Here is a 114381-nt window from a genome sequence, read left to right on the forward strand (position 1 = left end):
GATTTCATAACTGAATTGGAATAGCCAATTGTGCAGCTTTCTAGGTCTAAACATTTGCCATCGCACATGACACTCCAATGATTGCTTGCCATGATTAATTTCGATGCAGGCACATAACGGTTTGGTCGTATTTTAGCCCATATTTTGCTTCTTAGAACATACTCCGTGACATGCAGTTTTCTCATCTCAATCAATAAAAAGTCTTGAGGTCTAAATCGCGTAGCGTAGTTGGGAGCCCATTTTGAAGTATCCGACTTAAACTTGATGAGGTTATGCAGATTACAGATAGAACTCAAGACTGCAAGAGTGCAATGATTCTATGTGGGTAATTGCAAACGTATATAAGAATCGAAATCGAGGTCATGGGAGACATTCAGAGCGAGAGAAGACTTAATGATATGTGTATTAGAACGAAAACGCGCAAAACATCAAGGGGCCACCTGGCACCGCCTATTTCAACGGTCGCAACTGCCCCATCGACGTATATCTTTTATCATCAGCACATATCGTTCCTGTTCTACAAATTTATTCGCTCATCCAATCCAATGTGAAAATAAGAAGGGCGCATATAATGAACCGCAAAGTACATAGAAGTAGAACTGCATTGTGACCCTCCACCCTTCTACTAAGTAATAACTCATATTACTCGTAACATTCTGCTGCTAGCATATCATTGAATGGTGCAGACATGCGGGTCTATTTATTAAGGACCTATATGCCGACCTAAGTCGGCGGCTTTGACCCGAGGAAATTACATTGAAATAGATACGAGTTTTCCAGGAATTGATACAAAATATTACCATAAAATAGACTGTTGAACGTATATAGGACATTCCGACTCGATCCGAGCCAGTCCAGTATGAATAGTTTGGTCTGAAGGCCCCAAAAATGTCTGTAGTATCAAAGGGTGCATAATATAGTATAATTGCCTGCGTAATTATGCATGCCACTCAGCATTCTCTGCATGTTCTCTTCTTTTAAAAATGTAACCTATTACCGGCAGTTTGAATATTGATTGCGTAATGCCGATTGATTATTGTTGCGCGCAAACCAAAATCAAATCTTTATCAGAAACATTGGTACGCCCAACTTGAAGTGATGAACGAAAGAAACATAGAAAACTCATCACCCTGCTTTTCGTGTTGGCGAGCCGTCTTCAGGATTCGAGATACAGAGATGCGACAGCGCGAAGAAGAAAATAATCTCGATGCAAATATTCGTGACGAATCTGGCTGTTGTCCGTGGCAACGAAGATTAAATGTTCACGATCGTGAAAGGCGCTACCAAGCAAGGCACGCTGCGGATCGACGCAGGCAAATGAGAAGAGAGAGGGTAGAATCATCTGATAACATGGCTCATGATGATCAGCGAAGGGGATGCTGTGGATGGAAAGCCATTTTTTGGGTTTCTCCGGACAGACGAAATGGAGCAACAACGACGCAACTGTAGCAGATAGACTGGCATACACGAACATTTCCGTGACGTCATTCTCAAACGGTTATTCGAACATAAGCAGCTTGAAGACAATATCAAATGAAGTCACCAAGAATATACAGTTGTGTAGGTTACACAATTCCACGTTACTTGCACGCTACTTTTCTTTGATTGCTCAACGCTCATGTTACTGTTTTCAGTAGATTACTTCCACAGCCTTAGAAACGAAATCAGTGACTCATTAATTTTGAATCTTTGTATAGTTCTAGTATAAGTGTAGTTCTATAGTAGAAGGGTAGTTTATAGATTGGCAGAATTAATCAGAGTGAGACTGTAATTATCAGTACCTATAGTGTTGCATTTAAAATAAATGGATGTTGAAAACACTTTCTTTAAAACAGTGTTTTTCACAAAAGCCTTTTAAAAAAGTTGTGTTTTTAAGTTGTAGAATTATGCCATAACAGTGTAAAACTTTCCAGAAAACATGTTGTATGAGCCTACGGACGATTACGACCCGTTTTCGCCGACGTATACGATATGAAATGGTTGTAACCCTCAAAATAGTCGATTTAACAGCTGTAGTAAGTAGATATTGCGTCAAAGGAGCTATTATTTACCCTATATTTGCAATTATCAATGCCAATCCACTATGACGTCACAATTGCATATATGTGGCGTCGTAAAAAAAAACGTTTTAAACAAGGGCCTTGTTTTAAACACGTTTGTTTTAAATTGATTTTGGTTTTGAATGCAACCCTAAGTACCAATAGTATGGCATTTGTATCATGTCTGCTGACTATATTTTCCAATGTGATAAAACTTACAGCAAAAATCCACCGCAGGCAAATGCAGTTGCGTAGAGTTGATGTAGCAAATTGTCATTCATCGCCACCACCACCATCACCACCAGTCCTATTGACTGCGAATTTTACGGCGTTGCATGTTGGTTAAAAAAATACCAGTGTCCTGGCGCGGCAATGCGCGTCGCCGAAAAGGCTTGTACCGCACTGGGTGTCGAATATTTCAGCACCCGCCATTTCCTAATCACTGGCTAAAACCGATATTGAGATAGGCCCGCGCTCTTTCGCAAGTTGCAATGGTCGATACAGTTCACTCATTTCCGCTACAAAATTCACTAATTTGTGTTAATTATTGAAGTCATTCTGGGGCCCGTTGAGCTTGCCCTCTCTACTGGAGGGTTCGCGGCGCGTTACGGCCGTGAACAAGATATATACCGCCTAATGGTAGTTGTACATAGCTAAATTAAATGATATTCAATAGTTTCACAATGTTCATTATTCGTTTTACAGTTTGATAAGTCAGTTTATTGCTTGTTTCCGTTGTCAATTCTTCCACTGAGCTATAGAATATTTTTAAATAATTCAAAATTACTTTTTATGAAATTATGTAATTGAAGACGTCGAGACATGAAGCGTAGTATTTAAAGACGAAATCTACCCATCGCAATTACTGCCATTATAACTAATAAAAATATTCATTGCACTTCAGCATTATCTACGTTATTTTCTGACTTTCCAGTCGTCGAATCATGACCCATGAAAATAGGTATTTTGACAAGCAACGCACAGCCAGACATGTAACGATGGGGCGAAAACAGGAACCAAATCGATGACCCGCCCTATCGACGAGTATTTCGAAACACCGATCGTCAACATAAAGAATCGCTAATCCCCATTGGAAATTTAGAATGCAAATGGGAACCTGCACTTTTAGCGAAAAATGTGTGTCTTCACACCCGTTTATCACCGATCATATATGAGTGGGAATCCACACCCGTGTTATACGAAATAAGTACCTATACCTCAGGCTTACATCACGTTACAAATCAAACATAACATTTTAATCCAAATGATGCTTGCACGTAGGAACGTAGGGGGGTATATATGCACGTAGGTTTTATAATCGCGATATAATTCTGACTGACCAATGCCCATCTATAAATAATTTTCACCGAGTAAATCATCGCCAAGAAACGACTATATGTATATATATGCGGTCGTCAAAATGATAACGGCAGACATGTTTACAATGATCACATTTTAATAATCACCTCTGGTTTTATTGCGCTTGCACTTCAACAAATACGACACGATGTTACATGTTGATTGTATGTTATTACATGCGAAATCATTGCTTTGTAAATAATATACGCAATACATCTGCTTTGTAACGCCATGTCACATAATTCTATATCAAATACAATACCAGAAAATGCCGTTTTCAATTTTCGGTGTCAATTGTCATTTTCTCCGAAGTGTTTAAAATTTCGTTATAAAAGTATTTCATCGCCGCTTGGATTTCAAGGGAAATATATTAATACGACATATTGCGAGTGTATAAGTGCAGAGCATGCGGTCACGAATCTGCGTAGTTCAGTAGAACATTGTATATCAACAATCGTATCAACAAACGGGGGAGCCGTCTGAAATTATAGTAGAAAATTCGAATGAACATTGTATGTATATCAATAATCGTTTGGTGATACAACGAGTGTCAGCCGAAATATCCGGTTCACTTACATATTGCCTTTCTAAATATAAGCTGTATTCAATCTGCACCGGGGTCACCTACATGTCTTCACGTTTTCAGATCGATATATAACAAAAATTACAACGCAATGAAAATTCGTACAACTGCGTTAGTGAAAGCTATTAAGCGGTATAGTGAAATAAAAGGAGTTGCCATAACGTACATATTCCGGCACGATTATCCTATGTTTTGCCCATATCACTCGTTAAACTAGCCCGCAGACGGGTAACACGATGTAGCCATTCGTCATGATTTCAGTATCTTCTTAACTTGAAGCCGTCTATATATGTTTCTAGGGTTGCATTTAAAACAAAAATCATTTTAAAACAAACATGTTTTAACATGACCCTTGTCTAAAAGAAGTTTTTAATGTTGTTTTCTTTGTTTTATTTTAGTCATGAAGTCATGAATCTTCGACGTCACAGTGAATTGGCATTGACAATTGAAAATATAGGATAAATATGGCTCTTTCGACGGAAAGGGCTCCCGACCACTATCATAAACAGACCCTATACTTATATCACTTTTCACTGGAATGAACTGTACGCTCCAGCATCGGTATACTTTGAAGATGGAAGTCCCAGGAACAAAAAGCTGTCTGCTGTATGGTTTATGCATGCACATTAGGTATATGTTCTGGATCGGCCAGCTTGGAGAAGTTCATTGTTTTCAGTCAATTTCTCATCCCTTATATTTTGAAAAGTTTTACCCTTACTGTTTTGTTGTTTTATGAACTGCATCCATGTGCTGTCCACTCCCGGGAACAACGGTATTGTAATTTCAGATGTTATCGTCTGTAAGAAATCAAGGCTTAAGATAAAAACATCCAAAGACAAATTTTAAAAATGATCAAGCGGGGGATATTCGTATAGTCCCCGGACCAAGTTTTAAAAGTGTTTGTTTTAAATGCAGCCCTACTGCTGCCTGTTAATAATATCTGCTATATGCTACGACCTATTTGTAAAAGCATGTTGTTACATGATGCGACTGCTATTAATGAGTGGGAGGGAATTTACATTGTCGAGGGATTCGAATTCAACCAGCAATACCATTCATCTCTAACGAATCTATATCGAACATTATCGCCAACGTTGGTAATATCAAGCTAATGCTCGAAGTAACAATTTTATCGTTTTGTTCCGAGACTGCCGTGCCCGTTTTTTCATGAATGAGAATTTGTCGCCGAATTTAAAATTTGACCACGTAGGCGACACGTATGTTCCCTATGTCACAATGGAGCGACGGCGTCGCGTAAATGCTTGAATATGTTCGGTTATTCTAAACTGGCTCTACGAAATGCTTAAATAAGCTACGTCAATGGTCGCAATTCTCATAACAATTGTTTCGATAATCAGCCAGAGCAAAGCATCATGTTGATGTGAGGCAGGTATTACTGATTAGACACGCGCTTTCGTATATTTAACGCAAATTTTACCAGTAACTTCGAATTCTTGAATCATCGAGCCATCGCGATTAACTCATGCGTTTAGAACCACGTGAAGAACTTCGAATAACTTCCAAAATTCGAAACTTGGACATTGCTTTTGGTTTTCGAGATGCGATTACTCTATATCGGTGTCGGTGGGCTCAATGAAAGGCATCTACCGGTTGATTGCAAGGGTAGTAAGGGTAGATCAGTCACCGCAGCCTTTCCTGCACCCGTCTTTTGATTACTATACAATGCAGCAAGTCAGCTGTCAGTACTCGCTCTATCCGTCACGAGCTAATTCAATTCAGAACAAGTCATCAGGGTGGTCCAATTGAGTAAGAGACAATGTGAAAATGAATTGTGTGGGTAGGCATATAATTTTGATATGGTAATTTTATAAGTTAATATCGCGTGCTGCAAATGTTGAGAGCTCCAGTTGTAAATCATGCGCAATACGTCATATCAGTAGACACTTAGATTTCTGATGAATTTCCGACTAAAAACTCAAAAGTCGGAACTGAAATGAAAGTATTGTTGTTCTTAGGACGCCGTTCATTTACCACATTCAACACGTTGGAACAGAGACAAAATATATCTTTACAATCCCAATAGTGAATAGAAAGTCCCCCGCTCGCGGACGGAAACCCCCACGCATGATATTATGCAATTGTTCGTTCGCGATTGCTGTAGGTTGTTTACAAAATATGTTCTGCAATACAAAGCCTCTGTCCCTGCTGTTTGAAATTGTGTTTACAGTTACACGAAATAACATCTGCTATGTCTTCTCACTCACACGAGAAAATATATTGAGTGTATACAATATACATACATAACCCACAAATGCATACACACATAGATCCTACAAAAGATATTGCCATAATCTAAATGTCTGCATATGCGACAAGAAATTCGTCGTCTTGCAGTGGATTCAATCAAAAGTCGTACCAACGTGTTTGGATATCAATGTACTGCTACGTATATTTTTATAGATGGCGTGTTGATTGATAATTCCAATAGATTTTCGAAAAACTTCATCATGTATACGTAGCCAGTAACCATCATGAGTCACCGAGTGAATCAGTCAGCCAGACAAAAGACGGGGATCCCAATTCGCCGAAAACAGCTCAGTAACTGGAGACGAATGCTGAAGTAGTTTGAGGTGCATATACTAATCTAATAAGATCATACCCCATGTTATTGCAAATAAGTCCATAAGGTAGTATTGCTAAGATAAATTGCCGTTCGTGAAAGGTCAAGATATCGATGAGATAAAAGTAATATATTTCTAATGGCATTGAAGTCCATGAGCCTCTTCAAATATTTACGGTTAGTCATATTGAAGGCAACAAAGCATAGTCAGAAACAAGAATGAAAGTGTACGCAGCAAGGTCGCACCGTGCAAAAAAGAACTATCGTTTATCTTTTGAGGGCTATACGAACACGTATTTCTCAACTCAAAAAATGTACAATGAAGACCCCACATGATCTCAGTTAAAGTAAACGACGTGCCCACAGAAAGTAACCATACACTCGTTTGACTACCTTTCAAACAATAGGAATCGAGTAAAATTTTATTTGTACAAATAACCTAACGACAGACACCATCGGGGGGACTTTTCTGTGATAAAATTTATCGATGGTGGTGTAAGTTTAGGCGATGAGGCAGTTGCAGTTGAAAGCGGAACAAACAATTTGGACTTATACGTGAAATGCAGTATTCTGCTACTTCTGCCCGTAAAACTACGTCGAGAGCGCATATAACAACCGCATACCATACTAATTTCATAGAAGACTCCCGGATGTGTGAAGGTTCTAAAATCGATGCATGAAGATGTTTAGACAAACCATATTTGCACTGCTTATCATCTCGACACAATCCGATGGCACAAGAGCAGGTAATACCATTTATATTTTAGATATGTGCGTAGACGAACTTGGCGCTGGATAAGGTTGGTGTGAATGTGAACAGATTTGAGATATTCAATTTGAGAGATGTAGTAACTTATGCTTGATATGATATTTATCGATATTTTGAATGCGATTATAAAGCTCGTACATCATGGTGACATTTCGTTATCCCAGACGCTTCATCGGTCACAACGCTCTAAGCATGATGTGCTCTCAAATTAAAGTTGAAACTATGAATAAAATTTTGGCATCAGTCATTTTACTCATAAAGTCACCGAATTCGAAATGCAGCTAAAGTATTTTCGCGAAAGGTACCATTGCAATATATCTATCTCTGTGTTATATCGTTCACTAGTCAAAGCTTCTTGACCCTTCGCGAAATTTTGAGCATTAGGCCTTACTTCACTGTTGCAATTTATCGACGCGTTCAAGGCAGAAAAGAAATTTTATATAGTTGGCAGCCGATATTGTGAAGGAACCGTGTCTAACAACCCATGGCGGTTTAGTTATGACAAGTAGGTGTACTGTCCCGGCGCTCAACGGACAACGTCCAGCGTCCAGGTAAATTTTGTTACCAGTACTACCCCCCTTTGTCGTCGTTATTACGTCGACCGTAGAGCACAGGTACCATAAATGTATTGAAATGGCTATACTTTCGTGAAAATCATTTACCCACAGTTCCAATACGGTGGCTCTCAGAGGCAAATGGCTACTGCGAAAATGCTTTTTATACTTTTAACTTTAAATTCAAATCACATCATGTTTAAAGCGTATGGAGGCCTATGACGATTATGGGATTAGAAGGTGAAGCCATGAAACCACACTTCCGACTTTAATTTGACACCACGTCATATCTTCAGTGCTCATTTGACAAGTGGCAAGTGTGCACCTTGTGGTGGGATATGCGAAACTTGAAGTATGGAGGTATTTGCAATGTTGGCAACCTCCCGACGCCGTAAACATTTTACACTGTTTCCGTCATTGTGAAAAATTCCCTAAAGCGATGATAGACACAAGACAAGCGTACCCAGTGAGTAACCGATTGACTCCGTGTCCAAGAAAACTTGCAATGATTGCAAATTCTTTGTTCGTGTATGGCTTATACCATAGATTGAGACAGTGTTAGGCTTACCATATTTCGGAAATGAAAAAAGAGGACACTTTTTCAAAAATTTCAGTCAAGCATAACTGGAGAAGAATTCTCAAAAACAGGTAAATTTCACCCGCTTCATGATCGGTTGACTAAAAAAAAAAAAAAGGTCTTCACTTCCACTCAGAGCTCAAAAACACGTTTTTCACTCCACATTACCAGGTGGATGACTAAAAAAAAAAAAAAAAAAAAAAAAAAGGTCTTCTTTTCGCTCAGAGCTGAAATCACCACTTTTCCCTCCGAAATACCCGCCGGAGCTTCACTTCTGCGCTAATTTGCGGCATATCACTCGCAATTTCCTCTAAATCTGACCTAAATTTTCAAAAAAGAGGACAACATCTCAAAAAAGAGGACAAAAAGGCGTCCTCCGAGGACACTTTCAAAAAAGTCAAAAAAGAGGACAAATCCTCTTAAAAGAGGACGTATGGTAAGCCTAGACAGTGTCATATAAGTAACTATAACATCATTGTTAAGAACGGCCATGCAGTCAACAATAAAGGTATTCCCTTCCCACCAAGCACCAGCGCTCGACATCTTGCTACTTTCAACTCTTTTATTCATCACTATCAGTTATGCTCGCTATGGTTTCCGAATTCGAATTTATGACCAGTCTTGCAAGTTGCAATTAGGGCTGGTCAAAATCCATTTTAGTTGAGTGAGTCGATCCCGATTCGAGTATTAGCTTTCGGGTCTAGTACAGAATTGGACTATCATTCATTATGGGGTCATAACAGAATGGAAAGTTTAAGTATATAAGTACCTTTTAGCGCCGCATAGAAATATGAACATATCACTGAAGGATAGGCCTAATTTGATATTGTGAGAGTTACAGAATACCTAATTTCATTGCGCTTTGTGAGGATGTTGTATATTAATCCCTATTTACATAAATGTCGTTTCCACTTTACCACAATCGATCTCGATATTGGCACGGGCCGTATAATTTCAGTACTAGGAAAAATCGTCTGTTCATTGCGATTGATAGCCTGTCTCGATTGGGATTCGAGAACTAGAATCATTGCGGCCCAGGCCTTAGTTGTGATATCACTCTAGTTTACGGGCTGTTTTCAGACTAATGCGATGATCCAAATGTTAAATCATTCGATCTTAGTGGCCGAAGAAATTGAATCCACTTTAAATGTTAAATGCGTACGATATTTTCGAATATATTCTGCAATTTTCAAGTGAATTCACCCATTCAATATCGCAACAGCATCATCATGCGGCGCTGACATTACAATTGAAAGCAAATCTTCGATCAAAATAGAATTTGGAAGCATTGAAAATGCCACGGGTTACAGCATTCGCGTAATGCCGACACACAGCACGCCAATGATCGGCTACGTATTCAATACTACAACGAACTTTACACAGGTAGGCAAGCATGATTTAGAGTACGTTACGCCTTGTGAGCAGGATAAGGTCTGGTGGATAGTTTCAAATAACTATCGCGCTGTCTCTCTGCATAAGCCTGTAATTGCTACAACTTCAAATGGATCACCGGTGCTAATATTATGATAGAGTCGATTGAGCATGGGTTTAACGAGTCAATTAATTTAACAACAGGCGCCAAAATAGTGATGTAATTTTAACAGCGAATGTACTTGAGTGACGCGTGGGTCTAAATTTTAAATAAATGAAGCGAATGCTCGGAGATCGAGTGGAATCTTGGGCAGCTATCAGAGATGAGCATGGATTAGGATTAGGATTTTTTAAAACCGGATTCAAGAAATTTTGTCGGATTTGGATTGGATTAGGATTAGAGATTTTTTTCTGAATGGAATAGGATTGGGATTGGATTTACCGATTTTCTGGAAGATTGATATGTCGTGTGGCGAATGGCGACAAACATTACTCACATCAGTTAGTAATGTAATTATGGTACACTGCACTATGGTACATGGTACACTCAGTGCCAATGAACATGAGCGGTGCAGCCCTATGCTAAGTTATCTTAATTTAAGAGAATTGTTGGTTGTGAGAGAAAAATTTCCAGTTCTTTCCTTGCATAAATTAGCATTTTTACTGAATTTCAAGTTAGAATCGGATTAGGATTGGACATGGATTTGAATATACAAAAGTTGTGGATTAGGATTTTCATTAGGATTTGGAGTTTCGGATTTGATTGGATTAGGATATAGAAATTTCAAATCCGCTCAATCTCTGGCAGCTACACGTTGCCTAACCATCAACTGTATAAAGCCGATCGGTTGGTTCTTTTTGTACACAAATGTGTAATTTACCTGCCCGAGTTCTTTACAGTTAAACATTTGTCCAAACTATGTTTTTTCTGTCACAAAATATCAGTATTTTCAATTTTTAGGTCAAAAATCTGTCATTGTTTATGTCAAAAATAATCCCCTTACTGATGAGATATGAGACAACAAGTATGCTGTCGTTGCCTTCTTCGCCAACATATGATAAGCGTATATTGGTATTTATTATACTCTGCAGGTATCGTTCTTGAATCCCGATACTCTGTACGACATCACTGTGGAAACAAATGATCTAAATGTGATAACTGAAAACTGTACAGCCCACACATGTAAGTAATAATCAAAATTAATAGCCTGGTTCGTATACACCAATAGCATATTTTTTACTTTTTCTGGCGTGGAATAGTCCAAACAAACTTAGTACGAAATTAAATTGCAGTGGCTCCCTAATTTCTGTCGCTGTAGCGCGTCTGTAAAAACTTGATTGATTTACGACGCACCCCCAATCGTAGCTTTTACAATTACTTTGTCCCGCACCAGCCTTACTGAATTAATATTTGCGCATTATTGGTAATATTACGTTATCAAAAGTCTGGTTCGAAAGCGGGTGTAGTGGCGGATATACGTTGAATCAGCAAGTTTGAGCCTACGATACGCGGGAAGAATGACGTAGAGTTGACCTTCTGCTTTCTTTCTTTGAACAGGGCTGTTAAAAAAAAACTGTTTTTCCTGAATCTTGCTGGCTAGGTGATTAAATCGTTAGGTTGCCTTAAAAAAACGACGCAAACCAAATTTCAATTCATTCCAACCGGTCAAGGATAATCCCAGAATTATCAAAGAAAAACTCAAATAACTCCACTTCTACGGGTTTGTTTTGCATCGTGTTTGAAGACAGCTCAAAGATTTCATGGCGTTGACGGAAAAATTTGAAGAAAAAAAATTTGGCAGTTTCCAGTAAATTTAAAATTTTCAAACTGTAAGAAATCCGCGATTACCGGTTAGAATGAATTCAAATTTGGCGTACGTCGTTTTTGAAGACAAACTAACACTTCATATAGTGTGCAGCGAGCTATGAAGCCATTGGTCTATGGATATTTCCAGTTATTCTTACATTCGTACCAATGACACAGAGCTAGTTCATGTACTCCCTTATTTATTATCATCCACATTACATGGATATACCGTATGTAGCGCAATATTCAACTTCATGCCTAGCATACTATTCTCGATGGAATTATTAGCATCCCAAAAACATCTCATCCACTGAAGTATCTATATGTTGGCCATTCAGATCCTGAACCAATCCAAGTGGTTGTTGGTGAGCAGCCAACGACAGACATGGCTTTAGTATTCGTTGGATCAAATCCGAGAGTGACTGAGTGGGAAATGGAGCTGCGCAATGGAACCGAGGATAGCAAGGCCGCAGATACGATTAGACAGTGGAGGACGAACGATACATTTTTCGGATTCGTGTACGTGGTACAGTTTTGTAGCTAAGGCAAGGTAGATGTTAACAATCATACAAAATAAAACGGATTAATCCTAGCCCGAGCTAACCCTAATCGTAACTCGTAATTCCGAATGACCCGCTATTCTGAATGCTTCATTATTGTGAAGCCAATGGTATTTTTAATGATCCGCCATAATTGCAATTCTCGCTATTTGGAATATCACTATTTTGAACTTTTTCATCTTCACACGTCTATACATATAGGGTTGCCATATTTTGAGATCCGGAAAGGATAACACCTTTAACAGGCTGCAAAAGTAACTACAGCGGACGAGAAATGGGAGAATTTTATATTTATAGTGCCTACTTTGTTGTGTTGACTAAAAAAAGGTCCCTTTTCAGATTCGAATCCCGAAATACCTGCTTTCACCTCATATGATCAGTGTTGAATAAAAAAGTTTATTTTTCCGATTTTACTCTCGACCTACCCGCTTTCACCTTATATCATCGGTGTTGACTTAAAAAAGGTTATTTTTCCGATTCCACATCCACAACACCCGTCGTATGCCGTTTAGGCCATCACGTCGCCCTTTTTTTACTATTTCAAGCTAAAAAGGAGGACAAATTGCCAAAACGAAGGACATTTGGGCGTAGAGAAGATATTTCTCGAAAATTGAGGACAAATCCTCCTGAAGGAGGACGCTTGGTAACTCTACCTACACAGATAGCATATATTGGCGCAATACGTAAAATCAGAAGTACAGTGTTTCACTTGTCGTGTTGGTAGATTCCAGCCCAGAAAATTTCAAAGGGTTGAGATCTCAATCGCAATCTCAAACGCACCTCCAGAAGACCAGAGATAGGATATATTTTCCAAGAAAATCGGTATCGGACGTTGGTCACGGTGCAACAAGATTATGTATCGATAGGAGTGATTAGAGTTGAAATTGTGTAAAACTGGGAGTAATAATATATACTAGACACACATTGAAATAGTTGGAGAGTATTGGTATTGCAGTTTTTCCTAGGGCTGCAACCCAATATAGGTCAGAGAACTCCATAGGTAAGTAATGTGATATCAAAAAGTAAAATCTGACTATTAGAATAATTAAGCAGCAAATGGATGTAAATCAGAAAGAAATTGTTCGCCATTTATAGGCTATCGAGGCACGTGAACAGGAGGCACTCGAGTTCGGTATGACGGGATCAGAACCTTTTCTATTAAAAATTCGACTATTTAGGGGAGGGTTTACTGCACCGTCGGCATTGTCTGGTGTTTCATTGCTTATGGCCACGAGTAATACATTATAAAGTGTGCCGTGGTATTTTAGTGTTGCTTGCTCTTTTCGCTGTTCGCTCACTCACGTCAGCGAATAGTTCGAAAGATTCTGACGCATCCACTTACTTTACAGCATTTCAAACTTACTTCCAAATACTGCATATCAGATAAGGGCCAGACCTTCAGAAATATTTAATGAGACAGTTTCTGGTACAGAGTTCGGCGAGTGGACCACATTCCAAACAGGTAAGTTTAAATAAAGATAGCACGAGCAGCCCCTCCGCGGCCACCATACATCTATCAACTTTCCATAGTCGTATCAATTGCCTTCGTGTGTACTTGGGCCGGATTTAAACAACACTATACCCTTTAATAACGAGCTGAAGCCCGTATTACGCGACTGAAGTAAGGTCCTAGTCGTGTCTCTTGCCCGAATGTATAACAGGCAAAGGTGGTCAGTGACGTAGTAGGCTAGGCTACTTCTACTTTGTCTGTCTAGCCAGATCGTTTTTCCGTTCCAGGTAGGATTTTGTCATTATATTACTTCCACAGTACGAGAAGCGAATATTACATGACACAAGTATCCATACTTTCGCACCTCCAAATATAATGTGCAATTTACTTTTACAACTTGGCGAAATGAACGTTTTTCCATTAATAAAATTTCGCTGGCATATGCAAATTTGAGGTATAAGATCCCAGCGAAAAGCCTTCATCAGCAGTGGCGCTGAAATATACTACATTGCGTACAATCCATCAGTACTGTTGAAGAAGATGCGAGACAGTACGGCGTTGTACTTGATCATTCATGTGTAGATCACAAAAAGGCCATAAAATATCATACATATTTTGAGATCGTCTTATTATTGTAAATTTTGCTTTTCGTACAAAATACGGTAACTGTAATATTTGTTGTTGTTGTTTTATGGTATTGGTAGTGTTTGTCGGCTACTATTGTCATTTGCACGAGGCCAAGATTACTTATTTTTGAATCCGAAACTGCCGACTTGTAGCAAGGCCCACTTCTGGGTTTTTTGTAAGACACCGAGTACGCGGATGAGATGGCGAGGAGAAGCCTAGATACGCCTCCAGTATACTTAAGTATAGGAATTCTGGAGTCGAGCTCGGTCGGACTCGAACCCATGAATGACATTACCTCAGTCTATAAATAGGACTAGAATTCGTGGATCCGTTTCAGGCAGCGACAACACGTGGAAACATAATCCATTTCCCCATATTGCCTTTCAGCGATGCTGTCTGTTTTCGGAAGAGTCACGCTTGTAAATGTATCGTACCAGAACACAACGACGAACGACCAATTGATTAGCGAGATGATTACAAATGCTTCGATGGAAAAGGGAGGCTTCTCGAGTTTGAAAATACTAAACACCCGACTCCACAATTCCACGGGATTCACGACTGTTCATTATGAGATTGAAGTGTTTGAAAAATCTCTGCCAGTTTCAACAAATTTTACTTTATCGTCGGAAGAATTTTTAGAATCAGCGATCAACAACGGAGGTGAGCAGCAGGACGGAAGCAAACTTTTGACGCACTTGTACAGTGCCTGTGTATGCTTATTACAGGCGGTTTGCTTGAACATATATTATCTATCAAACTGTATAGTGACTGGTGTGAAACTCTATCATTTAGCCGTCGTAAAATATGCCCATTGGATGACAGTTATTACATCGTAGCATTGATAAAAAAAAATGAGTTTGATCCCTACCATTGGAAAATGAACCGAGATCATTATATCACCAAATATCACACTCGTCGTGACAAATATTAGTTACATTTCAAATATGAGCGCCTATCGAGGAGCTCAGGACTTGGTGAATTCTGGATCGCGGACTTTATGACGTCATTTTCAAAAATATTTGATATGCTTCGCTCCATGGATAATGTAGCAAACATGCATCATGAATCATAACAATGATTACCAACGACAATATATACCGTGCTTTGTAAAGGTATATGTCGAAGTCGACAGATCGATATGTTACCGCGAGGTTTCCAGTATAAACCGTTCGTTGCAAGCTATATGTTTTCAAATTTCAGGAAAGGCAAAGGGGGAGTTTTTCTGGAGTTTACTCGACGATAGCACGAGGACTAGCGAAATAAATTACTTCCCGGTTAATCGCAGCACCGAATGCATCGTACAACGGCGAATTGGCGGCGGAATTGTGTACACGTCCGACGACGGTCAACGCAACATGATATCTTTTGATGAACTTAGCACTGACGGAGTCACCGACGATTCTTCATGTGGCACAATAACCTTCAATCTCGGCCAAGAAAGTGGGGTAGTTTATATAGGTCAATACTATGATATTGCTCGCAATCTCTGCTTTCGGTGCAGACGATCCGACCTCTGTCTCGAAGATATCCAACAACATGGATTACAACACAGCGAACGTGATTGGGATCGATGTGTTGAAGATAGTTATACTGGATCAACCCGAAGGTGAATTTCTCAACGTTCGGGTGGACGGAGGCAAAACAACACTTGCGGGATCGGACGTCCGACATCTATTATTTTTCAACAAGAGTAAGTATACAGATTAAGTTGTACACCGATTTTAATATAAATACAATCTGGACGAATAGGCATTGATGAAATATTTTAATATTTAAAAAAGACAACGAATCTATATAGCAGTAGTTTCGACCGATAGTATCGTGTTGACTAAACAAAACATCGCTTTGACACGGCTCCCGAATTTTTACGTAACTCTGACGTTCGCGGCGTCGGAGTCATATTTTTCGTGACATTTAAATCCTTTTCATAGAAAAAGAGGACAAATTCCCAGAAAAGATAACATTTATGCGTCGTCCGAGGACAGATTACATTGATAATTTTCGATACATACATTCCAGAGCAGTCAACTGATAGCGGTAACCGAGTATGCTGCGTCTTCCTAAATATGTACACTTATCCTGTTCATAATGTTTAACAAATGTGTCTATTCCCCACCAGAAATCATTGAATTCCCCATCGGTTGGGATCCACTGATCTACAATAATGATTACTAGGTCAGTTATTTTTTAGCCGAAAATAAATAAATTTTAACCTAAAAAATATTAATTTTGACTTTAGATGATCTAAACAAACTGAATTTTGACCAAATTTTGACCTTACGTATGTAAATTAGGTGTTTTCCCACATAATGTTAAAATTGTGCCACTTATCTTCATTTCTGGTTGGAACTGGCTGTGCTAACGAAGTAGTTTGGCCTGAAAAAAACGTTACTGGCTTAGAAACAGGCAACTTTTGACATGAAAAAAAACTATATTTTAACGAAATCTGGCCCTATGAAGAATTCCATTGGTTCTACGATACGTATTATGGTAGAAATAATTAAATTTTCTTGTAGTACAACGAGAGATACTTTCCTACATTCTTGGGTAGAAAGTGCATGTCCTTACTAAGAAGCTTGCCAAGGACGCTCGACAGTAGCAGTTGTTGGCTGACACCACTCAAGTTGTGTGTACACTGCTGGTCACACACCGTGTTGCTTCATTCTGGCAATGTTGTCTACATCACAATTTTTCATCATGCGCTTCGTAATATAAGAATGATGCAATGCCCAAGAAGTCTTACTTCATATAAGATATTACGGTACGTTGACCATAACAGGTACGCCTATTTGTTTTATTTGACCGTTTGTGATTCACAATGAGCAGACAATTAGCCGTTTACAACGGTAGGCCTATAAAGTAGGCTACTAGCTGTAAAATATCAAATAATAAGTTCACCGACAGTGCAAAATCTACGATACAAAATTTTTTGACTTTATGAATAATTTTGACAAATTTTGACCTAACGCTACAATTTTGACAAATTTTGTCATGTCAAATAAAACCGCCTCAATGATTACTATAAATCGCAAAGCCAAGCTTTCTTCCGTTCATCAATAAATAAAGTGTTTCTCAAGCCCAAGTCCGTGAACACAAATTATTCGATTTTAAATATTAATTTATTAACATGTTATTTCCATGACGTTGTTCGTATTGTTATGTAATCAGACGCTTGTACTTCACCTATAATACCCGGTCGAGATTTGAGGTTCAGCAGATCGTCGAGTCAACCGCGTAACTACTGAGAACCATTGTGTGACGAATTGATCCGGAGCCAGAGTGGATGTTGGGCGGATTTTTTATGTTCTGGTCGCACTCAGATTGGAGCCGCGGTCGTCGATTTTGTAGTGAGTCTTTAGTCAGATCAGAATTGAAATGGGATTTTTAAAGAGTATGAAATGAATGAGACTAGGTAAAAACTTACTAAATCAGTGGTTACAGTGTAATCGGGGATCCGGAAATGAGACTATAGAAGTGTTGCCACACTAGCGCTTCTATAGCCTGTAATAAATTATTACAGCAAGGCAGACAGGGGTGTGCAACTTACAGACCACAAGGACAGAACATTCTGTCTCTGAAGAAGTGCCAATTCCGAAAGGTGGCTTCTCGCGAAATGATTTTTGGCTTAGTATAGTATTCTTGTATGTGTGAGCAATTCCAATTCTTTGAGGCACGGACATCAATCCTGGACCAACTATTTTACATGCAGTGGAACTATATGCTCTAAGGACTAGGCCTACTATAACCATGGGTCCAGGGGATATCAGGTATAGGCCTATCCCACAAGAAACTATTGAGTCACCGCGGAAAAGTAATGGACGTTGATCATTGATATACTCATCATGACGGATATATTTTACATGCCTTGCGTTACAATGCGTTATGACGTTATTTGGATGCCATATTTGAGGATCGCATGCCACATGACATTGACTCGACTGCTCCATAGCTTTTCTAATTGTGACATACATTATACATTATACATTAGGCTATCCATCACATCACCAGTAAATGAGATCAAAAGGTGGATCCTCCGAAGTACTTGCGGTTCACCTAGTTCTCGTTATTTGTATTCGGTCAATTTTGTAAATAACATTCTATAGTAAATTCCACTTGGATGGTTCACAAACGTCGGCTTGCACAATGCACTGCACTGCAATATATATAGAACTAAGGAAAGGCTCTAACTCAGATTCATAGCACATTTATCCACACAAAGAGATGCTTTTTGCTTTTAAACACCACCCTCGTAATGTTATAATGTTATACTTTTGAACACGGAAAATTAGCCAACGGGCTAAAAGGCTGTGAAGGCTTGTTGAGCACCTGGTGGAATGTACGTTAACTATTCATGACAAACATTCAACTATATAGCAGGTAATACGAAATCATGTGCTCCAAATATATAACATTTTGCGTGGTTCATTACCGGATTGGGCATGCACAATCATGCGAAACCTTTAGTTGTAACAATTTCAGCGGATTTTTGTCGCAGTGAATTTAGGTTGATCGCGAAAGTATGATGGCTCGGCAATCAGCATTTATTGGATACGATGCAGATAAATCGTACTAAAACGGCGGTATAGGTTAGAATGTCCATGCCATACAGACTTTCTCCTGGTTCCGTAACGACGTTTCCAACTATATAGCGGACAAGTGTCTTAGTAACAAGTCATGCAGAAACGGTTTATAATAATGGATCATTGATTTTTCAGATATACATAGCAGCAACTTGGGTTTGTCAAATGCTAAGTACACCATAGACGCGACAGGAAACTCGGCAACTATCTTTTTTCCGAACGTCCCAAAATCAGTGAAATACCAAGTGGGCGACGCTTCAGGCACAAGAGCAATATTGACTCTGACACAAATCGATGGTTCCGAGTTCGTACAGGTATATTAATATAAGTATTTCGATGAATTGCCAATGACAACACAATACGGACCCTGTTTCCCACAATGGTCCAGTGCAGTTAAAACTCTCCAATGCCGAGTATATATTACAACGCTGTAACGCTACAGGGAAAAATTCTTGGTTGCTTCATTTGAAATGATAATGTAATGCATAGCCTATGTGACAGTGATATAGACTTCTACATTGGATTATTTCTCGGAAACCAAAGAAATTTTCATAACATGCTAACCTGTCTGTGCATAGATCAAGCTGGATAACTTAACGCTGAATTCTTCAAGCGAGTTTCAGTTGACTGTCACGACCAGGACCTACGACGGGGGTGATGCGTCGGCATCTTCGCCATTCGATATCGATACCAGTGAGTAGATATATACCCGTATCAACTTTTGTCAGTAACACTGTAAAACCTCGCCGCTGGATGGATTGGGGTAATTTCTATGAGGCAAGTCGGCAAGAGGAATACATCATCCCGTGCCTCATTCACATATACCTCTCACTTGAGTACTTTCAACGTGTCTAAGAACACTGGCTGTTTTGACGGTTTAACAGGCTCTATTGAAAAGCTTCGTTGCTTCGATTCACAAAGCATTGCATATAATATGTATTTATACGGAAATATTTTAGATATTTGTCGCAATAACTCCGATTTCCATGCTCTCAGATATCACATGAGATAGAGAGAGAGAGAGAGAGAGAGAGAGAGTGGCAATGATGGTGGTACATAAAATGTGCCTGCACAGTATTCGGTATCAGATAGGAATGATCGATACGACCGTGAAGGTCAACTAGTCTGATCACACCCGCATCAAACAGGTACACTTGTCCTATAGTATATACAGTTTGGCACAAGAGGTTACATAGCTATTAATTTTGAGACAGCGGCGTTTCTAGCAGAGATGAGCGGATTTGAAATTTCTATGTCCTAATCCAATCCAAATTCTAACCTACAAATCCAAATCCTAATCCTAATCCGTAACTTTTTCATATTCAAGTCCATGTCCAATCCTAATCCGATTGCAACTGGAAATTCAGAAAAAATACTAATTTATGCAATGGAGGGATTCGAAAATTTTCTTTCACAACCAACAATTCACTTGATTCAAGATAACTTAGTAACCATAATTACATTATTAACTGATCTGAATAAAGTTTGTCGCCATTCGCCACAGGACATTTCAATCTCCCAGAAAATAGGTAAATCCAATCCAAATCCTAATCCGTGCTGAAAAAAATGTCTAATCCAAATCCAATCCAAATCCGACAAAATTTCACAAAACCTGTTTTTTCAAAACCTAATCCTAATCCATGCTCATCTCTGGTTTCTAGTCGGCCCGAACTCTTATGTTATTTAAAATAAAACCTTTCTGGGTATATATGGATTCCACAACACAACAATGACTTTCGATATCGATAAAAATTATTTTGTGCATAGGTAAACCATGTATCTTTTTTTAGCTCAACTGATTTGCGGACAATGCGGAGTCAACGAGATCTGCTACAGGAATGTGAGTGACGGAAACACGTTCTGCGACTGCGATATCGGCTTTGAAAGCAACGGGACTACGTGCCTAAGTACCGCATGTGCACAGAGTAAGTGCAGCGGAACGGCAAGTTGCATGGTGTTAGAATCGACGGACTATCCCGGGTTTAGTTGTACTTGTGAACCCGGCTTTTCATACAACGGAACTGATTGCTTCAATGATGACGAATGCGACCTAGGAGCTCACTCTTGCAATGACACGTCGCAATGCGTGAACACGGATGGAGGTTACATTTGTAAGTGTGATTCTGGATATTCATATAACGGAACAAATTGCACCGATGATAACGAATGCGACGAAGGAACGCACTCTTGCAATGGCACGTCGGAATGCATGAACACAGCTGGAAGTTACACTTGTGAGTGTGGTTCTGGATATTCATATAACGGAACAAATTGCATCGATGATAACGAATGCGACCAAGGAACGGACTCTTGCAATGGCACGTCGCAATGCGTGAACACGGATGGAAGTTACACATGTGAGTGTGATCCTGGATTCACGTACAACAGAACAGATTGCGAGGATGAAGACGAGTGTTCGGATGAATCGCACGATTGCCATCAAAATTCTACTTGTATCAACACTGTGGGCAGTTACGAATGTATTTGCAATGTGAATTTCACAGGAAACGGAACGATTTGTAGTAAACTTGACGATTGCTCTGCTACATTATGCCATCCGAATGCATTTTGTCAACAAATTGGTTCAAGCGTTACTTGCATCTGTAATACCGGTTACACCGGTAACGGAACAGACTGCACCTTAAGCCCATTCGCTTATAATATTTCATTACTTAATGCTACGGCTATACAAATAACAACGAATCGGGATAGCGGAAGTGCGATAGAAATATCCGTGATCAACTCGTACTCCATTCATTCAGACGAAGCGTGTGGAGATGCAGACGAAGGTGAGAATATAGGCAGCGGACGTAAGCTATATACGTAGTGCCTCCAAGTCACAACGTTCCCAATAAGAATACACACCTGTTCGGGGAACAAATTATTCCTTCCTATCGGCAACGAGAATCAGTGAGACATAACATTCGTATATGATGCTTCAAGATAACTATTAGGAAAGGAAGGAAAGGACGTAGTTTATTTTTGTCCTTGGTGTTTTTGTGACATATACATAGGCTTACCATATTTTGGAAATCTAAAAAGAGGACACTTTTGCAGAAATTTGCAGCGGAGTATAATTCTTAAAAACCGGTGAATTTTTCCCACTTTGCGATCGGTTGACTAGAAAAAAAAAAAAGGTCATCTTTTTGCTCAGAGCAAAAATCACCGTTTTTCACTCCGAAATACCCGCCGAAGCGTCACTTCTGTGCTAATTTGCGGCATATCACTCGCAATCTGCTCTAAATCTGACCTAAATCTTCAAAAAAGAGGACAAAATCTCAAAAAAGAGGACAAAAGGGCGTCCTCCGAGGACACTTTCAAAAAAGTCAAGAAAGAGGACAAATCCTCTTAAAAGTGGACGTATGGTAAGCCTACATATACACCGACTCATGATATACATACACACGATCTGTGCATATGCATACCACGAGTGCATGATGTGCATATGCCGCTGGACAAGGAAGGTGCAGATATAGCCTTTTACGGCTTACCAAGCATGAGCGCCAAACGGGGAAGTCATGGATACCAGTGTTACTAATCAGATCTTTGGTCTGACCCGGCCGGGGATAGAACCCATGGCCTACCGATCAAGAAGGCGGACGCTTAAACCCTAGGCTACTGTAAATTGTGACACTATACTTTTATCGTCAATAAAGTAGAAAGTTATAGATTCTAAAATCCAGCTTGGTGATATTTACAATGGAATGTGCGATCGAATGCTTTTACATCTATTTCTCATGAAATCGTGATTATCTACAAATCCCTAAAATAACATTTATGTTAAACAAGCCTAGCCGTATTTATATGATTGTATATCGAAGGCGTCCTCATTGTTGTGTATTTCCATTAGATATTCGCACAGTGCCGATTACGAATAAGGAAACGATAATACCGAATCTTTTGCCGGGATATGTCTACCGAATGTTAGTTCGGGAAAACGATAGCGGAGAGATACTATTGAACGAGACAAGACTGACAGGTAACCCTCATTATGCATATTCACTGCAGTCTAACTATACGCGCATGTGCCGGTGTGGAAGTCGGTTTGTGTGTTTCGAGTTCGACTCGGGTCCTGATCAAACTTTGGAAAATATTTCGACCTTAAATTGGGACGTATGACCACTCGACTAACCAACGGCTGGGCTGTGAATGTAGCTGTATGGAATTGTTTGTTTGAAAGGTAGTAGGAGGCAGCAAGAAGGAGAATTGGTTGTTAGGTCATATGTTTGTTATGTTCCACTCGCGCTAGTAAACCTCTACATCACACGCCATGAATCTGACACTGCAGCGGGCAATTTCATACTTTTGCTATTCTATATATACAGGAACTGTTTCATCGCCCGATTCTGACATAAATTTTGCGTATGGTGACTCGTCTATCGGGCTGTCGTGGACGAAACTGTACGACGGCATCGCCTATCTGCTATCGCTAAACAGCGCGTCTTACAACTTCACGAAAATGCAGAAGTGAGTATGAGTATTCGGCATGCTTCAGGAAACATAAAATCAATGCTGGTCTGTTATAAAATAACCAAGGGCCATTGACCATATAGACGTCAACACTAAACAACACCTGCGTTCGCTTCCCCCCCCCCCCCCCCCATGTAGGCTAGGCTGACCTCAGACAATAGAATAGATACTTATGTATACCAGACAATCCTTTACTCTGATTTGGCGAATTTAACAGTACTACAGAATCGAATTGGACTGTCAACGGTCTACAGAGTGGGAGCGAATATCTTTTCTGCGTGCAAGTCGCCTATTGCCATGTTCCACCCAGTGATTCGAACTGTCTAACAGTATATACGAGTAAGAACATGACGCTATCATTGGAATGAAATTTTATGGATAACTCGGTGTCATTTGCTATCGAACAGTTCCTTCAGCCAATTTTGATATTAACACAACGGTCACAACAACGTCAGTCATGGCTCAATGGAAGTCCGTCCGAGGCTCAACGAAGTATATCGCGAGTTTGGGCCAGTTCACCATCAGAAGGAAAAGAGCAGCAACTAGTTTTCTTATGACGAAGGTATGGTGATTTTTCACGGTCGTCGCCAATGTCCGGTGGCAGATATAAGGACAAGGATAAAATTCTTTCCCATCTTTGACTGTACGCGGTACGGGTGTAAATAAATTGTGTTGACATTGGATAGTCAAGTCGCAGTGTGAGTCCATGGAAGGATAAATAGAGTATTGCGTAGTCTCAAAACGAACTTTAGAACCTCTTCAAGCATGGTCAGCATGTAATTGGTGCCTTGACTTCATCGCTATCCGATATGTAACATATCTTTGCCAGCCATAGGGATACCTAGATATCCCTGATCTTTGCAAACGGCTTATATACGGGTACTAGTAGTGTCCACTGTCCACACAATCTACGTAGCCATACTATAACAAAACAACTCTCGGAACTCCTGCACATTCCGCCGTCCTTTACTCGTACATGTGAATCACTATTTGTTTAGTGTTTCACATGTATTTTTTTTCTAAACTCAAGTGTTTCCCCATGAACATCGAAATTACGTATACATTTTAGGGCTTATAATACATGAATTCCATATAGAATCAAATGCAACAAGCAACCAATCTTCGCGGTACTACTTTTAAACATCTAAAGTAGATTCAAACAAGAAAAAAAATATTTTTTATCATTTTTTTTTATATTTTTTTTACGTGACTTTCTGTCTATGATTTTATGCGCTGTTTGGTCGTGTTCGATTCACGATTCCGTGAGTGAGTCGTATGTGTGAGTTAGGGATGGGGCCTTCACACCAAACCACGTCCGAATTAGGCGATTGCAATAGAGTTAACCCCAGTTTTCGGTGATCGGATGAGTCCATTTCCAAAGCTGCTCCTCGTATGTACTCGTAGCTTGGTTGTGTATGCTGAGGTGTACGTACCTCCGGCCCATTCGCCTGAGTTCAGTCTTCATGATTTGTATGGCTTTGTTCCGCGTAGTCAGATGATACAATTTGTCGTCATTCAAGTTCTGTTCATAATGAGGGGGTTTCCCGATTGCATGGCCAATGGCCATGTATGGCCGCCAACCCCTCATCCAAGACTACCGCTCTGATACAGCCCCGCATGATCTCGTTTAGGGTTGTAGTCGGAATATCCTGGCCCAACTTGTCCTTTAGGAGTTGCTGCAAGCATAGTTGTGGCACGCATTCGGGAGGCTTGTACGAAGATTAGCAAGTTCAACTACCAGGTTGCATAACCGTTCCAATTCTGTCTTCACTTTCTTATCAGTTCCATCATACAGTTCATACGTTTTTATCGGGCCGCGAACATGTCTATAGAGGCCGTGGCGCGGTTTTGATGTCGGTGGAGAGAGGGCGAGGGTGTCTGTATTCAGTGGGGCTTCCACACTCGATTTTTTTCTGCCTCTGAAGGGGCTGCGTGCCCGCATCCAACTTCACGCCGGCGGTTTCAACGCCCGACGGGGGCCCTTTTTCTGGAGAGGCTTGCATATCGCCTCCAGACTCTTCTTCATCCACAAAATTTGTAGTGTGGATGTCGACAGCTGCTTTCAATGCAATCTTCTCGGTATACGGCACAACTGCTGCGACCATGGGGCCGTCGTGAACGATTCCCACTCTTCTATCGTGGCGAATGCAGTGGCCGTTGTCTTCAGGAATCTCTTTAGCATAATGTTCCTGAGAGGTGCTAGCGGGGCTTCCGCGCTCAGCACGCAAGGATTTCGGGGTCACAGCGCTCACCCGACTTAATTTTGTATCTGTGGTTCCTCCACACTTGGCGCAAAATCCTTCCGAGAGGCAGGGACATCTTTGGTCCCGTGGGGCGTCAGCTGGGCTTCCAGTCTCGACGCTGTGTAACGTTGCAGCTTCCACCGACCCATCACCAGTAACAGCGTTGCTAGTACTGCTTCCAGCTATGGTTTTTGCCGCGTCCGAATACACGGACAATGATAGTTCATAATTTACTGTAGTGGGGTCCTTTAACTCTGTTGCTACTGAGGGTAGCTGTTGAACTTGCTCAATCCATTTCAGTCCTATTATGTTTAACGGGACTCCTTCACCAGTTGCGAACGGTACTGGTAGGTCGTCCAGCTTGATGACTACGACAAAGTTGACACAGGATGATCCTCCTATGCCGCGCAATTTCATTTCGAGAGGCTGTCTTTAAGTCCAGCTTTGTGGGTAGGCAGCTTTAACAGCATCTTGGGTTATCAAGTTAGGAACACTTCCCGTATCCGCAAGAAATTGTGTACCTGTTTTTGTGTCTTGGGTGTTCGAAATCTGGCTCGCCTCTTGACTGCTGGACGGCGTCAACTGCGAATGATATGGTCCACCCCGACACCCGAGTCGTGAGTCTGCGAAAGGCCGCGTCCCCTCTGGTCTGACGCTGGCATTCCCGGAGCCGTTCGCACGTTCTGAGAGTTTCGCGAATGCGGGTTGTTGTTTCTTCTAGCGTCGGGCTGTCTTCCCGACCTTCCTGGGACCCGCGATCCCGTCTGCCCCCCGGGTGCAGCGCTCCTCCGATAGCGGTTTTCACCGGCCATCACGTCATTAGGAAAACGATTTGTTTCAGCTGTTCGGGCAGGATTTCGCCGCGGCGGCGGATTACGATTTGGTGCTGGGTATCGCTGACGTCCGGTTGCTAGCGAAGATTGGGGAGGCCTGCCAGCCGGCAGGCAGGCAGCGCCGGTGATTGCACATTATAGATATGCACTGGTGGTAGGGGTGACATAGTGTCAGCATTTTTTCCTTTACCCTCTTCTTGATCATCCTTTTAGACTGCTTCTACTTTTACTATGCACATTTTAGCTACTCAGAAGTAGACAGAAGATTTGGAATCGGGTTGTTTTAGTTTTATAAATGGAACTGTCATAGCAGGAACTTGCTGAAATAGCTACAGTAAGATAGGGGCCAATTACATTTTTGAAAGTTGCTGTTTTCGCAGTGTCTTGTGACATTTTGGGAAGTTGCGAATATTCATTTTGCAATTTCCAAAGCAACCACTTGTGATTTACTGCTACAAAGGGAACCGCCAATGAAATTTACTTTTCATTTAATGATTTATTCTATACTGGAAATAAATACTTCTACTTGACTACCAATGCTCATGCTGATCACTTTGACCACATCTGGTGTCGGGCCATACGCGATATCAGGGAATGTACATAAATAGAGATGATGTATTTAGAATTTTTATGTGTCCTGAATCGGCCAGGAAATTATACTTCGTACTCTTGACTGCCGGATGGGGTTATTTTCATTGCGCTATAGCTTGAGTCTCTCCTCTCGAACACGTTCGGCTGGTCAGTGGCGTTTCGGGCGAGCGTTTTTTTCTGTTCAATGATATATTCTTGGCTGCGATGTGTTGTTTTGGACTACTGCATTCCGCGTCCAGTCCAGACGCTGCCTCCAACGTAATTCTCCATCAAAGTTGTTCAAGGACAGGATACGTTAGACTTGAGGTGCTCAGTGCTCACGCTCACACTGCACGAAATCGGAATTTAGGCAAATCGTCCACGCAGAAGATGGTTTTATACGAGGTCTCAGATGTGATACTGTTTGCCTCTGTCGTGAGCTTTTCGAATTGGCTTTATGTGTCGATAGGTGAGACGAGGTGACGTTAGGGGTCGAGTCCCGATTGGCAATTGCAGATAGGTGGGTGCTGATCGACAATTATTCGTCTCCAGACTCTCCCCCGTCCTCTGGAACTACCGGGAAATGACATTCAACGCCGGAAGAAACGGTTGGGACCTCCAGTTTTTTATAGTGTAGCCCCAAAACGATTGCTTTGCGGGTAGTCTACACTTAGTTCAATTTGCTTCACAGCGTTGTACGTTATCCCGGCTCGCCACGATTTCTTCACCCCCTTTACGTGCCTTGTTGGTGATTGGTGGCGTGGATTGAAGTATTGGCTGCAGCTTGATCGAAGTAAGCAATGACCTTCCCAGGCCCAGGGACTCATAATAATCAATATAAGATTAAGATAAGCTTATAACAACCAAATACTCCAATCAGACCATGCAGATAACAATAGGGCTTCTCTATGCACATTGCACATACTGATATTAGCCTATTTATCATCATGCACGATCTAAAATCAAAATAATTCTCCAAGGGTTGTTTTCACAATAGATGTGATGGCCTTTCCTGCCAGGTACATAATATGCAAGTGATATGCCAGTAGATGCCCACAAAAGTATCAACACTCAGAGTCCAAGCCAACCAATTGGCAGATTACCAGTTCATTCATAAAAGTATCACAGTCTTTGCAGATTGCAGGTGTATATGTATATACCCATTTTCAGTTGAGGCATTGATTTCTTGTTGAGTCGTTTCTTCAAATTCTTTCGTGTCTTATTCGGGGACAGGGAATTCCATCAGGATACGGGGTTTCGTGCGGGGCTCTGTCGTAGCGAGATTTCAAATTCAATATATCTCGAATACTGTTCTGGTTCGGTCCATCTTTAGTTCATCGACTTCATGGAGCTGTACCGGCGCATTTATTCGCACTGCTTTATTTCTGTGTACCTTACAACTGTGGCAAGCAGGCGATCCTATCAATGTATGCTTGAGAGCCTTTACGGGGACATCCGAACATCACCCTACGAGCCCAAATGACGTCAGACTCTTTCAATGCCGTCGTCAATGTTTTGTGGATGTTCTGCTTCGGTGGTGGTGGTGGTGGTGGTTGAATTTGGCATCCAGGCTGCCTACATGGGTAACAATTGTTCACAGCAGCTGCTATACAATTCGTGTGGGCACCACATGACACATAGATATAAAATGCATACACTAATATAAAATAACGGCAACACTTACTGCAAAAGTTCGCATGCACGAAAAATGGTGGCCCCATTTAATAGCAGCACGATCGTAAAACTGGCATGCATACGACAATCACATATAAGCATCACTCTATTTTCGACACATTTGCATCGCAAACCATAGTTTCAGTTCCGTACTGGTGATTGAATGGCTACGCCGCACTATATAAAGACGCCAATGAAATTATCCAGCCAAGCAAATATACCACAAGTTATGGCGAGCTCATTCCAATCAACCATCCTAAACTGCCCACTCTTTTCCAATCTTTAGATTTTGATGGTATTTAAGTTTTTTATATATCATGACCAGGCAAGCTATTCCCTGCTAGGCATAATACTTATATACTTTTATATTTGATTTTCGATTTCAGGGTCCATCCACTCTTACATAGGGGCGGGAGGATATAGCCCAAACTCTGTAATTACGCATATAGATTCGACTCCAGTGTCAAGAATGCCACCGTCTTAGCTCAATGAACACAGCTATCGTGCCAAATATGGCGCACTACTAGTGATATTATTCTTGACCAAGTATTATTCAGCATTACTTTCTTCGAATTGTCTTTATGCGTAAGGTTACAGATTTATAATTATATTATTTAACACAAGCAAGATAGGGTGGTTACACATCTGTCGCTTTCGCAACGGCATATTCCTTATTATAGCAGCTTCGTATGGGATAGCTAGGTGATTCATAGATCACCCCTAATCGTTTCAGTTACTATAGCCTTCTTCATAATCTAGACATTATGGTGCTATCTTCTTAGCTTTTAGGTGGGGAGGACCTTATCGGAATCCTAAAGAGACCGTGTCGATGTAATTAATATGTACATGACTACATAATTGACTTATATCATCAGTATTTCATTGTTGTTAGTACACTGATATATCACAAAACAAGCGAATTCCAAGCATTCCGTGTACAGTACATATATTACACCATTGCTATGCATTGAGTAGTACAATTGTAGTACTTAGGGCATATGCATTATAATTCTCAATTAATTAAATATCAGCAGTTATATTTAGGGTTAGCTAGTTTCAGGTTCGCAATTAAAACTAGCATCATTTTTACAATTACAATACATGATACAAGTAGGGATGTATATTATTTTTTTCACATTTTTTGGTTAAATTTTTATCTTTTGCAACTCTTTAAAATGTTAATGTTCTACAACCAAGCATCATTTTTTTGTTCATTTCTATATCATTTTCACTCTCTGACGGATACCATAAAATATGTTCAACGAAGTTACCTTCCCCCTTCTTTTAATTAGCGGAGGATGCCATGAAGCCATGCATCCCTAGTGTCGTGGCAGTAGAGAATGTGAGCATGGTTTTTCCTCAAACAGAATAATTTATTTTTTAAATGGCGACTAGGCGCAGCGTCTGGTAATCAAAGTGCGCTGCCTCCCTTTGGGAGTGGGGGTAATAAAGGGCATTATGATTACACTCAATCCAGTATAATAATAGGATATCTACAAGCAAATAGGTTAGTGCGCAGTCGCACTAAACATAGGCTGATAACTACAACTACCATGATGACAAAATGCTCGATACCAACTGTAAACAATTAGAGTAGTATATAACCCATTATTAGCCAATCAATAATATCATATGTGCGCCATAAACCACATTTATAGATATGAAAGGGTAATTCATACGGGTGCTGACAGCAAATATTCCGTCTCAAATAGAGGAAGTGTCACATAAATTCAAACCTTTAGGTGTAGTAGTTCGGCGTTGTTTCTGGTAACTAACGCCATATCGCGTTGCCACAAATAGGGATCATTAACAGAATTTAAACACGAAAAGTAAGGCATATACCAACATAAAGGTGCATCGTCCACCCTGGCTACGGGGCGTATTTAGTGTTATGGGGTGTTTCTGTATAGGATCCCCAATTTGCTGGATCAATCAAGAATAAAACTAGACCGTTAATTGACCAATTTTTTCTTCCCAACATGCGCTAAAACAGCAGTGCTTACGCAAAGTGAGGGAACGCCATAATAGTGTTACAAGCTGGCGAGTATTTCTAATAATAGGGAATCACATTGGTTTCAAAAATATATCACCAGCATTGTGCCACAATAGATCTTGAGTCATGACAACTCTGTGCTTAGCCAAATTAGTAGGTGGCTCTGAGCATGCCGAGTCGGGTTTACAAAAGCGTTATCAACCACAATAATTCGTTGCACTATGTTAGCTGATCAGTATACAGACTGAGTACCTGGTTTTCCGCAACAGCGAGTGAGCACAGATTTAAATGTTGGGTAATCACGCATGCGCAAAACTGCTAAAAGCCCTAGTATATATAGAGAGCAGAGCCTGAAGTATTAGAAATTGTGAAGTCGATATGACGTAGCACCAAAATCGCATGCACATTGCACAGCACATTCATCAGATACCGTTCCGAAAACACACTATATGCCTACGAAAGTGTAAAGGCATAAGCATTATTTATTCGATTTTAGCCATGCACGAAGCTTGCTACAAGTGAGCACCAAAACACTGGAGTGTGGATAATAGACATTCCATGAAAAAGAGTTACGCACCGCAAGCCAGATCACTCAAACATCATTGTAATAAGCCTGAACAGAATTTAGCAATACTGAATAATGGGTTGTTTTTGAACCGCGTATTTTACCCAATTTCAAATCACTTATCACCGTTTTAAACGCCTTGCACATATGTCACGGACTATAGCGCTTTTCAACGTATCGTAACTGCGCACCATTTTGATGAAGGCGTTTGTTTTGGCTTGGCCATATGCTTATAAGTGCGTTACCGATATTAGCTTGTCACCAGTACGTTACTTTGATGGAAAGTCTACTCTACGCCTATCTGGTAGGGAACTTATAATTACCACTAGTTGAAGCCGTAAATTTGGTGGAAGCGTGTTGTTCAGAAAGTTAATGAAGCTGATACAGAATCAGCTTGGCGAGATTTAGCGCAATTCCCCTCGTGTCACGCACGATTTAGTGCGAATTGATTTTACGATTCCAATACCGCCGTGCCGTGTAATCTGATCCCAACAGCACAAACGCTAGCCGCAGAAGAAAACCAGGTGATCCATGAAAAATACTAGCTTTGGAATTGGGTACGTCTCACGAAAGAGTGTCGTTTGCGGCACACCTAGGCGAGTCCAAGATTTTGTCCCAATTCCGACAATCCCGATGTGAGGCCAAGAAATCAAAGCATGCAACGAAATGATCAATATTACGGTGACCATTCCTTGATATGTATAAGAAAAATCAAAAATTTTGTGAAAATTATATCGTTATGTCCATAATTTGTCAAACTTATATACTTAATTCAAATTTGCTTTGTAAACAGCATTTCGTATGTTACGTACGGATTGCAACGACGGTGACTTCATCCTTGGGCATTTTAGACCATACCCTGTAGCGTACTTCAAGGCCTTAGGTTTTCCAAACTTACGCTCATAACGTATTTCTGAATCTGAAATTTGACGGCTTGGGGACATAGTTTCTCGTAGTACAGTGATTCTCAACGGATGTGTGATTCTCGAGATCACCATAAAATTTATGTTAGGTTGTGGTCAAAATATTACGATGTAGTCAATACTTTTGGTGTGAAACAGCGTGTGTGTTATTACCAACCTATGCGCAGCAATGCCTTATTTAAATACTTGAATGCAAAATTTTGTCAAAATTAAACTCTTAATGTTGATGAATGCAAAAATTGTGCATTTATTTAGTGCAAAATCTACCGTTTTTTTTTTAATCAATACCAATTGTCCCACCCAAAGATACATCATCATTAATATTAGACACAAATTTTCGAAGACTTACGCTCATTGATAACAATGATGAATCACACCATAGGGGTCGGGAAAGGACAAATACTATATAGCAATATCTGCAACTACAAATATCAATGACGAAATTCATATATGGATTCGATAAATCGCAGTATTTACTCGTGACATGACTTCTCTCGGCGCGCCCAAGCCGATACGAACAAACACATTAGTCCTTACTTCATCGGGCACGGATCTTTTTACATGGAATATCGGGCGTCCAGTTACTTCACAACCGAACACTAGAATACGGCAGTAGGCTATATTAATAAACAGAATATGGCCATACATAGAGAAAAGTTGGCCACCCCTGGTTTAGGGAGTATAGGGATGCTCACAATATGCGTCAAATCGGATTCAAACCGAGGCCGTAAATTAGCTGCAAATCAAAACATGCGTATGCACCATTATTCATTATACCGTTATTACATTTGGATTTCTAAGTACACGACACATGATGTCACCTTCCTTAATTATACGATCTAGTTTTAATAGCCACATCGTTACTTGGATAGAAATCGGATTAAAGACCTTGATATACACATATTTCCCAATTCTGAAATTTAGGCTTGTTGAAGCGACTTGCTTGCAACCGAGAACCTTGATTTCGCCAAAATATTTCAAAGTCTTGATCTAAACCCGGCCATGGCGCCATTCTGAGCGTCCCAAGAAAAATTGAAAGTAATGCCCACGTATGAATTTATGACGTAACAATAGAAGTTACAATTTAGTCTCTGTTTCCACAGTTAAGTTCAAATCTTGTTCGTTGCCCGTGTTACGACATTCAATCTATACCCTTGTTTCAAGCCAAATCAGTTTACTCCTCTTTAGGGAGGTGACTCAAGTCAATTTCTTAGTCAAATCCACATAAATTTCCAAAATAGAAGCCATGACTCAAGGTCAATAGATTTTGCAAACAAATTAACCCAATACGATGAACTGCCGACCCATTTGCGAGTTAGTTTACCAATTCAAAGCTTGTTCCAATCAGAATGCACAATGAAATGCTCAAATTGTATATTTGTTAAATTCAAATACTATAGTGGGACGGTTCCAAATCCTATAACAGGCTCACATAGAAACTCTGGTCAAGGTGAATGGCGATAGCACACTATGATAAAGTCCTAAATTACAGAACAATTAGGCCATCCAACACTATTATACTCGCAAGACCGCTTCCCCAATTATGAAGGAAACATAGCACTTACTGTTATCACCATTAATTAAGACGTATACAAAATAGTTCATCGCGTGTGCGGCTCTAAAGCACACGCACCTTGTTGATTCCGAAAGCTAAAAGAGTAGATGTAAGAATAGCCTTGTGAGTTCAATCGATAATTTCACAATAGTGCAGACTGCCTAGTGCCCATACATCTGATACAGGATTCCTTGCTCGAGTTACGATACTCACTTAGATATTGAAGCGATTCTGATCACTCTATGTTTTTATTTGATGTAGCTGACCTCAAATCTTTGCTCATATATATACGCAAAACAAAATAATTTTCCAACAGGTAAGTAGTTTTCAACCCATAGTTATCTCGGTCTCGTATCTATGTAGGCTATATCTAGACCAGACTCATTTCAAGTCCTTATTCTACGTCTACTTGTAATGATAGGATAATACGCATAATACCAATGGTATACATTAGTACATAAAGACGAGTACAGGAACATACAGTCATACACACATATGAATGTGAATAAGTCAACCTCAGTTTCTCCAAGCTTTCATCTGAGTATAACTATAAAGAGAGACGATTAGGTTGTTATCTAACTCCAACCTAAGTACATACTGATGAAGAAGTTAACGTACAAATGCTTATATGCCTTCAGAGTAAGGAATTGCGTCATCGTTAAAAGGGTTTGGTGGATGACAAGATAATCGTTCTGCTATTTTGCGAAGTCAATTACCGTGCCCAGCGCCCCAGGAAACTGTCACAAAAACTCCTACATTCCTACATAAGGGATTAATATCCGGATGGCCAGTGGTGTTTCCTTTCCAGAAATTGCACGTTGCAGTAGTACCGGAATGTTTCTACTCTCACGGCATGCCGTGAGCGCCTGCCTTCCACTTATGACCCTCCCAAAAACCGCACACACAAAAAGTATATTACAACATGGGTTTCCCATATTTGGTGATGGAGCGTTTTCGCCGCGCACGCGATAAGAATGACATAAGGCAGAACATTAGCTGCAAACTCGATTTTGCAGTACTTTGTTAAGACACGATTGCCGTCACAGATTTATTGCCCGTACTACACAGACTTGGCGCATAGCAGTATAAGTATTACTCCGGTCTACTGCACGAAACCTGCGAACTATATCAGTTTTTGCCCCATTTTCTAGAATACGATGGTGGCGTTACAAACTTACCAACAACGACAATCCGAGCAAAATCGCAGTATCACGTTCCACGATTACGGTATGACGTATTAAATTAATGTGTTTTACACACTCCGTGTGGTGATTTCTATGGAGGAAATCATTAATTAAAAATTTACATTTTGATCGAAATATGTTGGGCAGAACAAGTACTGCCTCGACCATGCAGGATCGTTACCCAGGCCGGATGGCTGGCACCATATGCCTTGTACGATTTAAACTTTAACCGAGGTGATATTGAGTCTCACCATGCGTCCAAAAAGAACTAGTGGACCAAGGGAATTATCCTCACAACCAATTTATAGCAAGCAAGCAAGCATTCATGTATCAATTTAGCCCATGACCGCAGAAACGAGTGCGACACTTTTACAAATAGTTTAACCAGGCCGATGAATGAAAATGCCGAGGTAAAGTGGACTCGCGTCACAATGGTCAATTCAAGTTAAGAGCCTTTATTTATTGGTAAACGGGCGTCCGGAAGTTAAAACCGAATTTAGAGAAATTACAGATCTTACGCGTAGAGGCAATTTACTGACTGAATACCCAGTATGTGCTTGTGCGCCAATACTTTTGCATTTTAACATTCAATATTACCACACGTGTACGTACAGCCTCATTGCGCGATGTTGTATCACTTTTGTCATTACGGAGTGCTTTATACCGGACGCAAATGACGATAGTAACTATCGCCTTTAATTCTGATCTATCGTATACGGTCAACCATAGACGGGAATGTCAAACTCGATTTAGCGTCGCGGGCCGGACCAAAACCTTGATCGTTTGAGCCGGGCCAGTCTAATCAAGCCTGATATCTACCTATAAAACTACACATATGGTCATAAGTTCAATTTAAAGTCCATGCACACAGACGGATTACAGAAACACGGGCTCTATTCTAGCAATACGTTCCCGAGAACACATTTTCGAAGCAATCATACTATCGGGTTGTTATTCTTTTCATGCTAGTCGTTTTCCGAGTAATGACCTAAGATGTCCAATGTCCATATACGTCACTAGTAATCGCTATTATGCCTTTCAATCATTCCGCGCTTGTGTGTTTATTGCGTTAACGAGACACCATCCACATTATCATTATTAATACAACAATTATGGTAGCTTAGGTAACATTTTGAAACTACTCCCAATTGCTCACCACCGATGAAAGGTTTCTTACGATGTATGTGTTCCCCTTCATTTGTGATACTTTCGAGATGCTCGTCATGTAGCTGGTTTTCTTTAGCGATAACGGTAAAGCTGAGGTCAATTGACGTATATTTCGTGGTGCAAAATTCGCGTGATTCAGGGGTTGCCGTAGTCAGCTCCTGCATCGAGTCGCCCTTCTCCGTTCGTCGCCATTCGACTGATAAATACACCAGTGTGGTAACATGATGGAAATTATCTTGCTTACCCGTCACCGATGTTGCATTCGGAGATTTAATGATAAATTTACTTGACATGATATTAGCTCGGTCGGGAAGAAAACCGGAGTGGTTGGTATATATACTTTTGCCGAAGTCCGCCATTGCGTCACCAACAATTTCCATGGGTGCAGGTTACCTGAAACGAACTGCTTAAACCATAAAACATGTCGCCATTTTAGATTTACATTGCTATATGTGAAAAGCACATTCTCGTGGGGACTATATCTGACCGTCAGTTCCAGGCGTGTCTGTTTAGTTCAGTTCTGTTGTGATTGGCGTCTGTTGCATGAATAAACTCCCACATTGTTGATTCGTCGTATTGGTATGTTCGATATTAAGACGGAGCGCATAATGTTGCCGGCATGCCTCTGCACAAAATGTTACATTTTTAGGTTTGAAGGTTTGCTCGCAAGCGCCCACTCCAGTCTTCATTTCTGGATATGGCAAATCCACGTTTTAACATCCTAGGGCTTATAATACACCTGTTCCATATGGGTCGTACTACTCAATCCACCCGCTAATTTCCCATTTATGTGCAACATTTACACGTATATAGTGCAACACTTCAATATCTACACTCAGTGTTTCCATTACACCCCGTTATTCGTTACGGTCTTTACTTCACTTGTACCCAACTCTCATTATATAAATGGGCCCTCTAAACATGCGTCTAACCTAGACTTGGGTATTGTACGGCCCGCGGGCCAAATGCGACCCATAACCGCGATTCTGAGCGGCCCGCAAAAAGCTCCATGGATTTTAGACTATAAAATCTATTTATTATTGTTAAAATGTGGACAAAAACTGCAGCATAAATTGATGCGGAAATGCGTTTACTTGGAAGTCTTGGTTTATTTATGTACCGCGATTACGTAACGTACGTCGTGTAAGTAATTCAGGTAAAAAATAAAGTCAATATAGCAAATTATGCCGTAACAATTAAAGTCACAAGTCACTGTTTCCATATTCAAGTTCAAATCTTGCTTGTTGCCAGGTCTGTGCTTAAACTGTTACGTCATACGTTAGAGAGAGAGAGAGAGAGAGAGAGAGAGATGGTATTCTTTTTCGCCTGCACCATCGAGATGCTTTGACGACGGAGATGCGATACGGCCTTTATAGTAAGGCCATCTAGTCTGCACCCCCGTTTTTTTCTCCTCCATGCTATCCGTGATTGCCGAGCGCCTAGCAGGATAGCCGCGGATACCAGTTTTCGAGTCTTTGGTCTGACCCCGCCGGACGGATCGACCCCGCCGGACCGATCGAGAAGCCGGACGCACAACCATTACACTATCTGGCTCGGTTTACCAAATCCTAATTCGTAAAATAATGCAATCAGTACATGTGAACTCCGTCTTCGCTCACACACGAAGTTATGTCAAGCAATGAAAGATTATAGATGACTAACCTATGGAGGTTAGTTATCTATAGAAAGATGCGGCTGTAGGCCGACATTTCAACGAGATTTGGAGCACTGAATATTTCTTTACTGCAGTCAGTCGTGTACATGTACAGTGTACAGTTGTACACTGTACACCAGGGGTCGCCAACTCAAAACGGGTCGCGGGCCACTTTTCAAATTTCGTAGAGGCCGCGGGCCGCATGAATTCGATATCGATGTAAAATAGGCAGCCACGTTCTAAAACTCTACTTCAATACAACGGTGAGCTACCTAACATAAGCGATGAGCATATTGACCACAAAAAAAAATTTATTAAATGAATACAAATACAGCAAAAACAATAATCATCAATTTTATTTTATTTTGAACTGTGAGCTATGTACGATACCTGGAAACGCTTTTCAGCGACTAAGGAATCGATATTGGGACCAGCGAGATACGTTACTAGCTGAAAGACCATCTCCACGTAAGGCTTGATCTTGTGGGGAAGCCTAATCCTGTCGTTCTCAAACTTTTTTAGACATGCCCCCTTTATGATACTGAAAAATCGTCATATCACAAAATGCAACCAGAATGCTAGCAATCCCAACGGCTAGTTTGATGGCATGGAAGGTTATGGCTGTTGATGAGAGAATTCTATAAGAGGAATTCCGGACTATACACAGAGCAATAACTATGAATATGAGGTAAATCGCGCGGAGCGCGAATATATTTTTCATTTGAGCGCATCCCCTCCTCATTCAGATGCTTTCGCGCTCCCCAGTTTGGGAACCACTGCCCTAAGCCATTTCTAAGCGTCCCGGTCTTGGCAGTGTTTTTGGGCCATTGCAAGTCAAGGCAATATGCCCATTCATATCAGCAGATTCCGCCGCGATGGAATGCTGTTGCCATCACCACAGCCGTTTTAGCTAGTGACGAATAGTGATGTTGGGCACAGGAGAATAGCTTGTTTTGAAACAACAACAACGACATGTTGAAACTGTAGTCAATTACAGCATTTGAAATTGGATTTCTTAGCTTTCTTCCGAAATCTCAAATCAGGTCGCGGGCCGCAGAATATGACTTGGCGGGCCGCATGCGGCCCGCGGGCCGCGTGTTGGTGACCCCTGCTGTACACTGTACAGGTCTTTTAAGTAAATGGTGAGTACCGAGTAGGTCTCCGGAATATAACTTGAGTCGGCATTATAGGAAAATTGAATCGGCGAATATACAATAATATGCATACACTCGGCTAAGGGCTAATGCGGATCAGATAGCGAAGCCAGCAAGGCTATTTTCCCAAGCCACACAGAGCTAGGGACGCAGCCTATTATTCACTCATCCACTTAGCAACATGTGTTAATGTAGTACTGCTTTCAATTTATAAATAAAACTGCATGCCGCAGAGCATATCGTCTGAATGCAAACTTTTGTCTCGGCCTGCCAACGTACTGCTTCACAACTGACCTGCCGGGAACAATATAATTGCCCACCCTTAGTCCAACCCCCCAACCTCTAACCCAGGGGTGGGCAAACTTTTGAGCTCGCGGGCCGCATTCAACATCTAAATCCATTCGCGGGCCGCATTATATAAAATTGAGATTATATGGTGAGGACGTGGAGATTATATATGTTCCTATTTAAAACAAAACAAACATTGCTTTGATGATATCGTACACACGTCAGAAGCATAGTGGCGAGATTTCATAGGCTGGTTGACCTCAATAACCAATTTGTCAAAATTATAGAGACGAAAGTCGTTTGTCTCGATTCTTAGAACAGGATTGCAATTTAAATCTATGAGCAGCGATCTGTTCATAGATTTACTAATTCCACTTTTGGCTCAGTTCCAGGACACAATACTGACAGCATCATAACCATGTTAGCTTCAAATACCCCAATTCTACGCATACAGAGAACTAATCTACCTAAGACACGCGCAAATCGTTTCTATAAGCACATCACTGAAATAATTAAAACTGCAATGGAGTGGCCAATCTGAAATCCCACTCGTTATCCGAATTATGTCAATCTCGTTTAGGATTTCTGTGATGTTTAGTAGTTGAAACCTTTCAAGCTGCGTGCGCCCGGAGCGCGAAAAAATTTTTCAGTTGAGGGAGGGCGTAGCCCAGTTTTAGAACCACTGTCTTCGAATTATCGTGGTCAAATATACGAAGAAAAAGTTTAATGAAGTCCCTGCATTAATTCGATTTTTAGTACGGATTTTATCAATATTTTTAAAAAGTTTCTTTAGACTCTCGCGGGCCGCACAGAACGGTGTGGCGGGCCGCATGCGGCCCGCGGGCCGTAGTTTGCCCACCCCTGCTCTAACCTGTTTATGTCTTCCATTAGGGTTCTGGTTAATATCAGGCTGAATTAAACCAGTGTGATATAAACCAGGTTTTTTCCTTTGATTTTTGATTTTAATTTGACCGTTTTGATTTAATTGATTTTTTGGTTTTTATTTTTATCTTTGAAAAGAGGCGTGAATATAGTATCTTTTGGGATAACCATTGTATCTTGTACACAAACCGGACATATTTTTTTGCAACCGGTACCGTTATAACTCAGCGAATCGAGGTCAAGGCGGGAAAAGTGCGCTCGCAATAGGAGGTGATCATTGATCACGATCAGCCAATTCTGGTGCTTTGCTCATTTCTGCGGATTCGCTGTGTTCGTGGTGCTGCTGTTTAGTGTTTATAAGGCGATGGTGGGAGGACGAAAACGAAACTCAATCTGAAGTCTATATCGGGAGATTCCCGCATCTCTGATGCCAAAGAGAAGCAAAAAAGCCGTTTGCATTTATTGCAGTGCTGATATGATGGGTCAAATAGCTAGAATGAAAAAACATACGCAGGTAAGATACCATGTTTATGAGTGAAACCAATTCATGTAATTGCTTGAATACTACATGGTAATACGTTGACATGGTATGGGCAGATTACATATTTGCATACCTAAAAACCCTTGTGTGATATGATACCGGTAATATTATGAAACACGTCAACCGAAAGAGACGTACTTTCTAATCCACAACACATGACTATGAACAATTAGTGTTCCCCGCGAACATATCAAAGCTTATGGCGTTGATAATTAGTTAGGGTTAGGGTATCATCATGCAATTGAGGTTGGGGTATTGTAGATAGCATACGGTTGGGGCTAGGGTAAGGTTTGGTCATATTGGTCTCGTAGGCAAGGCTAAGAACTGCTCGTATTATACCGTAGCCATGAATCAATGATGGCATGGGGAACCCTGGTTTGTGATGGTCATGTTGTGGATAAGAAAGTATGTGATTATAGTCCTTATCTCCATCAGGGTTCCCTTGACCTCATTTCGTCATGGTGTCTGATTGACTAAGTAGTGACTATGGTATTATACTAGCAAACTAGATTGCTTGACCAAAACCGATCATAAAAAGCCGACAGGTATTTAAATGTATGCAAAATGTTATGTTAATTTTATTGTTGAAATCGATATATGGTCTACTCAAGCCGTATTATGTCATTATGGGTTTGTTGATTAAAACTTTTATAAGGCGGCAATTGAAAAAAAAAAGTAATGTGGCAACTGTTCGACACTGACAATCATAACTTCATTCTTACTATATTGCTAATAATTTGCATTCATTGATGATATGAATGATACCACCCAAAACTATAATACATGACCAATTAGATTATTAGAAGAACATATTGGTTCTCAACAACAAGGAGTGTAGTTCTTTTGATTCCACAACGTTTAACTCAGAGTTACTGAGTGACAGGTTTGAATTGTAAATCTTGCATTTTTGCAGCCATATCAGAATTGGACAATACTTCCGCTGGGCTAATCCTATCAGGCTGGATGTGGCTCAAGCTTGAGTTGAAAAAGACGACCGCTCTTAATGCTGATGAGAAGGGTCTGGTGCTATCAAAGATGCAGCGAAGAACAGAAAATTATGTCGAGGACCATCATCTTCTTGCCTGGGTTCTAGATCCTCGAGTTAGAAGTTGTGGCTTGAACAAGACTGGCAAAAGGCTTGTTCCTGATCTGGCCAAAAAATTATTTTAAAGATAGAACCAAACTGCACTGATGGGTCTGCTTTTAACCTCATCAAACTCTGGTTCGACTATGACCATAAAGAGGGTGAGTCTACCTGCGTACACCTAACACTGCACGTCTCTGATATTACCCTGATTGTTTTTAGGAATTTTTGATGCAGAATCCAGTATCTGGGCACCGTGTCTTACATCAAGACCGGCACTATTCTGGATGGATTTAGCTGATGATTCTCCAGAACTTTCGAAACTCGCATGGACTGTTCTTTCGTGCGTTCCACATGCTGCGTCCTGTGAGAGACTTTGGTCATGTGCGGCAGCAACTGCAACTAAGAGTCGTAATCGCCGAACAAAAACAAATCTTGAAGTTATGCTTCGAGTGAAAGATCACTTCATGGATATTGACTCTGGTACTGGCAAAGTAGATAAGGCGACGAGAAAGATCAACGCCTTGCTGGCAGAGACCACTCAAGACACCAACAGCTATGCTCATGATGAAGATGCTACTGAAGATGCCGATGTTACGGATGCTTCTGATTTGACGCAACATGTCGGCTTGGTATTAGAACAGATTTCGGACGATTCTAGCCACCAACATTTCTCTGCTGGGCTGAACATTTTCCAGTACGTGGATGAAGATTCAGAGCCTCGAATTATTCAGTTGATGAGATTTGCGGCTGTACCTTGATTTACATGATTTTCAATGGTCTGGGGCTCGTTGTTGTTGTTTCAGTTGTTATAAGTAAAATAAAATAATAAAAACCAAAAAAAACCATGGTTTTTATTATCGGATCGATTTAATCGATCCGAATCAGAGGCAAATTGATATTTACCGGAACCCTATCTTCCATTCGTCGCGTTGTATTTGCCGACAGGCAGGAAAGTTGGTACGGACCAGCGGTTGAGAACGCTTGGCAGAGATGACCTGAATTAAAATTTCGAAATCTAACTCCTGCTCCGTATGGACGTTTCTAATCTACGAATATATCCAATCCCGACTCCAACTTGAATTCATACAATGATACGATAATATTAACTATCATTATATATATACAACGCAGAATGTAGGTGTAGGCTACAACGTAGAATGTAGGCTATGTGGATATGCTTTGTAAGATATAATAAAATAACATATTTCCATGTCAAATTAAAATAATCAAGTGTTCAAACCAGTGGTTATGACGAAACGGAGCAAACAAGACAAAGAAGCGATAGGCTACTGCTGTATCTGGCTGACACCAAATTGACCGTGATGCGCAGTACAATTTCAACACAGTGCACTGCAATATTTTAGCAATGTAAATCAGCATCGCCAGAGCGCCCAACATAAACATCACCTTGCAAATTTCTCACAGAACACACTGAAACAATGCTGCAAGCTCGAGCGGCCTCATAACCGAATATGTTCTGGCACTGAACAGGATTTTTAAATATGGGTCCCCCCAAATGCTAAAGAGGGTCGCTGGTTGTACTGCTACTGAGGTTCGCCTTCTGCAAAAGTAACTCACCAGTCACCATACTTTGAATCAGAGCAAGTCCTGTCCCGAATCCTTCGTCAATTCTTCGCCATCCATTTCAAATGGCCATCATCAATTGCAGCGATCATGTAAGCATTCGATAACAAAGCAGCCACCTTGCAGTCGAATCGCGCGCTTGTGAAACCTGAGCACTGAGCGGTGAATGCAGTTCCACTGTCTCGTATAATTAACAGCATCGTGCTCTGTATGCGGTCAACAGTTGAACAGTCGGAACGAAACATGCAAGGTATACAGGCTCAGTTATACAGGCTCACTCAAGCTATCCATGAGTCAGAGTAAGACCCGATAAAGAAGGAATACAAGTGAGACTTTTAGCCGAAGAAGCGTCAAAGACAGCCAAACACCTGTTACATCGGGCATTAATACTGGTTATACCAGTACGCCGATGTGGATGTTAGATTGATAGACCGCGGCTGGTCGTTTTGGTATCCTGTCTGTTCATTACATGACAATTGTGTCTCGTCATGATATACTGCGTCTTGAGCGGCTGAAAATGAGAAGCATTGCCGCCACGACACTCATGAGAGTGTATTCGAACCCTTGTCCCGATCACCTACTCGTCGGAGGATGATCTGAGCTCCTCGTCACCGCACGGTCCGTACAAGTCGGCCGAGCTTCAAGTCGGCAGCAAATAACCTGATTCGAACACATGGGAGCAAGACAGACAGAGGAATACTAGAGCGCAAGTATGAAAGGCGTGCGAAAGTGCACGAAAAAGCGAACAACCAGACGAAAACCGAAATTCATGTCCTGGCGTCAAGACCTGACAAGTGCCATAAGCGCCACTGTTGTGTGTGTTATCAACAATAATGCTATATTAAACTCTTTTAAATACTGGTGGCTGTCGAATGGATAATTATGGTGGTCTGCATGAGAAAGGGGCGATGTAGGCCAGTATTTTGTGATAGCATAACATTGGAAATATAGTAGGGCAGGGGTCGGCAACTCCCGGAACGCGTTGTTTTAGTTTCGTCTGATACGTGTAAGCGATTCCAATATCTCCAAATTAGGAATGGCCAACCTTTTTGCCATTCACGGCCGCATTTCGACTACTGCTATAGCCTACGGCCGCATTCCACGGCATAGTCGTATTAAACTAGCTGGACGCCAAACACCCATGTTAAAGTGTCTGTGGCCTGGTCATTCCCGGTGAACTCCGGACTAAGCTTTTACGTCATATATAGGCTTACTATATACGCACCAAAGTCGCGAGTGGTGACTGCGTGATCAAGTTTCGGGAATGTTCAAAGTCGGGCAAAGCGGGAAATTTTTTTTAAGTTTCACCAATGAATTTCGTCATTAATATTAGTAGTTTTATGTATCAAATATTAATCCTTTCTTAGCCCATGTGATCAGATTCACTGCTAAGGTTAATGGAGGTAATGTTTTCTAAAATTTAGGGCAAGTTGGATGATGCGTCTTCGGGTGGGGCGATTGTTATTAGTCACTTTGTTGCTTGCCGTTATTTCTTGACCGCCCATCAGGATTGTCGGTATACTGAGGAACACACGATTGCGAGTTTGTATTTCAATATGGGGCGCTTCAATTTCCTTTGCTACTTGAATCTGTACTGCAGGCGCTGATTGGAAAGGGCGAGAGTCAATTCGTAAATTCAAATTGCATGTCGACGGCCGCCGACACATACTTATTGAATCACGTGTCCACGGCCGCATAATGTCCCTTCTGCGGCCGCTGGTTGGCCACCCCTGAGATATACCAACGAAAACCTTTACCGCTATACCGCGATCTTTTCAGCTTTGAAGACAAATCTAGTGTCAGACGAACTTAATTGTGACATCTAGCCGACTTGCATGATACAGGAGTTGGCACATTTGTATCTTCAGGCCATCTCATCATAAAATCTTTGATGAGTCTGTCACTTATGGGCTATGGTACCGAACACAGTAGACTTGGAAACGATCAAAGCAGCCACAGAAGATCGATGATTACGCGACTAAATTTAAATGATGCACTTTTATTACGTAGATTAAACGGTAGGTCTAGTGCGGTAGCGACCAAAATTTATATCCTTCGCGACGAATACTAAGAATCGCTGACATAACCGATGCCGTTGCCAGCTACAGATAGGTAGTTGGTGTGATTCCTTGCTTGAAACTCTAAATATGACAAAATAAAAAATGGTTTGCACACAAGTTGGTAACATTTTACAATTATTTGATATTTTGGCACGCTGCATACGAAATGTTGCCGGTCACTGTATGGTTACCATATACGTTCTCTTTTAGGAGGATTTGCCCTATTTTTTTGAGAATTTGTCCTCTTTTTTAAAAATTTTGTTACACGTTTGTTAAAATTCAACTGAAGTATAGGAGATCAATGTTGAAAGTAACGCTACGAAGGATCATTTGAGAGTTTAGCCAGAAAGTTGACCCTTTTTTTAGTCAACCAGTTCCAAACACCCAATAAATTTACCAATTTTCCCGGATTTTACTCCGGTATTGTAAGTCTGGGAATTTTTAAAAAGTGTCCTCTTTTCAGATTCCCAAAATATGGTGACCCTACAATATAGCCATAGCCAATATATACTGGACGTAATTGCGCAATAAACCTTCTTTGTGGTGCTCTTGTGTGTTGATCGTACTGTAGCCTAGTAACAATAAACTAAATAGTTTTGTGTAATGGCCAGCATTTACAATAGGAGACGAACGGGACCATTGTATCATTCGATTCGTTACAACCAGGCACGACGTATACCTTCTCAATAGCAGCCATGAACGAAGCCGGAACGGGTGCGCCATTCCAAGTCGAAGTTACCACAGATTGTAAGGCAATTCGTCAAACCAACAGTATACGTGGTCTGGTGCGAAAATCTTTTTTACTTATAACAGACATGTCAACACAGTTTCCCTGGTGGTGGATAGTGATTGGAATTGTACTGTTGGCCGTCGTCATAACTCTAATTGTGTTGATTGCTCGACGATCGAAGGTGAGTTTCGCTTGAAAATAATATGCTTGTTAAAACTAACACAGCTTCTATTACATCGCTATTCTATTTTATTTCTTGACTTCAGACACGGAATGTTGCCAATCCTTACGCAGAATCTTACAACAATACATTTACTCCGACCAAACGACGACATTTAACACCTTATCCCAGCATAATGCCCTAACATCATGATTTCGATGTTTATATATTTTAATAAATATATTTTTAACAATAATGTTGATACTATGGTTAGGTTTATCACAAAAAAAAACTTTCTGTAAGCTTCAATTCAATTTTAGGCCCATCTGTCAAGCGTATTCTCATCCAATTCTACCAAACTTTTGAGAACGTGATCATACTTTTTCCAGAGCCGGGGTGGGCAAACTATGCGGCCAGGGTCCGCATGCGACCCGAAACACCGTTCTGTGCGGCCCCCGAAACCCCCAAGAAAATTATTGATAAAATGCGTACTAAAAATCTTATTACTGCGACCTGACTAAATTTCTTCTTAATATATTTCACCATTCTAATGGTAAGTTACATGCTTAATGTGATGTTTATTTCTTTTTTTCGTTGCTACCGCAGTTGCCTCAAAGCCCACACATTTTTTAAGGTTTCACTTGCTAAACATCACAAAAAGTCAGAACAGAAGTGCCATAATTCGGTTCACCAGCGTGATTTTGGATTCGAAATCCAGCAAGTTTATTACTTTTAGTACTGTGCTTGGAAAAACCGATTCGCGCGTGTGTTAGGTCGATTCGTCCTCGCTATGTGTTGGAGTATTTCATATTTATAATTACCCATATATTGTAGAAACTCGTTTAAAGGCAACATGGTTATGATGCTGTCCTTCACACCATCCCTAGCTGTCAGCATTGTGTGTCCTAGAGGTAAAGTAAAAGTAGTACCAGCACATGAACAGATTGTTGACCACAGATTCGAATTTCCATCCTGTTGCAAGAATCGGCAAAGGCGACTAGCGCCGGGCACAATAATTCGAGTACTCGAAACTGAATCGAGTATTCATTTCAATGATTCGAGTCGAGTAGTGAAAGATGATTTTTTCGAATACTGATATTATAAGCTCCTCGCAACTTAAGTTAATTTACTAACGAGAATTATAGTTTTGATACTATTTTCCGTTGAGGAAGCCTTGAAACCTTGATTGGCCGTGTCGCAGCATACCAGACAAAGTACAAAGCTACGAACGTTACTTAGGGTTACCATACGTCCTCTTTTAAGAGGATTTGTCCTCTTTTTTGACTTTTTTGAAAGTGTCCTCGGAGCAGTGGCGTAGCAGCCACCTGGCGGTTCTGGCTCTGCGCCAGGGGCGGCAGGCTCCAAGGGGGCGGCAAAATGAGGCTGCACAGTGCACAGTGCACAGTGCACACCAATTCTTTGATTATGTATTATAGTGGTCCCCACCGTAAATACTATTTTATTCAAATCCAAATTTTTCGACGGCAATAACTCCGCTTCCACTGTTCGGAATTTAACAAAATTTGGTGAACATCGTTTCTATAGACAACCTAACACTTTCATGGGGTGAACAGAAAATTTTCAAATTTTTTGTTATTTATTTTTATATAATGAATAGAAACTTTCTTCTCCTGTAGCAATGCGGCTACTGGTTGGAATTGAACCAAATTTGGTGTGTAGGCTTAAATTAAGCAACCTAACAATTTTATCAAGTAGCCAGTGCGATTTGAGAAAAAGTCATTTTTGAAGAGCCCTAGTGCACAGTGTACACTACACAGCCGGCTAAAAGCAGCGTAATTGGTAGTCCTATATAGCTGGCGTCCCGGGAGGTAAAATTTAATCAGACTGGTCTCAATCGAAAGCTAGTGTCGCGTTGATTTGGAATATGTTAACATGACAATGGAACCACTCCTAACAATCGGAACACAATGACCAATCGACCATGATAATGGAAATTACATCGAGCGATTATTCGGAAAATTGCCGATTTTCAAACCAGGATTTAAATTGTATTTCCGGAATCAGGGCAGCAATAGCTTTCGATTACGATCAGTATTGTTAAATTTGACCGCACGGAGGGCCTGGCCAACTATAGGATGACCATGACCAATTATGCTGCTTTTACCTGTCTCATCAGTAGTGTCTGGGTAGTGGGTATTCAAGTGTGACAACTAAGTTGCCCACCTAGCCGTAGGTTGGTGATCTATACTTTGGGTTACGATTGGGGTTTGGCAAAATCGAGTACCTGAATGATTCGATTCTGAATCACTTATTAATAATAATATGCTTCGAGTCGAGTATTCCAGTATCCCTATATATGAGGTCAAAACAGAATGCCATATGTCACAGTTAAAATATGTACCTTTTATCCCACCAAAAAGAATATAACGCCTGTTATACGTCACATTAAAGATACTTTGGTATTTTTTCGACCATACTGATTTCATTACATTTTGTGACAATGTTGAGGGGTGATCATGACTTCTGAAATGTGGTATTTCCACTAAACTTAATAACTTTGCACTACATGTTTTGTATGCTGCGATACGGCCAATCAATGTTTCAAGGCTTCCACAGTGGAAAATAGTATCGAAACTATAATTATCGTTGATAAATTAACATCAATGGCGAGGAGCGTATAATTTCAGTACTCGAAAAAAATCGTCTTTTACTACTGGACTTGAATCATCAGATTGGAGTACTCGAATCATTGTGCCCAGCCCTAGTTACGATTTGGTACAACAGACCGAGATAGCCGTGAAGGTAAACCGGTCCTAGGAACTGTATAAGTTGGTTATAATTGTCAGGTTGACAGATTGGGCTTAAATTTATACAAGTGTTAATTAAGACTCGAAAATGAAATACATTCGTTCGCTATTTCTCGTCTTTATTATTTTTGGTGTTATTAACGTTGAGACGGTGAGGCTGAGACGCGGCATATTATTTGTAATATATTTTTTGAAAAGATTGCTTGAAGATGAATCTACGTAGAAATTTGCTGCGGTCTACTGAGGGGGGCGGCATTTTAAGCGAGAGCCAGGGGCGGCAGCACATGCTGCTACGCCAGTGCCTCGGAGGACGCCCTTTTGTCCTCTTTTTTGAGATTTTGTCCTCTTTTTTGAAAATTTAGGTCAGATTTAGAGCAAAATGCGAGTGATATGTTGTAAATTAGCACCGAAGTGACGCACCGGCGGGTATTTCGGAGTGAAAAACGGTGATTTTAGCTCTGAGCGGCAAGATGACCTTTTTTTTAGTCAACCGATCACAAAGTGGGAAAAATTCACTGGTTTTTGAGAATTCTTCTCCGGTTTTGCAAGTCTCAAATTTCTGAAAGAGTGTCCTCTTTTTAGATTTCCGAAATATGGTAAGCCTAACGTTACTGGAAATAACACATTTTCGAAGTCATGATCATCCCGCAACATTGTCAAGAAGTAGCCTACAATGAAATCGGAATAGTCGAAAAAATACCAAAGTATCTTCAATGTCACGGATAACATAGGCTACATTATATTAATTGTTGTAGCATAAAAGGTATGCGTATTTGAACTTTGACATAGGATATTTTGAGTGATACTCGAATACTCGACTCGACTCGAACCGTAAAACGTTATTCAGAATCGAATCATTCAGGTAATCGATTTTGCCCAGCCCTCCGAGCGACTTTCATCGCTAGTTTTGACAAATTGGTTCTTGAGGACGACCAAGTCGAAATACAAGCAATTTCTTCTAAATCAATACTAGCCAGTCTTCAGGATTACCTGACCACGACCTAACATCGACCTCGCCCTACGCCACATGTCACCTCATTTTGTCGCTTGCGTCTTATATTATCTGCATTACTTTTCATTCAGTGTGCACGCCTCTTATTTACTTCGCATAGGCTAAGGTGGGTGTCTGATCTTAAAGGCTACTCTGAGTTGTTTCGACACCTTCCTATCTTTTCATTGTATCGCAGTCTTGTGATGTTTTGAAACGATAAAAATATCAATAAACCTGATTGACAGGTGATAAAATCTTGTCAAAAATCTGCCAATTAAACGTTCCGTCCATACAATAAATGTTGATGTAATAACGATTACTCCTACAACATTGCTGGACAATATTGACATTGTAACCTCGAAACAAATGAAATCCTTATCGTGCTATACATTATACAATTCACTGTCATTCCCTTCTATCGTGGCTTGTATCTCCATTCACACAAATTGCATTTGCAAGACTGCTATTGACCTTCAGTGACTTTCTTTATTTTCTCCTCTTCAAATCGTCTTATCCATCAGACACAACGGGAGGGTAGTCCTGAATTTGACGGAATGCAAGAGAGAGCCGATGATAGTTGCTGCTCTTGCTGGCGTGCAATCTTCCACGTGACACAGAAGGATGAAACGTCATTGGATGGACAGCGAGATACACTCGAGGAGCCCGATGGACCTGGATGCTGCCCCTGGAAACGAATCCTGAATATTGGAGGAAAGCGAAAGCCACCCAGTCAGCCTCAAAGAGGCAGGCACGCTGCCGACGCATCATCTCACACAAGAACTTCAAATGCAGGCGGGCAATCTGAAAGTCATACTTATAGCGACATTGAACAAACACCACCCCCGGTATGTTGTCCATGGATTAGAAATTTTCAGGTCAGCAAGGATGGAAGAAAAAACGCAAACAGGGCCGCACCGGATACCATGCCTCGCGACAAGCCTCCAAAAGGTTGTTGCGGCTGGGCGGCGATATTTTGGGTGAACAAGGAAGAAAGACTCAAGGATGATGAACACGTCACAACTGCGATATAACTTCCGTCTAACGCTTCGTGATTGTCATTCATGGTTGCTCCGTCCCCTTGAACCTGAGTTACTGATTCATGCTGCGTGTAATATAACTTACTGCCATGTTTATGATTAATATTTGATTGTAGCCTACCGTTATCCCCGGCTCTGGCCATGCCAAGCATCAATGCTATCATTCGAATGCTATTTTCGCACTGATTCCGAAAATTCAAATTAATAATGCTAAGGCACCAAATCCCCTTCCTGAAACAAGATGAAAATCGGTTCTTTGCGTACAGTGACCTGACATTAGGGTTACCATACCTCCTCTCTTACGAGGATTTGTCCTCTTTTTTTGACTTTTTGTTAGTGTCCTCAGAGGACGCCCAAATGTCTTCTTTTTTGAGAATTTGTCCTCTTTTTTGAAAACTTGGTTAAATGCATGTTAAAATTCGATCGAGATATAGGAAATCAGTACTCAAGTAGCGTCCCGGCGCGTATTTCGGGAGTTGACCTCTTTTTAGTCAACCAACGAAGAATTCAACGACAGTGTGTATTTCTGGAGACGACTCGGAGAAATGACCTCATTTTTTAGTCAACGAACGACAAACTCGGAATAAATTTACCATTTTTTCGGATTATTCTCCGGTATTGTAAGTCTAAAACATTTGAAAAAGTGTCCTTTTTCAGATTACCAAAATATGTTAACCCTGCCTGACAGCATATAGTTAGATAATACAATGTGAGGCACAAATTAATCTGCTGCGGTGTTGTGTATTTTCCTTACCTACATTCAAGCACGGATATGTAGTACCTTCGCACGTAGGCTGCGTATGGAGGGTGTAAATTTAACAAGAAACCTTTTAGGTATATATATATTTGCGAGTCTGCATTCATCATGAACCTCTCTCACTGGTCAAGACCAGTCTGCTCGTTATGGATGGTGGGTAATCATCCAAGCCGAACTGTGGTTGCACTCGAAAAGCTAGAACTGCCTCAGATAAAGGAACAGAGGTCAAGATTGATCGATTTATATTTTCTCAAAAGATAATCGAAAAATACAGCTCACTCATGTTATAGTACACAAAGCATGATTAGTTGAGTCGGCATTTGATCACCCGATCAGCGTCATTATATAAAAAAACAAACTTGTCACTAAACACTCTACGAAATAGCATGCGGCCGAGACTTCACTCTACGGCCAATGAACATTACCTGCCAACTTCATGCAATAAAAGTCAGGGGGGTTAACCAAAATAGGCCTGTAATAGATCAGAAAGCAATCGAGCAATCAGGTAACTGAGTCTGCTTCCAAGCAACGTTCGCATTCGCCACAAGATTTACACAAGACTGACGTTCCTCAACTCAGATTTACCTAGCCAGACACATGAATTTTTCGTAACAGCGTGGCTGTTTCGGGACTAGGCTGATATCAAACGCGCCTCTCTTTGGATTCTGGCGCCATCTTTATCATGGAAATTCAACCCAGTTCAGTGTTTATATTCAATATAGCAATTGAAGGAGGATCAAAACATTAAACTATAAAATACCCAATGACTGACAGCCCGTTTGTAACGCGATTGAACATGGGCAAGGGCCAGTCACTGTTTTCAATAGTATCAATCAAGGCGCAGCTAGAGCCCAAACAAAAAATTGAAGGGCGAAACCGAACGACATGAAGTCACCAATTCAACAGTGTCAATATAACCTAGTCATTCCCTTCTGGTTACGATTCGCAATGAGCTAAACCTAGAACATCATCATAGAAATTCCAAAATCAAGTTACATATTGCACATACTGAAAGACTTGATTTCAAACAATTGATTGTCACCGCCGCGCAAATCAACAGACCCGGTCAGTACTGGATGCACGCGTAAAAAGAAAATTCATAAAAGTGGGCGATCCAATTTCATTTAAAGCACAAAATCCACACACGAACACTCAATATAAAACGCAAGGCACTGTCAGTTCAACCTCGCGCGCGACACAAAAAAAAAGATACTCAACACGACCTGATTATCATTGACTTGATCGGATATCAAAGAGAGAAAAGCGGCTCGTGGACATATGAGCATGCGACATAATAGCGTGCGACACTTGGGATAGGGCTAATTAAAGTTATATTTATGGTTAAGTTAAGCGCATTGGTCGGATTCAGCCAATTTGCCCTGGATCTATAGAGCCATCTCAGGAAATTTCATGATCTCAGCAAACCGGTTAGCTATACTAGTATACAGAAACGGCTGCAAAAGTATGGCTTTTGGGATGACAGTAACTTTGAATACTGCCTATGGATCAGGGTTGGTGTAAGGGTTTTGGTTGGGCACAGTTTTGGTGTTATAAATACATATGCTCAAATACCGTTTCCCATTGTGTCGCATGCTCAAACGCCCGACAGCCCAAATAAAAAACAAAAACATTACAGAACACGTGACGATCATGATTGAAATTACAGGGAAGTTTCGTAAGACACGCTCTCACGAACTAGCGTTGCCTGCGTTGGCAAGCTGTCCGTTTTGTGTTCCGGACGCGAACGCCTCCGGCCGCTCGGCAGGTCGCTCTGCACTCTCTGCCTCATGCCGTTCTCGGCACCCGAGGTCAGGTCTTCGACGCTTTTCGAGGACAGCGCGGGTATCGTCACGGACGTGAGGTCTTCCACGGACTGCGCGACCGATCGGGTTATCGAGATGCCGGAGGCGGAGCGCGAATGCCGGCCGCGATTACGGCCGAAGTTGAAAAACGAGCCTCCTTGCAAGAAGTGTGACATGGGAGTGCCTGGAAAAAGATTTGTTTTTAAATTTCGATATTCCAGTCTGTTAGGTCCCGTGCGGTTTTACAGCAGCCCAAGTAAGTGGAAGTAGAAGTAGAGGCCGTAAAATTCTTATAATTCCGAGGGGAATCGGAATCGGAATTGGAGCAACACATATCTTCTAAGATGTTACTGAAAGTGCCGTTGCAGTTATAGAAGTTCTTTACATAACAAACTTTGACAAACTGAATTTCTTTATTAGAGCACAACTTTTGTAAAAGGATAAAAGTTTATTCGTATGGAAATAATCATAACTCAAAATGTAATAAACATAACATTTACTAAACAGATTTACAGGAATGCTCGAGTTCTGTGAAGAACACAACAAAAGTCTAGAGTCAGTATCAGAGTCAGTATATTGAAAATGTCGGTGGTAAAGTGAACGACGAACGGATCCCACAGCCTGGGTTACAAGTACAAGTAGCAATTTCCAAGAAGAAGTGAAGTCAAGCGGGAAGTAGAAAATAAAAGGTCTGAAGAATTCTTGGGCGAGTAGTTTCGAGAAGATTCGATCGCACACTTTTAGCAGTTAAGCAGAGGTAGTCACTTTCAAAATTGCGAGAGGCACCAACAACTACTAATTTGACTCGAGTCATTTTCTTAAAAATGGAGAGTGTCTCGACTCGAGTCAATTCACGTATGACATATTCAAGTCTAATATATCGGGGCCGATAATTGAAAAATAGGCCCAAAAACTGTCTTTCATCCGTTTGAATAAATTTAGTGCGAGATCAATGAGTATAATATATTATGAGTCCGAGGCCTTCGTTATCACCGGGAGTTTCAGAAAAGCGAGTTGAACCCAACGATTTCTTGGTGACTCAATTTCACTCGAGTCCATTTTTAAAATGTGTTGAATGACTCAACTCGAGACAATTTTTGTATCGACTGGACTTGTACTCGAGTCATTGTGTATGACTGGAACCAACCAACCAACCATTTCTTGTAACTTCGAAGAATAGTAAAGTCACTCCATTATTGGTATTTCGTCTATCAGTCCTGATACTTGGAAAATAGGGCCAGAAACTGTTAAGAGTGAGAAAAATAACCATATTATGAATACAAGCCATTCTATATCACTCGAGCAGAGTTGAAAAAGTGGGCTGAACCTGATTGAACTCACAACTGAGCAGTGAACACAATGACTTGGACTCGGACTCGAGTCGCAACTCTATGACTCGGACTCGACCCTCTAATCAATGACTTGACTCGGTGGTGAATTGAAAATGACTCGACTTGACTCGATTCAAAACTATAAAAGTGTGATTGACTCGTGACTCGGGACCTTCTGACTTGGTTACAACCCTGGTTGAACCCAAGTTGAGCAAGATAATGAACAGTTAACTTTAACACAATATCTTGAACTCGGACTCGAGTCTTAACACTATAACTCCGACTGGACACGTTGCTCCTTGACTTGAACTCGGTGGTGAATGGAAAATGACTCGACTTAACTCGAGACAAAACTTGAGAACTTGGAACCTTGAGACTTAAAACTTACAACCCCGCAAAACCCGTTCGAATAACCCACAAAATCCACTCACCGAGAACAGAGTCGCTTCGCAGTCCCGTGATGGGCGAGTATGGATAATAACTCGACAGCAAATTGATGCTGTTCTGACTCGATGATCGATTGGACGTCCCGTCGAACGCCGCGTCGCTCTCGCCGTCGTGATAAAAGTACATGCCGCTCGGATTGTCCGACCCGCGGTCCAAAAAGGCAGGCGGAAAATCGGAAGGGCCGTCCATGAGTTCAGTTTTTAGAATCTGTACCTGAAAAGGAATGGGAGATTATTTGGCTAGCTTACAACAATCTACAGCTATCGAAAGTAAAACGAACGAAAACGTATGGGTTCTAGTGCGATGCATAGTCGTCGTCTCACCTTATTGTGAAGTATATGTATGTCGTCATATAAGAAGGACTCTTGCTGCAACAAAGACGCCGGACCTCCACCGTACACCTGCGACCAGTGCAACCACCGCAAGTAACACTGTCGCCAAAATTTCAAATTAGCCACGTTCGCCTTTGGGTATAGTGGAGAAAAAGCTCCTGAAAACGAATGGACCGTTTTCACCATAAGTGGTCATAGTAAACGTAGTCACCATTGGCACGAAACAGGAGTAGAATCAATTCCATAAATTTCTACTTGAGTACATGTTTAAAATGTCTAAAAGTAATAGGAAGTAGTTCCAAAAGTATATTTAGTTGTTGGATCACGGGCTATTAGCAGTAGATTAGAGTAGGCTACCCTTGAAATTGCAGGATGCATCTTCACCACTACCGCAAAATGACCAATGGACGCTGCAAATATCCACAATTTTCAAAAATATATTCAGTTACCGCAATGCAATGGCAAACATATCCGAAATTTACTTTGAAGACCTTCTTTGAGGTACAGAACTTCAATATACAATCGGATAGTACATTTTGTAATTTAGAAAAAAACTCGAATATTTTCGGCTGACACTCGTCAGGGGTAATCGTCAGAAACTAATAGAGAATCGGAAACAACGCTTTATATCAATAACCGTATCACAAAATGTGACGTGACCTTCATGAAATTTCAAAGAATCGAAGCGAAGGGAGCGCTTAACCTCAATGCACTATTTTTGGATGGTACACAAACTCTTTCTTTAGTCACAGGCTTGGCTGGCGTATTCTGTTAAAAGACGACTCCAAGGCACCCAAATGAAAGTGTGAACGGCCTCTCCCGACAACACGAAATCTGGCGTCCCGGTAATTTTCGCGCGAACAGGAATATCTTACATATGTTTGCTAATGGCAGAATTTATAGCCTTTGCCTGATCTGAATCACGTTTACTATCTACTTAACCTAAACCAAAGCGTGAAATATAAGCGGTTTTGCCACAAAATCTTACGTAGAATTGGGAGCAGTCACAAAACATATCCACTTTGAGTAAGTAGTGCAAGTAGGCCATAACTCAGTGACCGCGAGCCATATATGGCTCTTTTGGGCATAAGATATGGCTCTTTGCCCAAATATTTATTTTTGTATTGATTTGATCAATATTGCAAAGAGTTGTTGGTAAATTTTAATCACGGCCAAAATAATTATTCTTGTGGCAGTAATACAAACATGTCTTTGAAAGGTAAAGACAATGTCGTCTTCAGGTTTAGGGGCTCGGACCCCCTCTTTTCAAAATCATCAAATTTAAGTTACTGTCACGCCGGTGGCCAATATCACTCGCCAATTCTATGTACAGGACTCAAAATCTTGAATTGCGCGATACGTTGATTAATGAAAGAGCATAGCAGACACGGTGCCGCCCATTTCAAAATGCAGTTTTCAAATATGCATTATCTTCCTGATCTACGTCGCGAAATGAACTGTTGTCGCGAAATGAACTGTTGTGAATGTGACAATTACAAACTTGAATTACAAACAACGCCATAGCTATCCACATTCTTGATCGGTAAGTATAGCTCTGTGCAGTAGCCTACCGGCGATAAAATGTATATGTGTAGTGCAACGTTATGTTGCCGCCGAATACTTTGAGAAGTATTTAGATTTTCGTAATCAATGTGACAGTCACATTCAATTAATATCAGTTAAAATTCTAAGCTACATATGAATTGCGTTATCAAGGGTGAGGCTTGGCCCGCCCGTCTGTTCTATACCTCTCGTTTCGACCTTCGTTTCCGAACAATAAATACCAGATTTAACTGAGAAAATATGGCGCACACGAGGAATCCCATGCAGTGAGCTCGAATTAGTGCTACCATGACGTCATGAATTTTCAATTGTGACGTAACAGTTCATTGGCATGTATGGCTCTTTAGGAGTTGAGATGGAAAAATAGGGCCAATATGGCTCTTCAGACAAAAAAGGTTCCCGACCACTGCCATAACTACTGGCACATTCTGAAAAAGTAGAAGTACTCGGCTACTAACCGCCTCTGGCTTCCACCAGTCGCACGCAGACTGAGAGAAACAAAACTAGAGCGTGACTATTAAACAGGAACTCGAGAGTAGGGTACTTAAGTCTCGTGGTCAGAAAAACTCTTCAGTGTTTCCGAAGTTGAAAATTCAGAATATCACACTGGAGAGACACGTGATCGTTATAACCGGCGCCAACTTTATGCGCGCAAGTCTGCGAGCACCTACCCGGTAATTTGGCGGGTCGCGGCTGTACCGTGAGGTCTTGCATGCGTGCGGGGTACGTTTTGGGCTCCTCGGTCGAATGTTCGTAGCCGTTGTCCTTGGCCTTCTTCCTCCGAAAGGAAAACCTGGAATATTGTGTCGCGATCAAAAGAGATACGAAAAACTTGGCAAAGGATACATTTTTCTGTAAATCTTGTAGCACGCTACCTTTAGAAATAGGTATTTCCGGCCGAATCAGAGTCACATCAACGCACCTCAATCTCGCCTTCCCGTCGTTTTCCGTCGACCTCGACGCTGCAAACTCAGACAGCGGCACGAAAACACCTTCCTCCGCTACGTCGACGACATCGTCGTCACCATAACGATCGCCGTAACTTTTTGACCGCGACATTCTCTCCCCCTCGTAATCTTTCGAGGCGCTCTCCCCGGCAGTCGTTATCATTGACGTCTGCTTCCCCAGCAAGTGATTTTTGTTTGGCATCAGCGCTACCTGTTACAATTTTACGCTGGTATCGTTCGATTCTTATTTGCATGGACAGGGTTGCCATCGACATGGATCAAAAACTAACGACAGACGAAAGCTCTGTAATTCAACATAAAAGTAGAAGAAAAACTTTCTCACAGTCCTAATATCCCCTATGTATCGTCGCAGCCCTTGCAGAAAATGGGGGAAATAATCATAAACAACGTTGTAATGACTCGAGTCACGATTTATTTTTGGTGACTCAGTTTGTGAGTCATTTTCTAAAATATGTGTTTTGACTCGGCTTGTACTCGAGTCATAGCGCATGACTCGACTAAGTCATACCGGTATGACTCGTGACTTGGACGGCCAAGACAGGTGTTTTGTTGAAGAATGGTATGTTACCACATTATTGGTATTTCATTTATCAGTACTGGTGTTTGTAAAATAGGGTCAGAAACTGCGTAAAGTGCGGAAAATTCGTATATTATGAACAAACAGAGTTATAAAATAGTCAGTTGAACAGGATTGAACTCGAAAATCATACACCGGCCTTCAAAGTGAGGACATCCATGATTACCGCAAAGGTGATCAGTGATGAAATACTTCTACTCCAAGTGGTTTTGATTTTAGACCAATTCTACTTCTACATGACAGGTCAAGATTTTAGGCAAAATTAGACCTAGAATACTTACTTTTTCTTACCCGGAAATCACTATTTCTACTATATCTACGTTACTTCTACTCCCACTTGAGTGCCGACAACAATTACTTTGACCTCCTCTGGTTTACCATTACACAAAGGCCTAGAATGTAACACCACCTTCGGATAGTGCCCGCCGACAGTTGCCTTGAACGGCTCCTTCTTCGATTCGCCGGCCTTGTTGATCGGGTGCGGCGTGTCCAGTTCCGTTCTCTTCGTCTGCTCGTCCGTCTTGTTGTTTCTGTCGTTGGACTTCTTCTTGGCGCCCCTGGCTGGGGACTTGGTCGGGCTCTTCCGCGGCTGCTTGCAAAACGAGGTCACGCCGTCGGGCAGGTCTCCGTTCCGGTCGATTCTGTCGGAAATTCGATGTGGCGGTTGACGAAAAGAAGTCGGCGTGTTTAGATAACTTGTGCTGATTTTGAACAGTGTTCGGTTCGGTTTGATAAAATATACTCCTGTTGAAATGAACACGTAAATTTTCGGCTGACACTAATCAGGGGTAAATGTCAGCATCTAGTTGAGAATTGGAAAGAACATTGTATACCGGTATCCACAATCGTATCGCCAAATATGACGTCACCGGCATGTAATTCAATTTGATCACGGACAAACTGTTTCTGTTAACATAAACCCGGCTGGCGTCTTTTGATATAAGCCAACTCAAGGCACACAAGCCAGGGTTTGTGAATTAATTTAGTCTGACAAGTTCGATTAGAGCTCAAGCAGGCTCAAGCGGTCAAATACACATACGCTTACTTTACACCAGGGCTGTGGAGTTGGAGTTTCGGTAAATTTTCTCTTGATGCAGTCAGAGTCACACAAATTTTGTGATACTTTTGGAATTGAGTTTAGGAAACACATATTGCCTGGAGTCGGAGTTGGTTAAAATGTTGCAACTCAGACTACTTCAAAATCGAATCAAGTGTTACCAAGGAGTGCCACCGCATTTGCAGAAATTATGCGGTTTCCATGTGATGGCCTTAACAAACTTTAGTTCTTTCTGCGATCACGATTTGGTAATAATAATCACCAAAGATTTGTGAAAAACGTATCATTCTCCGAGTAGATTTACATGGATGTTGTAGTTGGGGTAGAGTCGGTGGTAAAGTGAATCGTCTCCACAGCCCTCCTTTGCACTCGCTTATTTTTGACAAAATTTATTGGACTACCTGATATCGGCCTTTATTGACACGGGTATCAATTGCTAATGAGATGGAGGAGCTTGCACCTACTAAGACCCTTTTTGTGCGATCCGAGGTTCCTTTTCGTTATTTAAACATGCGTTTCCCTATGTTGTGTCATACCACCTATGCTGATACCAGAATAATCACCTGTTACCATCCAACCTAGTTAGTTAGGCCGCCGCGCTCATAGAAATCATACTGCAGTATATTTCTGTTATAGATATCTTGCAGCTAAACCATCAACAGAGCCTCTTTGTTTTCAGTCATAAGAAAAAGGTCACCCTCCATTACAATCTATGGACGTATTTCACGCAATCAAACTCTCGATAAGGCATACAATTACCTAGTCCCGTACGAATTATCTTCAGCATGGCGCTTGCGTTCGGAGCGAAGATAACTTTTTTCGGCGTAGTTCATGTCGTCATCCAGAACTCTCATTCTGAATTTACCAAGCAAGGCGTCCATATCGGCTCAATTTGATTTTGTAACTAGTCTCTACCTGTAGAGCGGATTGTTAAAGAGAGACATGTCCCGTTTGGTGTACTGCCTCTCCCAAGCCCATATCGGGAGCGACTGCGATGGCGGCACTTTATCAACCTCTTGTAATGCGTACGGCTTATCGCGGAGCTGAAAATACACGTTTCATAAATGAAATGGATCGCTGCGGTCGCGATTGTTCTCTAGGTACTTTTTTGGATATCGTAAGGTAGTGTCCCCTCTCGTCATATATTGTAGTTCATTAATTTGACGAGAAATGATGTTTTCACAGGGAAGTATGCGTGTTTGGTGACGGGCAGACTGGAACAAGTGTGTTTGATATGACTTTTATTCAAAACTGCATGTTTGTCTGCATGTCTCCAAGCTTTTTTAACATTCTTCCTATGTTCGTCGCAACATTCGTCGTTGTCAGTTCTTGTCGTTTGTGTGTCAGTTTTGCGCCTGGGCCAAATAGAAATGTCTACGAGCCAGTAATTTTAATGTTTATCTTTCACAATTCGAGCAGTAAGGTAAAACAAACTACTTTTACTTTTTGGAACTAATTTGTCAAACTCGTGAAGTCAATCAAGTTTGGAAAAACGTCTTGAGCTGTCTCCGTTGGCTAAGAAAACTTCCATAGCTGCGCCAAGGCTGATGCTACGAAATAAACTCGGGCAGACTTACGCCATATTCGCAGAGCTTGTCGTGCCTTTGCTTTTCGTTGTTGAAAATGAACGTATCGAAAATGGTGAGCTGAGTCGCGTCGTACAGCACCGTAAGAAACGTCGTGCTCGGTTCGAACTTGGCGGGAAATTGTACCATCATTTGATAAACGCAATCCAGGAACAGAAGGAAAACCGGTGCCTGGAAAACGCGTCTAGTCAGACGGATAACGTGCAAGGCAGAGGCTGTATAGCCGATGGCCCCACAATTTTTGCCTTGGAGAAGCACAAATTCTACATCTATAGCTGATAACGGATCGAATCAACTGACAAGATAGCGTAATGATGTAGGGACTTGCTTGTTGATCAGTAGGTCATGGCTTCAATTCCCGATGTCCTATACAAATAGATTTAACAAGACAAGAAAACCATCTGTGCAGGTACCATTACAAGCTTCAAGGACACCAAAAGCCATTGAATGTAAAACTACAACGCAAATAGAAAGGTTAAGAATGATCGCAAAGGCCATCGCGTCAAATGTCACAACATCGCGACCTTTCGCCTCAAGCTACCAACAACCAAGGACATCGCCGTTTGTTTACATAAGCAACAGACTAACCAGATAGAAAGCGTGTAATAGGATTTGACATTGGATAATCACAATGAGGCATGACTCTTAAACTATAAGATGGCAGCAATTTCAACACCATGACATGAAAACGAGAGCATGTAGTCGGCACTGCAAATATTGTGATGATTATGACTGTTCCAGAACATGTTGCGAGCCGCTGGATCCCAGAGATGACATAACAGGTACTACATGTGGTCTGAATATCCATTGACTTCGTATAACATGACTGCTCACAAACAGGTGGAAGCATAGTCGCTTGTGATATAAAAGTTGTTGAGCGCTTAGTTATCAATATGCCATTTATAAAAGTCAGCGTCAACATACGTTCAACGTTGAAAGTATGACGGAGAGGAAGCCCTTCGATTTAACAAGGCACTGTTGCAAAAGTACGGTAACAGACTAGAAAAACACACCACGTAATAGTATTAGTAAAGACAATATATGAGAGCATCCTATGCAAGCGAATGTACTTTGCTACAAATCACTTTATGACACAGTAGAGTTCAATCATAAGCCTTTCATTAATTCCCAATGCCATACCATTTGTGTGGACTCCCCCTCTTCCGTTAGCGACATCAGCTGTTTCGTCTTTTTCCGTTTCGGTTGGCACAAATGACCCAAGCGGTCTAAAAACGGATGTCCCGCCACGACCCACTCTCTTTGTATGAGCGCTTGTAATCCCCTCAAGGTCCTGGCGGAGGGATCCAGCATCAATTGGACCAAACTGGTGACGACAGGCGTTACATCGATGCCATTGGTCTCTGAAGGAAGTGTAAGACAAACTTCAATCCTCACACTAAACTTTACATTTCAAAAGAATTTTGAGCAAATCGTAACTTTTGGCCGAGTGAATGCCATCAGCCTTCAACGGTTTATGTCTGCTCCCTTCAGTGGTCTCCCCGATTAGGAATACATGACAGAATCACTCAACTAAAATTGACTGAGAATAAAGGTTCATAAATCATACATTTTCACAGAAAAAATACAGGATGAAGTCGTCTGAATGACATGTTACTGCAGTGGTTCACAACTTTTTCGACCACACAGCACCCTTTGAAAAGGATAAATTGCTTGCGGCACCCTAGCACTTTGAGTACTCTGGATGCAAGATTTGGGAAGCTGATGTAGTGATGACTGTGATGACTAATTAAAAATATAGACAGGTCTATTCATCAAAAAAGTCAACTTTGTAGTATATCAGATAGCAGGATGACGACAACAACTTTAAAATCACACTAGTTCTTATTGATTTGGTTATGACTACGGCAAGTTTCTGCAACTTTTGCAACTTTTTTTTTACGGCTTCCGGCAGCTTCCAAGATACTCGGGATTTATCTACTATGATGTTTTACGATGTTTGGAGGGATTTTATAGTGGAACTTTTTGCAACTTTTCTCCTTTTTTCATGCCAATTTTTACTGCAACTTTTATCAAATATTGCGTAAAATGTCAAGGAGCGATTTAAAAAACATGCAATTAATCACTTCTAGTATGGTTCTACTCTCAGTAATTTGCATAACAAAGAGCTTTATGATGGGTTATAGCTCACTTAGCTGCATCTCACTGTTATCTATGACGCAATGGCTTGAAAGCAAGAAGTTTAAGTAACCCTGCCAAGCACAAGCAAGACGGTGCCCGAACAATATGTAAATAGATCACTTTATAAATGCTGTAACATATAATAATAAATATAAATGCTGCTGTCAAATTTGACGGCTCTGCAGGAACCAGGTTATACAACGGAGCGCGCACCTAATACCCTAAATTTAACAAAAATTATGAATGCAACTTTTTCCTGCAACTTTTGTTAAAATTAAGGGCAACTTTGTTGCGATTTATTGCAACAAAAATTTGCCCTAGCTATGACCTTTAACAGATGTGATACCTTTCTATTTCAACAAAGTAGAGATCGAAATGTGTGTTATGTAAGCCAAGTTATATGTAACCGAGTGTTATATAGGTACATTGCGGCAATTACAGAAGATAGAAATCATAAGTCAACAGCTGATAACAGATTCAAAGCAAACAAGTCAAATTGGCAGTTGGGCACTGCGGTTTATTTGGTAATAAATTGCATCAAAATAAATGACACCACTGAACCTGGATGGCAATAAAACCACAAAAAGAGAAATAGTGGTTTTGACATATCGCGGCAATGGCAAAAGTAGTTGCTGAGGTTGTTTAGGCTACCGTCATTATCATGAAATATTATTATACTCAGCTCAGTAACCTGAACGTTTTAATAAGGGAAAATGGTAATCAGAGATGCGACTTGAAATATCTTTAACGAGAGTAGGATCATTCGAGTGCAGTGATGAATTTTTCTCACAAATTACACCATGCTCCGGGGATGGGTTAAGTATCAGACTGGCATGATATGAACAGGGTTTTAACTTCCTATAGTGCACGGTACATCTAGATCAGGGATGCTCAATACGTCGGTTGCAACCTACCAGTAGATCAGAAGCCATTCCAGGTACACCACATGACTTCTTGGCCGATTAAGTAGTTCTAAGGCGATAGTCACACCTTTTTTTGTGTTTGGCGCGAATTATTTCTAAATTTGATAGCAATGAAGCCATAATTAGCACAACACAAAAATGATTACTCTTTTTAGTTGGAGGTGGGCCACTGAGAGATGAGAAGTCTGTAACAACACTTACGAAGGTACATGGAAGACCCATACCCCTGGTAATCAGAGGAGGCCAGCATTGCTACTCAAGAACAACTAGAAGTAACAACGTTAAATTTATATTCTATAAATAGTAATAGTAATTTACAAATCATGTCAAAACTACTTTAAACAGAAGCAGAAAGTGAGAGGTGTCAAAAGCACTCGGGTATGTAATTACAAAAAGTAGATTCGGACGAGGCGTCACAAACTTTTGGTAGTCAGTCAGAGGTGGCTACGTTCACAGCAGCCTAGCCCTACTTGAGTACTCCAAAAAAGTAGAAGTACCTCGTTACCGACCACCTCTCTCGGAAAATGTTACACACGGATTCTCACAAAAATCAGAAGTCAGTACCTTGAATGGCGACGTTACGTTTTTCGTCCCGTAAGGCACAAGCGACATCCTTGGCTACAGTAAGTGCGCTGCTGACGTGTTGCATCCATTTCGACGAATGAAGGGTAGAAAGCCATTCACGATCGGTGTCCCAGAAGTTTTGTTCGTTTCCTGACAATGTTATAAAGATTAAAATGAGCCGGTAATAACCCTGATTATCAAGCTTAGCAGTGATGATGTATAATTTTTTCAAATCAAATACTATTCCGGATTTAAGTATGTGAAAGGTTGAATCTAAATGTGTAAATAATAGACTTCTAGAAAGTTCAGCGCTGTTAGTGTTTCCACACACAATAAAAATTTGAACCCAGTTATAAGAATCGTGGATATAACTCCTGTCATCAATTTTTTCAAGTATGAATCCGAGAAACTACTATAAATAGAACACAAGGTAAACAAGAAACGTATGTTCGAAAAAACCGCATTTGTTTCGTGGGGTTGTTTGCGAAGACCGCATTTGTTTGGTGGGGTTAACTGGCACTCGGGGTTGAGTTGCCAAAACTCAGCGAGTTGTACTATCCATTTGCCACATGTGAATTATTCCGTGCGGTGATAGGACACAGGCCTGTATCAGTGTATCATCACGATGTGCTCATGTGTCTCAAAGAAATATACAACAGTTCAGTCAACATGAGTTACTAACATATATCTATATAAGAGAAGATGACAGCTTTTGTCCGTTGGTGCAAAGATACGGGACCACAGATTCAGCTTTATGATATCACGGGCGTTTTCAAAGTGTTTCATGAGCTATGAAGTGAAATCAACACATTCTCTGTGTTTAAATCGATTCTCGTTAGCTAGGGTTACCATATTTTGGAAATCTTAAAAAGGACACTTTTTCAAAATTTTCAGACCTGCAATACCGGAGGAAAATCCTGAAAAAATGGTAATTTTTTTGCATTTCGTGGTCGTTTAACTAAAAAAAAAGGTCAACTTTCTGGCTCAGCTCCCGGAGCGTAACTTCAGTGCTCATTTACTGTATCTCAGTCAAATTTTGCCCTATATTCAAACAATATTCTAAAAAAAAGAGGATATTTGGGCGTCCACCGAGGACACTTTCAAAAAAGTCAAAAAGAGGACAAATTCTCTTGAAAGAGGACGTATGGTAACCTTAGCGTTATCAGATAATGACTTACATTGGCAGGAAGAAACATACACAGTAGAATAGCGTAAAAGCTAAAAAAAACTGACCTGGCATGCATATGTTTTTCAATTTGTTAAACGATTGCTGGAGTTGAAGGCACGAAGGGCATAACTTAGAAATGTTGACGACTCTGTAAAAAGAGCGAGCACACTTGATAATGTCGAATCAATTCCACATGTTCACAAAGCACATCTGTCCTACTTCACCAGCCTCCGCTTCAGATCTGACGCCTCGATAGCCTTGTGCAGTTTGGTTTCATAGTAGACATGCTCCGTGTCGGACCTCAATGCCGCCATTCGTGACATTGTACAGCCGTTGGGATCGGTCCACGACCACATCTGAAAAAATACAAATTTAACACGCTACGTCAAGTCATGAAGCGGGTTTGCATTATCGCCTTCGCAGTCAGAATTTTCTAGGATTGCATATGGCTTGCGAATTTCAACAGCATGAAACTTCGAAAGGGGTTTGGATCAGGGATACACAGATAATATTTAGACACCGCACTTTGACGACATCATTTTAGTTTGAAATACTACCAACGAATATTGGAGCCATAGTATATCATTTTTGTCCTCAGGAGTCAGGACAATTGTTTTTCTTGCAGAGAAATCTCCCATATCCCACAGTCTGACCATCACAAATCATCTTATCACGTTATCTCTTCCCGACCATTAAATCCCTTCGGTATAATGGAAATTTCAAATATCCTGCCAATTGGTTGGTATCAAAATGAGGTGTTAGAAGATGCACAAGATTGCAATTTTAGATTTGAACAGTCCATAAAGAATTCTAGAAACAGGGTTCTGTATTCCAAATTTACTATCATTTGTTCGCACTTGGAAAGTTCTAATTAACTCAACACATCGCGCTTTGGCACCACACTCGAGACCGAATTCCAACATGTCGCCAAGGCATAATCAGGCAATTATTAAATAGACCCATAAGTGTTGCTACTGACCACCAGTCTACTACCACCGTACATCTCTACCAGATGTAAATGCAGGAAGTGGCAATTCAAAGATTTTTTAAGGAAACTAACATCTCCAAGTGACTACGCTCCAAATTCATGCTCTAGAAAAGTAAGCAACAAAAAATAACGGCGCAATCGCAACACGTGCATTCGACATTCGACTCACGGGAAGACGACTTTCGGTGAAATGTTTGCTCGCTTCAGTCAGCTCATTGTCTTTGATAGACGCGGGAACAATGAAATACGCGGGCATGCTAAAAAAGGCCAAACACAACGGATAACCGGCATGAAAACAGGGCGCGTACAAATGTGCCTCACGTCGGCGACTCTGTAAATTTCCTATTCATCACCGTGACCCGCCACAGCTTTTTGGGCACGTTGCACCGGTCCAGCTCGTGCTCCCAGTCTGCTTGACAACGATACAGCGGCACGTCACAAACTGAGAAAACACAACGCTGTTCGTGACAACGCTTTTGAGTCTTGCGTGGTTTGACGTGATGCGGTAGCAAAATTTCATGCATCGAGACGAATGAATGAAGAAATCAATCGTCGGGGCCCCACGATACAAATGCTGCAGGAAAGCGCGTGGAAAAATGCGAGAACGGGATGAATGTGTCTCTGGGCCTGTGATTTGTGCAAGGATAAGCGTAACGGATGGTAAATCACGCAAGCCAATTCTGATTATATCACACCGCAATGCGTTCCTGCGTCTCCCTTCCAAAAATTCCATATTCTCCAAGGAGAAATCTGTTTACACCAGTGACTCGTCACATTTTGAGCTTGCAATAAAACAAACAACTTTATTCCGATTGTCGGGTCTCTTTCGAAAGAAATGTGACGTTGCTGCATTTCGTCGAATTTTGTTCACATGTTACCGGCTAAGCTACTTTTAAACAGTTTGGTGCAACATTTGCGGCATTGTGACCAAGGATAAGTACACCTCGAACCCGATATCACATCAGAGAGTATTCTCTATTACATTCTAAACTTCGAAACCAGTGAAAATCATTGGAAGTTTTTTCTCGTGGCGAAGCGGAGTAATCTCACAGGTCAGCCAACAAAATGGGCTAGGCAAGACTTATATTCACAAAACTAACAGATATCAGTTTGGTGTATCATGAATATTCCACTGATTGTCCAGCTGAATACCAGTTCAAGCGGTGGCCGCTGTAGTTATTACCCCGGGTTTAAATTACTATGCTATAACAGAGAAATGATATGCCACGATGACAACAGCGACCTGTAGTACAACTAGTGAAATAATAATAATAATGCTCAGAACAAAGCAACCGGATATCACGTCGAAAAATTCCCGAATTAGAAAAGAAACAAGATCATCTAGAGTAGCCAACTGCATTATTACAGGTCAAGGCATTCATCACACACAAAGTTTAATTGCTGTCGAAGAGCGTACCTTTATTGATATCTTTTCCATGCTTGTAATCAAAGGCGAACATTCTAGTAACCGCCTGAGGATAGGAATGGTAAACAATCGCGTTGATAACCTGAAATTATGAATGATGTCGTAACAATGCACCACGATTTGGAACATAGTGTTTGCAAGGTTTTTTTATCGGCAAACATCCCGATTATCAATATATACGATATTCTTTTACGAACATGCATTTCAATAGCGAAAGCATACTTTTCCTAAAACTTACCAAACAATACATTCAATCTTTCAAACTCACTATGTTGTGCACATTGTACAGTACGTATTACAAGCATCTTCAGCAGATTGATAAATTATGATATATGGACGCTATACACAGTTATTATGTTATTATTCCTGAGGGAAAGCGGTCCTCTCCAGTGGTTTCTTAAAACAACAACAGAAGACTTCTGGTAGCTGCATGTAAAATAATGGGATCAGTCAAAATCATGCGTCTTTCATCAACCATTATCTGGTCTTAATCCTTGTCAAAGTAGTATCAGGTCAACGCAGAAACAGGATATTCAAGTTAATTCTGTAATATCTTGGTTTCAATTGAAATTCCACGGATTAACTGGCAGTCGTACATTTCTTTATACTCAAGGAAAAGTTTACTTAGTAGTACAAAATACCTCCAATGTGGTTTATCATACACCAATAAACATGTATATACCATAATTTACCAACGGTTTTTACTGATGTCATGGTAATTTCATTGCTTTCATCACAATTTGTTGAAAATGAAAAATTATGACATGGCTCCACCGACAGTATCTCAGCAGTTTGAGGATCCCATTTCCAATGTAAAAATTCATATTGCAAATTTACCATGCAACGGAATCTCATATCGGGATTAAATTTCAGTAAGATGATTCAAAACTTCAAAATTCGAAAGGATTATTGCCGATTACTGACGGCAAACATCAGAAATACTCAGGAACCATCCTGGCACGCATAATAAAATGGCGTCCCACCTTTTTTTCCTCGCCTTTCAGAGTGAATTTGAAGTTGAACGCTGCCACTCGGAAGTCCTTGCATTGAAGTTCCAACTTTTGAATACCGTCCTTGATTTTTGAACCTGGCACAAGCCTCTTTCTTTTGTTGGGATATTCTGGTAGACATAGTTAAAACATAGTTATTAGCTGCCTTTTCCGTTGCGATGACCATGAAGCATGAAGAATAGGCACAACTTTGTTGCAAAAATGTGGGTATGTGATTGACTCACAACTTGTCATGCATCACAGCCCCGAAAACTGATACCTCCACACACCTGTTGCAGTTTTATGTGAGTCGTTGAAGATTAAATCCCGAATAAAATGAAGTGAAGTTCGATTATAAGGCACAGGGCAGTGGTTCTTAAACTGGGGCGTGTGAAAGCATATCAAGGGGGGGGGGGGGCGAAGCTGCGGTGAACTACGCTTATAGCTATTGCTTTGAGCATAGTCCGAATTTCATACACGTATGAGATTTCTCTCATGAACAGTCATAAACCTTCCATGCCATCAAACTATCCGTTGGAATTGCATTTCGCGATATGACAGCATAGGGTGTAAGTTAAACAGTAAAGAATAGGCCTACATGTGACGGCACCACGGAGTACGCCTGTCGCCTACAGAGTAGCTGGATAATAAAATGATGCATTTTGTACAACAAAAAACAGTTTCAATCATATAACTTGGCGAAAACAGCGCTATAGGCAGGTCATTTGAGGTCTACAAACCACAAGATGATTTGGATAACAGACTAAGCTAACAAATAATGACAAAAACACTAAAATTTTCAAGAAAAACCCGAGATATGAGCGACCATAAACAAATCTCACCGACAAAAATACTTTCAACGTTATTCAACAGAATGTCCAGCTCATTCAGCATTCTATTCTTAAGTTCGATCTAAAAATAAAGGCAGCGACATCAGTTACAGAAAGATTCAAAGATTAGAATGTATCAGTAGTTCACCAAATCGTAGCTTGCTTTCTCCGCCGTCAGAAATATAAGCCGGAAGTTTGTGCAGGTCAAGCTACCAGAGATTCCGCGCGACGTGTCATCATGGACGTTATACCTGATAACCTGAGATTAGAAGATCAATATACATACACTCAATTGAAAAATGACCCGTGCAATTGTTTGCTGTCACGACGGCATTGTATCAGTGACCTGTTAGCAAAAAAGTGCAGCTTGATTCACAATGGTCAGACGCAGACGCATAGGGGCTGAAAACAGGTAGCCTATGCAAGGTACTCCGCGCCTAGCCTAAAATTTTCACCAAGGAAAATCTGCAAAGGCATTATAGAGTTACAGAAAAGTTGCATGGCAGTTGACTTCCTGTTAACGTTTCAATAGTCATGTTGTAATAATCCGGCTAGATCAGATGTATATCCACCGTTATGGTACTCTAACCTCTCGTCAAATTGAGAATATTTTGAAGAATGATATATTGTGCTATAAACGTTTTCATAGTATCGTTCTCATTAGTTAATGTTCTTTTGTAATGATGCATTATAAAGCAGCGAGGTTTCTACTTAAACCTCTATGTTACTCGCCTAAAGAAAGGTCTGCAAAAATATCATAGGCCTACTGCCTCTCAAATACGTCCTTGAATGCTACAACATCTGCCATAATCGACAATCAAATACCATGCTACTCTTCATGCACAAACGCAGACGCAGTCACTCGTATATTTTCAGGTAGCCCATCTGCTGGTATGTAATACCGTGACTTGCGAACCTTATTTTCATTATCATTAAAGCATATTGGAGATGTACCAGCAAGAGCCATAAACGTGCTATATTGGGATACGGTGCTGAGATCAGCCGAGACTGCGATCAAGCTGCATCGATTTCGCACGGACTTACTCTTAGAGTCGCAAAAATTATAACTTGTTCATTTTATACAATAGTGAACAGTCCACTTTCAGGTTCAAATTATGAATTTAGTGAATGATGGATTTGGGTAGACCGTGTCGAAGGATGCATCACTTTCAAAACAAGGGTAAAACTTGACAAACACATCATCAAGGACAAAAAATAAACTACTGCGTCTTTTATAATTTTAGGCCTAATTCACGCAAATATTTTGCTGCCAGAATGTCGGTCATTACTATGAGATAATGTTGACCAAAGTAGTTTCTAGTTAGTTTTGCGACATAATGTTAACTCGTAGTCGTAGTTACCAACTTGTAGGCTGTGGGGTCTACAATCTAGATAGAACGCAGCTGAGTGAACCTAAATGTAGAACCGTAACATTTCACGCTGTAAGAATGCTATGCTTCAGTCAAACTATTCCTTAGTACAAAACTGACGGGAGCACCAATGGCCAATTCACTGTGCAACTTGAATTAATATGCAACAGACCTGCTACACATTAATGTGTATTTAATTCTAGTTAGTGCTCTGGTATTTATAAGTACTTATAAAATCGTTGTACCGTTTGCGGAAGTGCAAATGTGAAATAACACTATTCAGTGATGCAAAAAACAACTAGATCAAATAGGCTACCGACCAACGAACCATTTCGAAACGAAACAATTCAATGACAACCAACAGCCCAGAGTACCAGTATTTGGAACCCTGGTTCCTGGTCTGTCAATGAATGTTACTGGCTACTTGTCATGAGGCAGTGCAAGAATAGAAATATGTGAAATACCAATTTCAATTCTATCCATCTTTCTTATTGTCATTGCTACAAATATTTGCATACAGAAACTCAATCATTCAACAATTCGCTGATTTTGATAAAATTGGCAAAGCAGGGGGGGGGCGGGCAGTAGCGTAAGCTGATATGGAATTTCGATTGAGATGGCACACAGGCCACCGTGCTGTACATAAATCACCCAAAATCATTATCTCAATGTCTCAAAATCCAAGACCGTCAAATAACCGCAAAATATTAAACCACCACCTGTTTAAATCACATACGAACAATAAGAGGTTTTGGACCAATCAAATGGATGTATTGTATAGATCAACTTAATCCTGCTATTCGAACAAACGTCCCATTTCAAATATCAGTTCAAACATTGAAATTCAATCTTCCAAGTACCCGTACCTTGTTTGCATTGCCGATCACTATTTCTCCAGGTAAGAGTTCCTTTTCTAGCTGTTCTTCCGGATATGGAGACATCTTGGACATCGCTTCGGCTAGTTTCTTGTCTCTCTGAAACCAAATATGCACATGCCAGCAGGATTGGGCAGGGTGACTGCAAGTGGTACCGTACAAGTAAATCAAAAGAATATCATTTAGGAAACAATATTTTCATGTATATCATTCGAGCAGCTTGTCCGTTTCTTAGCTCTTCATGGTCACTGATTTCAGTGTGGGAGGTCTGTTATTTGCGAATTACATCATAATCGTTTTAATACTTCGAACGAGGCTATTTCAATGATGTTGACTAATTTTTAACTAATCGCTGTCTATTTTTTTCATTCGTTAACGATGTCTTCATCACTATCACAAGCCCTTCACAAGATGGGGACACGTGAAAAAGCATCTACTTTCAGGCATGCTTAAAACATGATGTCAGGACATGGCAAACTGCTACAAATATATTACTCAAAGTCACAGCCAGTACTACTAAAATATAAAAAAAAGGATCAAATTTCAATTCCAAATTGCTCGGCTTCTACTGGTTGAAATTGAGTCAAATTTGGTCGACAGCCTTTTTTATCCAACTTACTAATTTGATCACCCAAGTAAAACTTGGAAAAAAAAGAAGTTTATTCAACAGCCTTAATATACAATTGCACATTGAACAATTTTTACCGCAAATAAGGCGCAGAGCCGCGAGAATTATGAATAACCAGCGTCCTGTACAGATGTACACAAGCAATTCAATCTCTCGAAAATTATTTTTCTAAATTTCGTGAAATCCTCGAAGAATTTTGATCGTCTCATGTTGCTCGTACGTTACACTAAAACCAAGTAGTTGCGGGTAGGATCAACTCACGGCACTATCTTTTTCAGCTTCCGAAACGTACGAGATAAAAGTGGACCCATCTCCGCGCCCCGCTGACGACATTCCGGCTCTGATGAAATCACTCCAATAATCCAATGTTGCAACAAAGATCGACTAAAGCTATGTCATGATTAGAGCACCTACACATACATCAGAAAAGTTGTAGAATTATTGCAATTAATAAAAGAGTTGTTTTATACAAAACAGCATTAGCGAGGGGAACAATTTTCGAAGCGGCAGTAAGGGTAGGAAGATATTTGTACACTGATACGTAAGAAAGCTTTTGATACTGTTGCTGAGTATTGCAACATTGGTGTGCCATAAGGAACTTATGAAATCAAACACAAATAGCAAAATTCTAGTAAAACTCATTAAACACAAGATAAAATACTGCCCCCAAATTGGAATAATAGATATCATTCATTCCCAAACCAAAGTGTTCTTCTTGTTCCAAAAATTAAACTGAATGAACTCTTGGTTGAAAACCAACATACTGGTCCTGATTTTGGAACATTTAACAACTAACAACAACTTAAAATGTAGAGATAATACATTGTGGTACCGAAAAAGTCCGCCATTAGTGGTGCAAGTGTCGGAACTTACTTGAATACACATTGGCAAGCTAATTACCTTTACGTAATAAACAACATAAAATTCTCTGATAACCTTCAAGGTCGAAATCAAAATAAGGTAGGCTACTTAAAATTGGATTTGTGAAATATTCAGAACAGTCACAGTTGCGCTACTGATGTTTGCATCAAGGGAAACACACGCCAGCGGTGAAACATCAAACAAAATATATGCCGCCACAAGCAAACTTATCTATCAATGAAGTTAATAATCCCTTTTGCCTTGTTTGCAAAAACGGTCAGGATACTGAATCATGATGACTGATCAACGTCTGGGACTCAAGCTTGGCGTGAGCAAAACTCCAACAAGGAGCGGACCGTATAAATGCAGAGTATAGAATGTCATGATAAGTGTGCAAAGCATTGCTGTTAGGAATACTTCAAAAACAGATCGAGGAAATGTAGAGAAACGGAATCACTAAATGCATTATTATTTGTCTGAACATAGAGACGAACTCATGGAACATGGGACTCAGATAAGATAATACAATTGTGCATCAATAACCTTGCTCTTTTTAGAGCTTCGATGACAAACAAATACACATGTGCGCCTAAACAAGTACACTATGAGCTAACAGGGCTGAATTGAGAAGCAGATGAAAATATTTCATGGAAATACACATCCGTCAACACACTCCTCAGCAATTAGAATATCGGATTTCAAGATTTGTGACCTTATAATCCCACAGCAAACAGTTTAATTTGCCAGAACTGGAATTACCCTCTTCCTCGGCGCCAGTGACTCAGGCCATGAAAATCTCAATCAGCCATTGCATATTTAGAAGCATAGGCGCATGCCGCCGCTTCTTGAAGGCAATAGAGCGAGGCCATGCATGCTAAGTCGGCCAATAGGCTACCACAGCAAGATATTCAAAGTTATCAAGCCATTTCGGCAAAAGGTAATTGAACATATGGCACCTAGTCGCATTGCAAAACATGATCAAGGAAACTGAAGTCTGATAATAATAGTAACCTTCTAGTATCGATAAGTATTAGCCATCAAGATTAAAAAGATCTTATGCCGCAAACCCCATTTTATAGTAGGTATTCTAATAGGCCTATCCATCTTCAAAAAAGCCAATATTCCTCGGCGTACACCTATACTCACAGATATTTATCGCTTGGAATTATGCAATTTGGTTTGCTTAAATAGTCGATATCTGTGTACCTTGCAGGGATGAAAAATTACAAGAAAATTTGCAGATAAGTTGCAGGTAGACACTGTCTGAAAACAGAAACGAAACCATGTAATAATACGATACTACTTCCTGAGCGAGCGTGAATTGTCAAATTGCTCGAATCGCGAGCCGCCAAATAGATGAAGATTCCAATGGGTTCAACATAGAAAATTACCAACGCCTTAAAACAACCCACTAAAGCAAAATAAGCCTTGGAAAGAAAGCAGAAACTTCCGACAATAACAGAAACAAGTCAAAAGAGAAACGTAATAGTCTCGCAATTAATTCAAAAAGAAAAGCAAATAAAAAACATGAGATAAACGGTCACGAGTATGGGTTGGTTTTCTCCAGTTTCTCGAATATCTCAGAAACATCAGTGCCTTCATCAGCCTTGCTGATAACCTCCATAAGCTGAGCTTTAACACTGTTCACCTTCACTCCCGAAGGAACGTTATCGGCCCGATTGGCAGTATTATCACAGGCGTACACCAGTGAAGGATTCGAGGTTATATCAGTGGAGGAAGTAGCGGCGAGGCTGTCCTTGTAGGCGGGGACAGCACGCGGACCGCTGTCGTATTCTATGCTGCTGAAGGAATCGGGACCGCTAAAATTACCGGGCGTGCTCGGCGCAATATGCGTGCCGGCCTTATGATTTGCCATAATATCAGACGCGTTGCAAGGGTTCACAAAGGGTTGTTGCGCGCCGTGATAAAGATTAGAATATTGCGAGCTGTAATGCGCTTGCTGAAAGAGTGGGTGCATCGGCATGTTCTGATAGCTAAAGTACCCTTGCGGAGAGTTCGATAGCATTGGATACGGCACGGGCGGCAGTTGGCCGTAAGAGGGCGCTATATTATTAAACCAATGATGTGCGTTCTGTGTAAACGGATTACCGTTCATCTCACCAATAATCGCAGGCATGTTAGCGGCGTTAGGATTGTAAGCGGGGCTGTTCACTGTCATATGATTGAAATTATTTACGAGATTGTCAGGCAGGTACACGCCAGGTTGGACTGTGTCTCTGTGCCCCTGCACCGAGGATTTATCGACCGATTCGACCGGGGTACGACTCAATTGTTGGGCGCCGGTGTTCCAACTCTGCCGGTCGTAGGTGCCCGGCATGTTGGCACTTCCGTTAGACGAACCAGAAGTATGCGCGTCTGAACCGCTCATTGCGTCTTCCACTTCGCCGCGTAACGACTCGAGCCGCTTCAGAACGTCCGACATGCTCGGCCTTTTCTGCCTCTTCTCGTGGCAGCATTGCAAGGCCAACCGCACAAACGCCAGCGCCAGACCGTGCGGGAGAGGCGATATCTCCTGTGTTTGGTTCTGATACAGCAGCGAGTTCGCTTGCTCCTCGGTATCGGAATCGTTTGCGATATTGGCCATGAAATCTCGTAATAAAACCGGAGCTTCGTGCTTGTTTTTCCTGGAATACGCCATCCTGCCCGTGTATAATTCCAACATCACAACACCGAACGCGTAAGTGTCGACTTTAACCGACAATTTTTTGCCTCGCAGATATTCCGCAGCTAAATAACCGACTGTACCAGGCGTGTGTTCGTCGTTCAATTTGATATAACTACCGGTAACGTGGCTACGCGGCCCCTCTCTTGCTAGCCCAAAGTCACCCAATTTCGCTCCGAAGGCGTCATCCAGAAGTATGTTGGCGGTCTTGATGTCTCCGTGTATGAGCGGTTTCTCCTTGATCGTATGCAGAAACTGTAACCCGGTGGCAGCGTCGGACGCGATTTGCACCCTTTGCACCCAGTTCAGCGGCTGGTTACCGTTTAACTGCAAGCAGTCTTGCAACGATCCGTTTTTCATGTACTGGTAAATAAGGCAGGGGTCCTTCCCGTCGAGCGACCAGCCGTATAGTGGAATAATGTTAGGGTGTCGGTACTCCGCCAAGTAGCGCAGTTCGTTACGTAAATCGTTGTGTTCCTGGTGTTTGCTGATGATCGAAAAATGCGGGCTCGCGTTGTTGATCGTGAGCACTTTGCAGGCAAATAAGGTGTGCTTCAATTTGACTTTGTAGACCTTGCCAAAGGCGCCAGCGCCCAGTTTCATATGCGGTGCAAAGTATTCCGTCCCTTTCTCGATTTCTTCGTACGAATAATGAATAGTGTCAAGCCCGCCGATTTTGTCGCTATCGGAAAGAGACTGATCGCTTCCCAAGCTTTTATGTTCCCCCAAATCTGTAAATTGCCCAGCCTGACTGGTACTATACTTGTATTTGTCTGCAAGATCATCCACAATTTTCTCCGCCAAACTGACAAGCCCCACTTTTTTTAACACGTACAAAATATACGCCACTTTATAATTCCGATAGTTGCATTCTCGTAGTAGGTTTTCAGTTGGGCTTTGACCTTTCGGAAACGCTAACCGAAAGTTTTTGTTGTCTCTCTCCGAAAACCCGAGCTCCGACACTAACATATCCCAATGCCCGTTTCCCTCGTGTATGGAGTAATCGATCATGGTGCAAATGTACTTCCTCTGGTCCAACGGCATATCGTCGATGGACATTTTGGAATGTGGAGAGAGATTAGCAGCCATGGCCCCGGCAGTGCGCATAGGCGTCCGGGAATCTACAATCCCACTCTATCTAGCTGATGTACCTTGGAATATTGATGGCAATAAATACGTTTAAAAGTAGATAATACAAAACAGGTTTAAAACGAAGTGTTCATCACCAAAGATCGGCCTAGCGTTCAATGCAATTTGTGATAAAGAACCTAGCCGAGTGGTAGGCAAATCATATGAAAATATATCGTTTCTCACAATTCTCACATCCCCTAATATCGGAATCAATCGGCGCAGTGGGGATTATACAAGCTTTTTCCATCAATTTCACTAAACAAAACATTGCACAGATATGAACACAGAAAAAATGCAACAAACCTAGCAAAGGGCAGTAGGAGTGCATAACATACTTTCTTGCAGGTACATACAAATGATACAATGTAGTTGCTTGTGATGCACCAGTAGGGAACAGGTTAGTCATCGATACAGCTAAACTATTGCAGTCACCAATAAAATACCGGTATTGAACAACAACATCCACACACAACTCTTGTACTAGAAACCTGAACACCAGGCCAGTGAATCAGAATTACTTTTACTACATTTCCTCATGTCATTGTGATTTCTGAAAACGTGAGGCACAAATAGACAAAATGATAACATGCACGCATGCATGCAATTACAACACAACACTAAGTTATGTATAGGACGGGCAATAGCTACAAATAACAGAGATAAAAGGTCAAGCAACCTCCCAAGACCAGTGAAGATTGGAAGACCGACAAAGAACGTGAAATGTGCACCACAAAGTAAATATTACTGAAGTAGGTTAGTAAGAACAATAGAAAATATATTACTCGGAAATAAATAATTAACAGTGATCTCGCGTTGTTAAATGACCAGATTTCAACTACGGTACCCATTTTCGAATTCAACTGGTTTGACCTAACTAGCCAACTCAGTCGTCAGTTTGACACTAGTAGCAGTAACACATTCACATGTGATAATGTTATATAAACAGAAAACAGACGAATGTGACAGATTGATAATGACTATAGCCAATGCCTATTAGACATTGCCAATTTGAATGAATTATCAAACACTGAAGTATTGAAGTATTAATTAATTTCTTTCTATTATCAGTACTAATGTATATCATGCCCAACACCTTGCACGACATCAATTTTAGCACTCTTGCCCATTTCAATAGCTCTGTTTTCAAACGCATCCACCATCGTTTTTACAATCTCATTAAAGACCATATTCGCAAGTTGCGAGTACAGCAAAGAACGAAACTCGAAGGCCACCTGGAAATCGATGACGCAAGTCCCGGGTTGCTTTCCGGGGGCGAATCTCCAAATGCACAAGAGAGAGTTAAAAAGTATACCGTCCGTACACACGGCTTTCACTAAATGCGGCTCAATGCACGTCACCGTTGAGTTGTATTTTTCCGTGACTTTTCCGAAGCCAACCTCGAGATTGGCACGCTTAATTTTACCTTTGTCCATAAACACGTCACTTTTTTTACACCACGGCACAAACTCACAGTATTTGTCCACATCTTGTACAATGTTATACATTACATCCACAGGATGTTTGAGAAGTTTTCGTTGGGAACATTCCAATTTCCTACTAGTAAGTGCGTTGGTAATCCGAGTAAAGTTTTTCTCCATAAATCCAGTTGTTGAAAAACGTGCTCGGTAGCAGTTTAAACAAGAAGTTTGTCTATTTCCATTCCACAATGGATGTCTTTGCGTGACAGCCACCAGGGGCCGTCTCCATAAGATCGGCCTTGAAATTAAACAAAGTACAGGCCGTACCATAGCCTATCCTACAGCTAATATTTATAAACACAATGTGGAAATTAGACGCAAGAGATAAGACTGAAGCATATTCATAGGACGTCAAGTATATAACAGATATAATATACAAACAACGCAAATGTTCCTATGGTAGAGCAGCGATAAAAGTATATACGACATACCCAGGCTGGATGTGAACATCAGCAATACGAAAAAGCATCTCTAAGTACCGAGACTCATATCCAAATGCTACCGTAGAACAGGAAGCATCATATGTTACCGAAACATATTAGGCTCGTAGATCACAATCTCAAGCAAAATACTTTGAAGCAAAATCAATACATGAGCATTCAAACTTGTGTCATACTTTGCAAATTTCATCAAGAGGCCAAGCTAAATGCATATCTGACTTCATTAACAAATACATTCCTCATTACATTGTCGTGAAAATGGAGGACTATCTACATGTCTGCTAGTCACAGGTTCAGAGGTTGGGCATCTATAGCTTTACATCTAATTCATTGCAAATGAATGAAACCTTTTTTCAACTTCTAGAGTAATACAGGACCCCCTGACTTTTCAATATGAAAGTTTTTGTTTCCCATTTTTTAGTTCATACCATTGTCTAGTAATTCACAATTTAGTAAATTTAAAAAACCAATATTTCTATATACGTCCATAAACTACCTAAAATTAACACATCAGAGCGCAGGCTACAATAGAACGAATGAGTCCGTCATGTCACATCACAATATCAATCAAAATATTCATTCTTCAACAAATATCTCATTTCATGAAGAAATGTCACCATTGTTATTATTTGAGAATCGAATTATGCACCAAATTAATTGATGTCAAATATCTGAGACTGTCCTTGTGGCAAAATATCGATCAACTATATCAGAAGCGCAGTAACATAAATCTTCCTCACACTTCATCTTAGGAGAACATCAAGAATAAAAGCATGTGGTGCTACTTGTGATGTCACTGTTGCGCATTAGTATAGGCTAGGGTCAGTGTCCAGCATTGCATGCTCATTGCTTAATCTCGGATATCTTGATCACATCAAAAATTCTCCTCTTCATCAGCATATATAACCATTTCGATTGATCTCAATCCTGATTCCAAGGGACTTTTTATCAGAATGCCTCTCGGGGCATAGACACTTTTATTTTCTTCATCCAGGAATTTAGCCACTTTCTTGACGATTTTGGTATAATGAGAGTCCATGCATAAATACACCAAGTAGGCCGTAAGACAAGCGAAACATCCCTCACAAAACATACGGCCCTTAGAGTCCTCGGCCTCGGCGTATAACCGGTTCAATTGTTCGATGGTAGCCTTGAAGATATCTCGATCTAAGCGCCCGTCCAACTCGTTAGGCATTTTGGTTTGGAAACATACTTTCATTCCGAACGAGTAGTCCCGCTGTATGAAGACTCTCTTTTTAATCGGTGGAGTTATGTTGCTCATTTTGTAACTCCGGCCAAGCTACACAATCTCTTTGGGACGAAAACTTATATACTGAACACCCCGAACATCAAGACTTTCAACTCGAACGTTCTTGAAAGTTGAAACACAACACAGCATCGACAGGAAAGCCTAACCTATTATTAGGGATTCGACATAATATGATAATGGTGTACATAAGTCGAGTTTGGATATAATTTGTTTATATAGCTCAGTGGTGGTGACGGTTACCACTGAGATTGTAGCTAGAACAGTGGCCGCGGGGGTCAGTGCGTATGACCACAACCACAACCATTCATGTTTACTATAACTTTCCTTGATCAGAGGAATACCACATTTTAATTAACTACGTAGTACTAGCCATGATTTATCAGAGATATATTCCCTGTATTTTGCCAATATTCAATACGTTTTCCTACTTCTGTTTTCCAATAAATTTCACTTTGGAACGGGCCGCCGTGCCACTAAACTATATAAACATGTTCTATCCAGTTCATTTTATTAATGATTTCTTCAGATCAATTCACCACACGATTGCGCTACAATGACAAGATAGGAAGGTGTCGAAACGACTTGGATAGTCTTCGAAACCAATATATATAATTATATATATATCATTGTCGAAACCAACCTTTTTGAAACCAAGAGCGACTTCGGTACTGATTAATGCGACGGGCTAGCAGTTATTCCCGCCGTCTCTTCATGCTCATTTGGATTTCTTCACTTAGGGTGGATTGCACAGATGCCGATTGAAAAGTAATCACCGATTGCCTTAATCGGCGATAATTTAATCAGCGAGCAAGGTCACCTGGTGACTCTGTGGTACAGATACGGATTCGCCTGTGAGTTATCTTATCGCGGATTACTGACGCAAATCGACGCAAATGACGTACGTTAGCAATCAGCTGTTTTCGTTCGGTGGCGATATGAACTGTGTCGTCATAACGGATAGATGAGCTCTTCGTAGATATGTATGTTTAGTTGATGTCATGTGCGTATAGCAGCTAACTAAGCTGTTGCTACTGCACAGTGTATACACTTATAAGGTTATGAACGTCAGAACAAACGTTTTGAGGTTATGAAAAGAGGAATTGTAGGAATAGCGTACCAAAATCTTCGTCTTATACCGGTATTGCTGTGCCAGAAACTCTACTACAAATTTCGTATATTGCAGGACATTTATCTCATTACTCAGGGATCTAGATCTAGATAGATACTTTTCAGATAGAACTATATTTTCCGTTTATTGGTGCATTAGTCATGATAGCCGCTTTACCAATGTGAAGATATACAAATTGAGCTCATACACACACATTTGCATACCGTACCATTTTGATTTCTCCATACCAATGACAATTGGCTCTGCGGGAGCGTAGAAGTAAATTTCAGCCATTGCAAGGATCTAACTGTTGTGCAATGTGACGATGTTATCATATAATAAGTCATATGCATACATGTGCTCAAGTGCTGTACCAACAGTAATGCATTTATGTTACAATTTTGCAATGCAAAGTTATCTGCTGTTACCCAGTTGAGTAATCTTGTTTGTTGACAGCCAAACCCCACTTCAGTTTATCAAGAATTTGGTCAACCATAAAATTCAATACAACCTGTTTTATAGAGAGCTACATTAATATAGTGCAATATCGACTGAGAATAACAATGGATCCATACCTCAATGTTCTTGCTACCCTCCAGATGTTAGAGAGCCTAGCAGAAGAGAGAGTGCCAAGAAGATTGGTCAAAGACCGAGCAAATCCATTGGAATATACCCTGTAGTTTAGCGACACCGATAACGTGAAGGCACAACCGAGCACGACTTCAGCGCAGACAGATTGTTCAAAATCACTTCTCTACAATGTCTTGAGTATTTCATCTCGTGTTTGAACACCAATAACCACACATTCAATTCCTCGTCAATTATTTTTATTACGAGATCCAGTAACCTATGCTGTAGTCAGAATTGGACAACTAGAAAATCAGATTTTCAAAATTATTAGACTATGATGATAATTATGGCTGCATATTTTTCCAAATTAGAATAGAATTATAGACACAGTAGTCATTTTTCAATTAAATCAAAATAGGGATTACTGAATATGTGAAAATTTGGAAATCTGCACAACGCTACTAAGTATTACTGGCATTTTGCACTTACTATTCTAATTATACAGCCAATTAACTAGTTGTCCAAGTCTGGTTTTTGTGCTATTTCGATTTGTTGCTGTATTTTCTCAATTTTGCAGTTCTTTTTCCATTTCCAGTTTCTGGTACTTGATATGCATCTGTAATTCAAAATATTTCATTCTGATATCATGCTGCTTCTTTGCCATTTCCAGGATGCTCATTTCTGAACACCACATTTTGATCACCAACATTATAGTTAAAATATGATTTTTCAGCAACACACCTGGCTCTCTTTTTCAAGACAATTGCCGTTGAGCTTTTTGTGTTCTGTTTCATCTTGCATATCTGAATGTAGTAATGAATAAACTGTGGGTTGCATCACCATCTTTGTATGCTAACACTTACCGGTCTGGTGTTCCATCCTGAAGTCTGTCGAGGGAACTGAAGGAAGCGTCACATCGCCATCAGCAACGAAAAGGCAGCAATTTCATTTGCTGCAAGAAAACTATGGTTAACAACAGTTGTATTGATTCAATAGAGTTCAAATTCAATAGAGCAATGTTAATGTCAATCAAAACAACCCGCAATGTTCTATTTGAAGTATTCGTGTGGCTATGTTAGTACCAACACTATTCATATGGATTTCAAATTAGTACCTCAACTTACCATCGCTGTTGTGACATGAAGAACCAGCCTCTGTGTTCACATCCTCGTCGATGATGAAGGTGCAAACTGAATCTTCGGAATATGCATCTGAATAAACATTTTATTTAAAAATGTTAGTTAGAAATACATTAGATAAGTTACTGATTTTTTCACGGTTTATCTATAGGAAGCATGGAGGACTAAAATCATGACTTGACTCGAGTTGTAATAGGATGAATGGATTTGACTCGAGTCACTGCTTCAATATGACATACGGTATGAGAAATCCTGACTCGAAGTCAAATCTTCAAGTCAAGTTGCAAGCCTAACAATAATAATGGCCAACGATACTGCTCAGGCACCTGCACACGCACAGTAGCAAAGCCAGACTGTTGCAAGTTAAAATTGGATGCAAGTTCCTCTGCCGTTGGTTGTAACATATTAAAAAAGTTGATGTCCTAAATGCACTCACCATTGTTCATGTGACTATCGAATACGCAATCGTAGTCATACCGATGTTTCAAACATTCAATTTGTGATGGAATAAGGTCTGAAAAGTGATAATAAATATACCAGTGCTATAAAAATCAATTTCAGATTAGGAATTTGCCGAGCAGTGTTCCCCATGTGTCGTTTTCGTATAGCTGATGACGTGCAGCAGTCTCTGGCTATGGTTAGTTTGTTGGGAATTACAAAAATACAATAAATCCATGTTTTCATGATCATCAAAATTTGTCTATTCAGTTCAAAACGAGCGTTAAAACGTGAGTATGAAGCATGCAGAGAGTCACGATACACACGGATGGAAACAATACATCTCCTACTGCGAATTTTAAAGAATTGCCAGTAAAATTACCTATCAAAAACCTTTTCCAAGGAGTTCGTCAACTGGAGGTGGGCCAGTTTTGGCCCATTCGACGCATTGTGATGCATATGTCTTTTTTGCTTTTCGTTTCAAATTTTTCAATACATTTTGGATTTGGCCAGTTGTACGGCTGCACGCGCAGGACTAGTATTCATAGCTGCATATTTCTTACTCATTACATCTCAGACCGCATCTTTTGTTTTGCCATCAGTCTTTTTATCTTCCTTGGTTTCAATATATTCTTCTATCAATTCAATTATTCTAAACTCTTCTTGTCTGTTGCAATTTTCCGTCCTCGTATTTTATTACCAAAGTATACTATCGAATTCTGTACAGTGTACAGTCTGTAAAAAATGTAATACCGGTAATCATAGCATAAGGTACTATCGGCTGTGGTAGGCCCACGCCCATAATATGCGCCAACAGTTGTAGTAGTGTCTGAGTACAATATTTTCAAGTAATACCGCAACTGCACGTCAGAGCATCCAGTTAGCACCATCTCAATACCAAATACTAGTGTACCTATAGCCTGCCCGGACCGCAGTCAACGCGAAGCACACAGCCGATTAACTTTTTAGACACCTCTCTCGGCGGATAACATTTGGCCGATTAAAATTCACCGATTAGTTGCAGATCGGCATCTGTGCCACGGAAGCCAGCCGATTACTGACGTTTAATCGGCGATTAGGGATTAATCGACATCTGTGCAATCCACCCTTAGACATCAAGAGTTTTGGGCAGGTTTGTCTCCGCCCCTTACCAATAACAGAACTCTCACTCACCGAAACTCACTCAAAAATTGCAAACTCAGTTTGCGTTCTCAGAGTTGAAGTCCTGATCAACGATCGGCGCAACAACTTGACACGCTAATGAGAAACTTGAATGTAGTCCATGTTAAAGTTTCTGTTGTAACGCATTTCAGCCGTACTCTTTCGACAAATCTTAAGCACGCCAGCAAGTCAAATGAGTTTCAGTTAATACCACAGAACACCCAATTATAAGTAATGAGCATTTCACAAGATGCTTATTTGCACCGGAACATATTCCAAATCACAACCTGCAACCTAGGACACTCCTCATGAGGTAGAACCGGGCTACATTGCTACCTGAGGCTGAGAACCCGGCTTCCAATTGACCATACTCTTCACTCCAACAGTAATATACAGCAGGTAGACCACACCTTCAATCCACAACAAGTCACTCCTGTAGCGTAACAAGAGCCATCTCGAACTTCTCAAATCACTGTAATTCCATAGATACATTTGCGGTAATGGTAGTGCAGAAGAAATTAAAATAAAAAAATCACGAACTGCCGCAATATAAATCGCTGCAGTAATCTCATTCAAAGCCTTCGCGATATGGCTTTTCAGACAGCAAGGACCGTAGTGCAAATAGCGGGAGCTTAAAAAGCAAGACACTTCTTAACAGAGTATAATGTCAATGCAAAAGTGTAGCAGGATGCGACGATTCCAAACAAGTTTGAAAAAGGCTAGATTTTATCAACTTTCAACGGGAAATCCAACGAAACAGCCAATGGCGATCCCATTTGAAAATCCCTAACATAGAAACGAGAACATAGGTAACATCAAATCGGTCAGTTAAAAATATCTAGTTCAACGTATACAAATAAATCAACTACAGAATTAGATCCGTGTGTTTGCTTTGTCCTATTTGCTAGAGAGCAACAGCACCAATAAAACTTTACATGACTTCAGAAGCATAGCGAGTGACTAGTGAGTGCAAGCAAAGTGGGAAGGCACCCAATCTGGTGGGGCTACCAAATTCAAAATATTCTCAAGTAGGGAATGCTAGCAGCCGTAACAAATTTTTCCGAAAATGTGATATCCGTAATCTACAGCAGAATATTTGTACTTGTTATCAGGGTTCATGATTGTTACCAAGATTCTGTAACCAGGTTATTCAAACACGTCTATGGCCAGTGGCTGCACATCTAGGATTTAGCGTAAAGGTCATTTGGTCCTTCAAATACTACACAGGATGATAATACTCATAAAATCAATTACAGACATCAAATAACATTGTTGTAAAGTCAAAAGCGTGGCAAGAGCAAATTGATAGAGGTGCAACCAATTAGATGTTCTGCCATCAGGATTGTTTTATCTGCAGGCTATTTACAACAACAAACAAAGATGCACTAATCCACAGGTCCATCGCCTTTGCTGCAACAGAATTACCGTTACATTACAATGGCCTATTGTCAATTTTTCCTTATGGAGCCCAACAAATTTTACACAAAAATGACATCATTTTTGATGGTATGGTGTCTTCATCGCTAATTTTCAACCCGCAAGGTATCAATTTCAATGTAATTGCCTAAATAATCACATGCATGTATAAATCAAGCCCAGCTAGTCCATACGTTTAAAATGTGATGGACTGTATGACTTGATAAGATTCAACAGCACAGCCTAGCCTGTCATGCTGTGTAATACTTACAAGAGAGAACGATCGTCAAATAACACTAAAACAGACGAATATGTCCAAAAAAATAGACCGACGGATAATACTCGTACCACTCGACAACTGTAAGCTTGCACCGTAGATATATTGCAATAGCTTTGCGGAGAGAAGGACCTAATAATTCCATACTGCCAACGAGCACAAGGAGAGTTGGCACACGGAACGTCACATGATCTAGTGATAGTGGGTACCAATAGCAAAGGATTATAGCGCCACGATATGAAAACAAAGCAAACGCGTTTAATAAATACGAGTTTAGGCACGCCAGAAAGAAACTGGGATGTTCGCGCAGTAATATCGCTTCTGCTAGAGGATACGGCCATCTCATAGTATGGTGCAGTTGGACAAAAACGCAGGACGTTTCTTAGCTCTCGATTTGTTGGGCTGTAGAGTGATGGTATCATTGCGGTTGGCCTGGTTGTTATCCTTAGCCGTCGAGGTGCCAGACGTATTGAAGACACCTGAGAGGAAAGGAATTCAATACAAATCCTTGCTATTGCTATGAATGGAAGCAAGTAATGCTAGTTTACGGGTTACAAATAATATGAAACTAGGAATTGATTGGTATGCGATGGAAGCTGTAAATTTGTACAAGTTGAATGGACGGATATAGTCTCAATAAAATTATCAGAGGGTTACTTTCACCATATTCATATCAAGGACTCGCTCAGAACCACATCAGTATTACTGTAAAAAACTCACGTCTTCCACAACTGGACCGAGAAACATGCATCCCAGTTACAAAAGATTTGATGCTACGGTTCATTCAAGACACAAAAATTCACTTGGTTGTGAGAAAATCAGTCTCAAGTATAACACACCTCAAATGTTTAAGACTAATTACAGTGCAAGCAAATTACATAGACCTACCTTGCGAGACAAGCATATTCTTATTGTGAGAATTATTTTTGATCTGAATAGCTCACAATCATGTTGTTGGAGTCACAGCTAAAGAACTTACACTAGCTACAAACGGCATGAGATTAGTTTGCAGTCATAGAAATAAAATACCAAAATTCACAGAATGAATACATTCGATTCTACAGAAAATGCTTCAAAATTGCCTTTTTCTGAAGCCTCAGATTAGAAACCGCTATCAGAAAATATTCAGAGACTAATAGCCGGCGACTCCACTGGCAGTAAGCCTCCGAAACGTCGCGACTTCTGTTCTCACCTATTTGACGAGCCGGCTGAGGTTCGTCTTCCACTCTCTGAGCTTCCTTCTTAATTTTCTTCAAGTGCTGCTGTGTCAAGTATTGAAACACTGGCAAAATAAATTTACAAGGGTCACGCCCCGGATTCACAGTGCCAAAACGGCTAACGGTCGATCATAGCAATGCGAGACTGCTGAAGTAAAATTTAATTTCATAGAAACACGCCTCATTCTGGCTTACCGTCATTAACATTGAGGTCTTCCTTGACGGACGTTCTGTAGAACCTCATCTTTAATCTCTTGGCAAGGCCTTCAGCTTCCTCTCTGTGAACAAAGTATAAATGTTCAGGGTCAACAGCTTGTGTGTCATGTCAAGTATAAACTAGTGATACATAGATATTTTTTTATGGACAGGAGTCACAGGACAGGTACATCTAAGTGGAATAAAATTGTTGCGTCTAAAATTTAATTACTGATATAGGCTAATGAACTGATGTGTGATATTTATAATTTGTCAACGACATGACCAGTGACAAGACTGGTAAGCACTAAAGATTTTTGGAGTACTCAAGTAGGTTATGCCTACTTTCACTACCTAGCGATGTTTTTAGCCTACGGTAATTCGAATTATAGGCTACCTACTTTAGCAGTTTACAAGTCAACTAGCCTACCTACTGTTCAAATGTTGGATATTGTCAATAAGAAAAAGATATATTGGCAACATAGGCCTAATCTTACTTCACGGTAACAGAAAACATTATCAAAAATTGCATTTATTAGGAGCACCAATAGTAATTCGGCATGCTGTATCTTCAATTCTTCAAAGCATCACTTGTGTAAATTTTTCGATTTACTACTACCGGCACTTCGAGTAACTTTTACACGAATTGAAGGTTGCTTGTTGCTATTTTTACTTGGTAGTAATTTACAGCATCACTTTTATTTGTAGGCTACTATACTATACCTATACATTATACATGCATAAAAACATAATTAACAAAAATTCCTTGCTCCCGGGCATGCAAGAAATCCCTGCACAAATAGTTGGAATCAATGCTGTCAATCCACAGTAGGTAATTTATAACATCACAGAATCAGCCCAAAAACGACAAAATGAAACAGCTTACTGTGTCATCACCGCATCATCGATAAGATCAATTTTGTTTTGAATGAGACAAGTTGGAATGTCGGGACCGACTTCCTCCTCCACTTTTTTCCTCCAAGTCTCGACCGCTTCAAATGAGTCTCTGTCCGTTGTTGAATATGCAATGACGCATGCCTGGGCACCTAGAAGAATTATTGCGCGTCTTAATTGGCATTTCAGAGACATAAAGGGTGACAGATAGCAAGAACCACTCCTGCAGACAACAAAATAAAGCAAATCACACAAAAACAAAAAGACGATAGTTTACTTAACGACAACTTTGTCTGCTACTAGTAACGGAATTTTAACAAGTAATCTGCTCGAACTCAGCAGTGGCAATCATTCACAACTAAACCTCCATAAATCATAGAAAACATATACACTTGAGCTGACAAATCACAATTACCTTGGTACTTTGTGACCAAACAAATCAGTTGAAAAATTGACCAATTATGTTTATTGTTTACTATATTAAGGTCGGGTGGAATTCGCCCATTCGATATGAATCAAGAATGATTCAAACGAATTCAACTCCAAGCATAAGTCTGATCTATCCTGAATATATGCAATAGCGAAGTACAGCTGTGAACTAAAAGGCATTATAAACGCACTCTATTATCAAGGGCTCAAATAGCATATCAGAAGTCAAAGACATGACGACGCAGGTTTTCAATAAATTTTCTGGCAGTAAACAAAGCAAAGCAGCCCTGTTCAAAAACGCCAGCGTTAAATTATTGAACGTACGGTGCAACATTTCCAACTACTTGTTGAGAAAGCAATCAGGGTCTCGACTTACTAAATTTTTCATGATTTGAACAATGTGCGAGTTGGTTTCCTCACACCCATGTGTGACTAACTCTCAATATTCAAGGCCAAAAACAATGTATGAATATAATACAGTGCGGCCTTACTTATACGATTTGTGTTAGGTAAATAGCACAGTAGGCAAAACCACAACATGAAATTGGAATTCAACATAACTATGAGGTAAAATGAATCACAACTGCACACTGCACAGCTATACTGTTTTTTTCATGTAATATTGACATGGCACACAAAAATATATTGACAGCAGGGAGGCTCCTTCAAAATTGGGCAACCACTAACTAACTTGAAGGTGAGTGAATTAATATAGAATAATTAATACTTGCAAAAAATTGCAAAAGGCACAATTAGCACTGCTACAAAACTCATGGAGCCAAATCATGAGCCTACAGTACACATGTCATTCTGCATTACCACAACCCCACTAATGAAATGATGAATGAATGCATTGCTGTTCTTATTGTGCCGTCTTCAAAGAAGGATAGATTCAAGGAAGAGAATAGAAATTGCACGGAAGCGTCAAATGAAAGTTAGCCAGAAGATCAAGATTGAACACTGTTACATCAGGTATGAACAGCCATAGTAATACCATAATACCTAGGTCGAAGCGCCCGAAACGGATGCTAGAATGATGGCTAATACTCGGTCATTCCAACAGACCATACTCGCATCCGTTCATTCAATGGTGTTGTGTCTTGCATATTGCAATGCACTGTGTGTCCAGAACAGATGAAAATAATAGAACCGCTGACTCCTGTTCATGATTATTTTTATAAACCGTTTTCATAGCAAGCCGTATAAGCAGATTATCATGTTCAGCATTGCCAACTTTGGGTTATTGTAGCGATTCGATCAAATATACGAAAGCAGTGCCAAAGTACGGTCTTAAGAAGATAATTCATTAGTGGGGCACTGGTGATAGATTTGTAAATCCTCGCTGTAAAATAAACAAGAATGTTTGAGGATTACTTCCCACGCAAGCACTTCAAGTGTGTTACCCGGAAAGTTGCTAGGAGACGAGTCAAAAATGTGTGAAATATGAATAAACAGCATCGTGAACATGACTTTATGGCAAATGCAATAGGCCGATTCAAGTAAGGTGATGAAGCTAAAACTTCACCAAAGGTAATTATATTAGGAAAATTCATAGGCGCAGCGTCGTCAACAAATTCGCAATTTGACAGCTTTGCAATCACGCTTACCTCTGTAATAGGCCTTTGTTAAAGCATCAAATTCCTCCTGACCAGCAGTGTCCCACAGCATCAATAGAATATCCTCCCCATCAATGCTAGGAAACAAAACGTACTATTCTGTGAGAAGCTCATGCAAAATAGACAGCACAATGTCGCATCATACTTGAGTCTCTTCTCAAGAAAATCCACTCCAATCGTTTTCTTGTAGTCCTTTGTAAATATGTTTCTGCAGTATCTCTGAATCATGCTGGATTTTCCCACAGCACCATTTCCGACAACCACCACTTTTATAGCTATTTCCAGATCTTCCTCAATCATTGCGCTGGTCTTTATGGAGTTTGCTTACTGATAGAGGAGTAAGCCCAGTATTGGTGTACAAAGATGAAAGGTACTAGAAAAATATCACCATATAATATCTAATGTATTATGTGATACTTTCATCTGGAATAATAATCGGCATGGTATAAATTAACGATTACGTCATCAAATATCAATTAGATCAATACAATGGATGGTATTAAAACTGTTAAAGGAATATGTACCTTAGTCACAAGTCACAATCTGCAACTTGCTCAAACACATTCCCCTGAGGCTACGCACATACCGAAACCACTTACAGTATACTATCACTTTCACTTTGCATTCATAAAAATGCCAAGACGAATCAGAAGACAATGCATGTATATCAATTTAGTAAATGGTAGGATTACACACAACAGATACAAGTATACCCCAAGACCAGTCCACAATGATATATGACAAGATGCAAGACAAACTGGGAACGAAAGCCATTTGAATGTCACTGATTCAAATTGATGTCACACATTAATACCGTAGACAATTAATCATAATCTATGATACCGGTATGACAAAAATATTTCGAATCCAATCCAATTGACATTTATATAGCAGAGCAAACCATTATTTTGTAGTAGACCAGTTGTATACAAAAAATAACCAGACAAAATAATAGCTAGAGGTGGCCTAAGACCCTAGTAGTCATTGTCGATACTCGAGTACAAGTAGGAACGATTTACAAGTAAAAAAGTAAGTAGAGCCTAGTTTTGATTAAAAAAACTTAGTAGTCTAAAGCAGTGCTCTTCAACCGGGGTTGTTGTACACCCTAGGGTGTACCAGAATTTGCAAAGGGTGTACCACTCGGATGGGGTGTACAGGGGTGTACCAGATCCGAATTACAATGAGCCGATGGCTAGCTATCACAAAGGCAGGTTTATGGGTCAGTACAGGTTGACGCACAGGTAAATGAGCAATATGGCAGACTTGGACAACTAGAAAATTTTCAGCTTTTCCAAATTAGATTAGCTTTAGAATTAGAGCTGAACATTTTTTCCAGATTAGATTAGAATGAGAATTAGAGCTACACAATTTCTCCAAATTAGATTGGAATTAGAATTAGAGCTACACAGCTTTTTCCAAATTAGATTAAAATTAGAATTAAAGCTACTCGGTTCTTTTCCAAATTAGATTAGAATTAGAATTAGAATTACTGAATTCGCAAAAACTTTGACATTGAATGAAATTTAGAATGAGAAATATAATTACAGCCAAATCAAGTTCAGTTCATACCGAATCACAGTGCATTCTCACGAGCATGAGAATGGTTAACGTCTTAACACCAAGCTTGTCTCCTTCTGCACTACACCAGAGGTCAACAACATACGGTCGATGATATGATTTGTGATTTTGGAAGAACATGAAGTAAAGCATTTGAAATGCTGAAATTGATTTGAAAGCGTGGTCACTGGTCAGGCATCGTACGCAGCTCATAGCTCAAAATATAACGAGGTTTATGATCATGAAATTTCTTGTTGTATTTGTACTACTCAATAAAATATTACTTCTTTTGTGGTAGCCATGACCATCGCCTATGTAAGTGAGCATGGCGTTGCACTAACGTTTCAAAAAAAGTACTTGCCTAAATGTGTGGCCTATTTTGTCTCAATATCGCATTCTTGCGACCACGGCCTCTAGAAAGTTTTAAAAAGTGACCCGCAATTTTTTGAGTTGGCGACCCCTGCACTTTTGAGTTCTCCTGTATGGCTGAAAACTATTTCCGGCGGAGCTGATGTTCCAGTCCTGTCTCGAGCAGCAGCCTTGAGATGAGGAAAACGATTCTCTTTTCCAGCAACTCAAAACATGCTATGTCCATGCTCTTACTCTCTGCTTCGAAATATTTTTCCACTTCCACTTGTGATCGAAACTAGAATGTTGTTCGCAGACTACAAGCTACTATGCCAACATGGCTATCTTTTGTCGCAATTACTACCATGCCTGTACATTGTAAGTAATGCGATGGCGGTTTGGCACTGGATTTTTTTGCGCGAGTGAGATATTCTTGTTAATTCGCTGGAAAATGCCTCGGACAAAGAGGCGTTTTCAGGAAAACAATAAATTAGATTAGAATTAAAATTAGAGCATAGGAACAAGTTACAAATTCGATTAGAATTAGAACTAGAGCATAAGAGGATTTCACAAATTAGATTAGAATTAGAATTAGAACATAATAGCATTTCACAAATTAGATTAGAATTAGATTACTGGCATTTCGCTCTAATTTAGTGAAATTAAACAACTAGAATTATCTAGTTGTCCAAGTCTGCAATATGGTACGATGTTATCTCAAGTGTAATACTGTACACCGCTTGATTGTGATGTCATAAGCAAATATTTCTTCTATTCATTTAGCCGTCGGCAATAGACCAATGGTTCCGTTTGGTGTTGGATAGTATGCAGTTAACAAACAGGTGTTCAGCTAGTCATTTGTATTTTAGTGATTTTTGAGGAAACCACCGCCATAGCTCAGACTTTTTGAAACTGTACTTCTTACCCGACGTTAATAAATACCGCGGTGCACATAAATGAAGTGACGTAGCCAGCCAGGGTCGAAACAGCTTCCATGTTGAAATCGAAACCCTTTTGTTTTAAAATGGCCATTGTATGTCCAATATTTCGCCATACATTTGCAATTTAGTATTTTGTTATTAGTGATGTAAATTAGCGACAATAGACTGTGTATAGCGGCATACGATCTGCGACGTTACTGACATCTCTTGCAGCCCATGTGCTACTATCGACTGTGTGTGGGTCAGGCCTGATACGCAGTAGGCTGGTGCGCCTGCTATCATCGCTGATCTGAATTACCGCTTCTGCAGCAGTAGCTTTACCTACTCTCTCCCCAATACTGTTACATTTAGGTTGACTATCGTTCGTAATGTCATGCTGTTTTTGCTCTGACACGAAATATATTCCAATTTGCGTGGTTGGGGGCCTAACTGGCTGCGAATAGACTCTGTTGTGACCAAATACTATTTTATTCGAATCCAAATTTTTTGACGGCAATAACTCCGCTTCTACTGGTCGGAATTGAACCAATTTGAAGAACATCGTTTTTATAGACAACCTAATACTTTCATGGGGTAAACAGAAAAAAATCAAATTTATCGTTATTTATTTTTATATAATAAATAGAAACTTTCTTCTCCCGTAGCAAGGCGGCTACTGGTTGGAATTGAACCAAATTTGGTGTGTAGGCTTAAGTTAGGTAAACTAACCATTTTATCAAGTAGCCAGTACGATTTGATAAAAAAAAAAGTCATTTTTGAAGACCCCTAATGAACAGGGGTGTACGAGTTTTGAGCAAATGTTAAAAGGGTGTACCACGTCGAGAAAAAGGTTGAAGAGCACTGGTCTAAAGCACTGGTTCTCAACCGACGGTCTGTGGCAGGTTTCCTGACGGTCCATCAAATATATTAGAATTTTACACCTTAGTTCCAAAATGCAAGAAGTTAGACGCCTGTGCAATGTGCATTAGAGAAATGAAACATCAAATTTTAGATGGTTTAGAAATTTGAAAGCTATTTTTCCGTACATTGCCTTAAATAGAGAGTTCATGGTCTACGTTATATTTGAACGCTAAGAAATATTTTAAACGAAGTTTGTTTAATCCACACCTGTGACAGTATAATAGAGGCTATTGGAAAAAAAAAGTAGTATTTCTTTCATAATACCTATATCGAACAATCACAATCAAGTCACTGGTCTTCAAGATAACTGCGCCAGCTTCGCCTTGCACAAACTTCAATAGAACCGCGTATCTACGATCAAAAAGGCAGCTTGAAATGAAGATCCCAATTATAAATTTAAGTTACATACATATGCCGTAATTATACATTCAATGGTTAAATCTTGATTAAAGGTTCGTGGGTCCGCTACATTTGTTTTGAAGTTTTACTGGTCCGTGAGTTCAAAAATATTGAGAACCACTGATCTAAAGTCATAACCGCTTGAGGAATCAATGCAAGTAAGGTAAAATCTACTCGAAGTACTTCAACAGGCAATAAGCCTTATAATAAAGATAACCAGTATTCAATTCATGCTCTTCTCAACCAGACTTCCGCCGCTACTAGATAATGTACAACTGTGAGAGTGAAATATCAAAGAGAACAGTGGCATCAAGTTGAAAATAGAGGCCAACTCTAAGGAATAATTATCGATTTTATTTTACTCCAATGGAAAATAATAGATGCAGTCTCTGCAACCAATATTTGAAAAGAGTGGCTGTAACGCAATCAAGGAGATATCTCCACAAAGTAGATACGGTAGCCTAATAGACTCCTGGTTTTATTTTGCTGTTAGGTAAAACGGTGACAATTTACTCAATCTACACAACTGAGGATTTGAGGAAGGCTGTATTACAAAAAAAAAATGTGATTTTTTAACTGATGCAGAGCAATAATGCCGGTCAATATAACAAGTCATATCACAAATTCTAAATCTATTAAAAATCGTCAATATAATTTAGCATATAGTGCAATTAGGGCATAGGTCATTCCAACAGTTTGAACTGATGTGATAGTTAATTCTCAATTCTACAGCACCGCCAATTCGTTTGTTCTAACACCCGGTAATAGCGGCCTTCATTCATTTCTCAACAGTGCCGTTGTATCACTGTTGACTTTGGGCAGAACCTATCCCAAGTCCTGATTGTCTGGCAACTTTTGAAAAGATACTTGTACTAATAAGATTATTTTATTTAAAACATTCGTTTTTGTTCTAGCATATCATATTGACAGTTTCAGGTGCATTCGGAACTTTCAGTATGTTTTCCACAAATAATCTAGCGACAGAACCAACTTTCCTGATTAATATTGGTGTAGATTTTTATAAAGCGGCACGAATTTGTACAAGGTAGGTTGCATTTTATTATACAAATAGACCCCTCAGGTATTTTAATTGTCAACTGAACGGCCTGCACTCAGCCCCGAGATCGATGCATTTTAGGTGACCACATTTTTTGGAATAGAAGAGAATAAACAAATACAAACAAATCAATTCAATAATGAGTCTCCAAAAACAAAGTTTGCGTCTGCTTTAACATAGAAACAGAGAACGATTTGTACGCTCCCATTCTTTCTGCTTTCCACATATGATAGTTATCAGGGCCAGGTCTTAATGTTTGAATGCTAGTTTTTGCACACGTTCATTATGTAGCTATTACATTAACTTGAAACCATTTAAAACTTGCCTAAATTTGATGCAGATAACTATGTCCCCAGGTGGAATCTCATCCGCAATAAAGACAAAGCTGATTTTGAGAGGGGTCATTCAAAAGAGACCAACTGCCCTACATTGGTAAGGTTTAACTGATTTTCCAGTAATACCAGCTAACAGACTAAATCGAAACAATATAAATTAATGGCTAACGACAATAATAGAATTTGCGATCGGTTGGATAACTGTTTTTAATCTGCTAGTAAGCAACCATCCGCGGCCACGAATAGGATAGAATTGGATACCACACAGCGCACATATGTTTGGGGAAATAATTTATATCAAGCTTATATTAAAATAATGGGGAAGATTCAAACATTAGTCTGGGGGCATTGAAGGCATCTTGTCTTGCACAATTTCCAACAAGACAGTATTTTTGAAATCAGTCAATTAAATCTTGTCAGGCAAACTTTGATAGTGATAGATAACATTAACATAGGCTACATTTGTAATGATATTTACAAATGTAGCCTATGTTAATGTTACCGGGAGCCTATCATTTTCTTCCGCTCAAGTCACACAATGTACAACGCATTACACAAGACACGATATGAGTTAATGAACAGTTGAACACTGGACAGATAGAATGTCAAAACGATCAAGTATAGGCCTAGGGTCTATCAATTCAACATCCTACTTAGCCTACTGGTTACCGTACGATTATAAATGCAGGGCTAGAATTCAATCTTAGACTTGGCGTGATTTTTCTTATGATGCTTTTTCGCACTTGTCTTTCTCATCCTTGTATAAGTCTGGTTCTCTGTTCTCTATATATTGTAAAGACACGGTGAAAACAGCAACGGAGGGGAGGACGCTATGTAAATCATGCGACAACAATTCAGGAGAGCTATACCAGTAGCGGAGCATACTCAAGGCCTCAACACTGCTAATAGTATGCACTATTCCACTAACTGTTTTGTTGGCTTCTTTTTGTCAGGTAACGGTAAGTATTTACTTTATGTGTACTGACGTGACAGCGACAGACTGACATACTTTGTTCCCGTACAAAAACAAGCCAACAACTAGTTAACAATGGAAGCGCATTTGAAACGATAACAACGCATCAAATATTTTGTAGTCTTGCCGAACACACATGTTTCCATATAGCTTTCCTCGCGAACCGCCAATCATCTCTTTCATTTCATGCACGGAGCTGGTCAACCAAACCTAATAACCTATTTTTCACTCGCCGTGGATACGCGAACGCATCGACGCAATGTTTTTCAGCAACGGAATGCAACTCCACGGTGTCATCTTGTGGACTCACTTTCGATATCTGATATCGATATGGCCGTAGCACGTCTAAAAATTTCGAGAATGCCACTGTGCAAGATCTGCTTGGAGAAGGTGTAAGCTTTAATTTAAATAGCTATGGTCCAGAATATTTCACGTTGAAACGAATTCGTTGATTGATCGCGATAGTACAACAGAAGTCACGTCACGAAGTCATGATGTCGAAATTCAAAGAAGCATATGAATTTTGAAGATCTTCCCCTACCACTTGTGATGATACAGTATAACTCTTATCCAATACTTTGACAGACTACATTAATTAGATTTGGCGCTTGCTCTACCGAGAAAGCATAGCCTTTATAAAGGCTAACCAGAAACTACCAGATACGAATGCTTAGATCCTGCATTGTTATATCACAATGCATCACATCGATTTAATGCTATTTCCGATATTTCCGTCTTTGAAGCATCATGGTGCGGATATAGCAAGCATTCAACTGCAAAATGGGTCAGAAACGAAGACATTCAAGCTCCAGAAGGTATCAATTCATCAGTTAGAAACACTTTTTGACCATATGAACAAAAGATATTCTCTTATTTATTAGCTTCAATGGAAGTTTAACCTCTCTGGGTCGGTTTGTAGCGACCTTTGATGGTTGCCCGTTTTTCTTAAATATATATTTCATCAATGCCTACTACGTAAAATATGCTCAATAGACAGATTGGCCTACTTCTGCTTCACCAAAGAGAGTACTCAAGTAGATTTTTTCTGTGTCCAAGTAGTGTAGCTTTCAGGCAACTTCCCACTTGAACTGTTTTGAAGCCAAATTAGTTTTTATTTTATTTTAGAGTAGATTTGAATCATTTTGACGTTGGAAATAACCATAACTGCTGTGTAGCTTACTGGTGTCCCGTCCACGTAACTCTAAATTTTGAAATGATACGTGTTTGCACAGTAGCTCAATGATGTATAGATCAACAGCGAAAAATGCAAGCGCGGAATCCAAATGCAGTCACTTTTTTCCGCACGCATACTACAGCTCCGCAGTTTAATTGCCGGTATGCACCGAATGTTTGTGCAATGACAAAATCCACCCGATGGTAGCCAGTAACGAAGGTTCGGGACGGTTTTAATCATACCTTCTTAACTTTATCTTAACTGACAACAGCAGCATTTAACATGCAACATTATTTCTGCGTCTACGACTGTTTTGACTTTTGATGATCTCTGCGTCTCTTATTTTTTACTTTATCGGGTTTTGACATCAGTGGAAAATTACACGAGACCCGGGAGGAGTGCACGCTCCATTTTTGCTTAAGCACCTTTGTGCGTTGACGAAGTCTTTGCCCGCTGTTTCATGTTGGGGGCCAGAGCAGTCGAACAATGGTTGAGGCATATGGTTGAATATGTTGCAAATTGGAATATTCTTGAACTATTCCTATTTATCAACTTGTAGTATTTCAGAAGAAACTCAAGCCATGTATATATTGTATTTTATTACAGCACCACATCCAAGAAGCGACGCTTAGGATCTCCAAATCTCAAGTGCAGCGGGAATCCGGAAGCTGTAGCGGTGATGCTGCCAGAAGAATGCTTTCGCAACTACATATATAGAGTACTGAAAGAGGTGTACGACGACACCGGGATATCAAAGCCGGCGATGAACATCATGAACAGCTTCGTCAACATCCTTTTTCACTCGATAGCGCTGGAAGCCCAGAAAGTGATGCAGGCAGGCAACCGCACAACGCTCACCGGCAGAGATATTCAAAACGCGGTCAGAAATCTTTTGCCGGGCGAACTGGAAACTCACGCCGAGGCGGAGGGAACGAAGGCCGTCAATAAATTTAAATCCTATTCTTAAGAATAAAAGTCGGTGGTCGTGCAACGATCAAGCCGAATGCGAGTTCTGTTACGGATTGTACAGATAGTTATAGACATGATGTTGCATCACAGCCTCATTATAGGACTACAGGTTGGTGAATATCGACCATGGAAAGGTAGTCTAGCTGTGTAAATTTTTGCTCGGAGATGCCTCAGAGACGGAGAGCTTACCACCGCGACCGCCCATTATCAAAATCGTATATTCGGTCCCTATACTATTGCAAGGCTGAACTAATAAGACGGTGCAAGCGAGTGACACATGTGATTACATCCACTTTTATGGCGCTGATCTTTCATATCCACCGTTTTCCAAATGTATGTTTGTCAAACTACTGCGCAGAGCTACTTCTGTCGCAATCCGCAACACCAGTCGACTGCAGTTACGAGTTCGAGAAACCTTTGCAGCGTCAAATGAATGCGCATTTCGACGTGAGTTTTGGAGTGAGTGGTTTAATTTCATCGGCCACATTCAGCCCTTCATCTACTATACTTAGGGTTGTATTTCAGAGACTTTGTTTAAAACAAATCTTTTAAAAAAGAAATTGTGTTTGTTTAAGTTTTATAACTGCGCCATATACTTGTGTAAATACTTTGCAAAGCACATGTTGTATGAGCCTATGGATGATTACCACCTGACATATACGATATGGGATGGTTAGAACCCTCGAAATAGTCGGTTCAATAGCTATAGTAGCCTACGTACATATATATCATTGGTACGGAATGCATGTTCTGATGATGATGACCGTCGACCGTAAAAATGCTGTATGACGACGTAGTCCTGGTTAAAAATATTTTTGATCCTCATCATGACAGGGGCTGGAAGTCTATTTCGTCAAAGGAGCTATATTTACTAGATATTTTCAATGATAATCCACTATGACGACACAATTGAATATTCGTGGCGTCATGGCTTAAAAAAGACAATAAAAAGCATGTTGTAAACCAGACTGGGCAAAGTGCCGCCCGCGGAGCTATTCTGAGTGGCCCGCGTGCCGATTTCTTGGAATTCAAAACATAAAACTACTTTTGAATATTGCTGCCTGGAATAAAACATAAGATGGATTAACTAAGCCGGAATGGAAAATGGTTTACTTTGAAGCCTGTTCATTAATATGCCACGATTACGCAGCCTCAAGTCCTTCGTAAGATCGCGTGCGTAATCGAGATTCAAAATAAAGGCAATGTATAGCAAAGTATGTCGTAACAATTAAAGTCACAATAAGTTACTCTTTCCAAATAGTTTCGCTCGAACCTTCTTTGTTTCCATTGTCACATTATGCTAGGGTTGCCATACGTCCGGAATTTCCCGGACATGTCCGGAATTTCACTGTTCAAACTAGCGTTCGGGAGGAATTTCTAAAATATGCCAAATGTCCGGAATTTTGAAGACTTGTCGTAGACTGATAATTTTTTTGGGAATATTTATGCTGATGCATGATATTTTTCTTCGCGCTGCGCGCGATTTACTGTCACATTTATTGAATTTATTATGGTGACTACCACCCTCGCAAAAACTGAAATAAAATATAAATAAAAACAACCTTCAATACTGGAATAAGCCTAATTGTAATCGCAATCATAGGAGAACGGTATATTCCTAGAGATCGTTAAGGCCGTTTAATTGCTTTATTCCAGTGGTTCTTAACCTTGCCTCCAGCGCCCCCCCAGGGGGCGCTGGCGATTTTGAAAGGGGGCGGAAACGCTCAGGGGGCGATATGGGGGGCGGTATGGGGGGCGCTGGAGAAAAATGGCTTCGCAGTAGATGATGTGGTGGTAGGACATATCCTTAATGAGTATTCAGAGAAAATGAACACCGAAAACGTCGTTATATATAGCCTACAAAAGACATATAGGTTTAATTGTCCATGGGCGCCTAAATGACTGGCATCGAATATTCCTGTGTTGGCAATCTGAACCCCAGAAGACGAATTCCATCCGGCAGGGAAAAATTATATGCCAGTGAAGAAATACCAATTTGAAATCGTGTTCGTCTTTTAGTTTAGTAAGGTTGGGCGACAGGGATATCTAAAACTAGATATTCTTGATGGGCGATATCCCTGTTGGGCGATTCTATCTTTTTTGATATAGCAGACAGGAGGTCACGAAATAACATCATGCAACGAAGTCATACCAACGGGTTCGCCCGCCCGAATATGTTTAATTATTAGTTGCGGGCCCTACAGTTTCCAAGACACCTCACATTGTTCGCTCCACGTTTTGATGAGTCTGCGCACACTCAATAAACTCACTGCGCAGACCCTTGGACAACAGTGTGTAACGACTAAAAAAAGGTCAAAACTTCGGATTAGTTGTGCGCAACGTAGATTTTCTGTGCACAGATACCACGTCAGCACTGCGCACGTGAGCAGCTTAGACGGAACATTGCACCTCACTCAGCTCTACCGGTAAATCTGGTAACGTGAGCAGAGAGGACAAGAAATTAATAGCAATATATATGCAATTCCCGATCTTACTGACCGATTTTATCATGAATTATCGAAACTTTTCGCACTTCGCACTGGCTCGCTAAACAGTACAGCTGATTTCGTGGCAAAACGAACAACGTGATGGGGGCGGGGCGGTCGGTTTATCACCCTATGGGAGCCCAAGACCCAAGTTTTTTCGGGGGGCCTGACGAAGTATACGCCCGAAGATGTATAATTATTATTGAGGGGTCCTACCTTTTCAATCACACATCACTCAGCTCTACCGTTAAATTTGTTTACGTGAGCAGAGAGAGGATAAAATTAGATATCAATATACATGCAATTCCCGATCATATTTACCAATTCAATCATTAATTATTGAAATTTTTCGCGCTTCGCGCGTCTAGGCGGGAATACCTGGCTCAGTAAATGGACACCCAATGTAGATGACTAGTATCAGCAAATAGTGGATAGCCGAAAGAGGGTCTGGGGGCGAAGCCCCCTGGAAGTTTGGTTTATCACCCGATGGGGGGTGCTAAGACCAACGTTTTTTGGGGGGGCTGACGAAGTGCTGTTACGGCCCTGGTAACGAATTAATTGTACCTACGGGCACGCCAGAATATGTTTAATTATTAATTACGTGCCCTCCATCTTCCCATACAACAGCTCAATCAGCGCTACTGGTAAATCTGATTACGTGGGCTGAGAGGTTAAAAAGTTTATAGCGACTTATATATGTAATTACCACCTATTCATTCATGCATTATAGAAAATTTTGTTACCTAGGGCGACCATGCCACACAAACTTTATTGACCATCGAAATCACGCTACAGGGTTCTTGGGGCGAACCCCTCTGAAGTTTGGTTTATCACGCTATGGGTGCGCAAGGCAATCATTTTTAGGGGGGATGACGAAGTGCTGTTACGGCCCTCCCTCTTACTCATTGTCTTTATAACATTCCTTTCAATATGCGGTTGGGGGGGCGCTGGAGCACGATAATTTTTGAAAGGGGGCGCTGGAGGAAAAAAGGTTAAGAACCACTGCTTTATTCAAAGATAGTGGTTCCAAAGGATGGGGGGGGGTCGTTTGCCTTTATTCAGGGGTTTGCGAATATGTTGAACGTAATCAGCTTCCAAAATAGCCCATGAGTAAGTCTGGGAAAAGGTGCTGACTTCTTTTAGTAATCAGCTCGTCAAATTTTGATCTGGGCTACGGAACATTTTCAAATTAGATATGGAGTCGCGACCATAAAAGGTTGGAAACCACTGGATGTGGGGTGTTTATGAAGCTCAGTGATGCGCACTGGCATAAGGCTGATAAACAATCTTATCGGTAGGACGTGTACATGACTTAACGATGTGCAATTACGCTCCCTGTCTTTTTGAACTCATCATCCTCCACCCGCTAACTGTCATCATGTGGGCGGAGAGTCGTATATATATAGTAATATCTGGAACAACCAATATTATTGACAGAATTCATTCAAATAATTTAACGACCAGATGTATATAGAAACCAGATTCATATAACAAACACCCCCCCCCCTCCCCCCCCCCGAAAGTTGCATCGATTACCCTATAGTGTGGCCTCAAAATCATTGTTTATTTGGGCGGGAAGGGGCTGAAAACATGTGCTTTCTGTCCCGGTTACACAACACACAGCCACATGCTCCTGAACCGGATCCTGACCACCTCTGGTCTATGAGCAAAGCTTTGCTAGTGTGACGTCATAACTCGTTCTGAAATCCACTAGTAGGCGCTAAAGAGTATCCGGAATTTGGGTTGCAGAAATATGGTAACCCTACATTATGCATTACACGGTCTGTGCTTCAAATTGTTTCGTGATAGGCTACGTTTCGGAATATTTCGTAAAACAAGTCAATCAGTGCTCGATTTTACTATGAGACATCATCATCCATAAAGGATGAACTGGCATGTCAAAAAAGAACGCCGAAAGCTGAAATGCAAGGACGGTATGGAGTACTAAACACAGTCCCGCGACTGCCACACCCCAAACCCCACAATTGGAGGGGCCCGAGCTCGAAGGGGCCTACAATTATTTTGTAAATTCACATAAATCATAGAGTATTTTTCAGATATTTATAAAACTTCAGTCAAATTTTCTACGCGCTCGCGCGACTAATCGTGGCTATACGTCTTTATATTAATATGGGTACCCCTCTCCCGAAAAAAAAACGCTTAATTTACAGAGATCAGTATTTAGGCGTCGGCCGTTACCGCGTCACGACACACCAAGAAGTTAACAATGACATTTCGGCTAACATGTGACTCTGCGAAGTGTGTTGCCAAAAAGCTCGACGGCGAGGAAACCTTGACCAAAAGTACCGCGTCATGTTAGCCGAAACCGATATATATATATGTGTTGATTTCACCAAGCCGCACCTATTCGGAAGGCAGCGATCAAGACAATAACCTTTGTAGTATCACAAATACCCTTTAATGTCTTAATATAAAAGATAACTGGATTAAAGAGAATTCAAAATGTATCATGTTTAACAGTGTTTCGAATTATGACGGAAAATAAATAGATTTTTTTTGTATTTGTTAACCGTCATGTTCTCATTATCTAATATCAACGCATCCACTGAGCAGCATTTATTAACAATTCACTGCTTTCAATTTAGAAATAAAATTAACAGGCTTGAGAATCTATAGCTAAACATTTTGTCTTGGCCCGCCAACGTAATTTTTTGTTATTCATTTGGCCCGCAGAGAAAAATAATTGCCCACTCCTGTTTTAAACAATGGCATTGTTTTAAATATGTTTGTTTTTAAATTGATTTTTGTATTAAATGCAACCCTAACCATACTATAATAAACTATACGGCGAATATGATATTATCGCGGCCGGAGATACCACTACCTGAGTTTTAATGGATGAACAAAGCTCCCAGAATAAATTGTAATCATAATCAGCGGACGAGCGGTTCAATCATATCATATACGCTCACGACGCACAGTGTAGAATCCGAAACCCAGAACACTGAACTATGCAATGAAGAGATATGAGGATTGGGGATTGTGGTATTCGGGGTAACCGCTGGAAGGTTGTGGTTCGTGTGATGGGAACTGCAGTGGGGTGGGCGTAGGACCATATGCTGCCACCCCTGGCTTTCGTTCAAAATGCCGCCCAAATTCCGAAATAGTTTCAATCTTTTCAAATAAATTTACTGGAAATCTTGTGTTGACTAAAGAATGGTCATCACTTCACTTCGCCTCGACTCCCGCATTCCCCACCCTTTTCAGTACGTCTGTGGTGTTGACTAAAAAGGGGTAATCACATCACATTTTGCCGCCCCTAGCGCAGAGCCACAATGCCACTACCGCCAAGTGGCTGCTACTCCACTGATGAACTGACGGACTTTTATAACGGTTTAAACGCGGACGCGTGAACACGAAGCTCTTTGCCACATTGGCAATTCCAATCACCAAGCCCTCGTGACGTTAACAAATATAATGAAGTCTAGGCTGGAACGTCGCGTGAGCTCCATAAAGTATCCCTGCCAAAATCCGAGCAAGTAGACTGTAGTTGCTAGACAGCTCCTAATTGCATGTGCAATGTGCATGTGCATCTGTTTATTATTGTTGTTTTAGAACAGTGGTTTTCAACTTGGCATACGAGGAGGGGATGGCCATTTCTTTGGTAACCAGCTACCCAGATAGATCATAGGTCGTGTGTTGTCCTGGCTGTCGGTTCGGACCTTTCTGCTTTTGGTCTGCCCACTCACCAAATTTAAAGTTGAGTCACGCAACATTTTGAAATCGGAAATTGAATTGCGATCATACAACAGGTTGGGAACCACTGTTTTAGTGTTAACGGTGCTAAGAATTCATTGGCGATTTTACGTCAGACTTATATTCTATATTGATATTCCTGGCTCAGTATGGGTCTCGCTTCCATTGTACGTGATGATATAGGCTCCATCATAGGCGGTGACTTTTATTTTTGCATGGGGTGGCGGCAGGCGCGTACCCTGGGGGGGTGTCCAAACCCCCTCCTTTTGAAACGCGAAACCCCGTCCTTTTGATATGACCATTCTGACGCTAATTTTCAGTTGCAATTCAACAAGTCGTATTATCAGTGTTACGCGGGGCCACGACCAATTACCGAGATTCGTCTTTGCACGCATATCGCAACGCACAATACAACTCGACGCGATTTCCCGCTGAGATGATTGCAAAATTAGGTCACCAATTGTCGGCATTCGTCTCTGGACTGAGCAGTAACACAGCGCGACAATTCTGGAACACGAAAGACGGACAAGAATGATGATTACATACGCGCGTGGCCAATCAGTAATTACTAATTATTCCTTACCGCCAACACAATGTGTTTTTGCTTAGTATTGAGTAGCTGGCATCGCGACAAATTGGTTGCTGAATAAAACATCGATTTCGTCTGCATTGCTGCATTTCCCGATTTACGTTCGCAAAGCATAATTGGATTAATATTATGGCCACCGGAATATAGTCCAACTAGCAGGCACACACACACAATAAAACACTTTTCAACTTTGCGCTGCGAGAATATTTATCACAAAAATGGTTCACAAAATATTTTAAACGCAGCTTGCGGCCCTCATCGATGCAAATAATGCACTTTAATCTGTAGGTGGTGGACGTATATTTGGTCGTCAAATCGTGGTAGGAGATGGTGTTTCTCAGCGCGCGCGATGAAATATACGTTTCTATCGATGAGGTCGAATTCGTACATCTAATAATAGGATCGTTAGTTTGCGGAAATCAGCATCAGTACGCTGTGCGAAATACGTATAGTGATAAATTTTATCGGACTGTACAATCGGCCGGCACAGTTGCGCTGATAGAGCGATTGCAGACATGCCGCAAACCCGCGATAATTACAATTACAGGGTGCGGTAGTCGTACCTAAATACCCAGATTCGGCAATGGCAACGAGCTCAATTTGTCCAGACGCGGGCATAAGTCTTAATCAAAAAGATACATAAACACAAAAAATATTACACTCAGAGATTGTTACTGTTTGGCGAAAGTGTTTCTGTGGACGATAGCAGGCCTGCATGCGGACGCGCTAAATCAAACCACCAACATCAGTGCACATAAGATATCGATGACCCTTTTCACATACAAATGATTCTCGCTAATTTGCAGTATACGCAGCATCGATAATACGAATTATAGTGAATTGCCATTTCAAAAGGACGGGATTTCTAGTAATAAATGAGAAACTCCATGGCTACGTACCTGGGGTTTTTATGCCGACAACGCGCTGGTTAATATCAGCCCGTGGCCTACGGCCTATACGTAGGTCCCTATCAGCCAGTCGAATTTGATCGTAAAATGGTGCGCTTTTAATAATCCACGTATTATTGCAGTAAGAGCAATATGTGCGCCGCGACCTTATCGATAGAAATACAAATACCATAGGTTTGAAATTCAATCCGCGATACGGCTGCACTCGATAGAGTCCGTCCAACAATGAAACTTATTGCAACATAGAAGGTTCCCGTTCGAATTAATCAAATAAATTCAGAATTTGCGCCACCGATAATATCGTGTTGCATCAAAGTTTGACAACGTAATTCAACGCCGTGCACTGCACAATGCGCAGTATTGATAACAAATCAAACACTTGTCAAGTGACACCGAGTGAATACGAGTGTATAAAGCAGACAAGAATTAGTAGCCTACAGATGATAGCAAACGAGAAAGCGCGCATCTAATCAGTAATTCCTCAACTTGCGTACAGCACAATGACATCGCGACATTGTATGCTCAATGCTCATTATAACCACGTTTGAGCTACATAGTTGCATTTCCCGATGAAAGTTGGCAAAGCCTTGTAAGAGTAATGAATATGCGCATTGCGCACTTTGCGCAGGAATGACTAATAATTCGCAGGCATGCACAAACACACTATCCTATTTCGCACCCCAAGCCTCTAATTAGAGAGACTATCACGGAACTAACTGAAGAATTATTTTGTAAACGAATATGGGCGTAATTGCAATTTAATTAAGAGAAGGAGCACGTGAATTCGCTCGTCTGATCAAGAGAGTAGATGGTGTTTCTCAGTAGGGATGGTGTGAACGTGAGGTTCACGTTCGCGTTCTGTGTGTGAACCTCGGAAATTTAGAGGTTCGCGTTCACAACAGAACCTTGGTAGGTTCTGCACTGTGAACCTTTTTCATATATTAGAATTTTCACTTCATTATGACATCTTTGGTTCGAATTTATTGCATTTCAACTGCGGGCCAGTCTATGCATGGGGCTGGCAGCATAAGAAATCAACATAAAACGAGCATGCACCTTGACAATCTCAAAGATTTTACTAGCCTTCCGTTCGTGAATGTTTATTGTTTAGTGACTCTCTGCTGTAAGCTTGGCCCACAATCACACAACATCACAGGCGACATACCCTATACATGTAGTCAGCGAATGATGCTTATTCAACCAATCAATGAAATTGATATCGTTTTTTGATGTAACAAATCAATCAGGTGTACGGGGTCAATCTTGACTTCATATGTTTACTGTATATCATTAAAACTAAATCCGTGCGAGCAAGGTGTTGGCTACAGCTGTATAGCTTGTGAGGTAGCCTAATATCGGTATCAAGTACAAAAACCTGTTTTACACTCTGCTCAATATCAATGAAGCAATACTCAGACGACGACTACATTGTCCGGTCTGGCCAAGACCGTTAGGGCGTAAGCTTATATTCCCTGGCAAGTCCTCTTCGAAATTGTTGGCAAAGCGGCGGATTATATTCATTCTATGGGAGCATTATATCATTTGATTGCCTCAGTTGATACCTTTGGCGACATTTAAAACGTCAATATGTACTTCAGCATTGTGGCAATATGTGGCCGGAGTCGTCGCTAGGTATCGTGTGCATTAATATAGGCTATCCCTACATTGATAGATAGGCTTGGAATTAGCAATATGACGTCACGTGACGTCATGAGGTTCACGTTCGCGTTCACACAGAACCTTTCAAAAAGGTCCGCGTTCACACGAACCTGAACCTTTCAGAGGTTCACACCATCCCTATTTCTCAGCACAAGCGCGTGTCGACATCGACATCGATCGAGGATGCTTCAATTGCCTGATTACTAATCACGGATTACACTTTATTGGGGCGTTTTAAGCACTAATTCGTTGTCGCCAACGAAGCTGCGTATTCAATTATTCGCGATCTTATCGATTAATGGTAAATAGTTGGCATTTACGCGCTATCACGGACTCGCTAATTGACAGCGTTGATGAATTGAAATCGCTGACGGCGGGCGTTAAATCTATTATATGGGGTGGCCGCCACCCCATAAATGTTTCATGGGGTGGCTGCGCCACCCCGCCACCCCGTAACTCGGCGCCTATGGGCTCCATATGTCACCCGTGCCCGCTTTCATCCCCATGATACACAGAGTGATGTAAAGTTTCGAGTCAAGTTTTGTTTAAAAAACTGTTGATCCAACAATGTTAATGTAATAATCTGCTCCTACGTAATAGTCATGTTTCGGACCTATATTCTAAACGATAAAGTCCAACTAATGGAAAGATTTGGGGAAGCTGTATTTTTACAATATAATTAACAAATATGGTAATGAGAAGTTCTTCAGCATGATAAATATATAAAAATAATTATTTGTTCCATGAGCTATTGACTTTGTACGGCAACTACAGTCTCTGATCTTCAGCGTAATTTACTCTACTTCGACAGAGCACATTAGGCATAACCTTTATGATCCTTGATGGCTTGACACATGCACCACGAAAATACCAGACCCAAGATCTGAAACAAAAGCAAGTCATATTAGCATTTTCTAAATTTAATTATGCGGATTGATCGGTGGTTGAGTCTGTGTATGGTTCGCGATGTCAACTTCCAAGTGAGATCCGTATTAAAGTTAAATTAAAGCTATTTATTTCACCTCGATGTATATATAGCCTATATATAACGGCTTAACAAGTAATCTCCCTGTAACCCTTGGTAGAGCGATCATGACGTCATAAATTTCGAATGGTGAAAAATAACGAAAAATAAAGAGGCTGAAGCTGCGTAAGTCCCGCAAGACCTGCTGTACCATTCGTAAATATTCATTTATGTAAAATCATCGCTGCTCCCGCAAAAGTAAGTGGCCCATGCTGGGCCACCGTGAACCACTATGTATGATAGAAATGTCATTGTTTTCAACTTTCCAACATCACCCAACAAGCAATGCTGCTACCTACACCATACGCACTTACTACACATGCTATACCAGGGAAGGGTAGCTATAGCTACGTTGCTTGTCTCGCATTTTATAACGAATTTTTGTGCAATCAGAGCATGCTATTAATTCCAACAGCAGGCCAAAACTTACACATTAAATATAATTAGAGTAACATAAGATTCAACAAAAACAGAGACATCTACTCATAAAACTGTTAACGGGCCGGCGTTAACATTAAAAATTCGTCCAGTGAGCATAGAGATATCCTGTCGTAGCAAGAAACACTCACCTCAAGCAGCCCGATTCCAATACCAATACCGGCAATAATTTTCATGTTGTCGTCGAGTGCATTAGTAATGGCGTCCGTGCATGTCTAGACAAACGTGTTGGATACGATTAAATACCTCGCATGCCCCAACTCGAGTTGGTGTGACGTGTGATAGTAGTTTCTGCCCTTGGAATGATATTAATGGCAGGTGGTGGTCAAAGTTGTCAATGTGGTGCAGAAGTATAGAAGTAGGCCAAACGCCGTGCAGAAGTAGTAATTTCAAACTCATGTTAAACTACTTCAAGTAGAAGAAGAGTATTAATATCTGAAAAGTACTCGGGAAAATAGTTTCAAAAATTACATTGGATGGGTTGCACATAGTTTTACCGCAGTTAATCGGAAGTGGCCACTTTTAAAATAGAAGTAGATGCTTCCTGACTTACGCGAAATTACTAATCACACTCCAAATATATATATTCAGTTAGTAATGTTAGTATGATATCGTCCAATTGGCAATTTCACTGAAAAAAGTGATGCAAACATAGCCCAAAACTACTCACTGCTTTGCAATATCCAAATCGTGTATGTGGTTTTGCCTATAAGGCTGTTAAGTAGAACAACTTGAGTAAGTAGTGCAAATTGGCAAAACCTACTTCGTACTCAAAATAACATCACAAGTAACCCATTTCGTTACTGAGCACCTCAGAGCTTAAGTATAGCAAGAAAAATGAAATCTATAAAACTATTTGTCCTTCCGTGGCGACTTCGGCTAATTCAAATCATCAATTTGCACATCCCTATACCTGGTTATAAGTCAGTTTTCCGGATGACCCAGGACATGAACCGCAAGTCAGGCCTGCATTATCGCATTCGCAATCCAAGTCGACTGTATTCCCGCAAGGGTCGTCTGTGTTGCCACAACACTTGAACTGTAAACAGACAAAGTCGATCAATAATCACATTAGCAGAGCAAATTTCGCGACAATGTTGTGACCTGGGACGATTGCCAATATTACTTAGGTTCCATCAGGGATATCTAGTTTCAAGATATCCCTGGGTTCCGTTACAGTACAATGATCACTTGTTAGGATAGAATCAATGCATCGTAGTTTTAAACCTACGGGGTATGGACCGTTACTTGGCCATGAGGCCCATGCAGTTGTTTTCAGTGGACCACAGAGCTTTTTTTGGTATGCAGCTGGGGTTTTCGACATGATGGGTTCACGAATGTTTCGACCTTTTTTCTTTGTTTAATAATCAGCTTACCAAAAAGGCCAGTGAATAGGTCTGAGCGACTGGTATTCATTTTAGTGGCCAGTAAGTCAATGGGCATAGATGCTGGTCGTTTTGTTTTATAATCAGCCGGTTTGGTCTGTCGAAGGTGCTGACCTCTCTTACTGGTCAGCTTAATAAATTCAGGGAGGGCCACGGTACATTTCCCAATCGGAAACTCGGCCTCAAACATATAAAGGTTAGAAACCATTAGTTTAAATCACCAGCTGATTTAGGTTGAGAATCATGGATTTTAGATCAAATCTTTACAGCCACATTTTGCCGCAAGTGAATGATTAAGTGCACTGAGTCGCGATTGAAATGGGTTTGGTGATGAGGTCAACTCTTGGTCAATCAAAAAGAGTCACGATTCCATCATTAAAAAGTTATAACGTTACAACTTCCAAACTACGAATAATCACGCGACTAAAAAATAACTTCATGATCAGTGTACGTACCTCTTCGGATAAGCTGTCAAGTGTATCTACGTCGTCGTCATTAGTCACATCTAATATCGCCAACGAGTCCTTCACGACACCTCCAACCTGAAGCGAATGAAACGCGACTTAACGCACAGATGCGAGATACATCCAAGTGAATCATAGGCGAATAAACTCGTACTATCTCACCGAATCATAGTTGACAGCTGCCCATATTCCGACGGCGATTTCCGCTATCACGATGATCAAAAGAAGGAAGAAATACTGAAACAAAATGTCGTGTAATAGGCATGGTCGCTATCAACATTTGGGTTACCAGATGACCTCCTTTAAAGCATAAACATAAAGCATGTCGAACCAATGGAATTTTCTGTGATCTCGCCTGGGCGTCCGTCAAATGGGAAAGTACCTCAAATCTATTCGACAGTGAATCAATCAATCGATACAAGTTCAGGCACTGTCGTGCTGGCTACCGCATGAAATTGCTGGGTTGTCTAAAAATCGATGAATAAAAATTTGGCCATATAGTCAAATAGGATTATAAATTTATTTTTTATTTGAAAAAAAGAGTGTTAACTGTGGGAAGTTCTATCAATGCATACGTTGTGAATTCACATACCAATCCCAACAGGCCTGTACTTTCTTTTTTTGCACCGCAACAGCCCAAGAATCCCATGCCAAGTGTAATACCTCCCGTAATCATTAGCACGATTGCACCTGCAAACAGCAAAAGATATTTACTCCGTGTAGGTTGCATGCATATGTATATGCTGGGCTACATACGCCACATCAAGCCCTGTGAGTTGTGACTAACCATTTTGCGATATCGTAACTCCAATTACTTCGACGGAGTCGCTTGATTCGGAAATCCATATACCGACTCCAAGCGTTGCCGCTCCAGCAGCCTGAAATCGTAACAAAGCGAGATGAACAACTTTCATAATTTTCGCAGCTGTCGCGTCAATTCGATAGTTCACTTACAAATAACGCAAAGTTGAATACGAACATGAAGAGTCTTGCCATCGAAAACCAGCACATATTGATTGCTTTGGTGTTATGATATAGTGTATTGCTAATATTATGTACTCTGAAAGAAATCGCAGAAGGTCATTCCAACAATTTAGCGGCGGCGTAAAACAAGAAGACAATCAAGCTGTGCTTACTGAGTAGGTATGTAAACTTCTATATAACGTACTGAGTTATTATGTTTCTTTCGGTTTACTTGAAAATATCATATCTCTATTATCTGTTGTTAAGTTCTATATACCTTACCTACCTCATCACCTCTACCATGAAAAACATAACATAATAGTAAAGGGTGCACACTAGGGCTGTTCAAAAATAACTTTATTTTCCGGATTCCAGCCGTTCACTGATTAAATTGTCAGGTTACCGTGAAAAACGCTGCACACCAAATTTGGTTCAATTCTAACAAGTGTAGGACTCCGCAGTTCCAATTAAAATTTTTAATT

At 40.6% G+C, this 114381-nt stretch overlaps 10 protein-coding genes and 3 long non-coding RNA genes across 17 annotated transcripts in view; 3 read left to right on the forward strand and 10 right to left on the reverse strand.

The window, feature by feature from the left end:
- Positions 1 to 3817, forward strand: part of LOC145447924 (fibronectin type III domain-containing protein 7-like) — a 13359-nt gene extending 9542 nt beyond the window's left edge. Inside the window, exon 8 of the mRNA XM_080326194.1 lies at positions 1072 to 3817. Within this exon, the coding sequence (XP_080182320.1) occupies positions 1072 to 1449 (378 nt within the window). The 3' untranslated portion in view covers positions 1450 to 3817. The remainder of the gene's footprint in view (positions 1 to 1071) is intronic.
- Positions 3818 to 6528: 2711 nt separating this feature from the next.
- LOC145447917 (uncharacterized) lies at positions 6529 to 51695 on the forward strand. 2 transcript variants are annotated; one of them, XM_080326187.1, is made up of 19 exons: positions 6530 to 6931; positions 7202 to 7308; positions 9685 to 9845; positions 10926 to 11016; positions 11979 to 12159; positions 13550 to 13662; positions 14665 to 14937; positions 15478 to 15717; positions 15779 to 15967; positions 18993 to 19171; positions 19436 to 19550; positions 20648 to 21646; positions 22708 to 22836; positions 23183 to 23324; positions 23545 to 23666; positions 23735 to 23889; positions 45908 to 46031; positions 46098 to 46195; positions 50455 to 51695. In XM_080326187.1, the coding sequence occupies exons 2-19, from the start codon at positions 7239 to 7241 to the stop codon at positions 50962 to 50964; spliced, it is 3891 nt and encodes a 1296-aa protein (XP_080182313.1). In that variant the 5' UTR covers positions 6530 to 6931; positions 7202 to 7238; the 3' UTR covers positions 50965 to 51695. The 2 variants fall into 2 exon arrangements, with proteins under 2 accessions (XP_080182314.1, XP_080182313.1); XM_080326188.1 differs by lacking the exon at positions 50455 to 51695 and adding an exon at positions 46281 to 47404 and having other exon boundaries at positions 6529 to 7308.
- LOC145447926 (uncharacterized) lies at positions 24387 to 27189 on the reverse strand. Its single transcript, XM_080326198.1, has 2 exons — positions 26092 to 27189; positions 24387 to 26028 (listed from the first exon to the last, which is right to left on the reverse strand). The coding sequence occupies exon 2, from the start codon at positions 25985 to 25987 to the stop codon at positions 25154 to 25156; it is 834 nt and encodes a 277-aa protein (XP_080182324.1). The 5' UTR covers positions 25988 to 26028; positions 26092 to 27189; the 3' UTR covers positions 24387 to 25153.
- LOC145447930 (uncharacterized) lies at positions 27827 to 34052 on the reverse strand. Its single transcript, XR_013917754.1, has 2 exons — positions 29841 to 34052; positions 27827 to 29721 (listed from the first exon to the last, which is right to left on the reverse strand). It is a non-coding gene; the product is annotated as an uncharacterized LOC145447930 (long non-coding RNA).
- On the reverse strand, positions 38961 to 43779 carry LOC145447932 (uncharacterized). The gene is made up of 3 exons (XR_013917755.1): positions 43219 to 43779; positions 42550 to 42635; positions 38961 to 39182 (listed from the first exon to the last, which is right to left on the reverse strand). It is a non-coding gene; the product is annotated as an uncharacterized LOC145447932 (long non-coding RNA).
- A 257-nt stretch (positions 51696 to 51952) lies between the features above and the next one.
- Positions 51953 to 73693, reverse strand: LOC145447918 (myotubularin-related protein 10-A-like). The gene is made up of 21 exons (XM_080326189.1): positions 73552 to 73693; positions 72654 to 72761; positions 70566 to 70676; positions 70430 to 70499; positions 69582 to 69718; positions 68590 to 68680; positions 67494 to 67614; positions 67342 to 67429; positions 66404 to 66540; positions 66250 to 66332; positions 65017 to 65166; positions 62531 to 62751; positions 61382 to 61561; positions 60720 to 60847; positions 60564 to 60659; positions 59157 to 59388; positions 58125 to 58360; positions 57874 to 57995; positions 55631 to 55797; positions 55292 to 55520; positions 51953 to 53713 (listed from the first exon to the last, which is right to left on the reverse strand). The coding sequence occupies exons 1-21, from the start codon at positions 73621 to 73623 to the stop codon at positions 53388 to 53390; spliced, it is 3105 nt and encodes a 1034-aa protein (XP_080182315.1). The 5' UTR covers positions 73624 to 73693; the 3' UTR covers positions 51953 to 53387.
- A 7-nt stretch (positions 73694 to 73700) lies between these two features.
- On the reverse strand, positions 73701 to 79039 carry LOC145447922 (uncharacterized). Its single transcript, XM_080326192.1, has one exon. It carries the CDS (start codon positions 77939 to 77941, stop codon positions 75692 to 75694), a length of 2250 nt encoding a protein of 749 aa, XP_080182318.1. The 5' UTR covers positions 77942 to 79039; the 3' UTR covers positions 73701 to 75691.
- LOC145448834 (coenzyme Q-binding protein COQ10 homolog B, mitochondrial-like) lies at positions 79036 to 79470 on the reverse strand. Its single transcript, XM_080327287.1, has one exon. It carries the CDS (start codon positions 79468 to 79470, stop codon positions 79036 to 79038), a length of 435 nt encoding a protein of 144 aa, XP_080183413.1.
- Positions 79471 to 80757: 1287 nt separating this feature from the next.
- LOC145448835 (golgin subfamily A member 7-like) lies at positions 80758 to 81165 on the reverse strand. The gene has a single exon (XM_080327288.1). It carries the CDS (start codon positions 81163 to 81165, stop codon positions 80758 to 80760), a length of 408 nt encoding a protein of 135 aa, XP_080183414.1.
- Positions 81166 to 83071: 1906 nt separating this feature from the next.
- LOC145447929 (uncharacterized) lies at positions 83072 to 85524 on the reverse strand. Of its 4 annotated transcripts, XR_013917753.1 has the most exons (6): positions 84791 to 85524; positions 84407 to 84484; positions 83956 to 84042; positions 83695 to 83783; positions 83573 to 83634; positions 83072 to 83447 (listed from the first exon to the last, which is right to left on the reverse strand). It is a non-coding gene; the product is annotated as an uncharacterized LOC145447929 (long non-coding RNA). The 4 variants fall into 4 exon arrangements; XR_013917750.1 differs by lacking the exon at positions 84407 to 84484; XR_013917752.1 differs by having other exon boundaries at positions 83956 to 84484.
- A 500-nt stretch (positions 85525 to 86024) lies between these two features.
- On the reverse strand, positions 86025 to 92399 carry LOC145447927 (ras-related protein Rab-23-like). The gene is made up of 6 exons (XM_080326199.1): positions 91759 to 92399; positions 91605 to 91690; positions 89561 to 89720; positions 88675 to 88757; positions 88455 to 88544; positions 86025 to 87741 (listed from the first exon to the last, which is right to left on the reverse strand). The coding sequence occupies exons 1-6, from the start codon at positions 91911 to 91913 to the stop codon at positions 87605 to 87607; spliced, it is 711 nt and encodes a 236-aa protein (XP_080182325.1). The 5' UTR covers positions 91914 to 92399; the 3' UTR covers positions 86025 to 87604.
- Positions 92400 to 98806: 6407 nt separating this feature from the next.
- LOC145448381 (histone H2B-like) lies at positions 98807 to 100301 on the forward strand. Its single transcript, XM_080326767.1, has 2 exons — positions 98807 to 98938; positions 99904 to 100301. The coding sequence occupies exons 1-2, from the start codon at positions 98904 to 98906 to the stop codon at positions 100262 to 100264; spliced, it is 396 nt and encodes a 131-aa protein (XP_080182893.1). The 5' UTR covers positions 98807 to 98903; the 3' UTR covers positions 100265 to 100301.
- Positions 100302 to 110267: 9966 nt separating this feature from the next.
- LOC145448100 (tetraspanin-8-like) lies at positions 110268 to 114044 on the reverse strand. Its single transcript, XM_080326416.1, has 8 exons — positions 113891 to 114044; positions 113724 to 113814; positions 113529 to 113626; positions 113099 to 113173; positions 112928 to 113014; positions 112001 to 112126; positions 111219 to 111302; positions 110268 to 110508 (listed from the first exon to the last, which is right to left on the reverse strand). The coding sequence occupies exons 1-8, from the start codon at positions 113945 to 113947 to the stop codon at positions 110443 to 110445; spliced, it is 684 nt and encodes a 227-aa protein (XP_080182542.1). The 5' UTR covers positions 113948 to 114044; the 3' UTR covers positions 110268 to 110442.
- Positions 114045 to 114381: the final 337 nt, after the last annotated feature.

Source organism: Botryllus schlosseri, chromosome 10 (assembly GCF_051294905.1).
Source record: "Botryllus schlosseri isolate E-star chromosome 10, Bs_hap1, whole genome shotgun sequence".
NCBI lineage: Eukaryota > Metazoa > Chordata > Ascidiacea > Stolidobranchia > Styelidae > Botryllus > Botryllus schlosseri.

Bases quoted from the DNA above. Each gene is read 5' to 3' on its own strand.
- LOC145447917 (XM_080326187.1), top strand. From the start codon at position 7,239: ATGAAGATGTTTAGACAAACCATATTTGCACTGCTTATCATCTCGACA. The intron at 7,309-9,684 runs GTAATACCATTT...ATATCGCAACAG, and splicing joins ATCCGATGGCACAAGAGCAG to CATCATCATGCGGCGCTGAC. The intron at 12,160-13,549 runs GTACGTGGTACA...CTTACTTTACAG, and splicing joins GATACATTTTTCGGATTCGT to CATTTCAAACTTACTTCCAA.
- LOC145447926 (XM_080326198.1), bottom strand. From the start codon at position 25,987: ATGAAATTGCGCGGCATAGGAGGATCATCCTGTGTCAACTTTGTCGTA.
- LOC145447918 (XM_080326189.1), bottom strand. From the start codon at position 73,623: ATGTCGTCAGCGGGGCGCGGAGATGGGTCCACTTTTATCTCGTACGTT. The intron at 67,615-68,589 runs GTACGCTCTTCG...GTGTTTTCTCAG, and splicing joins TGGAAAAGATATCAATAAAG to TTTGTGACGTGCCGCTGTAT. The intron at 67,430-67,493 runs GTGAGGCACATT...GGCCTTTTTTAG, and splicing joins AAATTTACAGAGTCGCCGAC to CATGCCCGCGTATTTCATTG.
- LOC145447922 (XM_080326192.1), bottom strand. From the start codon at position 77,941: ATGCGCACTGCCGGGGCCATGGCTGCTAATCTCTCTCCACATTCCAAA.
- LOC145448834 (XM_080327287.1), bottom strand. From the start codon at position 79,470: ATGTATAACATTGTACAAGATGTGGACAAATACTGTGAGTTTGTGCCG.
- LOC145448835 (XM_080327288.1), bottom strand. From the start codon at position 81,165: ATGAGCAACATAACTCCACCGATTAAAAAGAGAGTCTTCATACAGCGG.
- LOC145447927 (XM_080326199.1), bottom strand. From the start codon at position 91,913: ATGATTGAGGAAGATCTGGAAATAGCTATAAAAGTGGTGGTTGTCGGA. The intron at 89,721-91,604 runs GTAAGCGTGATT...TAATTCTTCTAG, and splicing joins AACAAAGGCCTATTACAGAG to GTGCCCAGGCATGCGTCATT. The intron at 87,742-88,454 runs GTGAGAACAGAA...CTTTCCTCTCAG, and splicing joins TCAGCCGGCTCGTCAAATAG to GTGTCTTCAATACGTCTGGC.
- LOC145448381 (XM_080326767.1), top strand. From the start codon at position 98,904: ATGGGTCAGAAACGAAGACATTCAAGCTCCAGAAG. The intron at 98,939-99,903 runs GTATCAATTCAT...ATTTTATTACAG, and splicing joins AGACATTCAAGCTCCAGAAG to CACCACATCCAAGAAGCGAC.
- LOC145448100 (XM_080326416.1), bottom strand. From the start codon at position 113,947: ATGTGCTGGTTTTCGATGGCAAGACTCTTCATGTTCGTATTCAACTTT. The intron at 113,627-113,723 runs GTTAGTCACAAC...TGCTGTTTGCAG, and splicing joins AGTTACGATATCGCAAAATG to GTGCAATCGTGCTAATGATT. The intron at 113,174-113,528 runs GTATGTGAATTC...ATTTTGTTTCAG, and splicing joins GTACAGGCCTGTTGGGATTG to TATTTCTTCCTTCTTTTGAT.